The 132,753-nt window shown below is 39.6% G+C and overlaps 2 protein-coding genes across 5 annotated transcripts; one reads left to right on the top strand and one right to left on the bottom strand.

Annotated features, from left to right (window-relative positions):
- Positions 1-54,364: 54,364 nt before the first annotated feature.
- On the top strand, positions 54,365-110,090 carry UXS1 (UDP-glucuronate decarboxylase 1). Of its 4 annotated transcripts, none has more exons than XM_051772768.1 (15): positions 54,365-54,536; positions 67,028-67,055; positions 69,768-69,816; positions 71,331-71,374; positions 75,046-75,106; positions 79,845-80,025; positions 91,498-91,602; positions 92,928-92,987; positions 93,284-93,405; positions 98,600-98,719; positions 102,859-102,902; positions 103,891-103,951; positions 105,327-105,384; positions 107,776-107,879; positions 109,274-110,090. In XM_051772768.1, exons 1-15 carry the CDS (start codon positions 54,440-54,442, stop codon positions 109,403-109,405), a joined length of 1,266 nt encoding a protein of 421 aa, XP_051628728.1. In that variant the 5' UTR covers positions 54,365-54,439; the 3' UTR covers positions 109,406-110,090. The 4 variants fall into 4 exon arrangements, with proteins under 4 accessions (XP_051628728.1, XP_051628731.1, XP_051628729.1 ...); XM_051772769.1 differs by lacking the exon at positions 54,365-54,536 and adding an exon at positions 61,840-62,072; XM_051772771.1 differs by lacking the exons at positions 67,028-67,055; positions 69,768-69,816; positions 71,331-71,374; positions 75,046-75,106 and having other exon boundaries at positions 54,401-54,536; positions 79,943-80,025.
- A 5,506-nt stretch (positions 110,091-115,596) lies between these two features.
- On the bottom strand, positions 115,597-123,316 carry ECRG4 (ECRG4 augurin precursor). Its single transcript, XM_051772715.1, has 4 exons — positions 122,904-123,316; positions 122,189-122,236; positions 119,548-119,705; positions 115,597-117,244 (listed from the first exon to the last, which is right to left on the bottom strand). The coding sequence occupies exons 1-4, from the start codon at positions 122,983-122,985 to the stop codon at positions 117,083-117,085; spliced, it is 450 nt and encodes a 149-aa protein (XP_051628675.1). The 5' UTR covers positions 122,986-123,316; the 3' UTR covers positions 115,597-117,082.
- Positions 123,317-132,753: the final 9,437 nt, after the last annotated feature.

Here is a 132,753-nt window from a genome sequence, read left to right on the forward strand (position 1 = left end):
CCAAATATCTGAAAAATTTCTGTATCTGGCTTGAAACTACCAATGTAGAGCAAAAGTATTCTTACAAATTTAAAAGTTGATGTTAAAGTCATGACATTTGCAAGAGATGTCTGTAATAGCAAACAGAAGAACTGGAAATAAGATGAATCAGATATAAAGTGAAAAAATCCATCTACAGGGTCAAATCTGCATCTTATGCTAAAAGGAAGGCCTGTTCCTGTGGAGGCTCCATGAACTGATAAAATTTTGCTCCTGAAAGGGCTATTTATTCACTGCAGAAGATAAAATCTACACTGAGTCTGTTTTTTCCTTCACTAAACATCCATGGTGTTCTGTCCTCACTGCAGGCATCCTCTTTGGTCATGCAGTTGCTGCGGTGAGTGGTGGCATTTCTGTAAATCATTTCAACACCTGGAAAAGACAGCTTTGTTGCCTGCAAATACAGCACTGAGATGTCTCCAAGAAGAGGAAAAGAGAGAAGCAATATAAAGAGACAGCCTTACAGATTGCATGCATTTTTTTTCCTCCTCTGACTGCAAAGAACCAAAATAGCACTTTGCCAACTCAGATGGGAACTCTCCCAGCATATGTTCATTCTACTTTCTGAGGTCCTGTAGGACAGCAGTTGTCTAAGGATGCAAGAGAACATAGCAACTGTGGCATATGCTAGTGACAGGACGGATGCACAAGCTTCCCTTCAGCAAGCATTTCCCATTCCTAATTCTCCCTCTTCTGCATGCCTCAGCCCTCCATCATTAGCAATGTTCACACTTGGGATAAACCTTTCCTTGGCTTCAGGTTTCTCTTTTCAGCTTGATAACCTGGTGGTGGTCATGCAGGAACAGTTCTCCTTCCTCTACCCTCCTTACTGCCATACCTGAGCTTGAACCTGAGCCAGGACACCAGAGTGGGGTGGCTCCCTCCATCCTGGTTGGCAACAGCAAAGCAGCAGGACTTCCCTGACAAATGGACTCATCATGCGTTCGGAGCATAACAGTTTCTTACAAAAGTACCCTGAGTGTTGTTTTCTTCTGTCTGCTCTTATTTCTGCCTCCTTCCCATCTTTCCTGTATCTCTTTAATTTGACTAGGAGTTTAATTTATCCAATTGTGCTTTTAAGTTCAAAAAATAAATTTATAATATGTGTAGCATTTAAAACCACATTATGAATTATATATGTGCACATTATTTAACAGGGTATGATCTGACTTTTTTTCCCCTTGCAAGTACAAATACAAATGATTAGGTCTTCAGTTTTCCATTCACACTACAAATGTCTTCATTGGGTGCTTTACCCAAACTATAAGAGTGTTATAAGACATCCCTGATTGTATAATTAGCAGTCTCCAGTTTCATGAGATGTCAGGAGGTTTTTAAGGTAATCAGAAAAATACAAATCTTGAATATTGTTGACTTTAAAAATCCATTTGGAGGTCATATCTTTAGCAGCTCTTAATTTGGAGGTGGGTAAGTAAACTGACAGATAAACACTCTAGGGGACTGCAGGATGCATTTTAATTAGTCATGAACTGTCATGCTTCTACACAGAAATTATTTTGTATTTGAAAAGACGTACAAAGCCTCTAGGATAACTTCAGTCTCTACACACTGATTTCTGTTCTCATGCTTGCTTGTAGCTCTGTGCTATCCCTGATCCACAGAGATTTTGGTGTCTTGGACATAAACACAGTAAGAACAATGGTAATTCAGCAACTGTTCTCAAAGTAAGGAGGAAATTCTAAGCAAGAAGTGAGAGTAATATTGCTGTTACACACACACACACATACAAACTAAAAATAATACAAACATGTAATTCAAGAAAAGCTGAACTCCTTTACCAACTTCAGAAAATCACGATGACTATTTTTTTCAAGAATGACTACATTTTTTGTTGTTTCATAATGAAATATATAGTAGTTGTCTCATGATCAAATAATGAACACTACAGCTTTCTTTTGAATGGGCTGCATCTTCTGGTAAAGGTGGTAATAGAGTATCTAAGAAGCTTCCTTGTCTTATGGGGCATTTGGCCAATATTTCTTGATTAAAAATTGTTTAGAAGATTATTTTGATTGCAGATACAGAATTTACCTATTTAGAAATCTTATTAATCTTCTTTAATAAGATTCCTCACCCTCTACTCTATGCAGACTTCTGTATGATATGAAATCCTATATATAATTTTATCTTATAATTAAATGTGTAGTTTTTATAATTATAATTATAATTAAATGTGTAGCATTTCTATTTGATGCCTCTGGCAGTAGGAAAAAGAAGAGAGAATGTGGTGAGGGAGTAGAGTCTAATTCATATTTTTATTAATATTAAGAAAATTAATATTACCTATCAGTTGGGTCATTTGTGTTCTATACTTCATCTGTACTGTGCCTAGACAAATAAATTTCTTCATTTCACTATGTTACATTTGTCAGCAGGTACAAATAGAGTACATTTTCAATTGACAATATATAATTTTTGAATTTTTGGAAAACTAAATTTTTCCCAGCTGTGTCTCTGGAATCCCCTTCACTGTGAGCAGAAGCCTTGTGCTTATCCTCAGGAACAATATGGCCAGAATTCAGAAGGAGTCACTATAATTGAGTTAGAGGGAAAATAACTTAGAGCTGATTTTATTAGTTTAAGTTTCTCTGCAGGAGTGTGTTTTAGCCTGAGATGGCAGCTACCAAAAGTCAAAGCTAAATGCTCCTTGAACTTGATTTAATTAATTATTATAATTACATTCCAGTTATGATTCCCTCCTGCCACTCTTTTTTTTTAAACAGTGTTTAACTTTTTTTGGCTGTTAAAAAAGTCATTGTTTAAGTTTACAGATTGCAGCATTTACTCTATGTGAAGATGAAATGTGGGGCCAAAATATTTTGAGTGGGGCTAAAAAAGATGTCTACTGGTATGAAGACAGAGAGGGGAGTTAGCTTAATTTTATGGAAAGATCATAATAAAAACAGTTGAATAAAAATAAGATTCTAGCCAGAAAAGCACAAGCCAAAATATTCCTTTTGGGTTTTTTTTTAAATATTTTCAATGATTTCTTAGCAATTCTACACAGTTTACAAGTACAAATCTGCTTTCCAAATTCCAACCCTACAAACTCAGGACAGGATTAGAAAGTCAAGCTGTGCTATTTTTGGCCTATATATTGTCAGAACTGAAATAATTTAAAGAAAAATTATATTTTACATTCTTGCACAGTTCAGTATCTCTAAGAATACAATATGATTTTTGACTCTGATGGCACTGGTTTAGTAATACTGAAAGGAATAAAATACTATTACTGATGCTGTATGTTAAGCTCTTTGCAAAGTACTCAGAATTTCTACTTATCCTTTCTCATGCAATTTTCTAAAACTATTATTTTTACTAATAGGTACATTATACCTTCCATCATTGTTGTTACCTCCACTGCAGTGAAAGCAGTCAGCCCTGTTGAGGGACAGACAAATAGCACAATACCCACCCAAATCTTCTGTGTTCACTGCACAGGTTGCAGCTCGTAAGGACTGTGGGGAGTATCCCTGCCATCACTTTGTGTCTGCCTTCCTGTGATGCTCCCCAAGCAATATCAGCCCCTATGTGCTCTTCACCCAGCACAAATCCCTCCAGGACTGTGACTGTGTGATTGGGCATGAAGAGGATGTGTGCCCTCCTTTCTCTGCTGTTGACATCACACCCTGGTTGGAAAGGAAATATTTTTCTTCTATGTAGAAAGTGCCAGATGAGAAGGATGCATGTTCTCCAAGTCCTTTCAGGCACAGATTTAACATAGCTTAGTTGAGTGATGAAGGCTGAGGAAGGACATGGAGGGGTGGGACTTCCCCAGAAGTAACACCATTAACAGATCACTGTTTTCCATTAGGTGCACAGAAGGGAAGACACATCTCTTATTTACAGGAAGCATGAACAACAGTTTGACTTGGCTTTCACTGTTTCACATCATAATCTGTAACCAATTTATATATGCTGCACTATGTTTTGCTTTCTGTTACTATTTCAAAACTACACAGACATACAGATTGTTGGGAGTTCTCATCTCTATGTCCAGGCATGTTTTTTTAACTATTAAAGAGTTACAATATCTGTGTATATCCCTGGAAATTCATACGCCTCATAAAACTAAGTTTTATGAAATGGATAATGTATGATGAGGCTAGTGGGTTGTTGTTTCAACAAAATCAGTATAAAACTATATTCACTTCCTTGATAATTCTCCATTTTTATTATTTCTCTCAGACTAGGTTGCAAAAAAAAAAAAAGACATTCAAAGATCTTTCATTAGTAAATGTAACTTTTTCTGCAATTAGAATAGGGTTAGATTACTGTTTGGTTTAGCTATGATCAAGATTGAAATTTTTCCTGGCAAAGACCAAGCTAGTTGATATGATTGTTCAGAATCACTTTGATCCACCACTCTGACAACAGTCTGTCTTTTCTGATTGTGTTCTTTCTGTCACCAAACCGCCTCTATTCTTTTATTGCTGAAGGTCCTCTATGAGATATCTAACCTAATTAAGTTTAAACAGATTCCTAAAAATCTTACCTTTCAGTTCATGCCATGAACATTTATGCAAGTTGTAAGCTTTGAATGGGTTTGACATAGCTAGGTCCCAGGGCTATAATACATGCAAGAAAGATGTTCTGTATTCAGAAACCACTTTTCCAGCTTTTAAAGCCAAAATGACATTGGTTTTTATGTTGGCAACTACCCAAGCTTCCCAGATGCTGCTATATTATTCATAATTAGGACTACATACTTTTGCAGTGGTTTTGTTATACTACTGTAATTCACACACACAGAAACATAAATATGAAGGTAAATGGATTCCTAAATAACACTTCATTTATCGATATACATTCGTAGATGGATTTTGCATACATATTTACAATTGTGGTCTAAAAAATATTGAGAAAGTTGGTGGTTTCTTGATTTTCTTTTTCTCCTAACAGAAGAGTGTAACAATGAATTCCACTCAGAAACAGTAGCACAAAGGTTGCAAGTGTGCCATACAGTTATCTAATCATTGACCATATTATTTATCAGTGCTATATGGTGCTCAACATAATGACTGAACATGCTTACTAGCTGTTTCTCCTCTCTCAAGAACAATTAAAAGATTACCAGTGCATGACTAGAGGCCTACTTTATGAAAGCATTATAAATTATGAATTTATAATGGGGGGAAGACAAAGATGGAGAAAAGAGCCAATCATGACCATTGCTTGCACAGATAAGATAATACAATTTGTTCCATAAATTTAGTCTGTTGGGTTGTAGAAAACTTTCTGACACCAGATATGGCTCAGCAAACCATATAAGCTGTAAAACTGGTAATAGTTCATATAAGAGCTGTGTGAGTGCACTGAATTTAAGACTAAAAGGCTTACGAGCATGTAAAAGCAAAATAGAAGTTCTTCTGTCTCTAGATTTTTGATGAATCACTCTCAAGCTTCCTACAGAAAACCTTAGCCATACAGAGAGACATGTAGGCTTAAAGGCATTCTTGGGAAACGTTTCTTTAAGTCAAAATGTAAGGCAAAACATACACAGGTATCTTCCCCAAAATGCCAAGGCAGTGGAAAGGGTTCAAAATGGGTTTATTTTGGAGGCAAAGACTTAAAACTTACAAACTTCTTGGCACTCCAGGCAGTACCACGCCTCAGAGAGCAAAAGGCAAACTTCCTGTTCACTCCCAGGCTTTGTCATCACTGTCTCCCCCCCACTCTGACTCCCCCTGGGCCACAATGACCCTGTAACATTTCTACAAATGTTCTCTCTCTCCTCTCACATATCAGAGAGAGAGGCTGAGAACTTCTCTTGCTATGCAGAGGTGGGGAGAAAGCATTGAAACTGCCTTTGAGAAAAAAGGCTTCTAGGCAGAAAGCCTTCCTAAGTGAAAAGAGTTTCTAGCTTTCCCTTTACGAATTCTTCCGAACAAAAACAGTTACACTGAGGTTGAATTTATCCAACAATAATGAGAGCTAAAAATGTGTTAATAAGCCAGAATGTGTTCTAATAAGCCAGAAACCCATAGAAGTGCTGCAGGTATTTCAATGTAACTTCAAAGCTAGACATTTTAAAGATTTTGCTTTTTTTTTACATTAGGAAAGCTGTCTGTCTAGTGAAGTATTCCTCAAGAAGGAATTAAGTTTACTAGTTACAAATATCAACCAAAACCAAGCTGGGAACTAAAACTCATAAGGTAATGACCAACAATAGACTCATTCTTTAAGTAGATCATCTGTAACACTGCAGGATACAAAGGAAATTTCCTGGTTATAGGTAAGCTGACAATTGTCCAGAAGTTGGGGAACAGAAAGGCATTTGCCTCCTGCCAGTGTGCTTCTGCCACCAAACTATCAACAGCCTGAAGTAAGCCCATGAGGTACTTATGTAGCATGATACTCAATGGATCAGACATGAGTCACTGTAACCCTAATGCATTTGTTTGCTCCAAAGCCAGCCTTTTGGGAAAAGAGGATTGAGAGGCATTCACATTCCCATCCTAGTCTACCTTCTACCTCGGTGTTCCCCTATCTCTCTCATCTGAAGTGTCTGACTTTTAAAGTGAAAAAAAAAATCTCTGATTCATACAGAAGCCGGAGCATGAACTTTTTAGATGGATTTACCTTGAAGAATTTATGATTTACATTATCTCCTGTCACTGAAGACAGATGTAGTTAACCTATTGTTCTAGAAAGCCTTTTCATAATATTTCAGGGCCTTTCTTCTCTCTTTTAACCTTAGTTGAGCAAAATTCTTCCAGATAATTCTGTATTCTTAACAGAATTCTTTCTCTCTCCTTTTTGTTTTGGTGGGGGGGTTTTTTCGTGGTTTTTTTTTTCCTAGTCTTCTTCCACACATTTTTTTTTTTTTAACTAACAGAATTCTCAGGGAAGTAATTGATCTTCTCTCAATGTGATTTCTGATTTCCCTCTGCCAGGGTCTTGCTACCTCTACTTTTTTGAGACTATTCATTACATGTCTTTCCTTTTAAAATTCATAATACACTGAGAAGAAAGGAAAATCATATCACAAGGAAACTGGGGTGATGGATGAAAATGGCATAAACACACTTCTTTTTCCAGATTTTCACGTCTTACGTTTTTTTATTCACCTGAACAATCATTGTTTCACTTTAATTAGGTACAGTAGTTTAGAAGACACTTATTTAAGTGTGGTTATTTTTCTGTGTCTATGAAATGCACTAGACAATGGGCTTTTTGGTTTATCTGTAGTTGGTGTACACACACTGTATCATACATATATTATATATAAAACTATATATAAATAGTTTACTGTGAACTGCAGACATCAAAGATCATGTTTTCTTTTGCTTGAAAAGTGCTTTGCTAAGCACTTTCCTTTACTTTGGGCGCCACCCCAAACAGCAAAATAATAATAATGAACTCCTCCCTTTCTCTCCAGCTGTTTAATCTGACATATTTTCTTCTGGTACACCATTAAGTCTAACTAAGCTTACCAAAATAATTGTGTTTTGCTTGTTATATATTTGCCATTGGAAAATCTAAATTTCTTTGTGACCAACCAATGTTTTTCCACAGAAAACTGGATTGAAAAAAAAGGAAACAAGAAGTAAAACAGAAAACTTCTTCATTCCAGGCCATGAGACAACTACACATGTATTCTTTCTTCAAAAGACTTCTGTCTGAGTTTATGACATCCCATAGTTCTTACCAAATTATACCAAGGACTGAGTTTCCTCTCTGATGACTTTAACCACTTTAAAATTACATATGTGAATTGAGCTACCTTCCTAGAGTCATCAGGAACAGATAAATACTTCTCAGGACTGTTCATCTCACATTTAGGTATCTAAATTGAAAAGGTTCACTCACCCCCTCAAGACACTCTAACTGTCAGCACTGAATGAAAACCTAAAAAACTCAGAAGAGTTGAAAGAATATGATATCTTTAAATGACCTGTGAAGAAGTTTTTTTTTCACACAGAACATTAAGGAATGGCTTTCTTCTGTTCAGGAAGAGAAAAAGATTTATAAATAATGGACTGCCTTAGAAATGGAAAATATTTTTTCCCAGGAAACCACATTTGTTTTATGTCACTTCCAAATGGAAAGACTGCAAAATTGTTTTCCATTATTTTATTAATAAGGGTGGATAAAGACCCCCATCAATCTGCCACTGTTGTTACTCTTACCATAAGAAACCATCCTCTCAGCCACTGTGCAGAAAAAAACTGTCCATGGCTGGACAGAAGGAGTAGGAATTGAGATGGTGGTTCTCATGTCAAAGCCACCACACAATTAAACCATGACCTGTATCTTCCTTAAAGTTTTATGCCTGGAGTTTAATAAACTGTGAGATAAAACCAAACACTGGACTCAAAGCAGGGGAACAAAAGATTAATTTGGTTAGTCAACCCAATTAATCCTTTTCCTCCTCTGTTAATTCTCAGTACAATAGACGTCAGGACACTACAAGATGCAGGACTGGACACTGCTTGTACATGATTTATGGATCTGCAGCAAAATGTCAAGTGTCTTAGATTTTTCCGTAAAGTGGGTTGGTGCCAGTAGTGTCAGATGTATGTTAATAACATATAAATATATTCACTGTCCTAAAACAGTGGTGTTAACTTTGTTCATGCACATAAAACTTTGTAGTGGTGCCATTTTTGATAAAGGGATTTTTTCAGGTATAATTTTATTCCTGTGCTGCTAGTCTGTGAACTATCATTCATCTAATTTACCTGTAGTGTCATATAATGTGTTCCCATCTGCTGTTTTTGTCTTCATCGGGTGCACTTAATGTTTCCTTTTTTACCAGAGTATGTGTATCTGTGAAAGCTGATATTTCAAACCTGAGTAGGAGGGTCATTTAATTTTAGGTTGTTTGTTTTTTTCCTGGAATAAAACAAACTTTTCAGAAATTAATAGAGATCTTGATAGTAATTATCAGTTGTTCATTTCTTTCAACAGAATGAGAACTGATGCTATTAGATTTCTTAAAAACATGCTGTTCATACCTATAAACAAGCACAAAAGGCGACGCTGTACCTGCTGTACCTGCTGTAATGTCCTGATGTTTCCTTGTGGCTTGTAAAACGTAGTAGGATGAGCCACACTAGATGGTATACACTGTATTCTGAAACCTTATATCTCTGCAATATTTTCACAATCCTGTTTTTCTCAAGGAAATTACAATGATTATAAAAATGTGTATTTGATATGCAAAAAAATGCTTTACATTTCACTGAATTATTGTCATAGTGATATAGAAATTATAATTCTACTCTGCTGTATACTGTAAAATTAGTCAAGATGCTTGATTGTGGATCTACATTATGAAGAACTGATTAGTATTTATTTCCATTACCTTCTTTAGGCTATAACCTTGCAGATGCACAGTGCATTTCAGTAGTTAAAACAGGCTCAACCCTTTTCCCATTGGCAGCCAATAAATCTTCTCAATAGATGTTGCTGTTGTGGAAGACTTGCAAAGTGTCTGTCAGATGTTTAAAAGACTGGGTTGTATATCTGACTATTTTTACAACAGGAAGAGAAAAATTAATCAATTTTTGAACTTCATAATGAGCATTGTCAGTCTGGGTAAGCATTTATGACAGTTAAGAAGCTCTATTCAACACAAAGTGTTGGGGCTAATTTCCTTCTCAGAATAGAAAAAGGAAAGTAGAGGGCTAAAAATAACCCCAAAACAACAGAGGTCTGAAGACCTCCTCTTTCAATATATGACATGAGCAACAAAGACATTATTGTGCCTAGTAGGATTAACATCATTGCCCCACAATACAATTCCCTAGGCAATTTCATCCACTTTCGAAAAGAATTTGCCTAGAAGTACTATCATCTCAGCATCTTCTGGATAGTGATGTTTACAGACACATAAAGCATTCCCCCAAGTGGTGGCTAAACACTAATGATCCATTAGGAACATGACAAAACCTTTAAGAGATCATTATCACCACCCACTTAGCCTCTAAATGACCTTTGAGTTCACCACATCCATAAGAAATTCTCCAAAGCAAGAAAAGAGGAAAACTTACTCAAAATTTCTGGGGCACAGAATGTTTTTTTACTCTCTGCTTTCACAGCTTTTTGTCAAGAATTTGGAAACTTCATAGGAATGAAGCTGCCACAAAACTTTTCAGGAGGTTGGGTGGTCTCAGAGATGGTGGGTCTCAGACATTTATAGACACCAGCTACCTGAGGATGTCTGTCACATACTTAACTTTTTATCAGCCTCTCTAGAGGCCATAATAGGAGGTGAAAAGAGTGCAAGAAAGTGGGGACAGATCTGTGGGGTGTAATGCAGTAGATGCTGGGGCCCAAGAGGCAGCTTGAGATAATTTAATCGTAGAATCAACTGGGTTGGAAAAGACCTCTGAGATCACCAAGTCCAACCCTTGATCCAACACCACCATGGTTACTAGACCATGGCACCAAGTGCCACATCCAGTCTCATCTTAAAAACCTCCAGGGATGGTGACTCCACCAACTCCCTGGGCAGCCCATTCCAATGTCTGATTACTGTCTCCCTGTCACTGGTTTACTTGTTCTAAAAAACCAAACAGGAATTTTTCTTTCCCCTGCTGCTTGTGGGGGAGGGATATTGAATGGAGAGGACAGTTTTCTGCCTTGGGTGATTATCTACACAAAGGAGTTGGCTGGCAAAACTACATTCCAGCCTGATAGCCCTCTCTAGGGCTGGGTAGGGAGTGGGGAGTTTTTCTCCCCTTCTCTCCTTGGAAAGCAGCACTTCACTTTTTGCTTTAAGGGAGGCAAGGGGGGTGTGTGTCAGAAAAGTTTTGAAGCTGTTTTGCTCTCGACCTGGTCATCTGGTTGCTCTCCTCAGCTTGTCTGGACGCTGCCCTGTCTCCAGCCTGAATCTGCTCAGAATTCATTGGAGAGCTTGTGCTCGTCGGGGAAAGGGAAGAGTCTCGACCGCAGCCAGCTGCAGACAAAGTGAGTTTCATGGGAAAGAAACTGCCCCTCTTTCCCCTTTTCCCCTTCCCCTCCTTGGTGGGGGGAGATCTCCATTTCGGCTTCTCCCGTGATCCGGGGCCCCACGCGGTGGCCGCCAAAGCCCAACATCACCCCCTGCTGACCAACACTGAGCACTGCAGGCTCTGCTCCTCCAGTGATCCAACAGCGCCCCTGCCAACCGGGACTGGAATCGCAACAGAGGACAGAGAAGTATCAGACTGTTTCCTTTCTGAAGGGGACTGTTGGGTACAGGATTATTGCTTAGTTGTTTTTGTGTTCTGTTACTGTTTTTGCCAATATACATATATCCTTTAATAAAGGGTTGTTATTTCTTCCTTTTTCCATACTTCCTTGATTGGAGCCTCTTAATTTTGGATTTACAATTGCTGAGAGAGAGGAGTTTGGTCTACCTCATAGCTCATCCTCCTAAGCAAAACACTCCAGTCTCTTTAAACTGAGACACTCCATAAAAAATTTCTTCCTAATATTCAACCTAAACATCCTCTGCAGAGCTCAAGACCATGCCGTCTTGTCATACTGCTGGTTGCCTGGGAGAAGAGGCCAACTCCCATCTGGCTACAACCTCCTGTAGAGAGTGATGAGGTCTCCCCTGAACCTCCTCTTCTCCAGGCTAAACAACCACAGCTTTCTCAGCCTCTCCTCATCGGACTTGTGCTCAAGTCCCTTCACCAGCCTTGTTGCTCTTCTCTGGACCTGCTCCAGCACCTCAATATCCTTCCTGAACTGAGGGGCCCAGAGCTGGACACAGATCTAGAATCTGAGAAGCTGGTTTATGAACTGAATGATACTAGTTGATATTATATTATAAACACATGGTGCTGCACAGTGCTGAACAGTTTGGCCACATTACCAGTTTCAGCTCATCTCCAGAACCATCACTTCTTTCAGAGCACTTAAAGAACCCAGCCACTCTAATTCCTATTTCCACTTTTTTTGTAAAAGGCCTTTTAAGGGTCCTGCCATAAAAACAGCGGTGAAGAGATGACATAATTTGTCCTTCTTGCTCACTCTGTGTTACTCAGCATCTCTGAGATGTCGCCACATTGAGGCTTTCTGCAAGAGGAATAGTTTTATCTCCATCTGAATCTGGGTAAGAGCACAACTGGTAGAAAATACTTCTCTGAGACTTGCCACCCAGCATCATTTTCATCCCTTGCATCTCTTTTTCCTGGTATCTTCTGAGGTGCTACACTTCTGGTGCTTATGAGGTTTTTCCTCACAATCTCATCTGGATAGACCTCCTACTTGAGACTTCTCATCAGGTAGAAAAGGATTCACAGCACCTCCTTTGGGAGGGTGTTTGACTACACTTTTTTTTTTAGGTTATGCACTGCATAATCCTTCTGGATAAATGGATAATTTTTTCAACACAGATATCCTGCAGCTTGTGACAGAATTAGAACACATCTCACATGATTTGTAGTGTAATTTTGTGCCATGAAAAGGCCATCATTTGTCATAAAAAGAAGAAACACTTGCAGCGGGATATGTTTAATTATTTCTTCTCAGAATGACTTGATCATTGAACATCTCACATTATCTTTGCCTATTTGACAGAAAGAAATTAATAACATGAGTAAGATCTTAGGAGGCTAGATAATGAGCTCTCTAGGTATCAGTTCTCTAGTTACACTCCTCTTACAATTTCTGATCTAATGTTTAAGGCTCACCAGTTGGTCTTACTTCAGTGTCTCAGGATTTGCAATAGATAATATATGGAACTTCAGAGTCTTAAAATGAGAGCTGTTGAATGCATCTCTCTTTCTGTTTTAATAGCTGTCAGGCCATTTGCATGGGAATAATTCAAGGCTATGAAAACTTTCATAGAAATGAAGAAACTAATTTTAACATCTGATTTAAAACTCTTGGTCTAATACGGTAGTGTTTTACTTATTTGAAATTCTTCTGAAGAAGTAGGGCTGTACGCAGATAAAGTAAGGCAAGTTTTACCCTTAACTTGATTTAGTGAGCCCATTCTCTCTGTTACAGACAGGTTGTTGCATCTCTAATTAGTATTGTCATCATGACCATGTCTATCTGAGCCCTCTTCTATTATTTCTTTTCAGGTCTGCAGACTCATCCTCTCATTTCTTGTCCTTTTTTCAAATTGGCTAAAAGACTCTGGCCCTTTGACAATTCTGATATTTCTTCTCCTGGCAGTTTTTGAAGTTAATCACTTCAGTTCACTACAAAATATAAGATCAAGGGCAATCAAGTAATAGAAATTACAGTTTAGACTATTATTGTCACAATCATAAACTGGAAATTTTTTTGGATTTCCCTTTTCCATTGTAAGACATTTGCATGATGTTAATTTGAAACTATATCTAAGTAAGTTATTATGCAGCTAAGGGCTGGAAATCAGCTTCAGACATATCCAGCAACCTGCAGAAATGTGATGACAGAGCAAAGGTTGTTCCTAGTGCCACTAACCCACCTGTAGCCCAGACCTGCATGTGAGCCCAGATTCCCTGACCGAAGTTGGAGAACAAAGACATGGAGCTCTCCTAGCATGGCAAGATAATGCTCTCCCATAAGCCCTGCCTTTCTCTGCAGTATTCCCACAGCCACAGCTTGAACCATTTCTCCCTGAAAATTTAACCCCAAACTTCAGCACAGTTGTCGAGTGTGTTGTTCTCACAGATTTCATGATGCAAGATACAGAGAGAGGTCAGAGCAGCACTTTGTGTCCTCTGGAGCCTGTGTGCATTGCTGGTCAGCCTGCAGGTAACATCCAGGGGTATCAACATCTTTGTAAGAGAGACAGCTGTGAATCTCTTAAGCAGCTAACAGTGGCAGGAAAAATATTTTTAGCCACTGTTTCTATTCTGGTTGTCTTGGGAAAAAACTATCCCTCTGGTATTTTTGTGCAAAGTGCCTTGTGTGAGGGAGCCCTGGTTCCTCAGTAGAATCCTTATTTTTTTTTTCAGTTGAAATACCAATACTATGCACATGTGAACTGAAGGCTTCACACTACATTTCACTAATGATTTTTTCAAATGCTATAGCAGCCTTTCATTTTTCTCTCTTCTTTGCTGACTTTTTCTTCCTTGAAGCAAAATTCACCAAGGAGATAATTCTACTATGTATATCAGAAATGAAAGCATAAAAGATTAATGTTTTTCTTTCAAATCCTGATGCTCAATTTGCTTTTCCTAGTGGGGTTCCAACAGCCAAACGTTTCATTTTTTCCTTTCCTAGAGGAAGTTTTCTACTCATTTGTAGCAGAGATCGGTGAGTCAAGTTTAACAGTGGGAGAGCAGTAACAGCCTGCAAACACAATGAAGTGCCTAATGGGCATATATATCTGAACTATTATGACACTTAGTACTAATAATATGACCATTACAAAAAAATGTCTGAGCTTCCAAAAAAAACCCACTAGAGATAAGATTGTATCCTTTCCCGAAAAGATTATATATATTATTATAATAACCCGGAAAATATATAATAAGATGGAAATTCCCGGCTATATTTTCAGTATCTCTGAGAGGTGTTTCCAAGTGTCTCTTAGCCAGAAGTGATGTTCTGGCTTTAGTGACTGGGGCAGCAGCAGTGGTGATGAAATGCTGCAGTCACTGTGTGACCCCTGCTGGCAGAAAATAATTGATAATAAAATGTCAGAGGAAAGGAGACTTTTGTTTGCAATGCTGTGACTGAATCAGTAAACTACATAAATAGTTGCAGAACCAATAGAAGAAATAAACAAAAGATGCTGTCCTTGTGAAACAGAAGACAAATGAGCAAAAAATTTTCATTTAAAATGTCAATTAATTGACAATGGCATTTTACCAGGAGAGGACAAAAGTCTCTGCCACCTCTTCACTGGACTTATCCTGATGCAGTGTGCTTCATATATATTCCGAAGATCCGAATCCTTTTGTGATAAACAATGTGCTGACAAACTTCCTCCTTCTGCAACTGAGGCAGGGCTCATAGAGTTCACTTTCTATCCCAGTGACAGTGGTTAACACAGGTCAGCATCCAGGCTGCTGCACAAGAAAATCTGAAGCAACATGTGAAGGTAACGTGTAAGTCCCAATCTTTGACATAGTTACTGGAGTTTCCTAATGATTTTGGCACTACTATGGCCACAAATCCAGGCTTCAGTGGCACAGAGTTGAGCATAGTCCAGAACTGACCCCTACTTCCCAGATGGATAACACTGCAGTCAATAGTATCCTATGGCATACTTCATGCTGCACATTTGCTTGAAACCAAGTAAATCTTAGGAGACACACAAAGGAAAATTCTTCAACAGACTGCCTGTGATTTTGTTATTCATTCCTGCTAGTATATAATAACTACCTTAATTTGCGTTACATATCATTCCCCTTTCAAAACACAGCAGATTTCTAACACTCTTAGACTAGTTCCATGTTGATAAGCTAGCATGCATTTTGTTAGTAACTCCTGTTACTAAGGCTGGAATTGACTCATGACCCTGGAGTCCAGTGTTCTTCTCTGGTGCTCGTCTCTCCCTCTTGTCTGGGCACAATTACTGAGGCACAGCCCCAAGTTGGGGGCTTTTCACATTGAGTGGTCAGATGAAATCTCTGCTGTGACTCACAGAGCTATTTTCTTCTCTTAGACATCTACAGGATAATGAAGTTTATTTAAAAAAAGATAGACGCAGCTGAAATAGAAAAGAATACATACAAAGGAGTTACTGTAACTAGGTCACATCCACCATCTACCTGGGGAGGAACAACCCCAGGCACCATTACATCATGAGGGCCTCCCAGTGCTGAAAAGAAGATATGCAAAAAAGGACCTGGAGGTCCTGGTGGTCACTAAGTTGAATATGAGACAGTCACATATGTTTTCCACGAAAGGCCCTTTGCCACGAAACCCACAAAAGCTGACTTGTGGTAAGTCCCCAAAAGTGAATGCTTACAGTGTGTAGCAAATACTTATAATTCCTGTAACGCTCATTTAGCTAATTAAAATTACTATGTATTTACCAGACTAAATGTATATAAACAGGCCCCTCACCTCCACTCAAGAGAGGGAGTCTGCTTATTTACAGATCATGAAGATCATTTTTTACCAGTTGTCTCCTTGATTCATTGATCATTCCAAAACTCCACTTCACACGCCAACTACATTTTACATATGAATATACAAACAGATTTACACATCTTGCAATCTTAACTCATAAGCTGTGTTTCCTCACAAGGTACGTGTTCCCATCTGCCATAGAGACATGGAATGATTAAAATGTATTTCCTGAAGAAGATGTCCACAAGCTGAAACCAGCTATGTAGGAGTTTACAAGGAAATTTCAGGTTTTCCATTTAGGAAGGACACCCAACTGGGCTTTGGCTTCCAGTAGGGATATAAGCAAACCTCTTTAGCTCATTATCCAAGAGCTGAATTGGGATAATGAGTTCTGAACTTGGGTGAGCATTTTGCTCTAGTAATGTTACTCTTGCGTTAGTTTTCCTGAGTTTGGGGAAATTCTGAGATGACAAAGAAACTAAGTGCTGCCTGCTAGAAATTTGTGACTTAAACCACTGCAAGGCAGAACACACTGTGAGTAATGCTGGTGAACGGATTATTAAAGACATCACTGCTCAGCTGAGTCCCAACAGCTGAAGAAGTAATTTTGATGCAGTAATAGCATTCAAAATAGAGCTACCCCTCACTCAGGGAGCCAGGGAGGATGTTTTCATTTATCTCTCATGTGTTTGTTTCTCAGCATCTACATCTGCACTTTAGAGCTATGGACAGTGAATATGTGCTTTCTGTAAACAAACAGTGGACTCTTCAGGAAAATGGCAGTGAAGGATGATTTTTATAATTGATGCTAATATATGCATGGAAATTGCACAGTAAGTTAAGGGGTTTGGAAGCATTATAGCATTTCTATTTGATTGTGTGTTTAACGAGCTGTTGAATGCTATTCTGACACAGTATTCACAAAGTAAATACTTCTTTGTCTTGAACACAGGCAAATATTCTGCAGATTTGTGGGCTTGCAGGCTATGATTATTAATTACTATATTCAGTGTAGCTTTTTGCACTGAAGTTCTTAATTATTTTAGTCAACAAAAATAAGCAGGCAGAATTTGTTTATTTTTGGCAAAACTAACATGAAAGTTACATTCAGCTAGCACTCACAGGACAGATGTGGCTTGGCCACCCATATCAGGTAGTAGAGTAGATTCATTTTTAAGAGCAAGTTTATTAAGGAAATATTAATTTCCTTATTTTAACAAATTTTTACTAAAAAAATTACTGTTCCCACTGTAGAATATCCCAGAAGCATAAAAAAATTTGTAAAATTTGCAGATGTATTGGTGGGCAGAAAGAAACAGCTGAGCTCAACAAGACAAAAGCCTCCCCCACCAGAAGGAACAGTTGAGTTCGCACACATTATACTTTGGTGGGGTTTACAACACAGACATTGGTGACCATAAAAGCACCGTGACAGGAACAGCCAGACATGGTTTCTTTTGTCTCTTTTCACACTTTGTACATTGTGCTTTTACAAATGCCTCTACCCTTTTAGCTGGTTTTGCTGGTTTTAGCACTTCTCCTATCTCAACATTTTATGTTACCATTTCAAATCAATTCCACTCCTTTACACTGTATCTTGTCCTTTCTGACCTTTTCTTTTCAGAATGAATGAACAGAAACACAAACAGGCATATGACTCTGGAACAGTATGTCCCCACGTACAGATAATCAGCAATAGCTGCAGTACATTCAATTCACATTTATAAAGAAAAGGTAATTTAGTCTGATTTTCAAGGAAAGCTGTGCTTGGAAAACATTATAGTTCAATTTTCAAGGATATAATAGATTAAGAACTCATTATCACAACTCTCTTATTGTCCTTTCTCTCTAAAAAAATAAAAATTAAAAGGTACATTGAAACAACCATCAGAGGGTGCATATACACCATGAGTTTGGCTTGATCCCTAGTTTAGTCCTAGTATGGGCAGCTAGAGTGCCAGGATCTGTGTCCATACTAGCTCTTAGACACCAAGCTCCAATTGCTCCCCCTTGAGGATTCAGCCCCAGCCTAAAGGACATGGGCCAGATCTCATTAATTAGTCCGAAGGAGCTCATAAAAATTGTGTGGCTGTATTCAAAGCATTCTATTCCTAAAACGGGAGGACTTACCCTTAAAATTTATAAACTGATCTGAGTGTAAAGGATGTTTCCATCTCTGTTCATAGATGCTTTGAGATAAGAATGGACTTGGAAGGTATAAGTAATTTTTTACTTCCTATTACATAACCCATGAAAAAAAGAATCAAAGAAGAAGGATTTAAAATATAAACGAGATAGTTGCAAATAAGTTATATTCAGATTTGTCTATGCAATGGGCCAGATACCTCCCAGTCATATGTTTCCAACAAATACCAAAAGCTGCTATATTGAAATTGAACAGAAATGTTAAGCAATCAGTCAGAAGAAAACCAAAAGCTCATGCAAAAGTTACAATGACAGATTTATGATTTTGTGGCTGCAGTAGTTCTCATGATTATTGATCTAGCCATGGCTGTATTTCTATCACTATTAAAGAAAGAAACTTGAACTTGTTTTGTACACCAAGTTTCATCTTCAAAATTTGACTGTATTTCATTTATGGCTGCCAAAAGACAGCTAAAACAATATTTTTATGCTAGAGGGGGAAATTAAATTTTCCACTCCCTTCTTAATTAAAAAAAAGTTGACATTAGTCATGCTTTTTTAAAACAATCTATTGTTGGACTGGAACCAAGATAGAATGCCATAAACTGAAAAGTAGCAATCTAATAATCAAGGGTTTGATCTTTCACTCTTAATGTCAGTGGAAGTTCCACACTCTAAATTATGTTCTTTGAACACAGTTCAATACATCATGTTGGACAACGCCTGAAGATAGGCTTGTTCTGAAACATTCTGCTGAATAGAAGTAATTACATGGCTTTAGCCTATGCCAGCACCTCACCTGCTTTATCTTGTTTTGCACATCCATAGATCCATATAGTTTAGCACACATAGGTGTGCTAAACATCCATAGATAGAGCAGTGTTTAGAGTATAGTCTGCTCACAGCAAGTGCTTCTTTTATAACAAATATGAAATGTAGAAAATTATAATAATGGGTTAGGTTAAAGAACATGAATACACAACCACAGAATTGTTGAGGCTGGAAGGCAACACTGCAGACCCTCTAGTCCAATCCTCTACTCAAAGCAGGGTCAACTAAAGCAATGCTGAACACTGACCAGGAAAGGTTTGGATATCTCCAATGATGGAGGCTCCAGAACCTCTCAGAACAACTTGTGCCAGTGTTTGATAACCTCCGCTGAAAAAAATTCCCAAACTTATACTTAATTGTAATTTCCTGTATTTACTTTTTATCCATTGCCTCCTGCCCTGTCACTGGCCATCACTTAGCAGACTCTGGCTCAAACTGCTTTACTCTTGCCCTCAAATATTTATACACTTGAATAAGATCTCCTTGAGCCTTCTCTTTTCCAGGCTGAATAATCCCAGTTCTCTCAGCCTCTCCTCATACAAGACATGCTCCAGTACCTTAATCATCTTAGTGGCCCTAAGTGGACACGCTCCAGTCCATGTATTTCTTTTACCAGGGAGCCCAGAACTGAACCCAGAATTCCTGATGTGTTGCATCAGTGTCAAGTAGAGGGGAAGAATCAGCTCCCTAAGTCTGCTGATAGTACCCTTCACAATTCAGCCCAGGATACTGGAACTGTCATACAACTTTAGAATTTGCAGAATTAACATCCTAGAGAATCTATTTATGAAGCTGGTGTCTTCACATGAATTCAATTTTTTTATGCAGAAAACCCCAACTGTTTACACACACAACAGTTATATAAAAGAATACACTGCTCAAGAATGTACAGCTTAACGAAAATCCAGTCTCCTCATTAATGAAAATACTTTGTCTTGGAGAAACTGGGAAAACATATGCTTTAGACAAAAGTATCTCATAAAAACAAAACCTGAAAGTTTAAGCTATTTATAGTGCCTGAGATTATACAATTTGAGAAAAAAAGTCCATCATCAAAAAAATTCTGCTCAGTTTCCCCAGTGTATTTCTGAGGTTGTTTGATCTAGATAAGCAAAGACATTTGAAATAAAGTAATAAAATTGTCAGTGTGATCAGAATAATCTTTCTTTCACCAGGGGCTGAAAACTAGATGCAGGTCGGATGCAACATGGACGAAGTAAAAGGGAATAATCACTTCCTGTGCTATATGACAAAGCTGTCTGCATGCCTTCTTGGGTATTTCTACTGCAATTTCCAATGGAGAAATACCCTGAAGTGTGGCAGAGGTTGTAAAATCTCTGTCCTTAGAGGTTTTCAAGATCTGACTACTAAGTCCTAACAAATCTGGTCTTATCAGATAATGAACCTGCTTTGAGAAAGTTGTTGGACTAACAACCCCCCGAGCTTTATTGTAACCTGAATAATTCCATGATTTGATGGTCCAGATGATTAGATGTCTTCTCTTGTGATATATATAGTTTTTGGAGACCTATAGAGCTATGCATTTCCATATAGAAAAAAAAGTTCTTTGCAGATTTGTTGTATATTTCTTACTGTATCTGTAACACTGCTGCATACAAAGCAGGAAGAAATATTCTAATCTGGAAGTGGAAATGCCCTCAGAAAACTCATTTATGTCACTTGTATTATAAGTAATTTCTTCTTTTCCTCAGGAGTGTCCACAAAAGATGAATAAGCTGTAGTAAAACCATCTGAGGACATTTGCAATCTACCAAAATAGGGGATGGAAAAATATGCCAGAGTCTTATCATATCTGATCCTATTAGAAAATCTGAATGTCCTCTATGTGTTACAGAATTAGTCCAAATCCTACTGATTTTCTGTAGCCTCTGGTACTCAATGAATCAGGTTTATCTTCCTCTGCACCCCCAAAGTAAGCAAGACATGAAATAGCTCCAGTAAGAGAGGTACCTATTTAGTTTAAAACACATGTGCTTCTTGAATATGCTTGCTTTTTAGATAATAATTTAATAAAGATGGAATACAGAATTTCACATTATACTCAAGATTTTATGAAGCAAACACAACTGAAAAGCTTTTAACAATTGAGAGGAATGAAAAGCTATTCTCTATGGAGAAGAAGCTTTTACAGGATAAGAAAAGCTTTTACAAAGCAATCCAAAGCCAAACAACATCCATTTCACTTCAGACTTCAAGTCTTTCCTCCCAAGTGTTTTGCAGAGCTTTACAAACAAAAAAGTAAGCTTAGTTTAGTATAGAGTAACTTTGGAATAAAAACACCAGAACTTGAGTTTAGAATCAAAATACCACCAGTGTTTTAATAAATTTTTAAACTAAATCTGTCAAAAGAGAAATTTGCAAAGAACTTTCCTCTAAAATTCTCCATCAGGAAGAAAACTGTTTTCTAACTTAAATAATTTAGATAAAGAACAAAAAACATTCAAGAAATTGTAGCCAACTGAAACTGCTAAAATTGTACACAGCTTTGTGAAGGCCTATTGACCTTGTATCCCTAGAGCATCATGCTGTTTTCTTTAAGATTTGCTAAGCATCTGATCTGCAAAATAAACAAAATAGTGAACCACACCAGTATTATTTAAGGAATGAATTTAGACATAGTAGAACTAATTAAAATGGAAGTATAAAACTTAATTTGATGACTACAAAAATTTCAAACAAATGGGGAAATTTGAAGGATTTTTTTTCCCTTTGCTGTGCCTTCACACACACATAGTACTGACCTACTGTAACATCCAGCTTCACAACTCTCTTCACTTTCCTCTCTTACTCCTTCCCACTGCAGACAAGAACCTAAATCTTTTAACTCCTATTTGTTTCACTACCCAACCATTCCCTTCCAACCTTTACTAATCGCAGTTACCATCTGCTTTCTCATCTAAATAAGACTGTGTCCAACATGGTTCTTTTTTCAGCAGTTTAAGTATATCTATTATAAAAGCCAACCAATCTTATATCAGACCTTTTTTTTTTTTTGTATGCTCAAGCCTTCACAACCAACTGAGAAAACTGAAGGTAGTACCAGGCAGGTGAAGTCACACTGACCTTTGTAGAGATTTCTACTGTTCAAGCCAATAACCTGCATTAGCATTTATGATCTTCATTGCAACAGAGTAGTTCCTCTCCTCTTTGTTTGAAGCAATGGAAGGGACACTGAGCACCAGCGCTCACTAGCTGCAGTACTGTAGGTAGATACAAGAATTTTCATATACACCACTTATCCTTTTGACAGGTTTATCCCTCGACAGACAGTGTATGACATTTGCCTCCAGACAGATCACTGTCATGACTCTAAACCAAGAGAAATCATTGTTTAAACTTTGAGCAAAACGGCTTCTGTTGCATTCACTCCTTGTTGAGCAAGGAGAGATTCCAGCCTTGCATGTCTCCTCAGATCTACTGTCCTTACTTCAGATCTACTGTCCTTACTTCTGAGCACCCATGGGGGTGGTCATCCTACCCCATGGGACCCCCAGTTTTTTTGGTAACTGCTTGTGTGTATGAGACTTTGTGCCACAGGCAGTCTCTGTATGTACATGCCATAGCCTGGGCAGCCTGAGGAAGATGTGTGTCCTGAGAAGATGGTAAAAAAGGACAAACAATATTTACAGAACAAAATCTTCCTCCTTAATCTGTGTTTGCACAATGGGCTCCACAGTCTTTCTTTCAAACAAAATTATGAGGCAGATTCATCAACCTTGCATCCTGCCCCAGGCACCACAATGTCACCTTGGTACAAGAGTCCATGTACATGCCAGGGTGTATCAGCAAAGGCACGGACCTAAGGCCTTTCCTGCATGGAAGCTGGAGAAGCTGGTTCAGGACTCCAGCCCTGGTTTTTCTGGGCCAGAGGCCAGGAAGGTGAACAGCTTCAAATACTTAACAAACAGAAGCAAAGAGGTCCCACAGGGGAAATGCAAAGAATCAGTTTTTTAAAAGGGTTTGCAAAGTCTCTTTCTTCTTACTTATTTATATCCTGAATGGCACAGGCCAAAGATTGAAAGAGGGACGTGTCATCAGGGAGTGACTGGAGACCAATAAATATTCTGCATTAGAAAGCAAACAAGCCAAAACAAGGTGCTTTTTGCTCTGTGAATACTCCCTGTAGGTCTCATTAACTGTCAGAAATTAGGCAAAGTTCTAAATATTTTCCACAGTGGCTCTTGCTGCTGGGAGCATTCACATTGATGTCACCATTTCAGAAGTGATCCAGGCATCAGTCAGATGAACTTTTCACTGACAGTAATATTGCCTGCTGTCATTTTGCATTTTAATTATGTTCCCTGTGCTGCAGCAAGTGCTCAGTTTGTGTGACCTTCCTGGTACTGAAGTCTCAGGCAGAAAAGCCCAGGCATGGCTTTTATGTTTGTTTTTGATGAGTTTTCACAGTAACCTTGCTAACCATGGGGAGAAATGGACCAAAAGTTGCCCTTTGTTGTTACTGTTCTTTAAACTCCATCTTTGTTAACAGCTTTGGGAACCCTTAGGTAGACAGTGTTTTTAGAACTGTATCATGCTCTTTTTCAGCTCAGCTCTTCTGGCACTAGGATAAGAGGGGAGTTATCCTGGAATACCTCTTTTCCTTCATATTCCGTGCCTCTGAGGCACAGATACTCAAAAGCATATCAGCAGCTCATGTAGCCCCAATAGACACTCTCCAGTTCCAGGAGGTACCCAAACATTTTTTTAAAATCCAAATGAACTACAGAGGAGAAACACGCATAGATCAAGCTGAAAACAGCTCAACAACTATGTTCTTCATGGCATTCAGCTCTTCTCCTCACTGTACTTGGCATTACTGCTCCATTTGAAAGCTGATCATGAATCGTTTTCATCAGTGAAAACAGAATAGCAGGATGAGGAATGAGAATCACGGGCACAGAGTCACTATGGATAAGATGAAACCAAACAAGTTAGTTGTCGATTTGTCATTTCACAATTTGTTTCAAAAAGCATAAGTATTAATGATCTACACATTTTTAAAAGGAAATAAAATGTATACACTAAATTACATGACTGTGGCAGGACCTCAATTAATACACCATTTCTGCTACTTCAATCCATCTATTATAAGCAATAGAAAAATTTTATGTCTCTGATAAATGTATTGAAGTCTATAAATGAATTTTCATCACAAGGCTCAAAGAACCTTTTTAAGAGGACAAAAGCTTAATCTAGAAAGGTCTGCTATACTTTTGATGTGGGCATCATGCGCTGACCAGTCCTTGGGAGAACAGTGTCCTGCTGATAGTTTGGCTTCATTTAGGATTTAGCGTAACATGTCATATTGTCAAGATCAGTAATCCTTCTGCGAAAGAACAATTTAATAAAATTTGGGTAATTGGCTCTTACCTTGAAAGAGGGTACCTGAGTATAGCTGAAATGAGGAGTTTAGAGCAAATGACAAAGGAAAACAGCAGCTTCACCTACGACCTCCATTAGCTGCCAAGACATTGGTCTTGGGTTTGTCTATTAGCAAAAAAAGTGAGCAGCAAGAATTTTCTGAACACTTTTATAGTTAAAAGAAATTTGCAGTCCTGTTTTGATTTCAGAATCTAAACCAGAGGTTTATAAAGTCCCTGTCTAGTATGGTTTTATAAATAAGAGTTTTAAAAGTCCTATAAGTTGCATTCTAAAATAGCTTGGTACGAAACGTAACTGGATAGGCCAGATATTCTCTCAGTATTTTCATCAGCATAATTTAAACAGGTATGAAAAAAAATCCTTGTGCCAACAGCTCAAAGTAAAATGAATCACTACAAATTAAAATATTAAGTTTAACCTGGTCACTCTTTCTGTTGCACCATCTATTAGGTAGAAAAAGACCTTGGGGTCAAGCAGGAAATCCCATGTTTTGGTTGAAAGAAATCCAGACACATGGAGTTTGCCTATACATAATTTGTGTAAAATGGAATTTAATTCATTTTTACTGACCAGCCTTGTATACACCAAACAGATGGGTTTTATTGATATCATTACCTCGTGGGAGGCACTTATTGATCACCTCACCCAATGTGGCCACATACTGCTCCTTCATTCTCACTTCATGTAGATCCATAAGAAAGATTGTTCATATACCCTTTCTAATCCATTAAGTAATAATGAGAGAACATATAACTTAAAATAGCAAAGATGCAGGGCTTTGGGGTTTTCTTGGGTTGGGGGTGGAAATGGTGATAATGAAATATATAGAGGTAGGAAAATGGAAATGTACATTATATTGCTTCCCCTCAGTGACAGGGTGTTGGAAGGAAAAGTCAAGCCTGACATATGCAATTTATTATTTATACATTTCTAGACTAGTATGTGGTTTTAGCAATGAAAAAGTACTCTGAGTAAAAATAGAAAGCTGTAGTATACAGACACATGAACATGAAGATAGTGTCCAGAAACAAGTCTAATTGAGAAGTGTTACACCAATTCAGTATATTTGTTAAGGTATCTGCAGGGCTACAAGTATTTTGGTTGCAATGTGGGGACTTTCTCCCGTGAGAATGCTGGTGTTTTTAACATACCCTTTTGAACGGGTTAACAGTATGTTGGTTTTGTTACTGACATTTTGCTGTTGAAAAGCCTCATCATGGAAAGCAGTTCTTTCTGTCACATACGGAAAGACCAGGCAGGGATGTGAAAAATGAACTAAGCTGCAGTCGACTGTAAATATAAGCCCAGCATGATGTTGCTCTAACACCTAAGGACAAAGATAACAAGGGAAACAAGTGGAATTAATCTGATATAGAACATATGCTTTTGTATTTCCAGATTTACTCTGGGAATTTGAGGAGCTATAAATGAACAGAAAAAATCATTATAAACTCTAGAACTGTTTTTCCCTAATCATAAGATAGAGACTTACAAAACCATCAAAAAATATATCCAGTTTTCTAGTAAGTCAAGAAAAAAAAGAATCAGAATTCTGAAAATGTTTGATTCACTTGCTAAAAACACTGTCATACTTTTCAGAAAAACATAATTGCTACTTTATTGATATTTATCAGGAGTACTAATGTGATGGGTTATATGCTGAACTGAGATCAGTGGGGTACAGTGCCACTGACTTGACCAGCTCCGTTTATGCTCAAGAATTTGAACCACTTTCTTTTTGATATTTATGGAAATATCAAACATTGAGACTCTTGTTATACCAAGTTTTTCATTAATTAGTATTTATGCCAGCTGAGGAGCACTAAATAGCAGCCTATGCTACCTTAATTATGCAAAATGCAATGCTGTGTACTGCGAGCTGAAAGTAAGAATCATGATTACATCGATCTTCATATGGGATGATGGTGTTATACCTTGGAAACAAGCTTTTTATAAATCTTGCTCCTCACAAAGCACTCTGTTTAGACTGTGAAAGCTTGACTGTTCTCATTATTTGTGCTAGACAGTTCATTACTTTATGTTATTACTCTAACAGCCATTCAAGGCAGAAATGGCACAGGTGCTTTACTCTGTATTATATTAATCTTGCCATTTCAGATGTCAAAATCAATCATTCATGTGTACTCTGGGTGATTGCAACTTATTGACTGGAGTAAAGATTTTGAAAATGCACTCAAGAGCTCAGGAAAAAAAAATTTTGATGATATGTTGCTGGGTTATAAAGTACTTTTCACAGATTTGAGGATACTGTGCAAACTCCTTAAAATAATACACATTCAAATCAACCATAAATACTCAAGCAAGACTTAAGTTTCACCCTACAGATTGTAAACTGATTCATTTGGAAAAGTCAATAAATTAAAAATTATTAATAGGAGAAAACCAAAATCTTTAGCCAGAATTCACTCTAGCACTTCTTATGCAACAGGTTTTCATAAAATATATTTAAAGAACTTAAGCACAGTGTGAATTACTACATGCATCAGGCAGATTTTTGTGACTGATGTTGAAGGTTGAACAGTATATTGGGAGAAGAATCATAGAATTAAGATGGTGACTGAAAAGTAGTTCTCCTCATTCCTCTGCTCTACAAAAACTCTGCCTCCCTTGGAAATATAGAGTTATTAATGAGACAAATTCATTGTAGTCTGCTTAGAAACACAGCTGGGCAGCCTTCCTGGCAACGCCAGGAACACTTGCCCCTTCCAGTTGCGTAGTTGATCTTACAAATCCCAGTCAGTCCCCACTCAAAACCACCAGAATTACTTAGTCCTCCTTTGGGGTACCGTTCCCAGGCAGTAATTCCCTATCTGCAACTACCAAATCTGTACAGAAGACACAGAATGTGACAGCATCAATATGGAGAAAGTCATACACTACATATAAAGAAGTGTGAAATGACTTCTCATCTTTATGGTAACTGACTCAGTCCCTTGCCCATTGAAGTGAAAGGAAACACCCTTTCACTACATCACCACTCTGCCTTGGTTCCCCTATCACTTGTCTGCCATTTTTACTCGGGTGCTAATAGCTTTGGTAGGGGAAGGCACTCAAATCAAGCCACCTCCACCTCCTCCATCCCTCCTTGTCCCCGCCCCTCCACGGCCTGAGAGAGAGAAGGAATTAAATTGAAGTGACTTCTCTGTTAGTTTGCTGTTATCCTAGTTCTATTAAATGAAATGTGGGTGCTGATGTTTGCTACAGAATGCACATTCCAATATTATTTTTGCTAATATTGGCCAAAGAACATACATTCAAAAAATATCCTACAGCCACTATAATTTATAGCTACCAGATAAAGCATTCATTTGCTCATGATGTAGATTACAGGGCATGGAGGTAGGAGTGGAGGTGTATAAATAGGTATGCATGTGGTTTTTACATGGGTATAAATACAAACAATATGTAAACGAACCATATTGTTAAATTTAGTCATTGAATTGAATTTGCCTCATTAAAATAAACAAAAAAGATAATTGATAAGATTAGAACACAGCAAACAATTAAAAATAGTAACAATTCAGAATAATAGCTAAGCCTTCTGCATATCTTGAAAATACTGCCCCCAAAGTGAGCATTCCATTACTTTTAATTAAAACTAGCTCCAACCCAGCAATCACTTGTACTCTAAGGAGAGTGGCAGTAATATGCATTTAAAAATCTTCTTTTGGAAAAAAAAAATAGATTAAGACCTAGATCTAGTTCAATGAGCAAAGGTCTATAAATAGCAAAAGCCAGAGGTGACATGAAAATAAAATACGAAATGTGTCAACATTCTCCTCCTCATAAAATAATACAGAAGTACTGTGCTAGTCAACTAATTACCATTTCATTTTTTCCTGAGACTGTCCATTTGTTATTTTTAAGCTACTACTTCAAACCCATTCAATTATATGGTTGCATCTGTAACACATATAGTAATACAATTGGCATTAAAGGGAAAATCATATTCAGAACAAGAGCTTTAATTAGATCTAAATATAGAATTATAGTGCCACTAGTTATTTCAAAAGGTTTTTGAATCATCTAAGGTTAATTTTCAAGATAATACTGATATGATTAAAGGGAATAAATATGCCACATTGATTTCGCTCAGCATTAACGCACTAAGTAAATCCTAAATTACTGCACTCCCTCTAAATCAGCCTGGTTATTAAAAGTAGATTCGTAAAACACTATGAAATCGTCTGCTTCTGTCCGGGAGATTATGGTAATATTGTTCCAGTTAATTCAAACGCAAATTTTCTGAACAAGCTGTCAATATATGAAGGTGTTGCACTGATTTAGCAAAGAACTAGCTAGGTTAGGAAATCCCATGGGTTTTGAGCTCTTTCTGAGGCATTTTGCTTACATGAGGACAAATTACTCAATCTGCAGACGAGCTGAGCCCCAAAACTCTTGACAGTGTTAAGTTTGAATGTGGATGTTGTATCACTGAACTCAACTATTTTTCCAAAGAAATCCTGGAGTTATTCTGGGTGCTTCTGAGATTACAGAAATGGTTGTTTTCAGATATGTACATTAGCAGCTGATTCTCTTCACAGAGTAGTAGGGCCTGGCACTGCCAGACAACAGGGGTCAGATGGATCTCAAGTTCTTGAATTGGCATCATACTAGCTGGCATGTCTAAAGTGAGCACCCAAACTGAGGGGATGTGACTGCAGCTACACAGCTGCCACCACAGTAATAATAGGATTGTCCTAAACACCTCTGGAATGAGGTTGACCCAAAGTATTGCCCCCTCAGTTTAATGAGGGTGAACATTTCTCCCATCACTGGGATTGGTGGGAATTTCTTTAGCACGGAAAGCAGTCCTTCTGGTCCCTTTTGTGCAAGCAGAAGGAAAGAGGCACATTTTGGTGGAATATATTCCCAGCTGGATGTGTTGATTCCCTGGTCTTCAAGGGGAACTTGGAAAAAAAGATTAGACATTTCACTTGTGGACTGTTAAAGCTAGCTGAGAAGATTACTGTTTTGTGGGTCTTGTGATTCTTCTAACTCATACTACGAGCAGACTGGTGTCAGATCAGTGTACTCAGTACAGGCAGGCAATGCTCTCAGAAACTCCTGTTTCTTGCTGGTGATCAGGAGGACAACAAACACTTAGTGAAGCAACTGATTGGCTACCACAGCCATCCCAACATCTGTACTCAGGGCTATGGGTTCTCATTTCCCCCCAAGGACCAAACAAGGAAAAGACACAAACTCTGCTTCAAAAAATTGTGCATGTACTCTGTATGGATTTGTAGTCAGCATTTTTAGCTTGGTCTCGCACTAAAATCAGTGAGAGCTTTGGAGGTTTTTTAGGCTTGTTTATTGTTTATTTGCTTTTTTTACATTTCAACACAGCAGGAGGGAAGAGTTTTCTTCTAACTTCAGCACATTTCTAAATCCCTAGAGCAAGAAGGTCTCAGCATATCTGAAAATACTCCCCTCTTTTTACAGTTATTACTGCAAGACCAGTCTAAAACTTGCAAAGCAACTTTGTCCATCGCTGGGCTGTATCAGTACCAGAATGTGCTGTGGCTGGTACCACACAGCACATAATTTAAAAATCAGTCATCCACTACTAAATTTAGGCCACCTCCTCTTGTCCAAGAAATATCTCTTCCCTAAAGGGATTTTGTTTATCTGCTTCTAAAGATTTGGGTCAAGGATAGAAAGGTTTCCCTAGAGATACTCTGAAGGATGGAAAGGGAGTAAAAAAGTCACTGACTCACCTTGTGAGGAAGCTTAGAGACCTGGAACTGCAGCTGATAACCACTGGCAGAGTCCACTGCTGTCAAGCCAACTAGGGCATCCACAGATGGCAAAGGCATCTGAAGTCATCCTGGGTGATGAGAGGCAGGTTCCTGAGCCTGGACAAGAGCAGACTGAGCAGGTACAATACCTTTGAACGATCACTCCACTTCTCACATATCTTCTGGCCATTCATCCAGCCCTGTCTTGAACTCATGTAAATTTTTAACATCTAATTACACCATCTCATAATCTAAAAAACACAATGGAGGAAGGAGATTGAAGCAAAACCAGTGCAAAAAGTCTAACAACACTCTTACACAAACCACAGCAACTTTATGAGTGACTTGTAAACAAAATCCAGTCCAGGGCAGAAATGAAGGCTTGCTGCAGTTCTATTTCAAGCATATTAACATTTAATAACATTTCCTCAATTATGCCTTTGTTATGCTTTTGCTACACTGCAATGCACAGTGTGTTAAGGTCCATGAGTAATCTCCCTTTGTAATAATGTTCTCAAAGAAATATAGCTGTACAACATGGAACAGAACTTTTATTTTTCCATCCTTCTGGCTGTGGATTAAACTTGTCCAAAGGTCCATGATTGATTTAGACCCTTAGGTCTCTTAAGGGCTGGAGTGCACTCAATTCACAGCAGGAACACTGATTCTGGTTTAAAATTCATCAAAGGAATATTGGGTTTGCATACATCCAACTACTCTATAAGCCAAAGCAGCCAGTGCACAGCTAGAGACAATTAGAGTTCACTACATGGCTTCAGTAGTGTCTCAAAGCGAAGTATAACGCAGATGCAGCTATAGATCCCCGTAATATACTCCAGCAAACAGCAAGTCATGTCTCATATGACCTGCTTGTCTTTAAATCAGAAGAATTAGTATGGAACCATTGGAAAATTGGAGATGGAAGAAACATAACTTTTAGATGTGAACATTTGTCTTTTTTCAAATTTGGTAGGCATGTTAAATATTTGTAAAAATAAGGAGCTTTTGGGAGGAGGAGGGGACTGTGGAGATGAATCCCACTACTTCAATTAAAAATCACAATACCACTAATACGATTTTATGATTTCACACTGATTTTTGGACAGACATGAAATCATATGTAAGTCATACTGGATAAAAACTCAACTTACCAGAATTTTTTTAAAAAGCAGAATAAACTGAATCTGTGAAAACTGCATAATTCTTCAGTCATTTGTTTTCTGGGTTGAAAAGCTTTAGAGGTTATTTGTTGTGCCTGTCATCAGTTTTGTCTGTCACATTAAAAAAGAAATAAATCACTTTTCCACCATATGAGAACTTTTTCTAGGCTGAACTTTCTGTCTCCACAATGTGTTCTCAGCTTGGAAACAAAATCCAAACTGTGATCCACTCTTCCTGTTACTGATTCTACAAAGTATGTTCATGTTTAACTTCTCCTGGGTCACTTCTGGAGAGTTGTTGTGCATTAAAGATAATAAATGAATAAAATAAAATTTCTTGATTTTCAGAATTTCTGTTTTGTTGTTAGAGACAGGATTTCAAAGTTCAAATTTGGGGGGTTTTGTATGAATTTGGGATCAGAATGTATTATTAGACTTGTGGAGTCACATTGCCCTTTGTATTTATCATATGACTTTGTGGCCTTTTTAGGTTGTATAGAAAACCCATTAATTTTGGTCTTAACAGTAGTGGATTTAAACACATGCATACCTGGTTTCATAACTTCTGCTTCAATTTGAGTAATCAGTCACACATAACTACAGCTTAAAATATGTATTTAAACTTACTTCATCATTATCTGCAAAGTCCCAGAATAAAATTGCTTTGTAAGCAGTGGATTGAACACTGCCTGGAAAAACTGAACAGAATAGGAATTTATTGTTTTCTGAATCAGCATGGTCAAATATGCTGAGCAACTAAAGACAAATCAAATGTCAAAGTGGAAAGGTGGAAATTGGAAAATAATGACTGAGCAGTAAGTCTTTGCTTCAGTATATTTTTTTTTCTTATCACTATTTGAAAAATCAAATGTTATGATTTTTTCAAGTTTTTTCTTTGTCAACATGTTCTCCAACTATCTATCTATGAATGTGAGATAACCTTTCAGTTTAACTAATGGACTACAGGAAGAGTCAACATTGCTTATCATCACACTTTTATTAAGATCATAGAAGCAGGGAACACAATATTCTAAGAAACATTAAAGATCAGTGCTCTAATCATCACACATACTTTCTACTGGTTAAAAGAACTGCATGAAAATTTTGAACAAAACCAACTTTTAAATTTTTCTATTCAGTTTTCAAAATCATGAACAGCAGCAAATCTCACCTTTTTTCCCCTAAAAAAACCCCAGAAAACAACAAACCTGAAAAGTAAAAAAGAATTTATTTTTTGAGAAACAAAGTTTTTCAGAAATCAGAAGAACCTTATTTAAAAAGTCCTAGTGTAAAACCTCATGAGAATTCATTGTCTTAAGTGTCCTTGTTTTCCTTAGGACAAAATCCCAAGCATGATTCAATTTGCCAATATGAATTTTATGTGAGTACTCTCGGTGTAGCCTCAGATGCTTTATCAAGATGGGAAACCAGAAAACACAGCTGGGGCTTTATTTGAATCAAGGACCCTCACCTATACAGAAAAGCATGCCATGAGAAACCCAAACAACAGTTCCTGTGGGTACCTCTGAGGTAATTTTAGACATTTTTTTAAGGATTTTTGAATTTCTGAATTTTTGTCTAATTCCTCTGTAAGTAAAAGCAAAAAAATTAAAAATTGGTGTAAAATGATAAAAACACAGAGTTAGGGGTTCTTAAGAAGTCATTTAGTTCACAGTATCAAGTAGACACTCATCATTCCTGGAGAAGTTAATTGACCATGTTTCTAGCTTTCAGGGATATAGTTTCATAATGGAGTTTAAAGAGACAAAACAGCAAATGAACAATGGGCATGTTCTGCAGCACAAGAACCATTTTCCTTGACAAATATTCCCTTCTCTGCTGTTGTGAAGGCAGTACCTTAAATTCTGGTAACTCCAGAGCCTGCCACAAGATTTGTTGACACATGCAGTACACTTCCTATCATTGTGGCTGGAAGGAGAAGACATCTACTGGGGAAAGTGCCTCATTATGGAGAAGAGGTGGTGGACAATCTGTAAAAGGATGTAGCTACTGAATTTTTTACTGTTATCTTCTCCATCACTTTTTACTACCTTGTCCACTTCATTCATGCTGAAGTTTGAAAAGTTTTGAGAAATACAGAGCTGCAACCTGTAAATCACATATATGCTTCCCTGCGCTGGTAAAATTTGTTAAAAAATAATCTTTGTTCACTTTTTAAAGAAAGAGTAAATGCCTCTTGTAGATAATTTGTAATATCAAAATAATTGCTGTAAGACAACCAATTTTGAAAAAGACAAGACTTACTCAAGTGCCACCCAACAGTGAGTCATTCTCAAGACTGTAATGACTGGTCAAAGTCAGTAATAAAGAAATAATTGTCAAGCTGCAATACATGCAGCAGCTGCCTATGTTCTAGATGTCTATGAGAGAGGCCTCAGGAGAAGGCAGAGGGCAGAGAAGAGTCATGGTGTGCTAAGTAATTTTTTTGCCATGGTCCTGGAGATCTCTGAGTTTAACTGACTATGCCTTTTGGCAATTGAGTACTTCCTAGCAATTGAATATTCATAACTTGCCCGTAAAACAGAGTATGGAGAGAGGATGCAGCTTTCAGTTCTTCAACTGCAACAAAACTCATATAGGTTTGAAAGAGAACAATTCCTCCTCCCCAAAATTCTTGCCACTAGAGACTTGCAGGGTTTGTAATTTTTTCTTCTTCATTTCAAAAACGTAGTACTACAAGATGTCATGAGCTCAGCTGTGCTGTCCTAGTTGCAACTTATTGAAATTTAGTTAAAAGAGCAGAAGTTTTGAGGGATGGAATCACTGCCATTCCTGAAGCTTCTGAATAAATCCTTCCTCCCCAAAAAGCAAGTTTTATGGAAAGCATCTAGTTCAAGGGAAACCTTGCTTTTCCTGATGTAATTTGGTGCAGAAATAAAAAGTACTTTGGAGAATCAAACATCCTGGAGCTATAGATTTCCCCTTCCATTGAAGGAATGGGACTAGTGCAGCAATTCAATAAACTGCCTTAGAGCTTGAAGAGCCCCCATTGTCTGCTGAGCAAATAATTCCCAGAAATTCAGGGTAGAGCAAGTGGGCAGTTGAATCCTGAAAGCTCCTTCCAATTCACTTGGCAACACTCCTCTGACAGCAATCCAGCATTCTCCATAGTGGAGCAGACCTGGGGATTTTGGTAATCCATAGCAGGCTGTTCTTTTCTGTTTGATTGTCACTAGAACTGTCAGTGCTGCCATTAACACTACTTCAGAAATTGCTGCTACTCTGAAATTTTCATCTGCCCCTATGCCAGAACTTTGGAAGGCTTCAGAAACTCTCAGCAGAGGTGTCATTATCAAACCAGCAACATCAGTCGCACGCAACAGGATCCAGCACGCTCAATTAGTCTTAATGTACTGTATTTCTGTTACTAATTTAATAGCCTTGCAACCTTATCTGCAGCATCTGCTAGCTGCAGCAAGGTCATCAGCTCTGTCATTGGTGCTGAATGGCAGAGAGAACTGGCAACATGCGGAGTCTACTCAGAACACCCAGTTTTCCTGAGTGTCACCAAAGCTTATTAGTATAGATAGCACTGCTTTCCTACAGTCACTCTACCCTTTGGTGGGATTGGAACTGGGTTAGTAATTGAAAGTTCTTGAAACTACACTGATTTCAAAGATGGGAAATTCACTGAAGGAAGGACTAGAGACAAACAAACAAACAAAGGGAGTTTATTAATAAGAATCTTACCTTTTCAGCAATAGGGAAGAAAAACCCTCAGAGAATATGTGTCAAGTGTCAAAGGTACTCATAGCAGTTACTTCCAATTCACATTGTTAGAATTCAGTTGCCCATAAGGAATCTTTGAAAGTTAGCTCAGTTAAAGCATCTAAAACAACAGCATAGGCAGGATAATCCAGAAGAAAACATGTATCTTCTCTCAACTAATTGGTCCTTGATCACCTAAACTGTAATAAATTACCTATTATTAATCTAACTGTTCAACATGCAGGCATAAAAACATATATAGAACTAAAATCATGGAACCATGGAAGTTCACAATTCTGATGCACTCATAGGTTTTGAAGAAGAGTTTTTATGAATATAGACTGTTTGCTGAAATGTTATGTAGAAGAATAAGAACAGAAAGCAGATGAATCAGCACAACTGATATTGATCTGGTTATGCCTATCCCTGGAAGATGTTACAGTATCCTCTACATAAGGCAGCCCCTCCATCAGAATAATCACCCCAGCTGTCTGTCAATGTGACTTTATAACACAATAAAAAAATGTTTGATTTCAACCTGATCAGTTCCCAGTCTGGTTCACTGCAGTTGCACAAAAAACGGTGTTGCTTTTTTCAGCACATGTATGGTGCCTTAGAGTATACAACAAAAATAAAGGAGCTCAGCTCTTCAAGGCTGGCTAGGTATGTGCATTACATACTTACAGACATGCTTTGCCTCCCTTACTTGAGCTGAGTATCTGGTGAGTAGTCAGAGAGAGCCATAATGGAAGGAAATACTCAGTATCCTACACAGAGAAGTAGGCTATTGATTCAGTCCTCTACTCGTAAAATTGAAATAAAAGCAGTTTCCTTTTCTGTGGAGCTTGCTGTAGGTTGCCAGTGTGGGGGTTCAGCATCTGAGGCAGCTTGCAAAATCATTGGCACCAGTGCAAAATAAGTCCAGCCAAGCTGGATGGTTTGATAAAGGGAAACACGCAGGACAAACCTGAATATACATCTGGATATTGTTTTAAGAGGAATTCTGCTACACCACAATCAACTCAAAAGAGGTCCCTACTAAAACTATGTTCTTGATCTAGCTAGAGATCTTTACAGATAGTATCTGCCTAAAAAAAAAAAACAACCAGATTTTGAGCTCATTTTAGAAATTCTTCATCCAGGACAGGTCACATTCTAAAATATATATCCTGTGGTATAATGATGGTGAGGAGTAGAGTTGAATTCTTCATCTAGTAAAATGCAAAGGCACACACATCATGACCACCAAACCTCAAATTCTCTCAGGGTCAAAGTACTATGATTTTTATTTCTGTAACTATAAAAAACCCCCTCAGTCTCATGAGAATACAAAATATAACAGGAGCAGTTACCTATTCAGCTTTTAAGAATACTTTCAGAGACATTCAAGCTCTCGACTCCCTAGTTGTTCTGTGTGCCGTGCTTACTCATTTCAGCTCCTTTACCTTAATTGCATATATATTGATCAGAAAGTGTGATTGTAAAAAAAGCTAACAATTTCTGGTCTTGAAAGTTATCTTTTTGTACTTCAAATAGAGGTAGTTGATAACAATCTTATGAATACAAGTTGACATAATTTCTAGACAGGAGGGTTAAATTATAAAAATGTTGGTGTTCTGAAAGACTTCTGGGGAAGAAAAAGGATTTTAGTTTTAAATATTGGTGTTGTAAAAAAAATAAACACTTTCAAGGTTTGTTTTCCCCTAGAGTCTCAGTGGAGAGATAGAGAAATTGTAGGGCTGTGACACATACCAAGGAACTCAGACTAATCAAGTAAAGTAAATGAGATCACTGAAACATTGAAACACATTGAAACACCTCAATTGTGAAATTTGTTGTGGTTTTATTAGAGATAGTTTACATTCATTTAATTAAACTATTCACAAGAAATACTATCTGTGTGAATCACTCAACACTTCTGCTCTTTTAACTAATTTCTGAATAAATCTTTCAGCAAAGGTAGAAGGGACAAGATTTCTGTTCCTGATATTTCTAACATTAGAAAATGAAGCAGGAAGAATGTCTGGAAAGTGCTGCTCATTCTCCAAACATGAGGCCTGTCATGGTTCTGCACTTTTAATTTTTTTAAGAGAACTGATAAACTTCTTTGCAGATCCCCTATAGTGAAATAGTAGATACATGCTCATTTGTTGATCCAAAGACAGCTGAATCTGGACAAATACCAGAGCACTACATTATATTTTCTCTCTGCTCAGCCACATAGGAGGGGTTTTGGCATGCCAAGACTCAGTGCCACATGCCAATTTTGTTGATTAACCTTTCCAAAGCAACTAATGCATCAATTTGTTCCAGCCATTTGATAAAAATGTTTTACTTTTTCTAGGTCAAGATAGAGCCATGGGGTTTTAAAAATTACTTAGTTCATTTAATCTTAATCATATTTTATTTCTGTGACACTGAGTAAGCATGAGTAAGGCAAATATCAAGTGTTTTCCTCAGGAATCATTTTTATCAGCTATTCGTTGCCACCTGTTAATATTCTGCAAAGCACCTACACAAATAATAGTCTGTGTTTGCAAATACATTTCAATATGTTTGCAAATGCATATTCAATGAATATGTAGATAAACTAAATGTTGACACTGCTAGTTCTCCAGTTCCAACCCCTGTATTACCAGGCTTGTACTGCTTTGCTCTATTTCTCCCTTGTTCTGCATTTTTCATTTATTTCTGTTCCGTCTCTGAGAGACTGACAGAGAATACAGATTACCAGGAACTGACATCAATCTTCTGGTAAACAGTGGTATGGCACCAGTAAAACACATCAAGAGGGAAAATATACTTACAATGACATTTTTATGTTTAGCAGCCACAAAAAAGAGGCAGAGGCAGGGAAGACAGCTCACTGCACTAGAAAGCAATTGCTGGTTGGCAGACTGAATTCCTTAATGACATTCTTATTAAGTCCTTGCTGCCAAATGCTGTTGGCTTTTGCTGTCAGAACTGTCTGCATTAATAATGAATAACTGCTTAGAAGCTTCTTACATAAAGCATTGTTTTCATGTCGATGCCATAGACAGCATCTCTGGGCAGATGAGAAAGTACCTTGTGAATGAGTTCATTGAACAGTCCTTTTTAATGCACTTGGCCTGGGACAGTGTTTCGATGGACACAGTCACACAGGTCTGGACTACAGCATCCTGAGGATGAAGACCTCCAGACTTATACTGTTTACCTGAGTGGTCTGATATCATATTTTCACTATGTTTACAATTGAGTTAACTCTGCTGTGAAGACACATTATTAGCAGTAGTTATGAGAGTAGTGAGCTAGGAGACCCTCCAGATAAATGTAAACACTAAGTATGCCGAAACCCTAGAGTAATACAGTCCCAGAGGTAGAAGCCTCTTGGCAGATGGGGAAGGGTTGCAATATATAAGTGAGCTTGCTGGGTAGTCTTGTAAAAACTTGTAAAAATTACACTGTTTGCAGAACAAATAAAGTGAAGGAAGACGTCTCTTTCCTTCCACATAATGCAGTTTCTATCTTTCTGGTTTTGCCTCAAATATATTAATGCTTTTATTTTCCCCTGGTTGAGACCAGCTCCCTATGCAGAATGTCTAAATAGTGCATAATTTAGAGTGGATGTCTGACAGCAAAAGTTCTGCTCCATGGAGTTGTTTTGCTTACAGTACTTTGTTACTGTGACAATGTGGTCTATATGAATTCTGGATATTGCTGTGAAGTTGCTGCAGCAAAACTCTTTCTTTGTGAATAATTTTGTGTATAAATATAATCCAATACTGTAACTGTAATCCAATCCAGTAACTGCTGATGGATCACTAATATGACTTTTCCAGACAAGGTCTGACATAGATTTAGCCCTAGGCAGTTAAACTGTTTTTGAAAACAGCCATCTAGTCTTTGGGGAGTGAGGAGTACATAGCATGTGCTAGAGTCTTTCTTGGCTTTAAGAAGGTATTAGTAAGAACAAGTTTTTTAAAGTGGAAAAAACATGCAGTGGTAGAAAGAATTTAAAGGGAAGAAAGCTATAGGAGAAGCCTACAAACATCTAAAAGGCAAAAATGTGTCAATCCCACATGTGGTAGTCAAGGTCATATAGAAGTCATCCAAAAAGGTAGAAAATAGCCTTGCAGGCTGATGTAAAACCACAACTATTTACTTATCTTCAGATACGTAGCCCACATTTATCCCTCCATCACAATGGCTCCAGTGTGACCTGCATGTTCAGTAGTTGTATTCATGCAGTGTAAAGACAAGTATGACTGAAAACTGCTTAGAGAAAGACAAAAAAAAGAGGTCCTGTATGTACCTTCAAGCATCTTTGCATAGGGTGTATAGGACAAACTTTCTCACCTGCCTGGATTTGACTTTTCTGATAAGGAGCACAGTTACACTGCTTGGGTAACTCAAATACCAGCAAAACCATATCAAAAATAAAAATTGGAGTCTAATGCACATTTAAAGTTTTGCGTTTTTTAAGTTCAGTGGTGTGAGGATGTATGATTTTTTTTTTGCCAGGTTAGATAATTATAGGTGTCATGTATTTCAGGCAGTCCAGAACACAACCCTCAGCCTTGCAAAACAAGCCCAATAGTAACATTACTATAGTGCTATGAGTATATCTCAGTGGGTGGATGATGGGGGAAGATAGAACTTTATTTCTGTCACAATTACAGGAGGAAAAATTTTCAGGTATAGACAAGGTCTTAGCATGACTATTCTTTGTCCTGCAAGAGAACCCTCTTCAACTATCAAATGCCTTTTCTTTCTTCAAGTAGGCATTGCACAGTATGATGCCAAGGGTATTGCTAACAAACCATGCCTACTGCCATGAATCTCCCTGTCAGGGAGCAGCAAGGTCCAACTGTGCTATAGGGAAAAGGCAGTGGGAAACAAAGCATGAGGAAGCAGCTGGCAGCAGAGGGGCCATGTCAGCAAGGGTCGAGTTCCACAGTACCTGAGTGAGGTAACCAGAGAAGGTCTCAGCTTAGGCTGAGAGTTCAGATGACCAGATGATCATAAAGACAAGCAGTCTGATCAAGTATTGGAGTCAAACTAACATGTCAAGATCACAGTCTGGTAACAGCGTGCAAGGCTGGGGATGGGTATGACTGTGGCATAACTGCAAGGTGGGGACAAGGGCAAGAGACTCAGCCTAAAACATTAGAGGGGATCCTTAGACAAGGCATCTTCCAGCTTTTTCTTCACAAGAGCTCTTCCCAATGAGCCAGCCTTGAATACAGACAGATAAGCCCTTGGCACCAACCCCAGGCAGGCAGACTCCCAGGAGGGGAGGGAAATGTGCTGATACCCTCTGGACATCCAAAATCAGCACTCAGTATAGGTTCTCCTTCTAAATGGTGATGATCTCTTGGAAGAAATGAGAACAGAGCTCAAGCGGAATTACATATTTTTAGAAAGACTGTAATATACTTTAAGAGCAAATCTGAGTGCTCTATGGTCAAAAGAGATGTGGCTGTAAGAAGACTTGTAAATCACATAGTATACTCAGTCTAAGAAAAATGGAAAAATAAACTGCCATCTGGCTGTGTTTAAAAATGGACAGAGATTGTTGTATTTTAGGTGACATCCATCCTATTTCTCTGTGACAGATGTAAAAAGAATATATATTCACACAATCAAACCCAGACAAGACTTTATTAGTGGTGTTGAAACCAAGCAGACTCCTTGTCAATGAAAAGCATTGAATCAAAATATGAAATTATAGTTAGATAGCTAGCTGAGTATGCTTAGTGGAAATACAGGATAACAGCTGAACTACTGAATTAATTTAGATGGAAAAATCTGTGAAAGACTGAGACAAGAGACTTGTTATGAAGTTCTTTATAAAATCCCCATTAATTGGTAAAGTGTGCATTCCTCCAAGCTTAAAGAGACCACCTTTGTTATTTAAATCATGTAATACTGATTTTGCTAGCTCTTGTGCAAGCACTCCCACTTGCATCCCCAGGGTATTTTAGGTTGTTCCACTGTTTTCCTTTTTTTAGGTTTGATCTAATCCCGTGATTATAACCAAGAGCCAGAATGAAGGATGTTCAAAAGAGAACTAGTTCCTGTGGGAACCTGGTAGGCATTTTGAGCTAGAGTTCATGAAGAACTTAATCACCTAAAAATTAAATCCCACAATTGTCTAATGCTTAGACATCTGACCCCAAAACTGAAGCTATACCCCTGTGCCTTGAGTTCTTTGCAGAATGTATGAGAAGAATCAGCTAGCACCAGGTCAAATCCATTTAAACAATGAACTATAAAGTGGTTTCTGTGGTCCTGGCATCAGGTAAGTTCTGTTCCTAGTAGATTCAGGGCTGTCAAGGAGTTCCCTATATTATACAGACCATTTTGCTATAGTGATGTTGGGTGGGTGAAGATTCCACTCATATTTTTCAGTTTGGTAGATGTCATTAGCTCCTGCTACACAGTTAATGAACAGTTACAGCTAAAGTGGGTTCACAAAGAATGTAACACAGTTACATACATATATATGAATTTCAGATACAGCATTTAGGAAACAGGATCAACTATCATTCAACAAGACTAGAGGTTTCTGGAATTAATTTTTGGTAGTGGAATTGGTGTTTTAATGTTTATTTCGAACAACAGGAAAAGGTCTGCACAGAAGTGATGCAGTTTTCCTTAGAACAGTCAGACAAAAATCTGCTTTGGCATTCATGGACCTTTTGTTATGAATCTCTCAGTCTAGAGTTTAGTTTGGGATCTACACTGCATCCAAAGAGGAGCAACAAAGCTGGTGAAGGGTCTAGAACACAAGCCCTATGATAAGCAGCTGAAAGAACTGTGGTTATTTGTCCTGGAGAAAAGGAGGCTAACAAGAGACTGCAATGCTGGCTAAACTACCCAAAAGGACACTGTAGCAAGGTGGAGGTTGGTCTCTTTTCTCAAGTAAAAAGTGATAGGACAAGATGAAATGGCCTCAAGTTGAGTCATGGGAGGTTTAGACTGGATATTAGGAAAAATTTCTTCACCAGAAGAGTTGGAACAGTTTGCTCACGAAAAGGATGGAATCACTACCTTGGAAGTGTTCAAAAAATATGTGGATGAGGCACTTAGGGACATGGTTTAGTGGTGGACTTGGCAGTGTTAGGTTCATGATGTGATTTGGTATCTTAAGGGTCTTTTCCAACCTAAGTGATTCTATAATTCTAAGATATGGCTTAGCACAGTGTGTATACAAAATCACTTAGTGATTCACCCTTTTGAAATTTACTTTCCTTGCTTTTAACTTGTATCTCAAGGAATTCACCTGGTTTCATGTATAAGGTCCTTTACGGATTTGTCAGTGACCAACACTCATAAAGGTATGTTTTGTATGTGCAGCTCCCATTAAATTCACGGGGAGTTGAAGGACTGTTAAAAAGCGTATTTTGGAAGAGGGGTAACACATTAACATATATTGAATATTGAAGTCTCTGACTGAGTAGCAGCCCCTTAGCTCCTGTCTGCCCTCTCCCTGAGCTAATTTACTCCTGCAGGATTGGACTGACATGATGCCACATAAATAAAAAATTATGCTTCTTTCCAAACCAATCAGTGAGTAGGTAGATCATAAATCATCATCATCATGGTCAGTCTTCGTGAACGAAGATTTGGGAAAGGTCTTTACCCTTCGAGCCTGCGCAGTGGATTTTTTAGGTGAGACACAGTGTGCGCTGAACTGAGCCCACCCTTTAATCCTGAGGTTCATCTGCCGGGGCCGAGCGAGCTCGGATGGTGGCAGCGAGGTCCTCAGGACGTAGGTTTGTTTAGAGTGACCTTCTCTTAGATGGATGGCCTTACAGGGCTGACGAGCTCCATCTGCCTGGAGGAGTTCCCTGACTGGGAATCAAACCTGGGCCGTAGCGGTGAGAGTGCTGCATCCTAACCACTAGACCACCAGGGGGGCCCCAGATCATAAATAAGCTTTTATTAATTTTATCACATTGAAGTAGAATTATATAAACTATATGATCACTTCTGCTGATGGAAGAGGTTTTAAATAACATTTCTCTAGGCTTTGTTTGGAAAACTGGATGCTCAAATGATAATTACCCTATTTCCATTTCTAAATTATTGCCAGAGAAGGTTTAGCTATTGCAATCTAGCAGAGACCAACACTTCATCAGGCTCAAGAGGCAATTAAGCTACTGAAGTCTAAAAAAAAATGCAGGCATGAACACTTTCTCAGTGTCTTGCATTAATTGTTCTAAAGACTTTACTTACCTTCTTGAAATTTTCTCATCTGTAAACTGGGATGATCAGTTGAATACCAAAAGGATGAAAAAATCCCTTAACTGCCTCCCTTTTAGTGATTGATTTCCAATAGTAAACCTGAGCAGGTTCAAGGCAAAGTATATCAATGGGTAAATCAAAGATATGTGCTATAGAGAGAGTGCTTGCTCTGGCCTTACTGCAAGGATGCATAAATTCTGCATAGGTTACTTCACTATATTCACAGTTCTACCTTTCTATATTGTTCAGGAGTATAAAAAAAAAAGGTGTTTGAGGAAGGAAGTGTCTGTGTGTTCGGGAGAAAATTAATGTATGAAAAACTGAAGAGTAAAAAAATAAAAATTATCTTAAGCAGAAGAAATACCCAGGGTCAGTCTTGGTGCTAAAAATAGTATTTTGCAGACAAAGTCATTGAAAATAAAAAATTGAAGGTATAAAAAGCTATTGCAATAAAACACTTCCCAGTATCCTCTCCCTCTGCTTTCAGCCTGCATTTTTCCTATTCATTTAGTGAATATCAATGACCTTCTGATTTTCCAGGCCAAGTGAACCAACAGTCAGATGCTGTAGCTATGTCTGCAATACATGTGTGTGTACAAACCCCAGCTGAAAAGCCATGCTCAAGACAACAGAGCATGCTTTTGCAGCCCCTTTCTCTCGGTGGTCTGGTCACATGGAATGTGCCGGGCCATGATGCCTACGCTACTAACCCAGTTGATGTCCCACACCTTTCCACGGCCCTTCCTCACTCACTTGTTTGCATATGTGTACTGGTTTGGGCTGGCACAGACTTAATTTTCTTCATGGCAGTTCATATGGTGATGTGTTTTGTATTTGTGACTGAAAGAGTGTTGGTAACTCAGGGATGTTTTAGCTATCATTGAGCAAGGTTCGCAGAGTGTCAAGGCCTCTTCTGATTCTCACCGCACCACATGGGTGAGGGGACTGGGGGTGCACAGGGAGTTGGGAGGGGATACAGCTGGGACATCTGACCCCAACTGACCCAAGGGATATCCCATATCATATGACACTGTGCTCAGCAATAAAAGCTGGGGGAAGAAGAGAGAAGAAGGAATATTTGGAGTCATGGTGTTTATCTTCCCAAGTAACCATTGCTGTGATGGAGCATGGCTGAACACACGCCTGACCATGGGAAATGTTGAATGAATTCCTTATGCTGCTTTGCTTATGCAGTTTTTGCTTTACCTATTGAAGTGTCGTTATCTCGACCTATGAGTTTTCCCACTTTTATCTTTCTGATTCTCCCCATTTCCCAAAGGTGGGGCGTGAGGGGTCCAGTGAATGAGCAGCTGCATGGGGCTGAGATACCTTCGGTGGTTAGCCCACAACACCACACCAGTTCTGCATCTCTCTCTTATGTAAAGAGTCTTTCTTTTTACTCACTTTGTCCAATATCTTAGGTTAGCTTTGTGTACAGAAGATGAAAATTTACATCAGGTGTACATCTCTGACTATTGCCATTCCCTACTGTTTGACTATGGTGTCCCCAGGACTAGCACTTGGCAGCTCTCTATATAGAGCTGTGAGCATTTGAACCCACAGAAGCCATCAAGAGTAGCAGGGGGATGTACTAGACAGGACGTGAAAGCTGGGAAACACAAAGATTTTGGGGCTGTTGTAACAGCTGTTACACTCTAATGATGCTTTTATGGGTGATCTGAGACCAAAACAGTGAGCAACATCAGGAATTTGGTGCTAGGTTGTCCTTCAGCTCCCAGGGAAGGACAATAATCCTACAGACAGCATCTCAATTAATTGCAGGATGAAATATAGACAGCAACTACTGCTAAAAAGAGAGGTGTCTTTGCCCCTAGTAATAAACTGTTAACTATTTCCCAAAATGCATGACCATGTTGAAAGGCATCAGAGGTCCTTAATAGCTGGTGTTTCAATATAGTTTTTGTTCAGGCATAGGTATTTCATTCAGCAACCACACAGAGTACCTTAGCCCATAAATGTATGAGCACAGCCTTTACTAGAGCTTAGACAAATGTGAAGGGTGGCACCTCTAAGAGTATTCCAGATTTTATAATCTAACAAGACTAATTTAAGTGCTATAAACCATAAGTCTACCTGGTTATAAATACTGAAATAAATTATGAAGCTAGTCAGAAATGTCTTGTTGGAACTTCTCTGGAAGAGCACATTAATTTCTAGACAAAGTTTCCGGATATGGTATTTCAGTGTAGTAATTTTCTTTAAAAAACAAAAATGGAAAATAATGCCTTCCAAATGGATTTTGCTTTGAAATGTCCATTGACATGTGACAAAATCATACAGAAGACAAATGAATGGCCTGATAGATGGAATACAAAACTGGTTTTACTTGCGCTTGCTCTCCAGTTGGCTGGATTTAGCAAATGAAGGCTGCATGAGATGCATAAGTAATTGGAGTTTCTACATCCAAGTTCATTTTGGGTGAGAGTGGGTGGGCTGAGCCAAGGCATGCTACGCAAGTGCTGTTCATGACACCCTTCATTCTTCTCTCCTCATACAAACTCTTTTTTTTGTAAATGCCATGGAGTACTGTGTGTGGGGAGAAAAAAGGATCAGAAATCTACTTTAGATTGTTATCGTCTAGTATGGTTCTCAAAATTCCTGAGAGAAACATGGATAATTAAAACTTTTATTTCAAAATATTTGGGCACAGCTTCTTAGTTTCAGCAGATTACTTTCCACTCCTTTCCCCCTTTTCATACTACTTTTCATTTTCTCCTGTAGGTTTCTCTTCTCCTGGGGTCCCATTCCTTTCTGCCAGGAAGCTGTCACTGCAGACTTTGCTCTTAAGTTTTGCTACAGGAATTAGTAACTCCAGAAACAGAAAAGCTAATTAACCCTGGTCTGCAAAGCATTTGTGTTTTGCTGTTGGAATGTTTAATATCCAACAAATTGTGAGCTCTGACTGAAACTCTCATAGTCAAAGTGTTCAAATGTCTTTCTCCTGCATGGACTCCTCGCTGCTTGGTAAGACTTAAGCATAACCTATATATTTTCTACCTGCCTACCACCAAGATATGCATAGGGAAATTAACATCTCTAAGACCTATGCTATTTCAGATGTAACCAGCTGGTGATTAAAAAATTACTGAGGGACCAGAAAGACAGGGAGAGAGACATAAAGAGACATAGGAATGTGTACATACATTTATACAGTATGTACCCAGGCTAAACAAATCACAGCCATTACCAGCACAGACATTAGGGTAAAATGTACACTAACAGCTCATCTTACTGATATTGCTTGATTCTTTTCAGGATACTAGTTTAAGTTATCCTGGTAAGAGAATAATTTTTCCAATATATTTTATGCAGGCCCATTTGCACTGTCTGGAAGTGAATCTGGAACAACTAAGTTGGGAAATGCTTTTGTATGTACAAGCTCCTGAGCAATATTTGTTGAAATTGCCAATGACTTGAATCAATGTAATGATTTTCCTTTTAACGTGCACTAGAGTTTGAGATCCTTTGCCTACTTAGTCAGCATATCACATGTGCACAGAAGAAAGGTTTCCAAACCTTTTTGATCTACAGCCTGACTTCAGATGTAATCTCCTGACAATAGGATTATTTTTTTTCTAGAACCTTTTGCAGAATGCTTCAAAGTAATCCACATGTTGAAACTTCAGGATGTAGGAATACTTCCCAAGTGTAGTTCAGGTGTATGTTTCAGCTTTGTCTTCATTGCATGCGTTCCTCGATTCATGATTCACCTCACAGTATGGTTTCCGTAGCTAAAAGCAGAAGGTTGCATGAGCCAGTAAGGTCATATGCTTAGTCAAGGCCTGGCCTAATCAACTTGGCTTAAATGTCTGGTGTGAAGCCCGTGATAAATGTAAACTTGCTTATTTATAAAACCTTCCCATGGAAGCACTGGCATAACATGAAAAGATAAATTTCTGATAATTATTTTTGATCTAATAATGAAAATCCTGGATGTACTAGACCTTTGTTTTCTTTTGCTGATTGCTTTTAATAAGCACTGCAGCAATAAATCTTCTGTACAATGAGAGGCACAAGGTAAGTGTGCACATAAGAATTGTCATACTTTTTCTATGAATATGTTTCATACTCAAAAGTTCACATTGCTTTTAGATGATTTGGAAATCTACGAGATATTCTTTTCATCAGCAGTGAATTTATACTCTGTATAATGAGAAAAATCAAGGGTTCCTTTGCTACATTTGGCCAGTTTGTTGCTGGGCTGCAAAACAATTTCCTAAATTCATTTAACTGGTATTCACTGAGGGAATTTACCATTTAGGTAAGACCACAATTTAACTTTGGAAGGCAACAATGAAAGTTTATTTGGTTAAATCTCATTAACTACTTGAAAACCTATCTGGAAATTCCTAATCTGCCTTACTTCAAAACAGAAATTTGATACTGTAAATTACCTTGACCATAGGTTGTAATTCTAAAGCCTGTAATTGCAAACAAGAGTAAGTTTACACACAAGGCTGTTCATTAGTGTCTTTACTCACATGAATATTTCTATTGAGATAACTAAAGCAAATTTATACAAAGATAGACACTTGCTTGGTTTTGTACCTATTCAGCTGTATCCTGGAAAACAATAAAGTGAAAAATATGGATCTGTGCTTTTGTTTGTTTTGTAAACACCAAATCACAAAATGGTTGAGATTGTCAGACACTTGTGGCAGTAATTTGGTTCAATTCTTCTGCTCAAGCAGGGCTACCTATAGCCAGTTGCCTAAGTCCATGTCCAGATGGCTTTTGAGTATCTCCAGGGCAACCTGTGCCAGTGCTCAGTCACCCTCACAGTACAAAAGTGTTTATTGATGTTCAAGAGGGAACTTGCTGTTTTCCAGTTTGTGCCCACTGTCTCTGGTCCTGAGCACCACTGAAAAGAGACTGGGTCCATCTTCTTTTTACTCTTTTCTTCAGGTCTTTGTACGCATAGATGAGATCTCTCCTGAGCCTTCTCTTCTCCAGGCTGCAAAGTCCCAGGACTTTCAACTTTTCCTCATCATATGAAAGATTTTCCAGTCCATTAATCATTAGCCATTCACTGTGCTCTCTCCAGTATATTTATGTCTCTCTTGGGGAGCCCAGAACTGGACCCAATACTCCAGGTGTGGCCTCACTAGTGCTGAGTAGAGGGGAAAGCTCACTTCCCTTCATCTGCTGGCAGCATTCCTCCTAATGAGCCCAAGATACCATTAGCCACCTTCTCCATATTGGCACATGGCTGGCTCATGATCAACTTGGTGTCTACCAGGACCTCCAGCTGGCTGGCCCCCAGCCTGTACTGGTGCCTGGGGCTATTTCTCCCCAGGTGCAGGGCTTTGTGCTTTTCCTTGTTGAAATTTGTGAGGTTCCTGCCAGCCCATTTCTCCAGCCTGTCAAGGTTTGTCTGGATGGCAGCTCAGCCCTATGGCATGTCAGCCTCTTCTTCCTGTTTGGTGGCATCTGCAAATATGCTAAGGGTACACTTTGCCCCATCACTCAGATGAGCCTGATACACGAGACTCTTCTCTTTGCAGCTGTCCTAGACTCCTCTTCATAAGAGCAGGGACTGTCATAACTATGGGCTACATAAACTTAAGAATGCTCTGTGCTACATTTCCAGAAATTCGTGAGTGTACGTGCTCTCTCTGTCATCCATCTAGCTTCTCTGACACTACATCTGGGGAAATTTGTGGAGGAGTAATAATATTACACATCAGTAGGAAGTTTTGCACTCCGAATACAATTCAACAGGGTTGTGATAAAGACACTTATCAGTAATGTCTTTATCTACATTCAACTGTATAAATTCTCTAACACCTCTAATGACCTTGTTTACTTTCTGCTTTATTGACAGCGTGAGAGTAGTTGAACAGCGCAAAGACTTTCCTTGCCTCAAGGAGAAAACATCAATAGCGATATCTAGACTGCAGAGTAGATGTGCTCTCCAGCATGTTGCAGTCCGGTTCCTTCAGGTACTTAGCATCAGTTCCTTATTCCCAATTAACATGACAATCCTCATATTGTTGTAACACAGAAACACTATCACTGAGACGGTTTGTAAACCATATGCCTGAGGTTTTCATGAGGAAGGTAGAGGAGGCAGACTTTTTATGTAGCATACCACTAAAACGGCTAAAGTCACATCCAGCTAACATTACTGCAAGTAAAGATGCAGAAGGAAAATATTTTCCCTGTTCCTGGCAGTGGCCAGCACAGACTTCCAGGATAAGCCCCAAGTGGCTTTCCTTAACAGAGAGCAACCCTCAGCCACTACATCATGTTTATACGATATGCATATATATCCCTAGCCCACCCCAAGGTAGGTTTATTCTTGTTCACTTTCTGGGCCAGTGATATAAAAGGAAACAGGGACATACAGTTTTGATTGCTCTATACCATCATACAAAGAAGTCATGGGCTTCTTTGTCACTAATTCCAGCATGATCTGGACTTATCCAACCCAAAATGTTGCTACTTCCCAAGCGCTCTAGGGTAGAGTCAATTAAAAAGCTCCAAAGGGCTTTTGAAATCATGAAATGTAAAACAACAGTGAATGAGTAACTTGTTGACTCAGCCTAATAAACTTGCTTCATCTATATACGATAAAAGAATCTTGAGGAACAGCGTGTTAGCTCCTTACAAGTTTTTATAGTCACTAATTTAGTCACTATCTCTGCTATTTCATTCTGACCTGATTATGAGAGGATCATGCATGTGGCATTCTGCACTTTCAGAATAGATAGAGCACCTTAAAATCTTTTTCCAACTTTGAAAATGTACAGGGCTGCCTTCAGTTAACTCAGGGGAAAAATGCATCATGAAGAACAAGTAGTCTGGTAGGTAATGGTACCAGTCAATTTGGAATGTTGTTTGACTTTTTTTTAATCTAGTCAGTGTATATCAGTTTCAAGCCTGGAGCCTGAAGCAACTTTTCTGAGTAGTGTTGTGTCTTGGGTTTCTGTGTGCTTCATGTAAAAAAAGAGCCTCAACTTTTACAGAATGAAATCTTGGGACTACTACATGAACAAAACTGGTTAACAAAATCGTTAGACTGCACTGTAGTTTGAAATACAATTATTTCCTTATATGTTATAAATTATTCTTTGCAAATAACTGTCTAAATCATTAAATGAGTCACCTAATTCCTACAAATCTGTATTTAATAAGTAACTTTCATATTATGCTTTGACAATTGCTTGTTTGCTTGCGTTCACTGGATGATCTGTCTCATAATTTGTGTGTTTTCAATGGCTGGGATTCTCTCAATTCTGTGCTCATATAATACTTAGGACTGTTGTGATTCAGTTGTATTTGAAACTGTTTATTGCCATCAGCATCCAAATAATAAATAATAACTGTCTGAAGCACTTAGCAGCTTTCTTTTCCTTTTAAGATGTTAATATTAAAAGAATTGACTTTGTTCCCAGCACTGCATGTTCTCTTTTCATTAGCCTTTATAAAAACCACCACACAAACCCTCAAACTTCTAACTTTCCCCGAAAAGAAACACTGCTAGTTTTAACTCATTTTGTCGGAATTCCCTTCCCCACTATGATCTGTGCTTAAAAGTAGAACTAACCAAAAAAAGAGTCACATTCCAATCTTTAAAAAAAAAGAACAACACATTTTTACACTCTTTGCATACATGAAGCCATTAGTTTTTCAAGATTATCTAGGGCTTTGTATGACTGAATCGGTGTGTCTGTGCAGTACAACAGTGTAACTCCACAGAATCTCTAGATTTTTTAGACGAAAGGGTACCAGAACAATTCCTCCCAGGTAAGCCTCAGTAGCCGTAGGATGCAGTTGAATGGTGAGGAAGAGTATGAGTAACTCTATGCAACTCTGGGTTACTTTCTTGGCTACATTTAGCCTGAACTAACTTAGAGACCAAAGTTAGAAGAGATGATAGTAGTGTGGCAGGGTGTTTTGGTTTTATTTTTGATTTTTTTTCAGTGCTTTGTAGCTCATGTTGTTACCTCTTACACAGCAGTTCTCTCTCCTCAGGTCTCAGTGCCCAGGGCCCACTTCTGTCTCCCAGATCATTCAGAGGAATGTCATCTCTTGCAGAAACATAACTGGGACAGAAAGCCAAGATTTTCCCTGTATTTCCACATGGCACAAGAGTCTCCCTCAAGTGGCATCACATGGAAATTCTGCAAATTGTAGCAGTTGGTTTGGTGGGGGATTTTAACCTGATTCTGGAATAACGGCTGCGTAATTGCATAGTTTTGATCTGGTATCAAGGAAAAGTACATTGCAGGGCTGCTGTGAATTCTAAGTTCATACTGGTCGTTCAGGTAGACACACCTGCAAATTCACATTTTTAGTCATTATAAAAAGTTATTTAAAAATTCCATCTTTTAAAGAACCCCATCATTTTATAGGCAGTGATTTAGTGAACAAAAAATATGAACATGCTCTCATAAAGCATTTTGAGAACTAAAGTTGAAAACTGCAGGATGGGAGACAGTGTATACTGCCTGCAAACCATCCCAGTGAGGACTGCCATTAGCCATTAGATGATGTTATGTGATCAGTCTAAGATAATGACCTGAAGGCAGATGGATGCCTGATACCTGATTTATAGCGCACTAAAAGTCGGCACTCAAAACTGCATCATCCCTCTGCCTTTCTCCTGGCACATTTAGCAGCCACTACATACAAGAACCTCTCCTATTGGTGCCAGTCCTTGGCACAAGGTTGTGAATGTGACCAGCTGTGCCCTGAAATGTGTCCCTGCTGTTGGCAATCATGGGTCTGAAGAACTCTATAGTACTTTATAAGGTACATGTCTATATAGTTGAGATATGCTAGACTTACACTCACCCCCCTGCAGTTAAGTTAGACATGTTCTGTCTCACTTGGAGAGTGACATGGTCACAGCTGGCCCTGGTGTCATGCATGAAAAACAGCTGGCCCTGTAGAGAGCACGTCAGGCTGCCTCCCACAGAGTTCAAGTCTCCTCCACCATGACATTCCATAACATCTCTTGCTCCCTTGCTCTCCTTTTCCCATCTTCATGGATTGCAGCCTGTCTCAACATGTTTCTGCAGCAAAATTGGCCTGAACAGTGAGTGAGGTGCCAAGCAAGGTGCCTTATGCCGGCAGCTTGATTGAGACACAGATTGTGCAGCCTGGCTTAGGGCAGGGCAACCATTAAAAACATCTTGCCTTCCCCTAAAGGCTTGTAGATTTGGTATTGTACATATGGATACTATTACAGAAAATCCTGGCTGAAAACAATGGGAGTTTGTGGTGCAGGGAGGGAATGATTCTCCTGTAATATTCTCTAGCTTTCATGCAGCCCTGTTCAGCTGAAGCTTTTTGATGGCCAAATTTACTGCTGGTATAAAACTCTGTTACTTTTCAGTGATTACTATGCAGATGAATTTGGTGCTAGGTTATGTTCTAAATGGTGGTATGGTATTCCCTTTACTCCACATAGCTATTAACCGTGTAATTATCAGGAAAACTAAGTATATCAAACTAAGTAAATCAAAGGAAACTAAAGCCAAGAGAAAAGGAGTGGACTTATAATCAGAGCCAAGGGTTAGGAGTTAGGAAATTTCAATTTTCAAAGCTTCCTGGAAAAAGTCACTTCTGTGAGCCATAAGGGGATGGATATTCTTAATCACTGCACAGTATCTTAATGCACTTACCTTTCTGAGACTCACACATTTATTTCACTGACTTTACTCCTTGTAATAAGAAAAGGTTAATTCTTGTAAACTGCATTGGCCTCTCTTTGACTGAGGTCATAGTTTCTTTGGTGTAAACAAGCTGCATTTCTATACTGAAATTAAATGATTGAATCTAGTAATTTAATTGAGGAGCACTTATTCTCTAGTCTTCTCCTGTGGGAGATGAGTGTGAGAAAGAATATTCCTTAGAAACTGTGTGGAGGTCATACTATTCAGGGCCAAGGTCAGGTTGTGCAAAGAGATTTCTCTTCAGATTAAGTGGGTGTATTTACTGGTAGGAGATTTGACACATGAAGCAGATGCCTACCATACCAGCCAAATACCAATCTGCAGTTTGTAACACTGGCCACAAGGACTTCGGATGGAAGCTGCAGTTAACATGTAAGCCATTTTAAAATAATTGCAATCTTGTTATCCTAAACAGAGACAAATTCATAAATTATTACTTTAGGAAGGGGAAAAATGCTTACATTTTTCATTTACAGAATTACAGAATGGGCAAGGTTGGAAGGAACCACAGTGGGTCATCTCATTCAAGTTTCCTGCCCAAGCAGGGTCATCCTAGAGCACACTGAGGGGAGAGAACATCACAGTCTACAACATCCTCGTGAGGGGAAGAGGAGTGACTTCTCTGTAGTGACCGGTGACGGACCCTGGAGGAACAGCCTGAAGTTGTGTTTGAGGTTGGATATTAGAAAAAGGTTTTTCACCCAGAGGGTGGTTGGGCACTGGAACAGGCTCCCCAGGGAAGTGGTTGCAGCACCAAGCCTGACAGACTTCAAGAAGTGTTTGGACAACGCTCTCAAGGCACATGGTGTGACTCCTGCGGATGGTCCTGTGCAGGGCTAAGAGCCGGACGTGATGATCCTTGCGTGTCCCTTGCAATTTGGAATATTCTGTGATTCTGTGATTGCACAGAAACGTGTCCAGACGGTTCTTCTTACCACGGCAAAACGCGTAGATATGGAAAGCACATTTGGGACAAGGCAAATGGTGCTTTTAAAACACCAGGCACTGAAGGACGCAACGTTACACACGTTATCTACGTGTGTGCCCGTGTCGGTCTCAGCAAGTCACCACCCAAGGGCCACCACAGCGGGTGGCCACAGGTGACCAAGCCCGCCGACACTGAAGCCCCTTGGAAGCGCAGGGCCGCGGGGAGACTGCGGGCGCGCCGCTTTCCCGCAAGGACGCTCTGAAGGAGGCGGTCGCGCTTCCACCGGCCCCGGCCGGGAGCGTTACGGACGCAGGAAGGACGGCACAGCGCGCGCATGCGCGGGCACGGCTCCGGCCGCCTCCACGGCGGGGAAGGAAGGGGAGGGCGGGAGAGCGGGCGGGCACCGCCGTCGCTGCCGCTGCGCCTGCGCGTGCGGTTCGCGGGCAGCGGGGCGGGGAAGCGGAGCGGGGGGGTGGCCGCGGCCGTGCAGGCGCCCGGCGCTGCTGCGTGCTGCTGCCGCGGGGCATGGTGAGCAAGGGGCCGCTGCTGCGCCTGCTGACCGCCATCAACCGCAGGAGGATGAAGCTGCTCATGGGGCTCGCCTTCGTCGCCTACGTCGCCTGTGAGTGAGCGGGGGTGGGGGGCGGGTCTGGCCCGGCCATTCATTGCCCGCTCGCAGGGCGCCCCCCGTGCCCCCCGCCCGCCACGAGGGAGGAGGCGGCGGTGGCTTCTCCCGCGCCCCGTTGCGCTGCCCGGTTGCGGGGGCGCCGCAGCGCGGCCCCTCCGGCCCCGGCGGGGCGGGGGCTCCCCGGGGCTCTGCGCGGCGGGGCTGAGGGTTCCCCCCTTTCCCTGCCCTGCTGGAACTTCCCCGGGTGCGGCTGGGCCGTGCCGGCGTACCCATCAGCCGTGTCTCCCCTGTCCCGTCCCGAGGGACGTGGCTCGGGGATGTTTTCCTCAGACCGCACTTTGTCCGCCTCCATCGCGATCTCGTAGCGGCGTGAGGTGAACAGCCCGCAGGGAAGTTTTTCCAGGGCAGGCCTCGTGTCTGTTTTTTGTAAAATCCTCCCAAATCCTTTGCGGGGCTAAATAAATGTTTGTTTATTAACTCAGCGCGTAGCTGGAGTCTTAAGAGCCTGGAGAGAGGCACAGAGGTATTTGAGAAAATCTTAGAATAGCCAGTGACGGGGATGTTTATGACTTCAGTTACCAGGTGTGAGCCAAATAGTCTGATTTAAAACGTTGTCCTGTCAGCTCTCTTCCCTTTCTTGTTTTTTTTTTTTTCTGTTGCATTTTTAATTTATTTTATCTTAGTCTGTTTTGTTTTCAGGCTTAGGTACTAGGTTTTATGTAGACTGAACGATGCCTTGTCAGCTTAGCTAGGGAACAAGTGATTCTCTTGGCGCTTCAAAGCACATGTAGGTGAGCTAGCTTTGGGTATGCGTGTGCGCATCAGATTTAGGATCCTCCCTTTGCATTTGGGAGGGTGGAGAGGTACAACACCAGTAATTTTGTTAGAAGGGGGGGTGTTTCCTACCACAGAAACACAACACAGCAGTTCCCTTTATTACCATATGTTACTGTGCTTACAGGGCTGTTTAGATAACTGCTGTAATCATTGAAGTTGTGTGCCAGCTCTGACTTTTTGGGCAGTTTGTTTGTCCAAGTGACTTCAGGTGCCATGCATACTGACTACTGAATGTCTGTTCCTATTTTGAAAGGGCTGCATGTTTTGCCAAAAATTGATAATTGTCAGAACAGAAGTTACAAATACTGGATGTGAGTGGCAGTTGACACGGTCATTGGGACCTGGCTGTTGATTAGTTTCTGTGGACCCTAGTTGGTGCTTGCTTTCTAGCTTTGTGAGTAAAAGTTAGCCTTAAGGAGAAGTCTTCTGGCTGCTTGTTCTTTGGGATTCAGAAGAAGGTGGAGGAGGAGAGGGACTGCAGGTCAATGTGGCAAAAAGTAGCTTGAAAAGGGAATAGGGTGGTGTCTGATGGGAGTGTGTTTTTTGAAAATCTACCATGTCAGGTTGCTGTGCTTTTCCATCTTTGACTACGGATCAAAAGTAGTGGAGTTTTGAGGTATGGCTCTGGTGTCATCAAAATAATATGATATGCTGGCAGATGCACTGGTCTAATAGATTCTATAGAGACTATTTTTTGTTTGCTTTTCTGTGGAAGTGATTATGATCCCATCCTTCTATCTTAAAAGTGTACTCCTTGCAATATTACTGAATCATCACTGTGCTCTGGTTGCAGCCAGATAATGCCAGACTAAAATAGCATAGAATCTGAGAAAACTGAGCTGCTGGTGTAGGTGTATGTGCTGGCGCTTCTTACATTCCTTCCTTCTCAAGTACTCTCCGAATGACTAAGTGGTTTTAGGCTGTGCAGCTCCTTTCCATGAATTTCCATTCAGTGTTAGTACATTGGCAATCAGATTTGGAGCACACGTTACAGGGAATTGTGAACTGGAGGATAGGACTTTTTTTGATAGTGCCATTTTGTCAGTCTATGTGTGAAGCTGAGCAAATGTGTAGGAGGTGTCTTTGAACAGTGTCTTATTTCTTAAAAAGCTTCTGCCTTTGAATGCAAATATGTTACAAATGTGCCTGAAGAACTTCTCTGTGAGAGTTTGCAAACTAGAGGAAGAGCTTTTTGCAGGCTGTTGAAAGGCTCTCGGCTATTGCAGTCTCAAAAGTCAGTGATTGGCTCCCTTGGTAGTTTCACAGCACGAGGTGTTGGGTGGCTAGGCTGTCTCTGGTATCTCTGCTCCACATCTGTTTCCCACCAGCATACACCACATACAATGACTTAAATTTCTGTGCTGTACACCAGATGAAGGAACTGTGTTGTAACCATTTGGCAGTGTGGGTAATCAACAGCTGTTTTGGCCCAGCTTCAGGAGGTCATGCACAGTGGTGAAATGGGCAACTGTGAGTGCTGTTGGCGGTGTTGCCATCACATGCTTTGCAGTGTCTCACCTAAAGAGTCTTGTTTCTTTGGTTGAGAACCACTGTGGCAGGAGGTGCACAGTCAGGGTCACATTGAAGATCCTTAGAACTCTTTTTATGGACTTCGCTGGTTTCCCTAGTAGTACTTAGAGTCAGAAAAATCCTTACTTTACATCTGGGTTTGAATTAAAGTAATATTTGATGCTTCATTTCTGGAAATCTAATCTATATTAATGTTAAAAAATCGTACACTTGAAACTGTGTGCTGTGCATGCTTTGTGTGTATAAAAATAAGTGTCAAAGGGAACATTTCTGTTTAGCACGCAGTTAAAAGCTATTGTAACGTAAGCAACACTTTCCTGGGAAAACTGGAGTGAACAGAGTTCAACATTTACCTTTACCTCTTCTGGAGCCCTTGGATGAAAGAGGTAACGTTCCCCATCACCCAGGTGATGAATCTGGAGGTACCACAGCTAGCGAGCTGTCTGAATCACTCTGTAATCTGTTAGAATGCTGCTCAGTTTTGTTTTATATACTCTTCAGAATTAGCTTAGTTGGCTCACTTGCAAGGCTGTCTTTTGTGAACATTGCATGGCTGTACTATGCTACATGTCGTGGGAAATTTTGCCCAGAGGTTGCATTTGCATTGCCCTTTTAAAGGACAAAGTCTTCTACTATGGTTTTCCTCTGATTTAACTGCCAGCAAGATAGTGCAGGACTGCAGTGCTAACCAAAGCGAGGTGGAGGGATGTGTGGAGGTGGACTGAAACTAATCCTTTCAGTCCTGGAGGGAACTTACATCATATTGAAGCTTCAGAACATGAGGTGATTGTAAACACAGGTGAAGTGGATTTTTGTTGTCCGCAATGAGAAATGTAGACAGATCACAAAAGAGCAACCAAGTAAATCAATAAAATAAAAAACCTTCAGTGTCACCATAATATGAATAACTTTTATGCAGGCTGAGAGTTTTGCTTTTAAAAATCCCACCTGTTTGTGTGTTGGTATGTCAATACATAAACACCTTAAACTCATTCCCTTGGACATTTTAAATGTTAATTCAGCTTTATGTGAGCATTCTGACCTGCTTTAGTGTGATTGTCTTTGTAGAATCAGGACCTTATTTAAATTGTTGGAAATAACAGTGTAAAAACTCGTAGCCAGGATTTAAAGACCAGAGCTCCTCAATCTCCATGGCTTGCTTTAGTCTTGATGCTACTGTGAGTAACCTGCTGATGTCTTGATATGACAAGGAAGTTGCATGTTCTTAATGAAGAAGTTAAGAGCTCTATTTCTGGTAAAGTAGAACAGTTCTCTTTACTAATTTGTAGATCAAATAGTTCTCAGGAAGTGTATCAGTAGCCTTGATCCTTTTCCCAGGGGAAAATGTCATAGTAGGGTGCTGCCATGAGATCCAAGCTTAAGACCTCGTTTCCTTTATAAGATAAATTACAGCACGGCTACTGAAACAACTTAAAAATGAAATATCAAAATAACATGAGCGAGGTACATCCTGCAGTACAGTGGCTTGACTTCCCCCAGCATTGTTAGTTTCCGTGGTTGTTATCCTTTGTTTTACAAGATTAGCCATTTGTTTTTGTTAGGTTTCCATCAACTAGGAAGAATGTAGTATTCTCTTCTCAGAATATCAAGGTGTGAGTAAGCTTTTCGGTTTGAATCTTACCAGCCCCTTGCATGTTGCTTGTCTTGCGTATGTTCAAAATTAAGGTAACTACTTAATATTTTGTTGTAATAAGCTTTTACTTCCACTTTTCATAATAGAAAAATAGCTGTCAATTTGGTCCTGTACTATTACTTCAGACTGTCTCAAATGCTGTTCAGCACTGATGTGGAGAATACCAGAAATCTTGATTCCCCAGCTGTTTTACAACCAGACATCAGGATTGACTAGCTATGGAAGAGTTAGAAATGATTGTATGTGACATCAGGCTCGCCTGCTTTTTGTGTTAGCATGCCATGGATTCTCCACCAAAAATAATCAAACCCAAAACATTTGCTTGCTGGCTTCATGTCTTGCAGAGCTACCTTTCATTTGTGGGTTTATGCAAGTGAGTTCACTGTCTTCAACACCTTCCAGTTCCCTGCTCATCAGGGTTCCAACTAGCTGAAGCCATGTAGCTTAGGAAAATTCGTTCATGCTTCAGTTGAGTTGGTCAGGAATAGATATACTCTGGCTATGCTTTGCTAGCCAGGATGTTTTAAACCAATTTTTTGGCATCCTGGAGAAATTAATGCTTACAGATCCTATCTTATCTTGATTTAATGTTTGTCTGTAATATTTTATTTCCACTTAGTATTTGTTTTTTCTGTAGCATGTTCAGGAGGTGGTGCTGCCATCATTCTACTCAAGGACAAACACTCTTAGAACTTTCATCTTCTTTACCCTCTGTTTTTGCAAAGGGGAAACATTTCCCTGTCATTTATATTGCCGGTTTCTTTTCTCTAAGGTTGGTTGACCAAAGCAGAGTTCGGTTGAAACTGGTAGTTTTGAGCATCTTGTTTATGGATTGTAGGGAGGGAGAGATGGGGGTTACTGCATCAATTTACCTGAAGAGGTTTGTGAAAGGTAGCTGGGAAAAAGGAGTTTGTTTCAGTTACAGTGCTGACCATTGGAGCATTCTGTGTGTCCACTGAAAACAGTCTTAGCAGTCAACAGATGTGTCAGTGGATGAGCAGCAGTAAAGAATGATATGTTGAAGGAGTAGGGGCACTGAACAGAGAACTGGAAAAAAGACTTAACAGAAATTTTGAAAAGAGTTCGCCGTCTGGGAAACTAAGAACAGAATTCAGTCATGAAGTGATGATGCTAATTGAAATGTAACAAAAAGTATCCTTGGTCAGCTTACCATCCAGTACGAAACTCCATTAACTCTTGTAAAGACAGAAAATTTCCATAATGTTACATCTCACAGCTGTAGGAAAGTACAGTTCTTAAGAGAAGGTACAAAAATGTCCAGATGACTATGTTACCTTTGTTTTGCTAATTGATGACTAGCTGAGGGATTGACAGAGAGTGGTGGTGATGGTGTCCAAATTGGAGAGAGAGCACCTTTCCTGTGAAAACCCAGTGGGAAAAGCTCCAGTTCCTATCTGCTGTCTTTGATTTGGAGCAGGAATTTTACTGTTGAGCAAGGCAGCAGTTCAGGAAATATAATAGGAAGAACTACCTGCCATACAGAAATCTGCGTAGACTTATAAGCCTCTTTTAAGTACTGAAAGGCCACAGTAAGTGCTTGCTGTTCCAGGCAGAACAACCCCAAACTCTCTCAGACTGTCTTCACAGGAGAGGTGTTTCATCACTCTGACCTTTTTCTGTGACAACCCTTTGGACCCTCTCTAACAAGTCAATGTCTTTTTTGTTCTGGTGGGCCCTAAAACTGGATGCAGGTGGTATTTCATGAGAGTGGAATAGAGCGGGAGAATTACCTCACTTGACGTGGTGACCACACTTATTTTGATGGAGGGCAGAATATGATTTACTTTCTGGGCTGTAAGTGCACATTGCCATTTCATGTCCTATTTTTCCACCAGTACTCCCAAGTCTTTTTTGACAATGGTGCTCTGAGTCTGTTTGTAACCAGTCTGTACTGATACTGGTAGTTGCCCTGATCCAGGTGAAGGACCTTGCACTTTGCCTTGTTGAACTTTATGAGGTTCATATTTGCCCACTCTTTAAGCTTGTCGTTGTCCCTCTGGATGGCAACCCTTTCCTCAGTGACACTTCTCAGCTCAGTGTCACCTGCAAACTTGCTGAGGGTACTCTCAATGTCTGTGTCATTAATAAAGATAGTGAGCAGTTCTGGTCCCAGTATGCACCCCTGAGGGACATCACTTGTTACTGACCTCCCTTCGGACATTGAGCCGTTGACCAGAACTCTTTGGATGAAGCCACCCAACCAATTCACAGAATCACAGAATATGCTGAGTTGGAAGGGATCCACCAAGAGTCATCGAGTCCATCTCTCAGCCCTGCACAGGACCATCCCCAAGGGTCACACCATGTGCCTGAGAGTATCATCCAAATGCTTCTTGAACTCTGTCAGACTTGGTGCTGGGACCACTTCCCTGGGGAGCCTGTTTTTACCGGCCCAACCACCCCCTGGTTGAAGAACCTTTTTCTAATATCCAACCTGAACCCCCCCAACACAACTTCAGGCCATTCCCTCAGGTTCTGGTCACCACAGAGAAAAGATCAGTGTCTGCCCCTCTTCTTCCCCTCACAAGGAAGTTGTAGACTGCAATGAGGTCTCCCGTCAGTCTCCTCCAGGCTGAGCAGACCAAGTGCTCTCAGCCGCTTCTTATACAGCTTCCCCTCAAAGCCCTTCACCATCTTTGTTGCCCTCCTTTGTGACTCTTATGAGCTTTTTATATCCCTCTTTTGAGCTTTAAATTTTTCTTACGTTATGGCACCCAAAACTGCACACAATATTCAAGGTGAGGCCACACCAGTGCAGAGCAGAGCGGAACAATCCCCTCCCTCGACTGGCTGGCGATGCTTTGCCTGATGCCCCCCAGGACAGGGTTGACCCTCCTGGCTGCCAGGGCACTGCTGACTCATATTCAACTTGCCATTGACCAGGACCCCCAGGTCCCTTTCCGTGGCACTGCTTTCCACCATCTCATTCCCCAGTCTGTATGAACATCCAGGGTTGCCCCATCCCAGGTGCAGAATCCTGCTTTTTCCCTTGTTGAACTTCATATGGTTTGTGATTGTCCAGCCCTCTAATTTATCAAGATCCTTATCCATTGAGTAATCCATCAAATCCGTATTTCTCCAATTTAGTGAGAAAGGTGTTTTTTGGGAAATAATATATTCCTAAAGAAAGGAATTGTTTTCTCTACATTGTTAAATATGTAACTTAATTAAATTAAAACTTCAATGCATCTTTAATAAAAAGCATTTTATTAAATAATATAAATAAATAAAATATAAATATAATTAAATAAATAAAAAGCTCCCTTTGTGTACTTTCCCTTTTCTCAGATTTTCCTCTGGAGAAAGTAAACCTTATTTTTCTGCTGGGAGACTGAAGTTGCTGAGTGACTATGGAGACTCAGATTTAAAGAAAAGAAAAAAAAATACACCCTTTTTTGAATGATGTTGCATCTGTCTGAAATGGAAAGTTTGACTGAAGCAATTCACTCTGGACGTTCAGAGCTTATGATTTTGCTCTAGAAATTCAGGTTATGCCTATATATTCATATTGTTCCTGCATGCTGTTTCTGTTGATAGTGAAATCTACTTGTAACAAATGTCATCTTGTAGTCCTATTATTCTGAGGAGCAGAAGTTGTAAAGAGGGCAATACAGGGCAAAAAATCCTGTGTTTTCACCTAAATCTACTTAGACAAAAGTTTGTGTAAAAGTTTGTTTAACTGACTGTCTTGGAAATGCAACCAACAAAGCAATTAGGAAAAAAATGGTTTTAAAAGGGATTACATCTGATTTTGGTACAGTTGGATCTCTATGGACATCATGGTTTTGCTTTTTAAAACATCTGTTTTAAAATGTGTGTTATGCTGAAACTGATGTTGTCACCAATAATTTCAGATTATGGGTGAGTATTACTGTTGATGCCCTTTAATAGTGCATGACTTGATTTTAATGTCATTTAAAAAGACTCAGAGAAAAGGAATCATCCTGTGATAAAGGTACAGACTTCTTTTGAGATTTTTTTTTTTTTCCCCACCTTCAGTTGTGGTAGTGTTATTATTTTGGTTCCCCAACCTATTTGGATGAATTAATTAAGGCATGCAGGGTTCTCTTAGCATAGTAATCTGTGTTCTATAGAAACCTATATAATAAGTTTTATTGCAGATGACAGACTGAAAGGACACTGAGATGAAAACATTGATTCTGCTCCTATGTTTGGAGGATCCAGAAGGATAACTCTTGGCTGCTCTTAAGTGCAGCTGGTCAGAGTTAGAAGTCTGACTGTGACAGAGAAGTGTCCATTTAATAGTGGATGCTCAGCAAAACCCCAGGAAGGTGCTTGCGGTTTCTGTTGTACTTTTTCAAGTGTGATTTAACAGATTTTGTAGTGTGTTTCATTTTGTTTTGTTTGTTTTCACTTAATGCAGTCAGGGTTGGCTTGTATCCCAAGCAGAGCTCTTGGAATATTCCTTTGCTGACAGTCTCCCACTCATTGCAGTGCTCTGCATCCAGCATAATTTCAGAAAGGGGCTTCTCTAGAAAAACTAAACTTTTAAATTTCCAGGAATATAACTTATATTCTGTAGATAAAACCCCCACATTCTTTACTCATATCTAATTGACTGACTTTTGTTTAAGGTAGTTTTGAGAAATCTTGTAAAACTGTAAGGTTGTGCTCGCCAAATAGTTAGGGCTTGATCTCTCAGAGGCTGCGGAAAAAAAACCCAGAAACAGACAACAAACCAAACAAAAAAGAGGATTGGGGTTTTCTGAAACCCCTGGGTGATTAATGTTTAGTCAGCAAAATGTAAATACCTCTTTAGTAACAATACTGTGATTAAAGTTTTAAGAAACAAATCTCCTCTTTTCTAAAAATACCAGCTATTTCTCACTACGCCCGAGGCACGTTGTTCTTCCCTGGAAGCTGTCACTTCAACGTGTAATGTCTGTGGGAGGGATTAATGACTGATATATTTTTAATCTTCATGGTAATTGCAATTAATCTGTGTAAAAATGCTACAATAAAAATTATTTCTCTTATTATTTCATGGAAGGGATGCAGAGGGGAAAAAACATCTCAGAAACAGTGTCATAATAGGACTACAGGCCTTTCTCCTACAGGCCATTAAACCAGGCTTTCTTGTGTCTTAGAACATTCCAGATATTCTGATTGATTCCCTAATGGCAACTTACTATTACCTTAATGGCAACTTACTATTACCTTAATGGCAACTTACTATTACCTTAATGGCAACTTATTATTACCTTAGTCATTGGATGAGGTTTACAGTTAGTCTTTGAGAGAATAAGCAGAACCTCTGTCTCTTTCTGTCTTGTAGGTGAGTGTCTTAATTGTTTGGTTACAAGTCATGCTTGTGTCTAGTCCAATTAATCATGAATTCTTCCCTTGCACATTTTCAGTAGACAGCAGGAAGCCTCTGTGTTTGAGTGCTCTCTAGTTGGATGACTAGTAAGTTCTTCATAGAGTATGTACTGTGTGTGGCTGTGGAGGATGAGGGTGTTAAATCTCTAAGGTCTGAGAGTTGGCACAGGACTGTTATCCTGGATGAGTACTTTTTGGCTTAAAATATTTGGCTTTATATTTGGATTTTTAAGACTGGCTTTTACAGTGAGGTGCTTGGTTATGTTAGTGTTTGCTCAAATTGGGTCCATTAGGAGTCTCATGCTTTTGAAAACTAGGTTTATATGTAGTGTAGTGCCTGATTCGTGACCTCGCTGGTGTGGAAGACTTTTTTAACCATCCCTGTTTGCAGGTTTTGGTGCCTGAACTTGGTGGGCCTGTTAAGCGTTTTTATGGTGCCTTTGAGGATTTTCATCTTGAATTTAGGCTTGTAATTCTGATCGTTCTACTTGTGCATTTAGACCCACTTGCCTTAATACGTTTCAGTTGTTTTTGCCTGAATGGCAGACTGGCCTTGGCATAACCTTTAGGACAAGGAAATCCTCTGTGAGCCGTAGTCCTTGTTGTGGTTTAACCCCAGCCAGCCACCAAGCCCAGTCATATTGCTGGTTCTGCAGCAGGGTAAGCCTGTTATATAAACAATTGTGCATTTGGAAGAAACAAAACCAAACCTTATTTCCACTGTAGTGCAAAATCTTACATCTGATCCCTTAAACCTTGATGTGAGCTCTATGTGAGCACCATTAGTTAAAGAGATCCTTCTTGGAATTGTACATTCAGAATCCTTTGTGAGGGCAGGATGTTGAAGCGAGTTTCTTGCAATGCCTCTTTGCATGTGAGAGAGACTTCAGCGTTCTTCAGATCCCTCAATATGGTAGTTCCTGTGAGGTTCATTTTGCAGTTTCTTTTTCTTCCCCTTTCCCCTTTCCTCTCTTTTTTTCTTTTTTATTTTTTCCTCCACAATGGTACAAAAATATGCTGCTTAGAAGCGTATTGTAAGGTTGTGTACCCCTACAGGACTGAAATATCAAGCAGCCATAGTGATTTTCGAAGGATGCAAATGCCTTTTTGAGCTCCCCTTCCCTGCTGTGAATACTGAGAACACACAATTAACATGTCTTCTTTAGGAAGCCAGTTTCTTGTATGCAGTGTATCTGCACTGTCTTTTCAGCATGGTATTTGTGTTGCAGCTGGCAACTCATTTTTTCATCAATTCCTGCTGCACCAGCTAAGCCCAGATGCCTCCTGCCACTGCATAAACAACACTTATTATTTGTATGCATTTCTGTAGCCCAAGAAAATAATTCATTATAAGTGTTACTGAGAAGTATCTAACTTGAGAATTCTGTACCTGTAGTTGTGAGATGGTCATCATTCACTGAAAAAAAAAAAGTTTTCCCATTAGTATTATCATAAATAATGTTGAAATCCTAGCCAGAGGGTGAATAACTGGAATTTAACTTACTGCTCAACACTGTATCCCTTTTTCCCCACAGTAAATTTACTTTTATCTAGTTAACATAAAATTCAAGGTTTTTTTTAAATTCTGTTGGATTTAATTGATCATTCATTCTAATATAAAGCTTCCCTATCTTTTTCCCAGAAGATGACATGAGGCTTTATGATACCACCAGAGATATCACAGTGCCCTCCTACAGTTTGTTTGATAGTCTGTCGTGGATTCGCTTGAGTTACTCTTTGAATTAATCAGCAGCACTCAGCAGTTACAAACACTTCAGTAGCTTTGCCATCCCCTAAAGGGTAGAACAGCAACTGCATTACTGCATCCTCAGTTGTGTCTTCCCATTCCTTGTTCCTGGGTATGTTTCGTTTTTCCTCCTGCCTGGAAGGTGCCTGTGATTGTAGCAGTGGTTTTTTTTTTTTCTTGTTTCTGTAACACCTCATCCTCTGCTTGAACTCAGAAAGTAATAATGATGAAAACGAATCTGGAAAGCCGAAATGTAGGCAAAATACTTCACTAACTGCTACTAGAGACCTGCAATATAGCTTACAAAAACTGAGGACACTTCAGAAGCTTTCTATATGTATGTAAATACTGCATATAGACAACTTCTTCTTCTTAAGACCCAGTGTCATTTCAATCCTTAAAGAGCAACTGCAGAATGATTTTCTGGAGATATGTGGGGTATATTTGCTGTGTTGCTTGTTCTGCAGGGTCCCTTAACTGTTCCATGTTAACCTTGTTTATCTTGATGATCTGAAGTTTTCAGGTCTTCCTTGTCAGTGTAGTTTGGTTTATGGCTTCTCAGTTTTTCACTTTAAACTACATTCTGTGTCCTAGTTGAAAGGAAAAACAGTGTTCTGATAGTCTTCCTATAATTACTTAAACCCTGAAAAGTTTCTAAAGATTTTTTTTCTAGTAGAAAATAATTTGGGCAGATGAATCTTTTTTGTGAACCCAGAAACTGATGCGTCTTTACTGTGCTATTCTAGACTGTGATTTATCTTTCTATAAAACTTTTTCCATACAAACAGTGTAATAAATGGGTTTTGTTTGCTTACTGAGGCATTTGGTTATATTACTTAGGTACCTTTTGTGTATCCATCACAATGTGTATGTGTTTAGAGAAAGAACACACACGTGCACAAGTACTTGCTACCTTTAATGCAGGACTCTTGTGGCATCTCTTCGGGCTGGTTCAGCTCTCACCTGTAGTGACCAGTCTTTATTCTTGTTACTCTGCAGTTTCCAATTTGTGTGGTTCAGGTCTACAGGGTTCTTTTCTTGCTCTTGTCATTTTTTTCAGTGTCCCCAGTAAACAAGTCAAGTGTTCTGGTTTATTTAATCTGTGTACAGTGGCAAATTATAGTTTAGATAATTCCTGTGCATTTCCTTATTGTCTCATGTAATCTCATCAGAATTCCTCCCGCGCTTTGAAACTGTGTCATAGATACTTGGAGGGGTGTGTGCATGCAATTTATTTAGATAATTTGTGATTAACATACTTAATATTGTCCTAAATTCCTTCTGATGATAATAGGAAAAATTACCTCATGTACTGTTATATGACACTGTAATGTTTTCTGTGTTCTTATTTTTCAGCTGTATGGGGAAACTTTGTCAATATGAGGTAATGTATATCATTTTTGTATGGAATATTCTTATGCAAAATAAAATTAACTTACCTTTCCCATCAACATGTCAATATATATAAAGTAGGGAGAAAACAGAACAGCAGCTCACACTGTTGTTTGGGTGGTTGCTAAGCAGATGATACCATTTTTTTAAATCCAGAGTTTCGGTCTCAAAAAGGGTTGTGTGTGTGCTGCAAATCTCACCCAGGATCTTACTCACACTTCAACATCTACCTTTCTTTACACAAATTTATCTTCCAGTTTTGGCAAGTTGGTTGGCATACCTGGTTTCATAGGCTTGGATTCTCCTTTTCTCAGTGCAGATTTGACTGTATCTCACTGATAATATGGGTTTAAATATTGAAGAGCAGCAGATTCTCTGCTGCTTGCCATAGTTGCGTTTCTGTACCTAGAATCAGAAACATACTTTGGAGAGTTTTTCCTCTTCCCGAGTTAATTGGGAGATAATCTGATGCTTTAACTGATGAAAAGCAAAAAATCCTGCATTGTTCCCTAGAATTTTTTTCCTTTAGAAATAGGAAGGCCTAGCATATGCATGCAAAACATGCAGATTTTCACATCATTTCTGCTTGCATGTGAGTTTGTCCTCCAGGAAAATTCACCAGCTGCAAATTCACAGCTGCAAAAGAAATCGAAGAGAACATGGGTACAGCCCGTTCCCTATAACAAAGTCATTGTGTATAGAGGACAAAATATTTCACCATGTTGTTTTGCTGCTAAAGGGTTTTGGTACTCTACCATGCCAGTCTTAGCAGCATAGAGTAAGGAAAGTTTGAGGAAAAACTAAGAAAAATAATGAATTTTCTATGGGCTCTGATTGACCCAGGACAGCTTTCTCTGGGATCTGTTCCTGTCCCAAGCTGTCCGCTTTACTCCTCTTGGAGTTTCCCACCCTTGATGCACAGAGTGCTCAGCTGTCAGGCAAACAGCTGCTGAGCTGCTTTGTCTTGCAGATGGAGATATCATTTAGATTACCTTGTTATCATGACTAGGGAACTATGGCAGCTTAGCAGCTGTTACATGAGCAGCTGAGCATTTCTTAAGGAAGGACAAGAACCTCAGAGAGGGGTAGGTGGAGGACAGGTGGATGTAGTATCCAGTGTGTTTATTCCCTGATAAGCTGTTATTACAAATTCTACCACTACCTGCATATTTCTTATTTGAGATGTCCTTTTTAGAGCTATCGAGGGGGAAAACTTTATTTCTGAATGTCTGATGTTGGTCCTCAGCCAGTAATATTGTCTTTGTTAGGAGGAAGAGTTCGTTAAATACTAAACTGCAGTGACAGTCCTTCAGTTCCAGAATTAGTAGGAACTATTTTTGAGGCGACCTTTTAATATACTGAGGGGTTTTCCAAATTTTCCCGGCTCGTTTATCAGATAGGAAAGGCTATATATTCCACAGTTGTTTGCATAGCTTTTTGTAAATTTCTGTTATTTGGGAAAACATTTCCAAAATCCACCAGGATAGCTTAATGTTGCTTCCTTATAGTAAATTCATTCAATATTAACTGGAGGGTTGTTATTTGCCACTAATACAATAAATGACAATCTGATTTGAGAAGATGGTTCAGGGTCTGTGTGTCTTTGTGTAGGAATTTACTGTACTTTTAACAGATACCACAAAATGAATCTGGCCACTAAGGTTTTTGCCTCAGTAATAGACTGAGCTGACTTTTAAAAGGTAAGAGTTTTACAGAGGGTTATGAAGGGAATCGTTGCTCTAACTTCTAACAGTATGGTGTGTATATATATATCTGCTTAACAAAGGATCTTCTGTTTCCCTAGGTGTAATGAGTTCAAGTCCCAAGTAAAGGAGCTCTGTTTTTTTATTTATGAAAGAACTCCATTTTATGTTGGATACCTATGAATCCTCTAGTATGCAAAAACTTACTACTGGAAGATAAATAGTTCCCCTTTCAGAAGGTTTAATTGAAAAAATATAATTATGCAAATGTAAGGAAAATTACGTAGACTATATGCAGGGGGTAAAATATTCTACACTTGTAGAAGTTTACTCAAGAATGAACACAACTCATTGAGATATTTTACACAATTAGATGCTAAGTGAGACCACACAGATTTGTGCAAGACATTAGCTTCTTAGATGGTACTCTGTTTTCAAAAGTTACCACAACATGCATCATCCTTGACTTCATTTCAAATGACTAACATTTGTGTGAGAAGTCAGTATTGCCCATGAGGTGGTCACTTAAGACACATGTTAGTATAGGGCTTTTTTTCCCTTGTGTTTGAAAAAGTTCAAAGTGAGATCTATTTGTCCTTTTCTCTCTTTGGTTGATACTGTTGTGGCATTAAGGGAAAATGTTTTGTCAGTGTACAGAGACCCTCAAAGAGAGTTTTGGGCATTTGCACAGTAAAGTTACACTCAAAACCAGTGATTAGACGCTTTTCTAAAATGAAGTTAATTTTCTGTATAGAATTAATGTCATTTTTATAGTTACTGTTTTTTCCTGTGGGCTGGTTCAGTTTCTGCCAAACTTGGTGGTAAAGCTAACTGATTTCAGTGGGAATTGAACCACCCACTTTAATTTGTTCTGAGTATGTCTTTGAAATGATACTAACTTGAGATGCTTTGAAGGTGTTGTTTTAACAGCATGGTTAAGGTGCAGTGGAGCAGCTATTGCTTAGGTATGGATTATGGTTTTTTTCTTTTCTTGCCAACAGGACTCTTCAAGAAAATGGGGATCAGAAGGTGGAGAGTAAAATAGAGGAGGTTAGTTTGCTAATACTTGCAATCTGTTTTGTTTTGAGGACTCCATTTCACTGATTTCATGTTGAAGAGGTGCATTTAGTTTTATCTCATTACTCTCCATTCTGCTAAAACCATTCAAAGCATTGGATTTGTGTCTGTACAGTTTTTGAACTGTTCTTTGCTATAGTTGAGTTTCTAACATGGATGCATAACTCTGCTTTGTTTTCCTCAAAACCTTTCTTGAAAGTAATAAATCTGCTGCAGAGACTGTGGTAGAATCCTTCTGAGAACTGTTAAATTTGTTACTGAAAGGATATACACATATTCTTTCCTCTGTCACCCTTACAAAATGTGAAGTATATATATCTCATTAGAAACTTGAAGCTGCCCAAAAATGCTTTACTTTGTTCTTAAATAATGGACACAGATAGCAATGTTTGTGGTTGGGGATGATGTGCAGTACTAATGCTTTAAGCATGAGCCCAGTAGTTTCTGGAGTAGGCATGGGAAATGGTGGTTCTGAACTTCTGTACCAGTACCTCTGAATTTCAATTTCAACCTCAGTTTGTTGTGAGATATTAAGAATATGTGCAACAATTCTTTCTCCAGATGTTCTAGACTTCTAATAGCAATAAAGCAAAGCGTCTAATAGATACAGAAGCCCTTGAGGTCAATACCCCTTACCCTTGTGTGGGTATGAGTGACTGTATTAGTGTAGTCTGGTCTGTCTAATGTCTTGTATTCCAGCAGGTTTATATAACAATTGTTCCTCTGAACACAATGAGGAGCCCACTGAAATTGTTTAAAATCAATGGAGAGATTGTGTTCTTAGTTTGTCTTTTCCATGCCTCTCTTCTCTTTTTTTCTTTCCTTTTTTTTTTTCTTTAATTCTGGTAAGTGTAGCAACAAGCATTGTGAAAATTCCAGCTGTTAAAGAATGATGAAATGCTTGCAATTCAATGTGTAGAGCAGAGTTACTGTAAGGTCTGAGAAGTTGAGCATTTCTGGATCTTTTTAAAGCTCGAACCATCAGAATAGCTGTTTCAAGAGCTATTTGCTGCTCCTCAGAGCTAAATATTTAATAAATGTAAATGACAATACCGTATTATTTCCTCTTAACGTGAATATGCAGCATATTTCAGTTTGTGAAGTTCTTGAATTGTCTAGTTCTAATTAGAAGTATTTGTACAAAACAAATTAATGTTGGTTGTTGATGTGTTGCTACATAGTACCACTTCAAGTGACAGCCTTCTGATAGCTTTCAACTTATGTATAGCCCTAGAGAGTGTTTTGTTTTCAGTGGTAAGCTAAGGGATTTCATTTCACACTGTACTAGGGGATTGGATTTTTGGTGGAAAAGGTTCAAGGCTTTTTATGTAAAGGATGCTTTAAGATGCAAGTTTCTTGGAGTGTCTTCAGTAAAGCTCTTCATAGGAGACTGCCATGATTTTTGCTCAATAGTAGCTCCCTGTATGTGTGTTTTGTGACGTGAGTCGAGTTTTATTCAAAGATTAAATGTTTTTCCTTTATTTTAGGCTGTTGCACCTCTAAGGGAGAAAATCAAAGATCTAGAAAAAAGGTATGTCTTCTGCTAAATTTGGGAAGCAATTCAAAGGCACAGTTTCTGTTCTGTAGCTGTCAACTCTGTAGTTGTAGACTTGAGAGAAATGTTTTGTGTATACCCTCAGCATGTTTGAGTTGTTATCATGTGTAAGTGAGGATGGGGCCTTGAATGCTGAAAGATACTCGTGCTTAAAGTATTCAGGCTGATTAATCCCACTAAAGCAAACTGGGAGTGCTGAATTCTTGTAAAGTTCAAATCGTGTGGAGGAATTTACTGTTTGGAGTCCATCTGATGAATGGATTACCATGGTTTAGAAAGTCCAACCAAGGTGTGTGTTAACATGTACTGGTTTCAACTTCAAGAGACTGAAAGTATGTTTAACCTCATTTTTCCTACGTTTGTGATCAGTTACCATGGTTCAGCTAATTACAGTGATTTGCTTGTGAATTGTAGTCTGTGTATGAGCTTTGGATGAGCCTGACTGCCTTGCTTCTCTGGGGATTTGTAAGGGAATGTGTTGTCTTGGATTAAACTGGATGATGCAATTGAGAAAAAGCACACAAGCTTTTTGATGAGCTGCAAATATTAAATATGTACTGTAGATCCACAAGTGCATATAATAGACATAGTTGTTAAAAAAATAAAAATCCAAGCCTCATCCATTTCTCCCTTGCTGCTTGTGTTCACCCTGCGAGATCATTTCCTCACTTTTATGCCATCAGAACCATTTGAGTAAGCTGGATGTGGAAACCAGGGATTTCAGTGTATGTTTGCAAATAACTCCTTCTCTTCACAGTCTAGTTGCCTTTCTGTCAGATCAGTTCTCTGATTTGAGTGTCCTCATGGGCAGATTCTTTTCATCACAAAACAAGGTCTGGAACAGAGGTGGGAATTGTCAGCTCCGATAAGGATATGTTGCCTTGACAGTGATACTGTTTTGCAGGTGGCACTGCTGGTGTCCCAAGCAAACAGCCAGCCAAGAGTGCTGCATTACTGAGGGCAAATTCTCAACTTGTCCAAGCAGTACCAGTAAGCCCACGAGGTTACATATGGCATACTGGTGGTTGTGTGCTGTTCCCTTGAAAGGGGGGCAGAAATACCATTGCTCTTGGCCAGAGGTTTACTTGACAACCCAGAGTGTTTTAGTGTTTTGAGTTTTGTCATTCCAGTGAGCAGTTGCCCCTCCTCCTCCCATCTGTCCTGGGCTGTAAGAAAAATAAAGAGACAAATTTTCAGTTGTTTTTTTACAATGGATTTGAAAGGTTCAGTGACCTGCCACATGCAACTTGTTTCAGTGAGAATACTGATTTGATTGCTCATCTCTTAATGTGCATGGGAACTTCATGATTGAACTAGACATGTATTGGCAACATAAAACAAATTGCAGACTGTGTTACCTGTAGCAGTTGCGTGTGATACTACCATACTAATTATAACTGTTCAGTTGATTTATTTAATCTTTATTGATAACCCAGTCAATCTTCAGCTTCAGTTGCTGTCAATTCAGGTATTTTCTTCTGCCATCCACAGAGGACCTTTGTGGAAACACATTCCTTTTGGCTCTTTTTTTTAAATAATTACTATATTTTTCCAAATGAGCAATGAGTTGTTGAGTGGAACCACTGAGTTAAAACTTCTCCCAGGAGCCATCTAAATGCTCTTTTCTTTTGCGTGTATTGATGAGTCTTGTTTCAGATCTCTAGCAAAGAAGAAAAAGAATCAAAATATTTTTTACCTCTCTGTGAGGCAGTCTGACAGTCTGGGAATTATACTTTCACAAAATGTGGGCTTTTATTATTGTTGGATTTTTCAAATAATGCATTCATTTGCCTCTGCTGATTAGCTGCATGTGGCTTGTTGCAATTAATAATATTTTAATTTTATGTCTATGTAAAGTGACAGTAAATAACTACTCACTGTCAGATGCCTGAAGGCTGATCCTGCTTGCAAAGCCGACTTTAGTGTCAATGTTTTCTTACCTCATAAGCTGATAAAACGTGAAAGCAAGCCATAGTCATGTTTTTGAGAAGCAGGAAAAACAAGAATTCCTTAATGCTAGTCTCATGACAAGAGGTTGTTTACCTGAAGCTAAAGCTGGAAAGTTTTTATTAATAGCTTGCACAGCAAAAGCATTGCCATCAAGTCACCAAGGCAAGCATTAGGTCAAGATAAACTCAATGTTATTGCCAAAAGATCGTCATTTGGCTGCCAGACTCTATCCCACTGCTTCTGAACTAGTATTGGTGTAATAGAAGGAGCAAAAGTAATTGTGAGGTACCTTTGGCAGCAATATGACTCCGAGCTGGATTAATGTGACCTTAAAATAATGGTCTTAGAAATGGAGAAGACAGACTTGTGCCTTCCATCTAGTTATTTGGCACTTAAACTTTTTTTGACCTCCATAAATCTCTTGTTATTGATGAATTTTCCTTTCTGTCACAGAAAGGAGGAGTTTTACTTTCTGCATTATGCTTATGCACTGCTGTTTTTCATTGCCTCAGCTTCAAGAAATTGTTAATGACCTGTATAGTGGATATAAGGCAAGTGGTAGTAGTTTCTTACTTCAGTCTCCCTGTGTGGCTACCATTGGAAGGTTCCAGCACCATATTTCTCCTATCTAAGAAACAAAACTGAAAACAGCTTTCACAGTGGGATGAAAATTTGACAAAGTACAGAAGCATCTGTGCTTTACCTCTGAAAAATTCTTGTTGAGCCAGTACTGCAGGTTGGAAGCAGAGGAAGTGCTTCAAGATCAGAGGTTTAGGGTCAGTTCAGTCAACATCTGTTTGTGAGCAGGAGAAAATGTAACTCTTGGTATATATGGCTCCTGTGTGATACATCCAGTTGCATCTCTGTCATGTGGACTTACTGGAGGAGAATGGTAACCATAATTTGATTTCCGTGCAGTGTCACACTGGTACTTAATTAAGAAACACCTGAGCTATTAAAATATTGCCAAGACTATGATGCTAATTACTGAAATAAATAAATAAATAAATAAAAATTCACACCTTCTTTGAGAGGACTTTTGCTGTATGCAAAATATATGCTAGGGAAGGAGAAAAGTGATGTAATTTCACATTCATGAAATTGTCTAAGGTTCTAAGTATCAAGAGCTTGATAGAGCACCTAAGATTTATATGTCACATAATTTTATTTTACAATGGTTTTGTTTTGATTAAGGTCCTCTAAGGAAGGTGCAAAAATTAAGTGGCAGTAGCTTGAAGACCATCAAAACAATGGCAGTCTAGATGATTCTGAGAAGCAAATTAGGATTAGTTTTCATACAGAATGAACTCTCTGGTAGAAATTGTTGAAGTATCTTAAGAGATGTTTCTTCAACATTCTGATTGTAAACTTTAAATTGATTGTTGTGAAACTTTAAGGAGATTTAAAACTTTATATTGTAAGTTTCTCATTGAAATTTTAAGAAGTGTTCCAAGTCAATGCTGTAAGTCACAAAACTTGCTTTCTTTTCCAGAACTTTCAAGAAGATTGTTTATCTTTTAGAACTTTTTAAAAAAAATGTCCAATTGCTGTTTGTGTTTTATTGTTTTATTTTCTTGAGATATCATACCTGGCATCGGTTCTTCTCTTAAAAAATAGAAGTCAAGTGATTCATTCTAGAAAATCAGAAGGGCTGAAACTTACTTAGTTTCTCTTCTTTGTTTTGAAATGTTCTGTAGTTTTACCCAGAAATATCCACCAGTGAAATTTTTATCAGAGAAGGATCGTAAAAGAATCCTGGTAAGTTGGTGTTTATTTGGGGGTTGTTTTTGGGAAATACCAAATAATTCTGTGAAATGTAATCTGTCTTGTAGGATTAATTAAAAACATGAAAAGGGATAAAGTAAATTACCTTGTATGTCATATATGTTGCACAGAGTAGTGCTTCACTTACTTTGTGTTATTGTTCATATGCTGCGTGTGAGAACATGAGACTTGGACTCTGTTCTGGAGATTTGATTTGCCAATTAAACTCCTCTGTAACATTGTAAAATTGCATTACCAAAGGATCTTTGTGTGTGTTCCCCAGATGGCTTAAACTTGCAGAGCCTGGGAAACTTTTAGGCACATCTTGACAGAAAGCTTGTGTGACCGAATGGTGCAAAATCTAGACATAAGGCTGGAAAAACAGCTGCTCTGTGGGGAGTGTTCATCTCTCTGATATCTTCTCAGTTGTTTCTGTTATTTTGAAACATCATAAGCATTTGAGGGTAGAAGAGGGTGTGGCAGGTTAAGTCAGGACAAGTAGTAATCCAGGGCATTCTTAAACTCAGTGAATGGTGCTGCAACATCAGCTTTCCAGTTCTGTCTATAAACACTTTTGACATTATCTGTGACCTAAATTTTTCCTTTTTTCTCCTTGTCAACTGGGAAAAAATTTTCCCATGTTTTGAAGACAGAGAAAGTATAGCTACTTGAGATGTGTAAACGTAGAGTATGAACTTCTGCCTCTGTTGTAAAAAGCAAAGTCTAGGACAAAACCCTGCTAAAGTACCTAACTTACCTGATGCTTTCAGGTAAGCTTTGAGTTCAAAATTTTGAAGAAAAACACTGAAGATATGCAGATTAAAAAATTGTGATTTTGCTGCATTGTTAGGCAATAATCTTCATTGCTCTTGCAAAATTTCATAAAAAATAAGTGTCATCAAATTATTTGAATTCTGCAATGATGTTCTGTCATTTTTGTGGCAGTCTGAAGGAAGGAGACCTCTGTGCCCTTGTTGAATATGGAAGATATGCTGAGAGAACAGCAGAGAGAGGTTTAAGTCTGAAAATTCCTAAATTGTGTGCCTCATGTGCAAGGGTAATAAAGTAACCTTAATGTCATTTTTTCCGTGTAAGTGAGTAGGTGCTTTCAGGAAAAGTGTCAGTGAAAGCTACTAACAGGCTGTGGAGCTCTTAATGTTCACTTTGCCTTTGCCACTGAAAAATCCTGGATGTTTTGTTGAAATCTGTTATTTCAACAGAGATGGCAAGTAGTTGAAATAGGAGTGTTTTCTGCTGACCTGGAGGTGAACAGCTTTTTGGTTGGGGGGTCTGCATATTTTGTAGAGTTTAAATTTCTAAAGAGAAAACTGGGCAAAAGGAATGGCAAGTTGTTCTGTCGTTTCTTCTCTGTTATGGTCAGGGATTAGTTTGGTGCCAACTTGGATGGGCATTCACAAGCCTCCTGCCCATGTGGGCAGTTCTGTTCTGTTACGAGTTGCTGTCATAATCCTATGAGAAACAAGAATCCATGTTTTGAGTAGCTGAAATCCACATATAAAGGTCACATGTAGACCTTGCATGACACTTCAAAATTTCTCAGGACTTGGCAAGCCAAGTGAACTTGAGTAGATAATTTTCTTTGTATTTTGTTGATAGTACATATTTTTCTAGAATCCATCCTAAATTCTGATTTATTCCAGCTCCAGCCTGGAAATACCCACAGCACTGACTTGACTAGACAACAGTTCTAGCAATTATTTTTTTATACACTGCATATGTTTGGAGATGTTTGCTAGTAATGATGGTATTTCAGCTGGGACTAGAGACACTGTCACTTTCATTGAAAAGAGGTCTTCGTCCTGTTGTGTGTGATTTATCCATTTCCTGAGCTCTCTGAAGTGACTGAGCCACAGGCTTTTGTATGCCAGAGAAGCAGTTCCGTTAATATTATGGAAGATAGCGTTGGCATTTGTTCAGTCAGTTGGGTGGAGCTTTTTCTGAATTGAATACAGTAAACTGATAAAAGCAGAAAATAAAAAATGAATATGATTTCCATGTAATACATGACATGTTTTGAATCTGACTGCAGACAGAAGAAATGAACTCATGTAACAAATAGTCGAACCTTAGAAGTGGCTCTAGTGGAGATAATTATCAGTAATATTTGTGCCTTTTAGTAAGTGCTGAAGTTACCGAGCATATTTGCACTACTAAGTAATTAAATATTTTTATTAGTTCCTATGAAGCCCCAAGTGCTGGTACTTCAGTTCTGATATGGAGATGATTCATGCACAATATATGATTGTGTAGATTAGTATGTCATTGTGATTTGCAGGAAGTCATATTTAGAAATTATGCTGTTATGAGTGATTACAGGAAGGTTATACAAAGAACTTCACTGATAAATAATTTTTTTTAATGTAACCTCAAGTAATGAAAAAAACCCATCATTTACACAGTTGTTTACTTTTCCAGGGGAAATTCAGCTCCTTTTTCAATTATTTCTTTGTCTACTACCTATGGAAGTGATATGTTAATGAAGCTAACTTAGATTTATCATAAAAACTATTTGCAGGTTTAAAGTAATTGGAAACTTCTTTCCAGACAAAATTGGTTTGTGCTTTTTTCTTTTTTCCTTTTTGTTTGTTTGTTTGCTTGCATTTAGCATAGTGCTGTAAGGAGTGCTTGGTTTTGTTGTGGTTTTTTCCAAAAGGGAGATTGGGAAGAAGACACTTTGTTTTACTGCACCAAAGATATAGTGCAAGCATTGAGTTTGCCTTCTCTGCAATCTTGGAAATACAAGTAGCAGCAGGAGATTTCCTTGGGCCTTGGTTGAAGGAGTAGGTTCAGGTCATCTACAGAAAAGTTTTGTCCTCATCACCACAAAAAAGCCAAAACCCTTGGAACATTCAGGAAGGCTGCAACATACTTCCAAGACAGGATAAGCTTATGGCAGTAGGTTTTCCATGCATGGCTCGTGTGGTGGCACATGGCAGAGGACTGTTCTGCCTCAGTTACTATTCTTCTTTCCTTGTTCACAGTATTCTGCCAGAAACCTGTTCTTCCATCCTCTCTGTTGCAGCGTGGTAGGAATCTTGAGATTCCTTTTTTTCTTTCAAAGAGGGCTTCTCCTAAACACTGTTTCTCCTTCAGGTTTGTCAAGGAACTGAATCACATGTTGAATCTGCTACAAGGAAGCCCTGACAAACTCAGAAGAATACTAAATAGGCCAACTAAATGATTCTTTTATTAGCTGGTACTTACGGTTACTTTGAAACACTGGTCGTCCTGAATTTTTAATAAGAAAAACAAGTGTGAGAATGCAAGAAGTGGACATTCAAGTTTTTACAAAAGAAAACAGATGTAGTTTTTATGGGAGTTTTTTAGGGGTTTTTTCCCTTTTCAGTCTTTGGTAGTTTTCCTTTATCTTTTTTTCTAGTTTAAAAAAAAATCTGCTGATCTGGCTTTTTAAAATAGTGGATCTCAAGGTAGTGGGCAGGATAAATGTTTAGCCTTTGACTAACCCAAAGTGAAAGAACTCCAGGCATCTCTTCCTTCTCCACAAAGTACTTTGTTGTTGTAGCACACCATTAGATTCCTGCTCGACAATTACACCATGTCCTTTTATTGTTTAGTTAGTTGTCGCTGCAGCTGAAGAATGGACATAAACAACTGAATCACTTTCAAAATGTGAATTTGATCAGGCAGTCATATAATAAAGCTGATGCCACACAGAGCTTTACAAGTCCATTTGTTGAGACTGGTGATCTGTCATGTCTTTGTTCCTGAAAACAGATTATGAAATGCAGAGGAAATAATTGCTTCCATAGATAGATCTGTCTGGATGTGTCACACAACTTGCTGTTATACTTACTTGCATTGACTGCTTCAGTACTGAGTTTTGGGGGTTTTTTTGATTGTTTACTGTTGAAGTCTGAGGTGCAAAAGGGGAAAAAATTATGAACTTTCTTGTTTCTTGTACATCTGCAGTGGAACAAGAGTATGAGGTTTTAAATATTTTTTTTCTGCTTGTTTCTTTGCAATAAAACATCAGAAATTTCCAAGACAGGCAAATGCTGCATGTCAGAGCTAATGATATAGAACTTTTTCAGTTGTCAGGGACCTGCAGAAATCATCTAGACCAACTGCCTGACCTCTTCAGTCCAGAATGATGTGAGCTATGAATGCATTAAAACACAAAAGGAATGATTTTGGATTTAGCAGATATTTCAAATGAGAGGTCTTCAAAGAATTTCCTTTCTGGGTGAAAACTTGCAGTACTTACTTAGAACACCCAGCATGTCTTCCATTTATACAAGACAAAAGCTAGATTTGACATGTCAGATATTATAAATCTGACACAAAAATAACCTGGCGTTCTGTCATCTCTTTTTTTATGGGAAATGGAATTTGCAGAAAATTCTCCTATTACCTTTTTGTGTCTTTAGGCTTCGCTGTTGCATAAAAGGGCACAATCCAATTTGAAAGAAAAAAGGAAAATAATGTAATCTGAAAAAGAGATTTTGTTGATGTGAATAGGTAGCTGAACTTATAGCCTGACAGTGATGAAACATGTCAAATATGTCTCTTGAAATTTTGAATGCTGTAAATCTTGGAACAAAAAGATGTATGGAAATAGAGTTGTTGTTGGAGTTGTTTTCCCTGGAGTAAACAAAGATCTGAAAGCTACTGTTCTGTCTTCATGTTTGTAGACTTTGTCTAGTGTTTCTGTAAAAAGAAAAAGAAATTTATACCAACTGTCCTAACGCAGATAACTGGAGGAGCAGGGTTTGTGGGTTCTCATCTTACTGACAAACTAATGATGGATGGCCATGAGGTTACAGTTGTGGACAACTTCTTTACGGGCAGGAAAAGAAATGTGGAGCACTGGATTGGTCATGAGAACTTCGAACTGATAAATCACGATGTCGTTGAGCCCCTGTACATTGAAGGTAAGTAGTCTCTGCTTTAGTATTTGCACTTTGTTGTGCTTTACCCTTCTAAGTATGTGTGCCTGTACAGAAATTTAATTTATGCACTAAATTCTGGATTGATCTATGTAATAGCTCTGTGCTTTGTTTATTATTAGTCTATTTTCTGTGACCACTATGGAGTGAGAGGTTCAGAGTGCTTTTGTCTTTGAAATCTGTTCTTCATGAGTGGATGGGAGGAAGGAGATCTTAAAAATTTCCTGATGTGACTGATTTTGTTAGAAGGCAAGATGGCAGTGGGTCAGTCTGTCTGTTCCATTCATTGTCCCATTTCCCTGTGTGCCTGCACAGGCTTACACACACAGAGTCTGCAGTCCAGATATTTCATTAACTGCATGGTTTAATTCAGGGCTTCAGTTACCCTAGACTTGCGTCCTGCAACTGTGTATGGTCAGTTAAGAGGAAGCTAACTTCCCTTAGTTCCCTAAAGTGTCTTCTGTAGAAAACATTGCTCCTGCTTTGGGTACAGGCATTCTACAATCTGTGGAATAGGAAAACAGCAGCACCAAATTTCCCTGGTTTTCAACAGAAAAACAAAAAAACCCACCAATCCTAAACAAGGAAAGAAACAGAAAAACATTCTGCTTCGAAGTAGTAGCTCAACATCTAAACTGTCATAAACCTCAAACTACTATGCCATAGTGTAAGATAGCATTAAGGTAGTTGTATTTGAGATACATGGATTTATAGACTTCTATGGGAGTATATAGGTATATAATGAATCAATGAAAGGATTACTCAAATTACACTGCAGTTCTGGTGAGTTTGCTCCATCCCTTTAAAACTCTGTAGCAATAGAGTTGTTCATTATTTAAAACAAAAAAATGAATCTCAGTTGTATTTTTTTATTCCTGCTAAATGTAATGGATGGGATTTCACAAAAAAAATCTCTAGCACTTGCATCTCTTGTGTAATAGCTCATGATGAATTCCTGACAGCACTACTGGAACAGTCCTGCATAAACACATGCTCCTGCTCTGTTTTGACAATGCACTGGTTTAGTTACTCCTGTTATTTTACTTCAAACCTTTGCTTCTACAGACAGGATAATGGGACAAGGATCTTATAAATTGACTCCAGGTGTTGGTAGCTTATACTTCAACCAGTTCAATTTGTCAGCTTTCCTAACCTTTCACCTGCATTACCTTATTTCTGACTGATAGCACCTGAAACCTTTTCAGAGAATTATCATCATTGCTAATACTGTTGCCCAATGAACTAGGCACTAATGAATGGGAATTCTGAAATCCTTCAGCTGCCTTTCCATCTTCTGTGTAATTAAGACACCAATTCCCCAATTTGTGCTGACAACAAATTATAGCATGTTATTCAGTGAGTAGTTTATTGCATGTCTTCTCATCCTCCAACAGTGTAAATTGAAGCTGGCATGGCTATATGTTAAAATAAAATTAACTTTCATACACTGGTATAAGAACATGATAAAATTTGATTTCATTGTAGAGTTTAGAGTCCAGTTTAGTGGCAGTGGGGGATAGTTTTTGCAACAGATTAACAAGTTTGCATACATATCAGATACTTCTTTTCTTAGTCCCATTTTCTCCTTTTTACTTGTCAATATAAGTTGCAATGACTGTGAACTCATGATAAAAAGTAGGTTTGTATCTAGAGAATTTCTGCGTATTTGCTATCCTGTTTAAGCCAGGTCATATAAGGTTGTTCGACAGTTGAATTCCAGAGAGAGTAATCAGTGTTTTATTTCTGATAGAGACCTCATTTCTGGTCTAGAAAGAACAGTGATTTCACTTTTGATTTGGAAAAGTGAATTTAGTCTCGAGATGCATAGCTTTGAGCTTCACAGTGGTGCCTACGCACAGTCTGCCTTGGCTGCGTCATTATCTTTGATCCATGAGTGGCACTCATTCTTGAATCCTGGTCTAGATTGGGCAGAGAAAATAATAGATCACCTAAACACACATTTTATTTCTTAGGCCTGTGATAACTCTGGTTAACTGTAATGCTGAATGTCTTTCTCCTCCTCTACTAGGATTTCCTTTGCTTTAGCATTTGGTAATGTCAGTGGAAAAGGCACAAGAACATAGCTTTCACTTGGGCTTTTTCAAGCAGAAGAACAAGGGCCCTGAATTCTTTAATGGAATGAAAGTAGTTTAGGAATCTTGAAAGATGGAAAATAGTAAAAAAAATAAATTCTAAAATAGTTATATTAACCCTTTTTTTCCCTATTTTAGTTGAATTCTGCATTTTTAAAATACTTAAGGTTTTTATTCTCATTTCAGCCTTATGCTTGTATAGAGGTTTAATACACTAATAAATGGATTTTTTTGATACAGAAAGACAGGTTTTTTTCTGAAGAGTGGTCTGTAAAGAAAAGAATCTCTTGTTACTCTTCTTTTCTATTATCAGAAAAAAAATGCAGAAATTCACCTTTACTTATATTCTGCCTCATTTTCTACATTGTTTCAGATTGCAATCTCCCTGAGATAGTTACTTGTGAGCACTGTGACACATGTTACTACTAACCGTAGTGTAAAGACATACAGATATTATTTGGAGAACAAATGAGAATGGATGCTTGATCTGGTGTTACTGTGATCCACTCCACTTCAGGGTAATAAATTGCATTAAAAATGCTAAAGGAAATTTTAGATTAAATAAACGTAGGTCATAAGTAATGTACTTGGTTTACACAGTGGCTTCAGAATTAGTTCTGTCTTGTTTATACCCACCTTTGCATTAGAGTTGACTGTGTATTTGTAGAAAAAATTAGGTTTTGTTTTTATATAATTTTAAGCCCCTGAAGTCTGTATTTTTAGTGTGAAATAGTTATACTTAAGTACGTGTATAAACAAAAAAAACCAAACCAAAACAAAAAACCCAAACAAACAAAAGAGAAAACTGCCATGCAATCTCCCAAAGAACAACTTCAACCCCAAAAGCACATACATGCTTCCACCCTGGGAAAAAAAGCAACCAATCAACCAAAAAACCTTAAAAAAAACCCCCACACCATACACCCCTCAAAACTCCCCAAAACACACACACACAAAAATATAAGCCACTTCCAAGGTGATGTAGTAAGATGGTAGTCATTCTACAAGTTGGATTTCTAAAAAGCAAGTAATGTCTCTCAATTTTTGGTCTTGAGGCCTGGTTATCAAATGCCGTTAGGCACACACACCTTTTCTGCAGTAGCTCCAGCAGTTGAATAAATGTGAAAGAAAACCTCAGACAGGTATGCATAGCCTATATCCTCCTCCCCCTGGTGTTTCTTCTTCTTACTTCTTCAGCCACCTTTGGAAGCCTTAAAACAATATTCTATAAGGTGATAGATGCCTATTCCCTTTAAAACTCTCCCACCTGAAAAATGTCCTCAGCTGAACTATTTCACAGTTCACATAAACACACTAAGGCCTTGGGTTTCTTTTTGGTTGTTTGTGGAGTTTTTTGTTTGTTGGTTTGGTTTTGCCACACCTTTCACAAATTTGAAACAAACATGGGCCTAAAAATGCCACAGCTTTCCAGTCAACAGTGAAAACCCTTAGAATCGCAGAACCATCAAAGTTGAAAGAGAACTTTAAGATCATCCAGTCCAACTGTCAACCCAGCACTACCACTGTAACCCCTAAGCCACTAAACTATATCACCCAGCACCAGATCCAGATGCCTCTTAAACACCTCCAGGGATGGTGACTCAGCCACCTCTCCAGGCAACCTCTTCCAATGCCTGACACAGTAACAATGAAAAATTCTTTTGTAGTATCTACTCTGAAGCTTCCTTGTCTCAGCTTAAGGCCATTTCCTCTAGTCCTCTCACTGCGGGCATAGCAGGACAGACTGTCCCCCACCTAACTACAACCTCCTTTCAGATAACTGTGGAGAGTTGATGAGGTCACCCCTGAGCCTCTTCATCTTGAGACTAAACAAACCCAGCTCCCTCGTAAGACATGTTTTCTAGACACTTTGAGCCTTGTTGCTTTTCTCTGGACATGCTCCAGCACCTCAATGTCCTTTTTAAAGTGAGGGGCCCAGAACTGAATGCAGTACTTGAGGTGTAGCCTCACCAGTGCCAAGTACAGGGTAACAATCACTTCCCTCATCTGTTCTTGATAGAGGCCAGGATGCTGTTGGTCCTCCTTGGTGCACTGTTGGCTCCTATTGAGCCAGCTGTCAAACAGCACCCCAAAGTCCCTTTTTGTTGAACAGCTCTTAAGCCACTCCTCAAGTCTGCATGGGGTTGCTGTGACCCAAGTGCAGGACCCAGCACTTCACTTTATTGAACCTTATGCAGTTGTCCTGCCCAGGTCTCTCTGCAGAGCCTTCCTACCCTCGAGCTGATCAACACTCCCACCCAGCTTAGTGTCATCTGCATATTTACTGAAGGTGCACTTAATCCCCACATCAGTTGACTCAGTTGAACTGATTTCATTTCACTAATCACAGACGTTTTGAAAAATATTGGTATAACACTTCTAAAATTGCTGTCTGTGGCAGCTGAAAGCAAAACAGGTTATTTCTTTTTTGGGCAGAGTAGTGAAGAGTAGTTCCATTCTGATGTTCAAAGACTTGTTACAACAAATGCATGTACACTGCCTAACTGACAGAAAAGTGAAATGACAGAGAAGAAAAGTGTGTGTAAGTGGTGGATAAGGATAAACTGCTTTATCACTTGTGTCCTGAAATTAACTCATCTTAATTATTTGCATTAAATAAAGCTGTTTGGTTTTGATCTTGGTTTCTTGTTTTGTTTTAATTCTTCATGCCAGCTGTCTGATTTCTGGAAAAACAGTTCTTAAATGTTGGCTCTAATTTCACTGACTGTTTTGAATGCAAAGGTAGTTGTGGCTCATCTGACTTTCACTGAAAAGCTTCCAAAATGATAGAACAAAAACATATTTTGTAAGTTGAGAGAAGTGCTGTAAGTATGTGGCATATATAGTTATGAGGAGATGGGCTTTCAGAGTTTGCAGGAGGTGTTGCAGTTGTTAGTTACAGGCATAGGTAAATAAAATAACTTTATAGAACTTTATTAGATCATGTGCTTGACTGGGACTACAAAAAGCTTTTAGTTTTCAGTACTTTGCTAGCTTGTGGGTCTGAGTTGACCTTAAGGCTAAAACCAACAGTCTCACAAAATTGGTCAAAAAAATAGTCTATAGCTTCCTGAAGTCAGGATGATAACATTTTACTAAACAATGTTCTCAGTATCTTCAAGGCATCTCACAGGTAACTTAAAGCATACAAATAGAGGCACAGGGAGTGTCTTCAATACATTCCTTATTCTTTTTTCTTCTGAACTTCCGGATTTTTCCCTTCCTAGACTTTGTTCCCTCTGACAGATACTTAATACATTTAACTTAGTGGTTTTAGGTTGTTCAGTTAGGGAATGTTACGGCAAGGCAGAGGACATCTGCTGCTTAATTTTGTTTGTCCAGAGCTGAGTGCACTGGTGCCTCAGTCTCTGGAGTGAAACTCTCCAAAACTCCTCCACTATGAGCAATATGGTAAACCTTTATGAAGTTATTCTAGTTTGTCTGAAGTTACAGACAGCATTTTTGACATCAGGGAAATTATTTTTACTTGCAGTCTTTTTTAGTTCGGGGCAATAGAAATGTCTCGCTTCACTGTGTCAGTGTCTCTGACCTGACCTACAGTAATGGAATTGGCATAGCTCTTTTTATGTTCAAGCTGTAGAAACTTGTTTGTGCACTTCTGATCAAAGCTTTTCTGCTTAGTACTTCCTGACTAGCAAATACAGTGATGGATGCAGGTGCTTAGTGGACTTAGTGACCCGTTTAGTCCTTTCTGGGACTATGACACGTGTTGAAGGCAGAAATTGAAGATGGTCATTTCCTAGCATAGGAAAGGTGGTAGGTTCCCCCCTTACTAATCACTTAGGAAACACAGAGAACACATGCATTATTATGGCTAGAAAATAAAGAAAGATGATATGAAGGAAGGTAGTTTAATTGCAGTATTTTGTAGAAGTGAGTGCTTATATTGATTGTTTTTGTTTAGCATTAAGGAAAACACAAGACTGAACATTCATGTCCAGATTTAGGTATTGCAGATTCCATGTATGCTAAATTTTAGGGATTTTTTTTTTTAGCATTTCTCCTAGAAAAGGGCATAATTGACAAGTGTTAGTTGCTATTTATTTTCCAATATGTTACTTAAACTTTATATTGAGCATAGATTTCTATATTTGCCACTGTGTATCGGGCTTGAATGTTTATGCCATCTTCTGTGTCTGTGCTATTTTGAAATGAATTTAATTTTTTGCCTTTTTTCCAGCAAAATTATAACAAATTTATTTAATCTTTCTTTATTACTAGTCTACCATTCTGTGCTTGGTAAATTACTTGCTACTGTGTTCCAGTGGTTTAGAGTGTTCTAATGCCCAATATGAGTTACATACAAAACTTTCAGAATTTTATTGTTACCATTTGTTCTTGTTTTATGGTCCTTACTTACCTATGTAAAGCTTTGCATGACCATTCACACAATTATTTTCAAATAATGCACTGATTTATTTGCAAAGCTAGCTCAAGGCTTCTTGGTGGGCAGAATTAAATGCTGTAAAACTTTTTTTCTTTACCTTATGTAATAAGGAAGAGGTGTGGAGGTCAATAACTAGATGCATTTCTTTCTGTCCTCCAGTAGCTACTGTCCCAGGCACCCAAACAGTTAAGCCTGTGAAAAGCTGTAGCTAGGATAGCTTTCCACAGTTATGACTGGAACAGAGTTAAGTTTCCTGCTATCTTAAATAACTGTCAGCTTTGTACTAGAGCACACGAGGTTGTCAGCCAAGCTAGCCAAGCTAGGTAGGCTGACCTGATGAAATTCTGAGACAAAAAAATAGTAGATATTTTTTAGACCTGACAGTTCATAGAGAGAAGGTGGAAGGAGAAATAATTGTTCTTGTCTCAACATCGTCAGTTTGATGGATCAAATGTGACAAGTTTGCAGGAGAAATTTGTCTTTTCACCCTGCTGAAATGTCCAGCATTCTCTAAATGTTTTGGAAAAACAGTGATGTTTTCCATTGGTCCAAAGCTTGATGTACTAAAGATTCCTTAATGGGCAAGAGGGAAAGTCCTGGAGCTGCTTGTCTGCCTGTCCCTTTGATCTAGAAGATGGCCATCTGACACTTGACAAATGCCCCATCTTCCATCTCTCTGCTGGTTCTGCTTTTGCTGAACCTTTTCAGCACAGGGTTCTATTTTTGCCTTTGTGCATATGGGAAAAGTACATTGAGGCAAACCATACTGAGACAGCCAAGACTGTACTTCTGGCAAGGAAAACCTGGGTTTTCCCCCAGCTCCTTCTCTTTATTTCATTTAAAGCAATCGTTAGCTGGGAAACAAGGAGAAATGAAGGACTAAAGGGATAAGAGTGTTTTCACTTTTCTTTCTTTTTTTTTCAACACTGTTCATTACACTTGATTTTTTGTTTAAAAATAAATAAATAAACGTGAAGATTATAAGAAACTTTTGGGGCTTTGTATTTATATGCATTTGTTTCTAGCTAACAGTTATATGACCACTTATATGATCACAGGCCTAGCTGTATCCTTGTGTGGCAAAAAGGAAGGTAGCTTTTCACCCTGTTTATCTGAATTGTCACATGCCATTAAAGGAACCCCTCTTATAGGAGCTGCTGATTGTCAAAAATTCAGCAAGTATTTGAAAAAAAACCAAAAATTAAGTGGATGGAGAGGGAGGCAAGAAAGAGTTCACTACTGCTTCAACAGACTAGGATTGGGCAGTAAATTACTGACAGACAGACCAAAATGCTTTTGAAGTTGTATTTTCACTTTGCAAAAATTTCACCACAGCTTGCTGAAAACTAGATTTGGAAGAAGTTATGGTTGAATAGGTAGGTAGAAACAGCATAAAAGTCAGGTCAGAGTTCAACTCTGAGTTGACTGTAGTGACTTCAACTATCGCTTTGTTCATTTTTCTGAGCCACCGTTCTCGAATTACCTGCTGTCTGCGAACAGCGTTCAGTGGCTTCACTAAGCATTCCTTTTGCCAGCTTCCAGTCTACCCTTTTCTTTGCTTTCATGACAGTACCATGCTGTGGGAGGGGGATACTTATATTCAGAGGCATAACTTGAGTCAGTCAAGTTATTCATATTCAGGGCTTATCTGTAGGAGGCATGTCAAACTTTACCCCGTGCTACATTTTTGCTTTATTTCCCCAGCACAAAAATTGATTACAATTTTATTCACTGCTTAAGCTTACAATATCAATAGTGAACCAAAGCAAGGAATAATTATTCCATGTCATTCTTCACCATGCAGAGCAATTAATTAGCTTCAAGTTGCAGACAGAAATCCTAAAAGTTTCAGTTGCATTAGTAATGCAGGCAGGGCTTGGAATCAAGCCTGAGCTGAGACCTTGCTTCCTCCAAGTCTCGCTGCATCAGGCAGTCTTTGGATGCTATTTATGTTGTTATTATAGGTACCTTGTGTGGCAAGTTTTCTCTTGATGCCGTACCAAAGTTGATAGTGGTTGGAAATACTGTTTTCTGTTAATTCAAGAACAAATAGCAGAAGATTTGCTGCATGAAATTGTACTTCTCTGCACCTTTTTATGTGAGAATAAATCCTCACCAATGTTACACAGCTGCCAAAACTGTATCTCTCTAGCTTTCTGGGCTGTTTTGACATCTTTTAGGCAGCTGTTCATCTCTGCTCTAGAGGTAAACACCTGTAGACCAAAGACAGCACAGCAGCATATAAGAGATAGATACATTTTGTGGCATCTACTCGAGCATACTGACAAATACTATTATTCTGTCATGACAGTAAAACTTGCAGTGAGAGTCATGCATATTGCCTTAGAAACTCATCCTGTATTTATGCTGGTAGTTAATTGTTCTCTGGGGTGAGGTTTGACTTGAAATAATTTCTCCTTGTTTTGGTCACTCTTGATATTGTAAACTTAACCAGTGAATAAAATTTAATCATAATTTGTTTTGCCAGATTTCTGATGTGATGCCAATAATGCAGGGCTGCAGCATTGGGTAAACTTTGACATGCTTGCTACAGATAAGCTAGTATGCACTTATCTGAGCTATGTTACATAGAAGGCAGCAACTGAGCTTGCCCAGTAGGCTGAAACACAGCACTTAATCTAGAAAAACTTGACATTATGTGCAAGCACACTTCATTAAGGATTCAGAAAGAAAGTAGGTTAAATATTTTACCATGCCAATTTAGCCAGTATTTTTAAAGCATTACTATCAGAACATGTGCTTATCTTACAAAGGATGTTATGTTTTAATATGAAGGAGGTTTGTGTTTTGAAGACTTTTAACTAATTTTAATTCTTTTATTGCTTAATAGACTATTGAAAACTGTGCCTTTCACATAGATAAATCAAGCCACTTATATATGCTGTTGCTGTAATTCTGTGCTTTGTTTTATATTAGAGAGAGAGATCAGAAAGCAAAGGATTGTGTGTTTACTTTGTCAAATGAAATTTGAGAATCAGGAAGGAAGGGAAGTCTTCAACAGGAAGTACATTTCTCTAACATTTCAGTGTTCTCAGTTGTGAGCAGGGATAACTTTGTATTTGATTTTTTATTTTTTCATATAGTGATAGGATGAGGGGTAATGGCTTTAAACTGAGAGAAGGTAGGTTTAGGTTAGAGATAGGGAAGGAATTCTTTACTGTGAGGGTAGTGAGGCACTGGAACAGGTTGCCCAGAGAAGTTGTGGGAATCCCATCCCTGGAAGAGTTCAAGCCAGGCTAGATGGAGCTCTGAGCAACCTGGTCTAGTGCAAAGTGTCCCTGCCCATGGCAGGGGAGTTGGAACTAGATGATCTTTAAGGTCTCTTTCAACCCAAACCATTCTGGGGTTTTTTTCCTACTAGATGTAACTCATATACAGCTTGTGTTGTGTAAGCAAGTATAGTTATATTTAAATGGAGAAAAAGAAAAAAAATGTTCATTTGAAAGTCAAGGATGCTTCTACCCTGTTTTTAGTAGTAAAATTCATTTAAAACTGGAGAAAAACATTCATTGTGTCACAGATACTGTGAAAGTTAAACCCAACAGAGGGATGAGAGAAATCAATATGTGGTCAAAATACAGCTTTATTTTTTAATGTTGTGATTTGCTACTGCTCGTTAATAATAAAACACCTAAGGAAATAATTAAAAGGAAAAAACATTTGTTTGACCAATGGTGTTCTGTTCTAGGGCAAGACAGCCTTATGCCATGCAGTATTTTCTTCTGTCAGAATAGCACCTGGCCTTGACTTTTCTGGGTTCTGTCAGGTTACAGTGCTGAGTCTTCTTAAAAAAAAACCTCACTACTTTTCTTTTGAAATACAGAGAAGGAATTATTTTCTCTCTCTTTTGTCCTGCCATTCTAATTCATCACCTTTTGATTGCTTTTCTTGGTTGACCTTGGTGTAGGGAATTTGTTTTTCTTAAACATCACTATCTCATTTGATCTTATGTGTAATTTTTTTTCTTTGCATTCACTTATCCATAGCTGTTTTTTCACATAGTTCTGGCTGGCTGTTATTCATGTTACATAGAGGACAGAAAGACATTTACATATTTACAACAGTCATGTTATGAACAGATTGCAGGTTGAGCTTTTGAATGTCGAATACTGTGAAAATTTTCACTGCTTTGTTTTCATTATAGTTGAACAAAAAATCCTTGTTTCCCTGTAGTGTCTTCAACCTTTGCATTCCTATCTCAGACAATGAATTTTGACTTGTGTAGGTTAATTATATTTCATAACAGGGAGTGGAGGGGCACTGAAATCTCTGTGTTGGCTTCTGGTTTGTGTGTGTGTTTTCTTAATTAAAGCTAAAATGCTGTATTATCCAAAGCATAGCATAGAACATAGGTCATCATCATAGGGAAAAAAGGACAAAAGTTACATGCCTGTTTCTTGCCATATATATTTAATATATAAATATGATACAAACCCCATTAATATTTCATTGACAAATGGTTTAGGAATAAAAATACAATATTTATTTTTCCAAATGGTTCCTCATGGTATTACAAAAATATTTCTACCATTTTTTGCATCAAATTCCATTTCAGAAAATATTCTGAAGCTTGTAGTCACTTAAAAACTTGAGGGTAACAGATTGTTGCAAATAGTTTTGCAACTTCTAAACATTTCTGACATACTCATAAGTAAAGTTTTTACAAGTGGAAAGTGTGAACACCAACACAGTCATCTGTATCTTGTCAGCAGTGTTGAGATATATATTATGCTTTAGGTTCTGTTTTACTAAAAATTAAGTCTTTCTAATGGTTGCAACAGGTTTCTATACATATTATCTGTAGGTAGCAATACAGGAAGTGTTGAGTTCCTGTGCTAGGAAATGCAGAGGATTAATTGTTTCTTGACTTTAATGCTATCTCCTTTAATATGTTAATGGGAAAATAATAATGCTCCCCCCTCCATTTTTCTCTAGTGGACCAGATCTATCATCTAGCATCTCCTGCTTCTCCTCCAAATTACATGTATAATCCTATAAAAACATTAAAGACCAACACTATTGGGACATTAAACATGCTGGGTAAGTGGAATTTTTTTTCTTACTTAACTTGATTAGAATAATATAACCTGGACAGAGTTGCTGGGGAGAGGGGAGGATGGAGCAGATAAGTTGTACATTTTAAAAAGTTGTTTCTTTAAGAAAAATAAGGTTGGAGATATTTTTACTGTCTTTGTACTTTTCCTTTAAATATATCTACAGATAAACACTGATAACTTGGCTGTCAAAGCACAAGAACTTCATGCCTGTAACTTGGCTATGGAGTGTGCAGTAATTATAAAAGTCCCAGGAACAGTTAACAGCGTGTTATTTTATAGCAGGGTTTTGTTCACGACTGCACTTTTCACTTTGGTGACGGTGGAATGTTCCCATAGTTGCCATGAGTGACTGTTCCTTTCTGCCACAGCAAACGTTGAACTAGGTGGAACTGCACCCTCTTGTGCATGCCTTGGCTAGCAAATTCTGAAAGAATGTTTAATGTCTGGCTTCATGCTAGATAATTACAAGGCAATGTTTTCGACTTTGTCTGTTAGGTTTTATGCTGGGAATGGGTCTATGAAAAGAAGACCTCAAGCATTTGCTACTTTTTCCTTCCATCTTTGATCCATTTGATATATGCTGCAGCTTGATCTGTGTGTCAGTGATCCTAAGAGCTGTTATGAGTCAAAAAAACTCCTGGGCATTAGCTCAGCTGAGTTTCTCATCTGAGTGATACTCCAAAGTGTACAATTCAGAGAATTAAGTGATTTAGAAGCTATTGAGGTACCAGAATGGCGTAGGTGAATGGCATATACTTTGATTTGCCATGCCAACTTGGAGACCAGAAAGTCATTGAAATAGAGTGCAGGGATAATCTCAAGTGATGGGTAGGATCATCCAGGCAGTTTGAAGGGACATAATAGAAGAGAAATTATTGATTCTTGTCCTATAATATGTTATTCTCTATCAGTTTCTTTACATAGCTTATCTTAAGCTATGTAAAGAAATAATCAATAATAAACAATCATAATATAGTGTGTTATTTCAAGATCCTAATTTCCTAATTGGTTTATGCTTCCTTGACCTTTATTTAGGTTGTAATACATTAAGTTCTTGGATCTTGATTCATTGCAACTTTTAGTCCCAGAAGCAAACACATCACATGTGGGTGCTGCTCTGCTGTTTCTTAAGTTTTCTAGTTTGGGAATGTGAGCTATGGATGTGATTTACAGCTAGATCTGTCCAGTGAAATCAAATTCTCTTTAAAAACATGTAAAACAGGATCACACTGAACCAACTAATGTGACTGAAAGATTCTTGCCCTTGCTCTTAATTGTGTTTTTCTTTCTCGATTGCCCAAAATTTAGGGTTAGCTAAACGTGTTGGAGCACGGCTGCTACTGGCCTCTACCTCAGAGGTATATGGAGGTAAGAAGGATAAAACAACATTTAGAACTTTTTAGATATGACTGTATATAAGGGTATTTACAAATATTTTGGCAGATGTCGGAATGATAGATTTTCATCACTGTCTTAGCTTGCCTTTTTATCAGATGTACTTCTCACACTTCAAAATTGAATGCACTTCTAAGGAATTGTGTGAAATGTAAGATTCTTTTTAATGCATAGTTCAGAGAGAAGCTGTTGAATTGTATAACGCGAGTGATCTACTGAAAGTCACCTTTTTATAGATCTTCATTTAAGATGGTTTTCTTTCCCCATAGATCCTGAAGTTCACCCTCAGAATGAGGATTACTGGGGCCACGTGAATCCAATAGGTCCAAGAGCCTGCTATGACGAAGGAAAGCGGGTTGCAGAGACCATGTGCTATGCATACATGAAGCAGGTATTAAACTTGTATCAGATTCAGTGTTTTTTCTGTAATTAATGAAGGCTAGAGTATGGCAAGACTGTAATATGTGTATTTAGGAGTAGGCAGGCAATAGGGAATGTCTTGAGTAGGAACACATACTATAGCTGCAAAATTTGTTTTCTTTAGTGGGAAGGTTTTATTGCTCCCATCTGTTGCGTGTTTTCAAATGAGCAGTGCTCTTGAAGAAAATGTGCTTTAGTCTTCTTAATAGGTGTAATATGTCTTTCAGTATCATAAATAGTTTTTAGACAGATTAAACTGAAGCGACCTTACTGTGTTGAGAAGTGAATATGGCTGAATAGGGCCATTACTGATAAATGTGGAATATTTAATGAGCATAATCAAAATCAGAATATACAGGTAAAAATGAGGAAATTCTTTAAAAAGTACTTTCAACACTTTTAAACACTTTAGTGGTAAAAACATGTAGGTACAAACACAGACCTTAACGAAAGATATAAATACTTAGCCATTTGATGTGCTTTTTCAGACAAATACAGTAACATGAGGATAAAAATGCAGTTTAAAATTTGTGAAATGATACGTGCCAGTTTCCCTGGGTTTCATAATCAACAGATAGAAACTCATCATAAACTAACACAGCATTGACTCTTTACCTGTATATGAATCTTGCTTAATTGTGGTTCTGCAAAATCTCTGGGGGATATTCAAGTAGAAAATGTGGCACACTAAAGAAACTTGTATCAGTATTTCTTGTTGATTTGCAGCCTTAATATACAAAAGTATAAATCAAAAATAGTATTCTAAAATTAAAATTCTGTAGAATTTTAAACGTTTAAATTATAAAATACTAAGTACTTTTAAAAACCTTGAAAAGAGAATCAAGCTGTAGTGATAAGACTTTAGTGATGGTATTTTAGCACAGAGATTGTAGTGATTTTGTCTAATCTCCTCTACCAGACAGAGAAGGCAGAGGTTCCAGTCTCCTCTGTACTTTTTTAAATCATTTAAGGTCCAATATGGTGGTACTGCTCTTGTTCAGGATGACATCTTTGATATTTCACTGTAACAGAATATTCCTCGTCAGTCTGGAAATCCATTTGCAGTTGAAGAAGATTGCAGTTTTTATGAGAAATTCTTGTGCTATGGCGCACTGAATTTTTTACAGGTTTGTGGTACACACTGCAGTATTCTTTTAGAAGGGCAAGACTGGAGGTAATTTTGAAAATCATGGGCTGTATCTTAAAACCACAGGAAGAGTCATGATAGCATTTCATAAATTTTATGCAGGATTTACAACGGATAATAAAGATTTGTAAGGTGGAACTGCAGTGCCCACATGCATTAAGTAAAAACTCATGATGCAAATGAACTCTCTGTCCTAGGGGCAGCTCTGTGATATATTTCTTGTACTTTATTATGGGTTAGGGAAGTCTACCCAAGCTTGTCTCATGTTCAGATTTATTCTGAAACACTGTTGAGCTGGTGGGGGGGTGTTAATGTTTAGATGATAGGCTGTTACTGGTGGAGGAAATGACACCTTTTGCTAGTGGGAAGGTCTGATTTCCTCTGTGAAAGTAGGTATTGTACTTTTAAGAGGATTTTCAGTAGGAGTGACATAGCCCAAAACAGTAGAATTTGCAGGATTTCAGGCTAAAATATTTCCAACTTCAATAAAAAGAAGAAATGGGCAAACTAAATTTGCATTTTTGTCATGTCTTCCAAAGATGTCCATCATTACGCACATTGCTAGATACCTTAAATACCTAATAGTGTTTCCAAAAAAATATGAAGTACAACTAAACTTTTACTTTATACTTCCAGACAGCCAGTTTGAATCAGAGCAGTTCTTGAATCTACCCAAAGATGACTATTCACTGTTATCAGAGTTCCTCAGAGTTCCTCAGTAGCCTGTCCTGACCAAGACCTTTTTGGTGCACTCTTTTCTGCTGGCAATGTTCTTTTGTTCACTTCTTTTGACCCTATGAATAAAGCATTTCTTTACTGTTTACAACTGTTTCTCTCCTGTTTACAACTGCTGTCTTTAAACAAACCCGGAAGTATGTCGTTATCAAAGAGTCAGAGGGTAGTAGTAGCATTCAGGAATATTTAAGCATCTGATTGCAAGGAGAGGTGAGGAGTGAAATATTTGCTGCAGAAATGCAGCACTCACAAATTCAAAGCACATACACAAGTCCATCTTATCCACTGTGAGGCACTCGAGCATGTAGTTTAAGGGGATATTTACTGTAGGCTTCTGGGAGCAACTCTTCCTTCATAAATTCACATGGAAGCTTAGGTCAGCCTTGCTCCTTAGTGTGAGTGGAGGTGCTTGCTTCTGGAACTTTTCTCAAGTTTCCTTGCCCTGTTCTTCTGAGAACTGAGTTGCGACCTCTGATTCAAACTTCTGCAGAATTCCCTTCTCTTCATCTTTTTCAGTGCTTGCTAGCACTCCCTCCTGGAAAACCTTGTTCAGTTCACTCAACTGCCTTAACCAGATGGAAGCCATACTATTGAAACTCTCATAAAAAACAGGTTGTCAATCTATTTGCTTCCTTCATTCTGCACTCTTAGCTTTGTTACTCGCCGATCCTTCACTGTTCTTCTGAAGTGCTTTTTTGCATAAACTTTGTATACAGGTGTGTGACTTGGTATGGAAGAGATATGATTGCACAACTAGTGATTTTTCTCCTTTACAGAACTTCTGTTTTACTAGATAAGGTCATACCACCATTTGTCAAAATATTCAGTGTTTTCAGAATGCAACTAAGGTCTTCCTTGGATATATGTATTGCCCCTCTACTCCACTCTGGTGAGACCCCACCTGGAGTGCTGCATCCAGGAGTAACTTTGCTAGTGGGAATATTGTGGAAGTAGTCATTGTTACATGTTGTTAATACTCAGAGTGACTGGACATAGGTAAGAACATAGTATAAGTATTCACAGGCAATTAATACAAAAAGGAGGAGAGTTATTCAACATACTAAAAGGATCACTGCAAAGGAGATAGGTGTTCATCAAACGTCTAAAGGAAATATAGGACAATTTTTAAGTAATTGGCTCCAAAATCTCTTTGTCTGTGCAAGAGTTTCTTTTGAGAAGATAGAACGCAGTTTTAAAGGCACAAATGAAAATTCAACTGCATAGAAAATAGATTTTTCAAAGCAGTAGGCTGCAGAGAAAAGCTTTGCCAGGTGACACTATGAATAAAAAGATACTGATTTTAAAAGACAACATTACAGAGGAGTGAGGAGAATAAATAGAAGGGAGAAGAAATAATGGATTAATTGTGACTGAGTAAGTGCCTATAGAGAACGTGTTGTTTTTCTTTTCTACATCCTTTGCTAGTTTCCAGCCAATACTGGAAAACAAGGCTGCTACTATAGCTTGTGCAGAACAAGAGAGCCTTTTTTTGTCAGCATTGTTTAATGAGTTATTTTTATCTTGAATACTAGCGTCTAAGTGCCTTATTTTCTATACCTGTTATTAGTGGCAATATCTGGAAAGCCCACATGAAATACAATCCCTTCCTGAAGGAGTCAGTGTCCTATTTAAGATAGAGTGCTGGGTAAAACAAAAGAAGGAGCCACTCTATCACAGTATGTCTTTCCAGATACAGTGAAGGTTTGCAGAATGGCTCTGTAATATGCTGCTAGAAGTATATGTTTGAAGTGTTACACTGCTGTAGTTTTTTAGCTAACAGGAAATAAAGAGTATGTTCCCAACTTGGTGCATTTTGCATGGAAAAGGACTTCTGATCTTTTCAGGGTTTCAACAGCGCCAAGTGGATGTTGTGAGATTATGTTTTTTGGCTCTGTTGGGGATACAAGCTTGTTATGTGGCAAGGAGTGTAGCTTTTCCTGTGGCACAAGTTACCTCCCTGGTTACTGTTAGATTACAATTTAGTTGCAAGTGTAAACAACATTTGATAATGACAGACGAATCTTTACCTGCAGTTAAACAGAACTGAATGTTCTTTGGCCTTCTCGATGCTGGGAGGTGTTGGGCTTTAGCTATACTACTTGGTATTTCCACTTTCTCAACACCAGATAATAGCTGAGGTGTTAAATGTGCTTTTTGCCTCTCACTCTCACCTGTGAAAAGCTAATGCTATTGCTTTCACAAAGCATCTTTGAGGATTCATTTGTTTATGAATCACTTGGAGACCCAAGAGAGAAGATCACGTTTTCCTTCAAGTGTCACTTGTACATGAAGTTGAATCAGCACTTCAAAAAATTATTTCCTGTAACTGATACAAGGATGTCTTTTCCTGGGAGGTGGGAGGACCAGGTAATATGAAGAGGATGCTTAGGCTCGTGCTGAAGTTGGCATCTTCCTCCCTGACATGTGACTGTCAGTCTTTGGCATCTGTCTTCTTACAGGATACCATGTTGCTCTGAACACAGCAGTAGCCAAGTGCGTGTTGTAGCTCACAAGGCACAAACGTCCTTCTTGTAGGCTTTATCATGAACCACGGCTTGTCCAAATGAATGTGTCAGTAAACAGAAACTATCTAGAGAGAGATTACTTTCAGTGTTAAAATGCTGTATCTGGAAAGTTTCAAATTTCACATATTTGTTGCATTTTGCTTTGAAGATTTGCAAAATATTCTGTAGAAAAGACTTTGGAAATGATAGAAAAGTTTCTTGGTAAAAACCAAGCCATTTAAGAGACTTGGCTTGTAATGCATGCATTTACACAGCCTAATAAGAAGGATGCTAAGAAACATTGTGACTGTGGTTACAAAGACACTAATTTTATGTCCTTCTTAATGATGCTTATCTGACATATTCAACTTTTCTAATCTATGGAAATGCTACCTTGGTACTATATCTGGTGTTTGTGAGACTTCATATGTGCAAAAAAAAGTAGGTAAGGCCCAGGTGAACTAACTTGTTATTGGAAGGGTATTATTGAAAAATCTTCAAGTTCTTCTTGGAAGCAAATGCATGTGCTGAATTCTTGAGCTGTTCTGTCACTGATTTAGATTTGCGTTATAAATACGGAGAACTAGTAAAATTACCTTGCTGTATGCACTACCTTTTTCAGCAGGATTAGAAGTATTTCATGATTAGAAAACAATGCATGTTAAAGCTGAAAAAGGGATTCTTAAGAAAGTTTTTGGACAAGAAAGAGTTAATTTTCACTTTTAGGGAGAAAGACACATTTATTAAGGAAGTAAGAATTCTTTTTTCTTTGCCTACAGGAAGGAGTTGAAGTGAGGGTTGCCAGAATTTTCAATACCTTTGGTCCTCGAATGCATATGAATGATGGAAGAGTTGTCAGTAATTTTATCCTACAAGCTCTCCAGGGAGAACCACTAACAGTAAGTAATGACTCTTGCTGATAGGAAGAACCATTCATCTTTATATCCTGTCTGCATGTGCTGTGAACGAGGATAGATTTTAGAAAACACTGATAGATTTTAGAAAACCCCTCAAACATTTAGTCTTTCAGTGTACCAAATGTATAGAATTATGTATGTGACAATGTGCTCTGTTGATGGTGTTGACGTTCCTTTCCCAGAAAGAAACAAGGCTACCAGATGCAATCTGCACAAGCATTTTAGTCATCCTGAACTTGAATATTTATCTGTCTCACAACTCTTATATGGGGGCATGGCATGGCAAGGCTTACAGAATCCTGTTTTGGTACTTATTCCTCTAGAGGAACTTATTCTAAACCCTTTCTGGAAGCTAGGCATCTAAATGTCTTTTTGCAAGCTTGGAGTTCAGCCCAAATTTTCCATGTGTATTGTAATGTTAAAGGCCTTCAGGCTACATCACGTATTAGTAAATAAAACCATCCAAGGCTGGTTTTTGTTACCATTGACAAAATGTTGTGGCATGATCCACTTCTATACAGCTACATTTTCCTGCCAAAACAAGTTGCCACATCCAACTGCTGTGAATGGCTCTTGATTATGCTTAAGCAAAGTCACAACTCTGAGAGAGCCAGAGCTGGCACAGGCCAATACTCTGCCAAAGATGCTGCTGATAATTTAGCAGTACAGGCCCTGCCTGACCTGAAATAGGGAGAAGTAGTTTGGAATCTGAGATCAGTTATGAGTTTATGGAAACATTTACAGTTTATGTGGCATACAACAGAAATATCATACAAATATTTGTTACTATTGCTTAGGTTAGAAGAGTGAAGTGCCAGGAAATCATAGTCAATGGCTTCTGCCAAATAACTAAAGGTGTTGCTAAGTACCTCCACAGGGCAACTATCTTGAGATTAAGACAGCATTTGTTCTGTTGAAGATTATGAAATAGATCAGTCAGGAATTTCTCTAAGAAGGAGCAGACAATCCAAAAAGAAAAAGGATGAAAGTTTTGTGGCAACTCCAACTACTGTAATTCTTGTAGAACAAAATCTGAAACTGGGCAGAGCATTGAAGAGTATAGACCAGGGGAATAAGTCATACCCAAGCAAGATAAAGTTTGGTGTCCTGTGGTAGATCTCCCCTAACTTCAGTCTTTCTCAAATTATATGCCAAAGTATGGCTATCCCCTGCAAAACTTGGGTAGTAGATACTACCTTACCGACAGAGTGAAATCCAGAACTCTTTACAGAAGAAGGAAAATAAAGGAGTTCAAATTCTGTATGTTCTGCAAAACAGTGCACATCATCTGACTTAAGTACACTGAAACTTCTGAAAAATTGGTCTTGTCTGCAGGTCAGAATTTGCTTGCTGTTTTTTTCAGTGAGTGATAACTTAGGCAATTCGATACTGTTTTTAATCTCATCAGTAATGAATCTACTTTGTTGTTCCTAGCCATTTCTAAATTTCTGGTTTAGGCTTGTGGTTATTTCAGAGTAACAAGCATGTAGTAATGCTGTGTTCACCACTTCTCCTAAAGATTTGCTTTTTCTGCAGAGTTTTACTAGTTTTGTAGAAAGCACTGTCAGTGCTCAGTGTGTGGTAGCAATTGTGTGATACTGACTGTGACTTAATAGCCAGTGTTTACTAGGGCATATGACATTTAATCTGTCATATGTCAGCATTAAGACTGCAGATGCCAGGGCTTAGTCTTAGGTAGCTGAATAAACCAGTGAGCCCAGCTTGCCTAGTCCCTGATAGGAGTCTCTTCAGCTCTGTGTAGGCTAATTGCACAAATGTGGGGGTTCAATGCTTTCTTCCATTCAGAACATAAAATAAGGGCACTTAAATTCCTGCAGAAAGAGTTTAATTTTCTTACCCAGGCATCTCCCCAAACCTGCAAGACACTAAACAAATAGAAGCAGACAAGAGGATGGAGCTTCTTATTTTGACTGTTTTGATCCTTGTAGGGCCTTCTGGTATCAAAATATGAGTGTAACCATATGCTGGCTTGTCGGTGTCATATGTTCCCAAGATGGCTTCTTTGTGCATTAAAGTCTGAGCCTCTAAATGCTGTTTAGAAAATTTACCTTGCTTACACAGGATCAGAAGGTACTCCCATTTTTTAGGTTTGGTCCCCAGTGCATATAGGTGCCATTCTTGGACTCTCAAATTTTTTTTCATTCTTGCATAGTTTCTCAACTTTTATTGACAGTAGGACTGTAATTTTTATGAGAAGAACAGAGTAAGAACACTAACTGGAAGTTTTGTGAAGCCTTACTAAATATGAAACAGTTATCTTGCTTTGAAACATAAAATCCATGGGATATTTCAGAACATCAGTAAGAGAAGTCTGGAGTCAGTGCTTTTCTATGGGAGGGAATACTGAAAGCTTTATTTTTATTTTATTTTTATAGCCGCTATACTGTGTGAAGTTTAGCAAGAATGTACTTGTAATAGAGGTTAAATTAGAATATTTACCCAACATCACTGCTCTGTAGGCAATAAGTGGCTGATGTTGAAAATTAATATGAGAAAAGAACTAAGGAGAGAGTTGTTTAGCTGACCAGGTCAGATGAAATGAGTTATGAGCAATAAGTAGTGGCTGAGACCTAAAAAAATGTCACCCTTGTATCATCACAGAATTTGGCTGAAAGGAATACCAAGTGTGTTGACCTCTTTCGAAACTGAATGTGTTCAGTCTCTTAGTTCAAAGTAATTGTTCAAATGGAGCAAATAATCTCTTGAGAAAACTACTGTAAATTTGTAGAGTTATAGCCGATGCGAACATGACAATTGTTGCTTTATATTATTGTAAAGGAAGGATTTATTAGGAGAAATTGGGAGATATTAAGGGAGGTATTATTCCACCATATTGGAAGGTGGAAACTATATTGTATTTTCCAGCCACTGCCTGCAGGTGGGAAAGATAGCCACATGAATGACTTTGCAGAAATCACACACAAATTACTTAGTTCTTAAATTACTTTGTTCTGTAAAACTTATCCCACAAGCTAAAAGTAAACAAGCAGGAATAAATACGTAAAATCTGCTTCCTATTTATTTGGGAAACCATCATGCTGTCAGTGTAATCTCCTGGTGCATTCCTCTCAAAATCATTTATTGGTGAACTCTTAGATGCCTGATCTTTCTCATTACATTATGAATTCCTTCTGGCTCTGAGTCAGCCTCAGAGAGCACGAGGCTTACCAAGTGACCGATGGTGGCCTGTACACCAATTGTATTGTCCTTTCTGTCCTCTCAGAAAACAAGCATGCTTTCTATTCTGTCCTTCCAGAAAGCCTTTCTGTTGTAGCAGGTTGATGGTAGGATGTGTGCGTCACCAGTTAAAACTGAAATGTTTTTACCATTTAAATGTGCCCACTGGCAGCTTTCAGAATTTCAGTACTGCACACAGTTAAACTGTGAAAAAAAATAATGGTATCAAATGCCATTATGTATATGGCATTTAAGTATACTTTATTGTCCATTTGAACTTAAACAACTTGTTCCAAAGTACCAGCACATAACCTGAGAAAACTTTTTCTTTTTTTTCTCTCTTAAGGTTTTGATACAAATCTATGCAGGTGACTGTGGGAGTTACATACTTTATAGCCACATGACTTTTTTTTTGGCCTGATTGCTTTAAACACAGTGCTGTTTCTCTTGACAGATTTTTCAGAGACCACTGACATTTAGTGGTCTCTCTGAAGCTGGCTGTTGTTAACAAGTGAATCAAAATTGCTCATCATAACCACATCTTAGTAGTGTGAAGTTTGCTTTAAATATTTGATGCCCTTTTCTGGCTGAGTGCATGCTGAACCCTCTTTCAGTGTTCCAGGAGAGGACAAAGCATCACTCTGTCTTACACCCCTGAGAATATTTCCTTCATGCAGAGTTCTGATTAAAAAAATGCCTAAGGATATGTTTACTGTAGACAGATCCAAGAGGAAGATGACCTTGAAAGAACTGATACTTTGCCAAAGGCTCTGCAAGCACAATTTGTTATATTTCTGGAACACTGAGCTTGTGTCTCAGGTGTTTCTTCTTGGGACGTTTTTCTAGAATGGTAAGGAAAAGATAATTGAACTAGAGAGGACTTCTGTGTTTATGTAACTTTTCTATTTTCCATATGATTTTAGGTCTATGGACCTGGAACACAGACAAGAGCCTTCCAGTATGTCAGGTAAGCCTTGTTTGTACTGGCTGATAATTTACTGTACTTTATGGTTCTCAGAGGTTGGCCAGCTTTGTATGTGTTCATCTTAGTCAAAAAGATTATGTTCATTCTTAGACCAGCTTTACTTTCAGAAGAGAGACACAGAGATTTATAGAAGTATGAAAAAATAAAACATTAGTTGGTTTAGAACTTTTAATTGAGATATTAATGCATTCTTCCCTTCAAGACACAAGTAACAGATAGGCAAGTTTTAAATGCTGAGCAGTTTGTCACTCCTTGCATTTTAATGCAGTGCTGCCACCTTGTGTCTTTGGGACTGCTGTGGTTGATGTGCAAACTGTGCACACAAGAAGAAAAAAACTAAAAAGAAAATGAAAAAAAACAGACTGGGCTACTGGGTTGTTTTAATCATTCTCCACTTAGAAATATTCTTTTCCTCTGCTGAAATTAATAACAGTGATAATTGATGTTGCAGAAACCCCATCAGGACAAAGTAGCCTGATCATAAGTCATAGTGGAAGGGATCTGGGTTTCTGTGTCAGGACCAAACTTCTAAGTTTGTTGCTGATAATCCAAAATAACTTTGGGTTATTTTGCTAGAGGAAGGTAACACCAAAATACTGGGTTTTAACAAACTTGGTTTAAGAAGTTTGGTTTAAGAATTTCTGAAAATGAAAAGACAATTCAAACAACAGGCTGCAAAGCAGGTGGTGGTGTCATGTGCCTCTGAATTGCAACTTGCTCTACTCTGTTTGAAGTGTGTTGGAAGTCTGCCTCTAAATATGCTTGAGTACTGGAGGAAAGAGGAAACATTCATTTAGTAGTAACAAAGGCTTGAGTAAATGTGCACCCATTGCAGTAAATATGATTACTGCATTCCTCAGCTGTCTGATCTGCTTTACTGAAGTTCTGAGGAGGCAGCTCTCCTTTTTGACACTAATATTATTTATAGAGAAGTGGAAATTCTCTCAGTCTGTTCTTCCTTTTTTTTCAGTGATCTTGTCAATGGGTTGGTGGCATTGATGAACAGCAATGTCAGCAGTCCTGTCAATTTGGTGAGTATGAGAGCTCCACTCTGCTGTGTTACTGTGCAGTGGTCAAGATCACCTCCACTTTTTTCCTTTTCACTGATACTGATTTCTAGAAAAAATAAATGGAGCAAAAAAAGTCTTTCCATTATGAAGAATGTATTCTCCCATATATTCTATTTATAAATAAGATTAAGCCCCTAAATGTTGGGATCTTACAGTTCCAAGAACAACATAAACTTGCTGGAGTTTTTAATTTGTTTTAGCAAAAAGATTTATGTAATTAGAATACAAAGGAAGAAATTACTGCAAAATACAAGGAAATGATCAAAGAATGGTTTTAATAGAAAAAAGCACTGAAGGAATACTTGGATCTAAATAATTATAAACCACTTCGTACTAGCCTTGATTAGAGGAAAATGGAATAGTATTTTATGATATAGTTTTTTAATATTGATTAGCAAATTGCTTGGATTTTTGTTCTGTTCCATTTGTTGTCACCCTGCTCTCAGCAGTGGATATAAGAATAGAAAAAGGATGCATATGCCAGGTCATTTCTGTGTATGCCAACTTTTTCCCAAATCAGATATTTAGCTCTGCAAGGCAGTTGTTCACTAGATTTTCCTTTTCTACTGTGGCCGTGAGTTAATTTCTATGTTTCTATCCAGATGCTGATAGAAATTTTGTCTCTAGAAAACTCCATGTTTAAATCTATATGTATCTGAATGTTCAGCTTTAGGTGAAATGAGATGTAGTAAAGAAGAGTTTTGAAACAAGGAGAGCTAGGAATGGTGGGAAATGGGTCTGGTGAAGGTCAGCTAATGCTATAGCAGGAGGTTTTCAGTATTTTGTTCTGAAATGTTGATCAGGAGTTCACGTGCAAACTGGTTAAAAAAATGTTAAGAAAAGGAATATGGTATGGGAAAGCAAGTAGTCCTTATGCATTGATATGTAAGCTATGCAGAAGCAATTGTTTGCGGCTAAATTCGTTTGATTTCTTAACTTTGGCTGAAATGAGAATTTAGGATACTTCTTCATTATATCATCTGTCCTCAACTCAGCTCAGTCCTTGATGCAGAATCCAGCTGATAATGTGGTTGAGTGGGCTGCTGAGTGACCTATGCCTTTGCTGTGATTGAGGTGCATTTGCCCATTCCTTACTGACTGATTTTTTGAGGGCATCTTCATACATACACTGAATTACCAAGGCAAATACAATGGAGAGTAACTTTACTAATGTGTATGGAGCTTGTCAAAGTTACTTTTTTTTTCATCAAAGTAGGAATAAAGCTTAACAATTAGCTTTTTCAGAGTTTAACATGCCTCATCTAGAATCATCTCATGTCTAGCATGTTGTAAGGTGTTTAATTGTTACTGTAGTGAATATCTCTTCTGTTTGTAGGGAAATCCAGAAGAGCACACTATCCTAGAGTTTGCCCAGTTAATTAAAAAACTTGTTGGTGAGTATGATAAATAATTCTTAGTAAAGCTTACGAAGTACTTATTGTTGTTAGATGATTACTTCTTGATTAGTGTGTGTAACGTGGATAATCTAACTGGTCTTTGTATTTCTTAATAATTTTATTAAAGGCATTTATTGTATCCTGATCATATAATTAAATATAAATAAAATCCAGATCCTCTCAGTTGCATGTAAAATGTTGCATGAAGAGTCAAATGGATACATTTTCTGTGTGTCTGCAATCTATACCCATTAATTTGTATAATGTTTAGATAATTTTTTAGCTTTGTTTTGCCACGAAAAGTGAGATGTAAAGCCCATGAATGAAAAATGTCTTGCATAACACTTTAGCTGCAATAAGGATACTTCAGCAAGGTGGTTCTTCACAATTGTGCAGGCTTTGCTCCTTCAACTACCATTAAAAATCTCTTGCTGTGGCAACAGTCTTTCTCTGCGTTTCACTGATTTAACAGTGATTCTGACACACCTGCAAAGAAAACACTGTGGCTTCCTCTTCATTCTTGCTCTGATACCTGTAACAAATCAGAGCTCTCAGGAATGGAAGCAAATGGTTGTGCTTCATCTTCTAGGATGGCTTCCCAATGAGATGAAACATACTGCTGCCATTAGCCACAGGTTTTTAGTCTGTAGATTCCAGAAGTACTTCTGATAGATGTGAAGAAGTTGAGTTCAAACATACAGTACAGAAGCTGATGCATCTGGTGTTTCTAAGAGAGGACTGTTCCCTCCAGAAAACTTCTGCGAATCCACAGATCAAGGAAGGAAATTGAAAAATCACAGCACCAAACCTATCAAGTATATAGATTAATTATCACCTCCATTTGTCTGTTTCTTCCCAAACACCTTGATCTGTTCCAGTCCACCCAGAGAGGCAGTTTAGTTCTGCATCCATAAAATTCCACAGTAACATGGCATGTATAATATTTGCTAGATATGGTTAGAGAAATTGTTCTGTTTCCATGTATTGTCATGAGGAAAAGCCAGTGCTATGTTGGTTATTTAAATCAGATTGGAGAATATAGGCAAAGAGAAACTGAAGTTCTTTTGCAGTGCCAAAGTGCTGACAGAATCACAGAGTGGTTGAGGTTGGAAAGGACCTCTGAAGGCCATTTGGTCCAACCCTTCTGCTCAGGTAGGGCAGCCTACTGCAGTGGCCCAGGACCATGTCCAGATGGGTGGAGACTTCACATCCTCCCTGGGCAATCTGTGCCAGTTCTGGGTCACCCTCACAGGAAAATAGTGTTTCCTGATGTTCACAGAGAGCCTTCTGTTTCAGTTTGTGACCACTGCCTCTGGTCCTGTCACTGGACACCACTGAAAACAGCCTGTCTCCCTCTTCTTTACTGCCCCCCATCAGGTACCTGAACCTTCTCTTCTCCAGGCTGAGGGGCCCCAGCTCTTGCAGCCCCTCCCGATAGAAGCGGTGCTCCAGTCCCTTTCGCCATCTCTGTGGCCCTTTGTTGGACTCTGTCTATGTGTCTGTGTCTCTCTTGTACTGGGGAGCCAGAACTGGGCCCAGCTTTCCATATGGATCTCACCAGTGCTGAATAGTGGGAAAAATCATCTCCCTCTTGCTGACAGCACATTTCCTCCTGCAGCCCAGGGTACCATTTGTCTTCTTTGTGCCAAGCACACGTGACTGGCTCATACTCAGTTTTGTGTCCACCAGGACCCCCACGGCGTTTCCTTCCAAACTGGTTTCTGGCTAGTTGGCCCCCATCCTGTACTGGTGCCTGGGGTTGTACCTCCCAAGATTCAAAACTTTGCACTTGTTGTTGAACTTCATGAAGTTTCTGTCAGCCTTTTCTCTAGCCTCCTTTCTCGAGGTCTCTCTGGATGGCAGCACAGTACTTGGTGTATCAGTGTCAATCCAGTGTTGACCCCTGGGGTGCACCACTAGTTTACAATCTCTAACTGGACTTTGTGCCACTGATCACGACCCTCTGGGCCTGGCTGTGCAGACAGTTTTCAGTCCACTTGACTGTCTGCTCATCCAACCCTCAATGAGGATGTTATGGCAGTGTCAAAAGCCTCCCTGAAGTCAAGGTAGATGATATCCACTGCTCTGCCCTTTGCTACTGAAGCAGTCATTTCATCACGGGAGGTTATTAGACTGGTCAAGCATAACTTAATTTTTGTGAATCCATGCTGAAGTCTTTATGAAATGCTTTGTGAATCCATGTTGCTGTGGGACAGGTGGTTCACCCAGCTGTTGCATGCAGTGCAGCTGTGTCTGTGCAAAGCATTTCGGTGATAGAATCACGAAGCAGAAAGCTGCAGAAAGACCTACTGCTGAAATTGGTAGGCAAGATGTAAATGCAAAGCACAGTGAATTGCAAATGTTAATTCACAGTTTCTTGTTTAATAGGCAGTGGGAGTGAAATCCAGTTTCTCTCAGAAGCACAAGATGACCCTCAGAAACGAAAACCTGACATCAGAAAAGCCAAGTTACTGCTTGGCTGGGAGCCTGTGGTATGTACAGATGAATTACTGTTGCTGTGTGCAAAAGCACAGAGAGGCAGATGACGCTGAGGGAGAGCTACATGATAATGATACATTTCCCTTATCAGAATATCTGCCTAACACAATCTCCTGGACAGTTTTTTAGAAGACTGTCCCTCATCTGTTGCCCTAGCTCACGAGCTCACAATTCAGGAATTACTTGGTAAGATTGTATGGCCTGTGCCATCCAGAAGAGCAGATTAGCATTAGCATTTGTAATAGTCTTCAGTAGGAAAAAGAAACATTGTTGGGATACACATTTTAACTTTTTCACTTGTGTATTATGAAATGTTTACCTTTCTTTTATCCTTTGAAATACATGGTACATAGTTACCTATGTTACCAAACCCAGAGCTAGTGGGTTTGCTCTTGTTACTGCAGTCCTCATTCCTGTCACTGATGATAAGAGCTGGTTGGTTTGGGGAGGTAAGGTCTGCCTAATCCCCAGAAAAACTGTAACTTTCTTAACCAACTCCCCATTCTAGCTAGCACAGTGGTTTGTTTTGCAGACAAAAATCATTCCAGGATATGTGAACCTACATAGTAAATGTAAACCTTATGGAAAAAGGTGGATCCAGACTCTTCTGAAAGGATTCACAGAGACACACAATATTAATAGACCATGCCTGAAAGCACAAGGATGATGGCAAGGGTTGCAATCACAAAAAGTTTAAAACAGTTGACTTTTGTACTTCTGGCCTTCTGTGTTTGGCACAGCCAGTAACAAAACTTACTGCGAAGTAGCAGTGCAGTGTTGGTACAGCAAGGCAAGCAGCTTTTTGTGCTGCTGTTTATATCCTCCTGTATTGGGGATGGTATCAGCAAGCATGCCAGCATATGGCTCCAGAGAAAAGTGGAGTACTTGTATTTCTGTTGTTCCTGTCTCCATATTCTATGCCTATATTTAAACATCACAATTTGTAGAATTACAATTATTTGTATAGGATTTAAGAATATCAAATGAGATACTGGATGCCAGCTTGATACCATTCTGTGAAAGAGGATCTTTAATCCTTAAAAATACAAGGGGCTTAAATGCTATGTGTTTGTCTCTTTCAATGTATTAGGAATTAAAAGGAGAATTATGTATGTCTGTTTTGATACTAAACAGACCAATCATAAGTATGTGCGAGATCTAAAATTGTTGCGTTTTCGACTTACTATGTCAGAAAATATATCTGCTGTTTAAAAGCTCAGATTCATCAGCAGTGTGGAGATGTAACCAGTATGTGGTGCTGTTAATACTTACATTGGCTAAGAGACTCCCTGTCTGCCTTGTGACAGCTGTATTAAAAATACACTGTTGAGAAATGAGCTGATGTGAACTTAGAGATATATGATTCTCTCCTCCCTTTTGGGAACAGGTCCCATTGGAAGAAGGTTTGAATAAAGCAATTCATTACTTCCGTAAAGAACTTGAGTACCAGGCGAACAATCAGTATATTCCCAAACCAAAACCTGCAAGGATGAAAAAAGGAAGAACAAGACACAACTGAAGACTATTCGTTGGACAGGAAATTCCCTGCTTGACATTTGACGGATGTAATTTTTTTTTTTTTTTGAGAGAGACTTTGAAACAGGTATCATGAAGAACGAACTGGAATTTCATTCTGAAGCTTGCTTTAAAGAAGTGGATGTGCCTAAAAATAACAAACAAATATTCCCTTTCCCTGCAAATCTTGCCTTGCACTTTTTAAATCTGTCTTTTTATGTAAAATAGAGTAGAAGCATCTTTTAGTATCTTCAAGTTTTATATCTTGATGTGAGATCATTTTGTTGTGACTGTCCTTGACAGTTTTATTTACTGGTTTCTTTGTGAAGCTGATGATAAACACAAATGGGATGGAAAATGCCAATTTATTTATAAAATGGGTACTATAAAATATGAGATGTTCTACTATGCATATGAAAAAAGCTAATGGTATTGTCAGGTGAGAGACACTGACATCTGCATATAGAGGAGTTTAAAAGAATTCTTTATGAGAGCTTTATGTATTCTTGAGAGATTTTTTCAAAGGTTTAGTTTTAGTTGTACACTTGAATTTTAGATATTTTCATTGATTACCATGGATAAGGATATTTTGAATCACTACTGTGTTGTGCATACTCTGGGAATAAAGTTAATGTATTATTGGTTACAGTGGTTGAATATGCTATTTTAATAAAATATTGAAACTTCTATTTACTAGTTTCAAAGTTTCACTGTGGGCACATCTGTGGATTTATTGTGTATTAATTATAAAGTAACAGTCTGTAAATAATTCGCTCAAAGTTAGTCACTTTGGTCTTTCATTGCTTGTCTCTTAATAGATGTATTGTAAGGGCTGCAGGATGTCTGTTGAAATAGATTGGACAAAAACATCATGATTTATTCCACTTCAGGTAGTTGATAGTGATGCAGGAGTATAAGATTTTCTTTAAACCATGGAGTTCAACTTCAGCCTCCCTGAGGAAACACTGAGAAAGTGTTTCTATTTTAAGCAGTTACTGAATTGCCAGTAAATGCTTTCAACTTTGATAACATTGCCTGTCATCCTAACAAAAAAAAAAAAAGGCCAAGCAAAAAAATTCTGATTCCCCTTATTTTCAATAGTTCTCCTTTATTTTCATTATGTAATACTGAATATCTAGGAGGGGAGATTGGCAGAGAGTTTTTAAAAGGTGTCTTGGCTTAGTGCCACTCAAAATTGAAAATCCTAAATCTCATCAAGCAAAGTGACTTGACTTTATCTCATTAAAGCTTGATGGTTTTATTAACTTTTGAGTATCTTTAGGTTGGTGGTCAAAGTGGGAATTAACTTGTAGTGATGAGGTTATGCCCAGACCCAGAGAAGACTCTGAGAGCAGTGTGGCTTTAGGCCCCTTTGTCTGAGTGTGCCATCCACCAGAGCCTCATGGTGCTTTCAAGAATTGGAGGCCCATCCACTCTGTCTGGTAAAGTTCCCAGTGACTCCAGCAATGATGAGGCTGCTGTGTTCATTGGTGTGCCCTGCCTGGAGTGGGGCTGCAGGGATCCTTTTAAAACAAAAGGGGTTTTTCCTTGCTCACAAGCGCACGTTTTCGTCCATTGGAAATCTGCCATACAACTAAGATGGAGAGCCAGGGTGCATTTTCCTGTCTTGCCTCAGAGGTGGAATTTAGGTAGTATGCATTGCCTCCATCTTTTCACAGCTGAGCAGCTTGGGATGTGCTTTTTTGTTTGAAACCTTTTTCTTGATCTGGACGTTTATTCCATATTAAATTGCCTGCAAAGTACACCATGGTATGCGTGCTCCAGATGTGTCTAACCTGTCATTACTGATACACCCACAAAGCATAGCCTCTCATTATGCTCAAAGCCACAGCTGGATTTATGTGAAAGTAGTGCCCCCTTCTTTAATAGTTCTGTGGAGAGAACTGTTAATCAGTTCCCAGCATGGTGGGTTTAACTCTTAAACTCTAGATTATATTTGGGGGAAGATGTTTCACTCCTCATACAAATTGTGCCATTGGATGCCAAAGCATCTATGAAGAGGTAGGACACAAGGGTGCAGCCCTGGTTCAGCTTTTAGAGCAGTCATGTAGAGTAAGTGGGAGCTGTGGGTACCAGCTGTTTCTTTCAGGTCTGTTTTTCATTTAATCCAGTGACTTCAGTACAAAATATGTAAACTTGTACAGGCACAAGCATGCTTCTGGAGACTAGCACAAAATGCATTTCTAAAAAAAAATCCCCCGGGAAGTCTGAAGCTTTAGATACAACAGAGAAGGATTTAAAAGCTTTTTAGGTTACTTCACAGCTCCTTCATAAAAGGAGCAAATTCGAGAGAGGGCAAATGGCTGGTACCAGTACAACCCATCTGTGTGTGTGTCTCATGCTTCCCACTGGGCCTGAGTGACAAGACTGTGGTTTTCCTACTTTCCTTGTACTGTTCCTAGTTTTTGTTTCAGAAGTTCCAGGTTCAGCTCCTATATTCTTTCAACATACTATCCTCCAGAAACAGCAGCTGAGGCAGCTGTTGTCCTTAGGTTTTGAAGCCAGTGACTGGCCTTCTAGCTGATTTAAAAGGCACGAATCATTTTAGAACAGAGTCTGATGGTGCTTTGGACTGAAAGTCAGGGGTAATTTGAAGTTTTGTTGGTGCTCTCTGCTCCCATCTGGGGTTACATATCTAGCTAGAAGAAAGAGGCATCAAGTTTGCTGGGAAACACAGGTAAGAAACAGCTGCTGCCTCTCCAGAAGAACCATTTTTGATGGAGGGCAGTAAGAATATAACACTGAAAGCTTAGAAATACAGGACTTGGGAATAAATTAAGCTGAGATGTGGGTTTTTTCCCAAAAATTTGAGAATTGGAATTTTCTGCTGTCATCTGGTCAGGCACACAAAGTAGAACTAACATGACCAAACTGAGATGCCTATTTAGTCACAGTGATGTGTATGAATGGGCAGCTCAGCTGGTGTTAGATGGAAGTTCTCCACTCTCAGTAGGAAATACACAATGTGGCAGAGCGAACTGGCCAGCTTGGTGCTGGTGCATGAGATCAGCCTTCTAGAATGAGAGATGTGCAAGGCACCCACTGCTGTGGATTCCTTGAACCTCACAAGAAGGACCACTCTTGCTGCTGAAAGTTATTAAAGCATGAGATCCACAGTTGGATTTTATTTTTTTTTTTCAAGCATTATGTACCTCTTTATGTAAGCTGCTCAGGAGCATTGTCAGCCACATTGCTAGTCTACAGGCAAGCTACAGTGGGGCTTGCAGACATAATTTATTTTAAGTAGTTCCATGAATGTATAATCTAGAGAAGCCTCATGCCTGTCTTTAGGTTAGATTTTTTTGCTATATGGGGAAATAATGATCTGACAGTTTCCCTGTGTACAAGGTGTCTGCAGCTTCTCCTAACCTATATAGATGCCAGTGGGTTTAGTAGCCAGTGAGTTCACTGCCCTCTGGACATCTATGAATGTGTTTTAATCATCTGTTTTTTCAAGAAATATGTTTGAAAAAACTTGCACTTCTCAGGGTTTGAACTGAGTTTCAAAGTTGAAAGAGGCATAATTGCCTTAGAGAACAGGCTACAGAGAGCAAAGTGGGGCTTCAATTAGTTTGATGCATTTAGCTAGTCCATAGCCTTATTAGTATTGAGTTTAATGCTACCTGAGGCTTAGAAGTCCTTGAAGGTTGTTAGGGGCTGATCAGAGCCCACCTGTCCACAGGAACAAGATGCTTTGTTAACAACAAGGGAACTGTGTGCTCAACCCTGCTAGCCCTAACCACCACACATCCCTTTCCTGACATTGCTGGGAACATAGCTGCCACAAATCCATAGTTGCTCTGTTATGAATGTTTCCTTGTCCTGGGATCTCAGGTGGCAGGAGAAGGGAATGCCTCCTTTGCGACCCTGACTCCCTAGAGCTACCAGGAAGAGCAGCAATAGCTCTGAAGCAAAGCAGGACTCCTGTATGGCAGGAGGTTCCTGAATGCAGTTCTGTATCAACAGGGAGGTTTTGCTGAAAAAACAATTCATATTTCTTGCCAAAAAATCAGATTCCGGTTCTCTTTTCCCAGTCCCTTTCCTTGTCTCACTTGCCTGTTTGATAATAGCAAAGTGGCAACTTTTTGTCCACCTTGATTTGTTGCCATTTACAGCCTGAAACAAGCAACAGCTTGGTCATTCTTGCTGTGTTTTCCCTAGATTCTGACACGCTCTTCAGCAAGGACAGGGATCCTCTGAATGCCTTGGTTCATGCCATGGCTGAAGCAGCTGGAAGGTCCAAAGCATGGAGCCACAGGGAACAGTGGCCTTTAAGTGCTGTCAAAGCCAAGCACAGCAATCTGGGCTCTGTCCACCCCACTGTAGAGAACACTGTTTTGATCAAGGAAAGCTACATCTTTCACCCAGGAGACAGTCCTGGAATAGAAGTGCCCAATCCCCCATTCTCAAAATGTCTGTGTTACAAATAACTTAAAGGGAATGAAGGCCTGTCCGCCCCTCAAAAAAAAAAGAAAAAAAAAGTATATAAGATTGCTGCTGAAGACACTGGATTTGGAGAGAAAGATCTCGGTCTAGACTTGAGGATGTGTGTGAGAGTGGCTGTGGGGACACAGCAGTAATATTTCCTTGCTTTGGCAGAAGGATTTCCTGGCAGGTATTGCCAGCAAAGTAGGCGGGACTGCCCTGTCAGACTGACCGATGGATTTGCCTGGCTGACACCCACAAACTGGGGGCATTGGGTTTTGAAATATGAAGTGCTGGAGTATGGCCAAGCTGTTCCTGTTCTGTGGGGAGCCACAATGAACAATTGCTGCTCTTCTGTCTTGGTGGAGTGAGGTTACGTGATGTCAGTGCTGGGATGGCTGGGAGTGGTGATGAGGTGAAGTGCTCTGTGCTGTTTGCACAGCAGAATGGAAAGGCTGGGAGGGGAAGCACAGTTTTTGTCTGTTCAGGGATAGTCAAAGAAAATTAACTTTGAAGCACTCCATGCATATCTGATGAATTTTTTTCCTCGATAGTCTTCCTCCTTCAGCCCAAACCTGTGATGGCTCATCCTTGCTTGCTTTCTTGTCATTGCAACTGCTGCACTTCAAGCCAGGTGCACCCGTCTGCAGGAAGGAGGGTGCCCTCTCCTCAGAGCTTGCCTGTGGTGGGTGACCCCAGCCAGCAACAAAGTACCCTTACAGCCATTCCCTGCCCCAGTGGGACACGGGAGAGAATTAGAAAATCAGAAATGAGTAAACTTGAGGATTGAGGTAAGAGCAGTTTAATGACCGAAGCAAAGAAGAAAAATATGCAAGTGATGTAAAAGCTACTCACTATCTCCCCTAAGCAAGACTATTGCTCACCCTGTCCCTTAGCAGCAGCTACCCTGGAAGGCAAAACCCCTACCCCTTATTCTTCTTCCCAGCTTTGAGTGTTGAGCAAGTCATTCTATCAGGCAGAATTGGCCAGTTTGGATCAGCTGTCCCACTCACACCCCCTCCCAACCTCTCCCCCACCCCCAGCCTGCCTGCTAGGGGACAGTGTGGGAGATGGGCAGTCTTGAGGCTGTGCAAGCGCTGTTCAACCACAGCAAGAACATTGGTGTTCTGCCTACACTGGTTTAGTCACAAATCTAAATCGTGGCATCATACGTGTTGTTACGGAGAAAGTTAACTCTATCCCAGTCCTTAACCATACAACACAACATAATGGTAAAGATTCTCTTTTTTTTTTTTTCTTAGAGAATTCAGAAGATAGAGATCATAGACTTGGTTGTGAGCCTGCAAGGCACAGAAAACTGCTAGACTGAGTCAGCCTGCAGGAATGGACACAACTTACAAAGGCCTAGGGAGGGATGATCTTAATTTTCAGCACTTTTTAAATTCTTCCTTATTCAGCAGGTCTGAATTCCCAGTTGTTGTAAATTCTGGGAAATGATGAAAATTATCAGCATGCTTCAAACGTTGCCAAATTCAGTGCACTTTTTTTGTAGGATGCAAACTGGAAGTATTCTTCTAGGAATAGGTGTATTCCAGCTGTGCAAGAGTCTGCTTGACTCAGAATGGGATTATTCTCTATTTGGAATAAAGGCTCTTCTACGAAGAAAACGCAGCAGTTTAAACCAATTATGCTGGCAAGGATGCTAAGAGCAAGCCTTGGGAAAGCTGAGGGTTTGGAGCATGTTAGGCTAGCGTGTATGTGTGCATGCAGAGAAGTGACTAATATGTTTTTTCCATTTGACTCCTTCAGCAAAGAGCTATCTCCCTGGAAGTGTTCCTGGAAGGAGCTGGATAGTGCTGGGCTGCCTCTCCTAGACACCAGTCCATAACATAATGAGGGCTTTAACTGAAAGATTAGGAAATACACTCAGAGTTAAGAAAGAAGTGAAGTGTAAAGAATGGTGTTGCCATGATCCATGCTTTGGAAATTTCTTGTAAGCTTTAGATGACAGACAGCTAAAGCATCCATGCTGTCTTCTCTAACTGCTATGGCTGGAGGAAACCATTTCATCTCTCTTTATCCTGATTCTTCAGGAGCAGCCAGCCTTCCTCACCTGCCCCTTCCCAGTCCTCTACATTTGTCAAGCACCAGCAGGGCTTTCCCCTGCCGAGCTCCTCCTGAAGCCCCTGACCACCGAAATCTCCCTCCTAGGCTTAGATTTCCATAAGTGCTTTTCTACAATATTGGCTGACATTGCTGTGGTACAAAAGTTGGTTGTATTTCAGGGTTCTTAACATACATGATGCCACCAACAACCCTCCCTTTGACAGATGCCAAGTCTCTGATATATTTTGATGCTCAGACTAATGCGCATACATTCCAGTTTGAATTGGGGATAGAGGGAACTTCACAGTAGGAAATTATGTCAGGGGACTGTGTTGGATGCTGTCTGATACTAACTTCATTTTAAATAGCTTAGCTTGTTGTTTAGAGCTCAGCTGAAAGCTTGACGCTTAGTAGAATGGACAAAAAGGGGAATATTCACCAAAGATAACCTTTGGGTTATCGTGCCTGGGAGGGGCTGGGGCCACTCAGGTTAGATGCTCTGCATCTCAGCAATTACTTCTGAAGTCAGGTTCATGCCTTGAGCCCATTCCCTGGAGACTCTTTTCACAAGCTTTGTAGGTAGACCAGTTCCTCTGCACTGAATTTAGCTTTTGTGAATATCTGTCCTTGACCCAGTAGGAGTGCAGAAGTGCCATGTCATACAGGCTGTGTGCAGTAGGTATGGAAACAACAGAGGAGGCAACAAGGCAACACTTCAATTGAGAGGAATTTTTTCTCTTTTCCCACAAGAATAATTGGATTTATTTGTTGATAAAAATCTGAATGAGCAGGCACATCTTAAGTATACTGGCTTATATTATATATTCTATATGCCAAAGTAGATGATATAATGTAATTTTGCAAATGAAAGTGCCCTTTAAAAAGAAATCCGTAGTAATACAGTTGGAATTAAACTTGTTATGAACTCTACTGAATAATGGCAACCTGCTTATTTTATCGAAAAAGCTTTATTTCTAAAACACTTTATATAAAGTGTACTACTAAGTAATGGTAGTTAAAATCATGTTGCTTTCATCAAAGTCTGGCAGTTCCTTTACTCTTGCTGTTTGACATGAATAGAAAGAAAGCGGGGTCATTCTGACCAAGGGAGGACTCACTTTTGCCCAGTGCAGCCCTACAGGCACCAGCTGTAGTAGGATAAATGACTTTAGTAATCGTCATAGTTGACGCCTGCTCCGTGCCTGAAGCTGTGTGGATCTCGTGGGCCAATTGGAGAATCTTCATCGTAGTGGTGCTGGTAGTACCCACCATAATATTCATTACGAGCACGCCCTAAGTTTGTCCAGTAGGAGATGTCATCTTCAAATTTCTGTCGAAAATGAAAAAAAAAAAAGGGGGGACATTTGCTTTCCAGCCTGAAACTTTACAACAGTGAGATGAAACAGAAGTGGTGCAAGAGCCTCTTTCAAAAATTTGGATCCTTCACACATTTGTCGTAAATTAAATCTTTAGATCTAAGAGGTTTTGAGACCTTTTACCTTCTCTATGGGATCATCAGGATCCTGAGTGCAGGAATTGTCCCTCTCCAACCCCACCCGGCACCCACTCCTACACTCTCTGCCCACTCTAAAGTGCTGAAAGTGAGAATGCCTTCAACTGAAATGTCCACTAAGCACCTTTAATATCTCTATTACCTTGTCAGTGGTAACCATTTTAATGTTTTTTAATGTTTTGCACTTAAAAATGTAAAGGTTTAGTTGTCTGTTGTTCCGTGCCTTTAGTTGTTATGTCCATGACTGGGGTGCAACAGGCTTTTGCTTTCTGTCTGTGATCTCTCATTCCCACCTTCCATGGATAAAAATGAAGGGACAGTGCAGCCTTCTAGCTATGGAAATGCAATAAGCAGTTCAATTCTGCTCAAAACGGCAGAGGAAAAACAGTGTGCAAGGATATCAAATACTTGCCAAGCCAAAGCCTTTCCATCTGAATGACTCTTTGGAAATATTTTTTGGCTGAGATTTGAAAAAAAAAATTTTGCAAAATACACAATGGCTAAGTATGACCCAAGTCCTTTGCTGGAACAAACAGTTATTTCATTGTTAAAACTGTGTCTTAATACTCAAGAAAACCTACTAAGTGGATTCATTGTATCCCTCAACAGGCCTCATTTCAGTTTTTGAAATACACACAGGAACTCAGAGGAGAATTCACTTTTTCTGCATGGCTTGTCTTTACTACTTTTGGTATTTGCCCCCAGTCTTAAGTTTCTGATGTATGAAACACTTTTCCTATTTTTTTCTATTCCTATTGATGAAGGGGGATATAGCCATGCTGTTAAAAATATCCACATAATGTCCAGGAGAATTAAAAAAAGTACCCTTCATTATTTCAGCTCAAGCAAAGGATTATTTTTCTAATTGTTGCAGCTTTGAAAATGAGTGCATTCATCTTCTAAGCAATTCACATAGCATGAAGGTCTAAAATGTACTCCAGCTTGCCTGTTCCAAAGCAATTTTATTAAACATATTCATGCAGCTGACAGAAGCCAAGAATTCAACATCTATAACTATTTTTATCCCTTATTAAAAGTAGAAATGATGCTACATGTTGGACTGCAACCAAATGCACTTATTTTTGCCCTATTTCAGCATCTATTTAGTAGAGCTTTGTGCAGAGCTTGATTCCACTCCAGTCTTTTTACAAATTAACTGCTTTTAAAAAATGTATCCTTCTCTTTTGAATATTATCAAATGGTTTTCCTTTCACATTTAGAGTTGAGTCACAGCTGCTGGTGTTGGTGGTGGTCAGGAGCTGCCCACACCAAGGAGGCACATGTGTGCATTAGGTACATGATGTCAGTGCTATTTCATCGAGTTATGAGTGCCAATCATAACCAGTTTGGTGTGGATTTCTGAGCGTGTTTAAAAGCAAACTGATTAGGTTGAGGCTGACAAATTAATTTCCTGAAATACAATTGATTGCTTTGAGCCTGGCCATTTATTTCTCAAAGCAAACTTTGTTCATATGTCCAATTGCAATTTATTAAGCTTACCTTCAATAGCAGGCAGGAACTCCACCAAAAATCTTAATGTAATTTTTTTCTACTAATAACATTTTGCAGAAATCTTTAACAAGTAAGAGAGCTAATATTTCCGTGTGACATTTGCTACTTTAAAAGAAGAAATCTCAGTCTCGGTGGACAGAAGCAGCTTCTCCCTGGAAACCCCGGGGCTGTGCATCCTCACTCACCACTGCTCAGTCTGAACCCCTCCCAAGCCTTATAGAATCACAGAAAAGCTTGGCTTGGAAGGGACGTTAAAGATCATCTAGTTCCAACCCCCCTGCTGTGGACAGGGACACCTTCTACTATACCAGATTGTTCAAAGTCCCATCCAACCTGGCCTTAAACACTTAGAGGGATAGGGCAGCCAGCACTTCTCTGGGAAACCTGCTTTGTGCCTCACCACAAGTAACTAAATAATTGTGAGTAAATAATTTCTTCCAGATATCTAATCTAAATCTTTTCTTTTTTTAGTTTAAAACCATTCCTCCTTGTCCAATCACTACCTGCTCTCCCTCTTTTTTATAAGCTCCCTGTAAGTACTGAAAGACTGCAATAATGTTTCCCAGAGCCTTCTTTTCTTCCTGCTGCTCTCCATTTCATATACTCACCGCCTCATCGAATCCCAGGTACAGGAACTGCTGGTACCACTGCTGTACATCAGGCTGGCTTCTGTCCCACAGCTGGCGCCTCTGGCGTCTCAGGCTGCTCAGGAACTCCTTGGCTGCCATTTCCTTCACTGACACCTCAGGCTTTGCAGCAACAGGGGCTGAAATTAATTCCCCCCACAAAAGGCATGCCAGGAAATATTTGGTCAGCCTGGAGTGTACTGCTTGCAGCAGGTAAGAAAATGCTTCTCACATCATGCCATCACCTTTGTGCTTGCCAGTGCTATGACTGTCACAGAGTACAGTAATAAACCCAAGAATCACTGAAGTAATAGGATTTCTCAGCTACCCTCATTCTCCTGGATTTTTGAAAAGCTGTTCTGAGCTCAGACAGCAGCTTAGTGAGGAATTTAAATGTATACACCCAAAGAGCACATACACAATGTGTTTGTGCTTTGAGGAGAGAACAGAAGACTGGTCTCTCTGTGCTGCAGTTGCAGAAATTGGAATGAAGCCTCAGGAAGCTGGAGAAACACTGCTAACTTCTCAGGGTGAAGAGAGGCACACAGGAAAAGATAGATTTCTAAATCTGTTGTGTAAGAAAGTAGCTTTGAAATAATGAGTGCTACTAAATGCCCTGTATGCCTGAAAATGAAAGCCCATTAGGCTTTCATAGCACATTGCATGGTGGGTGCATGGGAATGGCCTCAACTTGCCAGACTCAGATGTGACTGTCTGGCTTGCTCCATGCCAAGAGTCAGGCAATCTGCTCTGGCTGCTAGAGGAATTTATGTACCTCCAAAAGGTATGGATGTGAGGACTACAACAGGACAAGAAGAAAAGGCCTCAAATAATGCAAGGTTTATACAGGATGTTAGGAAAAATTCCTTCACTGAAAGGGTGGTCAGACATTGGAACAAGCTGCCCAGGGAAGTGGTGGAATCACCATCCCTGGAAGTGTTCAAAAAACACATAGATGTGGCACTTGGAGACATGGTTTAGTAGTGAACGTGACTGTGCTGGGTAAATGGTTGGACTCAATCTTACAGATCTTTTCTAGCCTTAGCAATTCTATGATTCTATGACTGGCCAGCCCCCAGCCACATACAGAAATGATAAAACCTGGTATTGATCTGCCTGTGAAACAAGAAACACTTGGGGGAGTAGGAGAAATGTCTTGGCTTCAGAGCGTTCATTGGAATGAGGGAGAAATCAGGAACATGGGTGTCGATGGAGATTTTTGAATTTTGGAGGTTGCAAGGGAAGAGACTAGGGCAGGCAGGGAGGGAAGTCAAGGGGAGATGTGGAAACCTTTGAAGTAGGAGCTGGTCAGACTGTCAGGGAGACAAAGGACTGCAGTGAGGAGGTGATTCAAGAGATAGAAGTGATAGATGAGTTGTTGCAGAAAGAGTGGGAAACAGTAGGCTGTCCTGTGATGATGAGCTGGAAACTGGTAACAGGGTGAGCTGGGTGTTATTACTGGGAAGAGGGACAGCTGAGCAAATGTCCCATGAATAAGCCTCACACAAGAGACACTGCCAGCAAGGGAAACAGTACTGTGCACTTGGCCTGCTCACTTTAGAAACCAACCAGAAAAGGGGAGTGAGGCTGGAGTTACAGGGGCTACATGTTCCCTCCTTCAAGGCTTTGCAGTTCTTCCTGGTCTAAGCCATGTTGTCTGCGTGCTCCAAAAGCCTCCCCTTTGGTGGTCCCTCTCCCCAGGGGAACTGAACAAACAAGTGGCCTGTTGCTGGGGTGCAGGGAGGGCGTGGGTTGCTCCTGTCTGCACACAAACACTGCAGAATGGTGACGTAGAGAACCCGCACACAAGGAAAACAGATGTGGATGGGATACATATTTTAGGGCAGGTAAGAGATGTTGGGTGATGCCAGAAAAAACCCAGTGAGAAATCAGGCAGGCTTGCAGAAAGTGGGAGTCCCCTCTGTGGCGGTATAAATATTTTGGTTCAGCGACAAAGCAGACTGAGGGGAGGTGATCAAAACTTCTGGGATATTTCATCTGCTGCTTGTTCCCAGTTGGCATGATTTCCACATCCTTCCCTCAACCAGCAAGCCATTCTGTGCATCTGACTGCTGGGCCCATCATCTCTCCTGTAAGAAAGCAGTCTTCCAAAAAGGAAGTACATGTGGGACCAAGAAGACAAAAAGAACAAGTCAAGGCATCATAAGCAAGCCAGGTTTGCACATTTTCTTCTCTGTGCCTGAGCCAGCAGAATTTCCATGCATTATAATTCCTCGGAAAAGCTTCTGACTTCCCAGAATGAACCAGATAAATGCCACATCTGCCATGCATACACTGGAAAAGGTAGGTGCTATGCACTGCACAGAGGAAAAGGCAGTGGTGCTGCCTGAGGTTGGGAACCCCAGTTTTTGGAGTGGGCTGTGGTAAGCAGAGCCTGCAGCCTTGCCCATACCAGGTCCCAAACAGGCATGCAGGCACAGGCTCTGCCCAAGCAGGAGGTTTTGGTGTGGTACGTAGCGAAAGTGGCTGTGTGCTTGTAGCCTGCTGCTCCATCTGTTCTCCTTGGGCTGGAGGTACAGGGACACCACAGCAGCAGCCTCGACTGACAGCAACTGACTCAAAGGAAAAATAAAGGAAAGCATTTGGCTGCTTCCTTACTTACCTTCTCGTTTCTGAAGCATCAGTTTAAGCTTATTTCCCCTTGAAACATCTAGACAAATAAAAATAAAGCACATGCATTTATTGAGAAGGAAATAACAACATAAAGATTATTTCTCAAAAAATACCAGATGTATTTTTGTCATAGCTCCAGGTCAACAGGCAAAAGAGAGAAACTTCTCCCAGTGCTTCTCTTTACTCCCTTTTCCACATTTGAGTGCAACACACACCGCAGGGAAGCTTCTGACACTCCAGCATCCCCTCCCCAGCTCTTCTTGGTAACAGAATCCTGATGCTGGCCTTCTTCACCAAGTAAATTATATTTTTCATCAGAATACCACAGCTGTTGCCAGTACCAGCATCTGAGGCACAAAACCCTGGTCACTGGGTGAGGGCCATGCTAACTGCTCCAAAGTTGTCTGGCAGACTGGCAGTCTGCCCGAAAGTACATCGAAGCAGTCATCCTGCTGATCCCCAAGGCATTAGCCCACGGTCCGGCAGCACAACAGGAGACCTGCAAGCGCCCGGCTGCTCCGAAATGCTTTAGTTCACTGGCAAACAAGCACCTTTTTTAAAAGGTGCCCAACTTGCACAAGTTTTGGAGCGTCCGAAGGTGCTAACCCACGCGGAATGCCAGGAAAAGGCTTTTTCCCGCTCCCCAGGACGCGCCGGGTTACGCTTTCCCTCTGTCCCTCATCCCGCACGCCGCTCTCACTCACCGGGGGCCGCGCAGAGCAGCGGGAGCAGGAGGAGCAGCAGGAGGAGCAGGGACGGCCCGGGCAGGGGACGCGGGGGCGGCATCGCGGCGGGGGCGGCGAGGCGAGGAGACCCACCTGTGCGGGAGGACACGGAGAGGATGGAGATAGAGGCAGGGACGGAGGAGCCGAAGCGGAGGGAGGAGGCCCGACGCCACGAGGAGGGGCGGGGAGCTGGCAGGACCGGGGAGGGGAGGGCGGGTCCAGAGACAGCGCTCCTGGCCCCGGTAGCTCCCCGGCGTCGGGTGGAGTTCCGCGGACTTCCGTGGGATTGTGCACCCTGCGCTTGGAGGTGCAGCGAGATTCGTTTGGGCAGGACCAGGCACCCACCCGTGTGCTCGGCCACTTGCCAGCAACGCCTTTTTTTGGTGTTACACGTAATCAATCCAGTGAGAATGGAAAAGACCCGACAGCGGTTCATGCTGGCTTTTCTGACAGGGGAGTTAAAAAAATAGCTGTAGTCTGTCGTTTCACACTGCTCTCTATATAAACTCAGTTTGTCTGTTCCTTGTAAAATCAGATGGAAATGGAGAGATTGTCTGGTGGAAAAACTAATCAGAATCCACCAAAGGTGACTTAGTTCAGGATTTTTTTCCTCTCCCTTCCTCCCATCGCCCAAACCCACAGAAAACCGCAATGCATTTCAAATAATTTTGATTTCTTTTTCTGCATATAGACAGTTTTAGTTTATTGTAAGAACTCAGGGACCAAAAGCAAAGTCACAAACTAAAAGCCCTTGCTCAGGAGGTTCATAACTGTACTGATGCCTAAACTTTCTCTCTCTTTTCCTAATTGAGACTTAACTTTCCCTCAGTGAATTAATCTTTCAGTTCCTTCCCTTGCAGATGCCAGACACACCCCAGATGCATTCCTAGTTAATTCCTTACCCATCCTCAGACACAAACCTCTCTCTTCCCTCACAGCAGAGACCCACAACACCCAGGAGACCGTTATGAGCATCTCACCTCCTGCTGAACCCGTGCCAGAGTAGAACAAGATAGAGCTGAGCTCTCTCTGTAAACTACTTGTGAGAAATCCGGCAAGTGCTGAGGCCTTGGCTTTGTGATACAAGGATCAGTTCCAGATCAGTTGCAGTTGAATAAACACACACACACACACACACACACAGTTTGCATACTGTATATGGTGTAATCGTATATAAATATGTATATTGAATATGTATGTGTGCATATATACAGATACAGGAGTGCACACTGAGGGAGCTGTGCAGTGGTGTGGCAACTCCCTGTGATGAAATGTGTAACCTGTCAGTGCTATTCAGATGCAGCTAACTGTGGGAGTGGGACCAGACCCCATGGCTGGCTTTATCACTCACCATAAAATGCAGAAGAATCATCAGCATGGGCTGGTCCCTCAGCAGTGCCTCAGTCTCAGCCTGAATGCTACTTCATGCAACCGCTCCTGTTTGCCCAGTGGATCTTTCCCCTTGTGAAAAAATTATTTGGACCTGCACTCAAAGCTTTTCCCTTGCTGCCCTTCATTCCCCAGCACCCTTGAGCTAATTCTCAAACCTCTCTGCTCATCTTTCATATAAGGACTTGTTAGAAGGGCATGTAGTGACAGGACAAGGGGAATGGCTTCAGACTGAAAGAGAGTAGATTTAGATTAGATATTAGGAAGAAATTTTTTACTGTGAGAGTGGTGAGACACTGGAACAGATTTCCCAGAGAAGTTGTGGATGTCCCATCGCTGGAAGGCCAGGTTGGATGGGGCTCCGAGCAACCTGGTCTAGCAGAAAGTGTCCCTGGTAGGTTGGAACAAAATCCTCTTTAATGTTGCTTCCAACCCAATTCTATGGATGCTGTGATTCTGTGATCCCAGTTGAAGTGGCAACAGCAACATCTTGAAAAACCATGCAGTTGCTCCAGCCAAAGTGCCTCTTGCTCTCTGCAGGAGCCACATCTTTCCATGGAGGCAAAGCAGGAGGTAGCAGCACCTTCCAGCTCCCTGTGATGGAACCACTCCTATAGGAAGCTGAGGTCCCGGCTCAACTCCCACACAACCGTGAATCAAAATGTGTTTGTCTTTTCTGTCATTGCTTCTGAGTGATTTTTCCCTATAGCCCCATGCTTCAAGTGTCAGCAGACAACACCATGTGTTGGAGCAAACGTCTCGTCTTCTGAATCAACGCACTCTTTCATCAGCTTAACGTTGACAGCCTGTTTGCAAAAACCACCTGAGGTTTTGGGATAGTTATTTGCAGAATATAGCTGGAAGGGACAGAAGTGAAGCACATATGCAAGGCCACATGTAAAAGCTATGACGGAGATAATTTATAAAACCAGGGCAATAATTCGTGAATATTCATGGTTTACTGCTATACTGGTAATGGCAAAGGGTGTTTCGTTCAGCTGGGTGGTTTATAACAAGCCTTGTGTGGGAGCTGGGGCTGTGCAGAACTTCGGGTTCTTTTTGCCTCTGGGCCACTGGAATACAAAACACAGAATCTCCTCTGGATACCAAATATATCACTCAAGAAGCTGCTGGGATGAAATGCAATCTGGTGAAACCCAGAGAATAGATTGACTCAAGTACAAGGTTATTGTAGAAAATCATTGCTCTAGTGATGGAAGAAGTGATTGACAGAAAGCTATAATACTCAGGTTTAAACTGAGTGCGGTGTCTCCCCAGAAGAGGTCACTTTCTCAGTTCAAGGGACAGAAGTTTTTGACATAAAGTAAAGAAGCTGTGTAAAAATATAACACCACTTCTTTTCAAAGGCAAGAGTGAAAGGTGACTGGCATTTTCCCAGTAGCAATCTTTAGTTCTTTTAGGGTTGTTTTTAGGACTAAGGCACTGTTGTGCTGGCATTGTAGTAAGACATATTTTTTTCTGCTGAGCTTGCAGCTACTGCATTGTCATTTGAACTATTTACCCCCAAGTGAATATCCAATTGACAGGCCTGTGGTACCCCTTTCTGCTATTTACCATGAAAAAACACAGTTGCTCTGTGTGCAATTTGGATAATTCAGTGTTTTCCCAGGATCTCTCCATCAGCAGTGACTTTGCTTTCTTTAAAACATGGATGAGTTTAAGGCTTGTCTTAGGGCTTGGTTTGCCTCCACTGGCATGCCAGTGCTTAAAGCTGTCTGCCAGGATGGTTGGGCAGCATTCCCAAGGGCACCAGGTAAGCAAGTCTGGACTAATGATGTCATTCAGTTAAATGTCTTTCATCACCACTGGTGACAATAGTAGGCTCTTGGTGCTGAAATTTTATTGAAAGATGTTAATTAACGCTGTCAGCAAAACTGTTCCCCAGACAGCTCTGGAATGAGGAGCAGTGAGCAGGGTCCCTTCACACATGGTGTAAACTCCATCAAGCCTGATAGCATAATGGGAACCATGAATGGGAGGAATGCCTGTGGCAGGATAGCAGGCTGCTGGAGCTGGCAGTTTCATCACATTCCCAGCATGGAACTAGACAGGACTATGGTCTTGCAAGCCTGAGGCAAAAATTTGGGAGCAATCCAACAGAAACCACTCTGAGCCTGACCTTGAGAAACTACAGGCAGGAGCAAGGTAGAGATCACTGAAGACAGAGAAATTCTGATACCTGAGTTTGCTGCTGGCCAGCTTTGTCTTTGGAGCCTGCAGAACTTGATGTATAATTTTTGGGATAAGTAAAGAAGACTCTAGGTGGTTTGTTAAATAGCTCTGCAACTTGCTGCATGTTTGGTGAGTGCTTGGGCTACCCCATTTCATCTATGTGATCTCTGAGTTTATGTATAGTGGTTTTAAGCCCAGCAGCTTCTGCAGGTACCTAAAGTGATGTGGGTATGTGTGGCTGTTTAACTGGGGGGGGGGGGGGGGGAGAAAGAGGAAATCTCTGCCTCAAAACATCCTGAATTTTTATTATTATTATTATTGTACATTTTGCCTAAAATTTAGTACAAGAAGATTCCTCTGTTTTTGCATCTCATCACAATAGCTGTTGAGAGAACTGTGTTATATTCATTAAAATGTAAGAGATAGTATCAGTGATGGCTATTCAAGGATATTCAGTAATTCCAAGCACAAAAAAATGCATTAAGAAGATTGATCTTGGTTTATTTCCTTCTTCCTTTATAAGGCTTCATATTTTCAAGCATTTCAACACAATAATGTTCTTAAATATGTTGTAGATTAAATGCTTATATAATCACAGGATTTCAAAGTCTGGGTTTCCAAGAACGACCCTCATAAGTCTCATATAGTGAGACTTATGATAGAATAATCAGGCCTGACATCAGCATAACTTAGTAGGCAAATAGATAAGTTGGAAATTGTCCAGGGATTGCAGGAGATGACACTTCATCTTCTGCAGAGAAGCACCATGTAGATTTTAACAATCCATTAAAATTATCCATTTGATCAAGAACATGGCAGCATTGAACAGCACTCCCAACACCCAGAAAATGATTACTTTCTGCTACTGGGGTTTTTGCAAAATCTCCCAACCATATTGGCCTGGTCTCTAGCCTTAGGATAGAGGCACTTGGCACTCCAGATTGTTTTATGCATCCTGTTCCAAGAAAACTGCATGAGTTTTTTTCTTCCAAACAGAAGGAAGAATATTTAAATCATCAGTCAGTTCTTTCCGAAACATTTTGAGTTTCATACTATTTCTTCCACTGCTCTAGACATGTCCTGACAGTGTCCCAAGTGCCAGGGCAAACACTTTTTTCTTTAGGCAAAGTTTATTCGAGAGACTCATTGACCTTGACGCAAGGTTTGGGACACATTTCTGCCATTGCATCTCAACTGGTTGCACCATTACTTTGGTCCATGTTAGCAATAAATATTAGAGCTCATATTTTCCATAGAAAATAGCTTAAAATAAAGTTGTTGGGGTTCTTTTTCTCCCCTGTGCTTGGCTACTGCTGATATTTTTTGCAGCATCTGTCTGAGCCTGTCAAATAAGAAATAGTGTCTGTCGGTCTGTCCATCCTCCTCCTTTCGTAGTGTTTTGCTCTCCTCGCTGCAGAATTAAACTTATTACTCTGATAATAAGCACAGTGAGAAGCAGATTAGTTTGGCACTGTTATCTGATCATGGCTGCTTCCTTTCCACAGAGGGATAAAAATATTCTCTCTCTAAGAAATCCTTCTCCTTTTTCTCTTCCACTGCTTCCAGTATCCTTTTAGGATAAACCTGGAAGTATATAGCACATCCATGCTTCAGATTTAACAGGAAGGGAGATGGAGAGAGACTGTAGTACATTAATACCTGTCTTTTTATCATGGCCTGATTTCATTAAAATCATTCTCTTTTAGTGCTGTCTCTTGGGATTCTTATTTTTTATTCTTCAAAGCATTTTTTTCTGAACTCTTGTCTCTGAGCTATTTTTTACTTGTGTCATTACTTTATTTTATCATTCACATCCACAATGCACATACACACTTAAAAAAACCCAGCAGTAAACCTCAAACCCACCCACCAAACAGGCTGCACCTACTCAAAGATTAGGAAATGCAAAGTCTGAAAAATCTTAAATTTAACAATTTAGTTTTAGCATCCCTTTTCCTAAACATCATTGCTGTCTTAGTGGTTTTTATTTCTGTTTCTGTGGTTTTTATTTATATTTCTGTTCCCTCCCCAAAACTCTGGGCTTTCTGGTGGGGTGGGCATTATTCATATAAATATATAAAAATCTATATGACCTTGTGCTACATCATGCCATCAGTGACCATGTGCTATTTACAGGCATCCAGTCCTTCCCTGAAAAGTGTCCAACACCAATGCCAGAAGCCATGTTCTGGCTGCTATGTCTTCTGGGGCCCTCATCATGACAGCATTATTTCCTCCCTTGAGCTTCACCAGAAAGCTGGTTTGGGGACACAGCACCATCACATCAGCAACTCGCTCAAGACCAGGGACAGCTGTGAGAAGATGAGTTTCTTGCAAACCCAGCCATCTACAAGCACTTGGGCACCTTCAATCACAGCTGGAGAAATATACCTTCTCTTGCCACCTGCAGCCCTAAACCTCTTCACAGATGAGCTTCTTCCTTTGTAAATAGGAGCCAGCCTTTGCAGCCCACAGTTTAGTGCCCAGCACCAATTGGAGGATGGCAGGAAACCAGATTGTGCTTCCTATGGCTGTTGCCTTACATTCAAGAGCTGAAGTCAGTTGTTCTACCACCCAGATGGGGAAGTCTCTTTGCCCCTTGCCACCTCATCCTCCCTACCCTCACCAGCTCCAGTACATTTTGAAGCCAATTCAGTCTGCTGGGTTTGTTACCATCAGGACTAGAGAGCTGTGATAGCTCAGGCAGGTGGTTTCAAAGAGCTAGAGTCAAATAAGAAGGCAGTGGGAGAGTATGTGCAGAAGTGGGAACGGGGTGAAACTGGTGAAACAGAACTTTTCCTTTTTGCTGGAGGGGGGTATTATGTCCACCATACCCTGAGGAATAGCCAGGGGTTGGGCTCACTTGATGCTTGGTAAGCACTGTCCCCAGAGTAGGTGACTGCACAGAGAGAGGCAATGTGACTCCACACAAATCCCATCCCACCTGATTTCTTCCTTCTCCCATCTTCTGTTTGAGGCTTTAACAATGCCTAAAACTGTCCCCTGCAGGACAAATCAGTATCTTCATGACCCCTTGTCAATGACTCAGATGCCAGTTGAATTTGGGCATGCTTCAGAGTGGATTTCTGCATGTGCAGGAAAGTTTACTAGCAGAAAAAGTTTGCTTGATGAGGAGCAAAGAGCTTGAGGCAGTGACAGGTTTAATCTGTCATACATCTACCCAAGGTTTCTCTCTCTGTGCCTCAGTCCCCTCAGTCCCAGGACCCTGCAGCAATGCACAATAGCCTGGGTGGCAGGGTGTGCCCTGCACATCTCCATTGCAACCTCTCCAGCATGGCCATGAGCCCCAGAGACCTGCAGGGACACAGCATGTGCCTACTGAGCATGTGCTTTAAAGTTTTTTTATTATTATTATTTGAAATGGGAGAAAGTGGGTGTGTTTTCATGGAGAAGGAAAAGAGAAGCATCCCAGAGAGCTGCTGCCACCCCTGGCTCAGTGTGAAGCCCACATTTCAAAGCACAGGAGCTGGAATATTGCCTGAAGCATGCCAGGCACTTTCAGCATAAACACAACAACCTGCTTTCCCCTGCCTGCCTTCTCAGGCAGGTAGGAATCATATGGGCTGCAATTCTCAGCAGCACTGCCAGCCTGCCTGAGGCAGGCCCACAGCATGCAAAACGTCTGCCCAAACAGTCAAAATATGGTAGAGTCACCTGCAGCAGAGAGCAGGTAACTCGTCTCTCCTCGGGTCAAACATGAGCCCTTGAGAGCCTTAATAACAGGCAGAGCATCCCAGCTCAGAGCATGATTCTCAGGTTATCAGAGCAGAAATCTCACTTGTCTTCCCGATGTTATCACATGTGACCTTACACCTCTCTTGATCTGCTCTGTGGCTGCTCCACTTTATGTCTGTGCTTCCCAGTTTCACCAATGCCCTGCCTAAGCCCTATCTATGAACAAGCCTGTGCTTTTGCTCATCTGATGTTGGATTACCTCTCTGATTTACAGTTCAATTTGTTTCCAGGAGAATGCACTCTCTGTACTCTCTCCATGCTGCTTCTGAGTAAGAGATCGTGACATCTTTAATCTTCCCTCGTGAAGCCCCACTGCACCCAGCTGTCTTTGGATGCCAGTGACTTCAAAGGGCAGGTGGCTGCAGAGTATGGGAATTTGAGGGGAGATTTTTTGCCTGTTGTGATCATTTAGGCACCCGCCTTGCAAGTATTCATGCACACATGTGTTTGTAATCACAAGAGCCCTATGGAGTCCCACTTATCTCAGAAAGGTTAAATCCCATGCTATGCTTGGATATCACAAAACACTTGTACAGAAACACAGCTCCCCTGGAAAGGTGGATATTTCATCCTCAGTTCTTTGCTCTCCTGGGCCTGTTTGGTGAGCAATGGAGGGGAAGGCTACTGGGCTCTGATCCTGAAGTCCAGCATGGGGATGGACCCAGCTTACAGCAGGGCCCATTAGCTTTCCCTCTGCTACAAGTCTCCACGAGTCCTGAAGTCAAGCTGGCGTCTCCATCAGCCACACAGAAGAACCTGCCTGGACTTGTTAATGTAGATAGGTCTCTGAAGTCCCTGCGAGCTCCTCTAGGCATCGGCATAATTGCTCATGCCCTGAACTCTCGCCATGCAGAATGGCTATGGCACAGAGGAGCTAATATACTGCCACTCATCTCCAGCACGTTGTTTCCTCACTATCAAAAATGCTCTGGTGGGTAAGATAGCCCCATTTTTGGTCAAATCATTCAGTTTTGGACCAGACTAGGTATACACTTTAATCTGAAAGTTAATCTGCTTCAGAAAGAGGAATTCTGAGACATAATTCTTCAAGGTGGGATGAGCAATTCAATCACTTCTACCACTTCTACACAGAAGTCTTTCACCTCCTGCTCTCCCAAGATCTGCCATTTTAAACCTTTGTGTCCAACTTCTTCTTTTTTTTTTTTTTCCTAAAGAGGACTGCAGTGATTTTTGCTTTAAAGTTTAGTACCTTTTCACACCTTGCATGGCAGATCTGTAGTATTCTTCCTGAGCAAAGGTCAGTGGTTGCCTTTCCATTAGGTAATGTTACCACCTAATGGCCACAATGGAAAGATTGGAGCTGGGGACGACCTGAGCACAGTAATTGCACAGTGGTTCTCTGGTGACACCAACCTCTTTCTCTCACGTGTGTTCAGGTTAGTGTTTATCCATACAGCAGTGAATAAACACACAGACAAACATTTGAGGACTTGTTGTACCTCCAGAAATGGCACGAGCACAGTAATGATGATATGACAGATCATACGATAGATATCTATATGATAGATCAGGATAGGCCCACAGTGGTATTAGATTGTTTATTTTCACTCAAGGTATAGCTAGATTAGGAATATCTTCTTAAAGATGATCATTAAAACTTTTAATATTCATGTTGATTAATGCACATGCAGGGAGAGCATGCAACATGAAATATAACTTTGCTGTTGCTAATCATATAGAATCATTCTAGGTTGGAAAATACCTCCAAGAGCACTGAGCCCAACCTGTGACTGATCACCGTTTTGTTAACTAGACCATGGCACTAAGTGCCATGTCCGGTCGTTTCTTGAACACCTCCAAGGATGGTGAGTCCACCACCTCCCTGGGCAGCCCATTCCAATGCTTAACAAACCTTTCTGTGAAGAAGTTCTTCCTGAATTTCACTTGTTAATAATCACTTGCTAATCAGAGATGGTAACATCGTAGAATCTATGAACTATTTAGGTAGGAAAAGATCTTTACATCATGGAGTCCAACAACAAACCTCCCACTGCCAAGTCCACCACTAAACCATGTCCCTAAGAGCCAAGTCCATGCATCTTTTAAAAGCCTCCAGGGATGGTGACTCCACCACTTCCCTGGACAGCAGGGAGTACATAGGAGCAGGTAGGAAATTTTCTGCCTTTTTTTATTCAATGAGGGAGAAAATGGGGAGCACAGATCAGTCATACCTTGAAGAAGTATTACCCATCATGGGAGCACATTTTTCAGAGACGGAGCCTGGCTGGCTGCTGAGCAAATTTTAGGTACCCGGACAAAAAAAATCCTGTTCTAATGATTTAAATGCAATAGGTGTTCTTGGGTTTAGTGAAGTCAACACTTTACCCTTGATAATTTCATAATAATTTTGGGGGCTTTTGGGTTGGCCACTTCATGAGAAATAATTTTACACTTAAAAAAAAGTCAAATATAACCAAATCATGGAATCATTACAAAGCCACTAAACATGCCCATGGAAAAGCTCTTCCAT

This window comes from Manacus candei, unplaced genomic scaffold (assembly GCF_025592945.1).
Source record: "Manacus candei isolate 608988 ecotype Guabito, Panama unplaced genomic scaffold, ASM2559294v1 h1tg000159l, whole genome shotgun sequence".
Taxonomy (NCBI): Eukaryota; Metazoa; Chordata; class Aves; order Passeriformes; family Pipridae; genus Manacus; species Manacus candei.

Coding starts and splice junctions, on each gene's coding strand:
- ECRG4 (XM_051772715.1), bottom strand. CDS start 122,985: ATGCCGCCCCCGCGTCCCCTGCCCGGGCCGTCCCTGCTCCTCCTGCTG. Junction 122,237..122,903: donor GCTGCTCTGCGCGGCCCCCG/GTGAGTGAGAGC, acceptor TTATTTGTCTAG/ATGTTTCAAGGGGAAATAAG. Junction 117,245..119,547: donor ACCTGGGATTCGATGAGGCG/GTGAGTATATGA, acceptor CATTTTCGACAG/AAATTTGAAGATGACATCTC.
- UXS1 (XM_051772768.1), top strand. CDS start 54,440: ATGGTGAGCAAGGGGCCGCTGCTGCGCCTGCTGACCGCCATCAACCGC. Junction 91,603..92,927: donor TGGGACATTAAACATGCTGG/GTAAGTGGAATT, acceptor CCCAAAATTTAG/GGTTAGCTAAACGTGTTGGA. Junction 102,903..103,890: donor AGAGCCTTCCAGTATGTCAG/GTAAGCCTTGTT, acceptor CTTTTTTTTCAG/TGATCTTGTCAATGGGTTGG.